Genomic DNA, 144,179 nt, shown 5'->3' on the forward strand with positions numbered 1-144,179 from the left:
ATAAGATTGGACCAGTGCTATCCCGGCTGAACTGTAAAAGTATAAAAGCCTTTCACCACTCAAGGCACGGTATTACAGCTTTGGACTGGTAAAATACCATCCAAGCCATCCTGAAATAAGCAAATGCAATCCCTGACATATGTTTTGATGTCATTACATCTCTTCAGAGGAGTTTGGCTTTGTCCAGACAAAAGGAAGCACCCAGTAAAAGGTAAAACTACAGCCTTTCATGGTTAGAGTGATGCATAAATTATGCAAAAAAAAAGAAGAGAGAACTCTGGGTAGTTCCCAAGTTTAGGTGGAGAGCAGCTCCAGTAAGGAGCACCCTGCAACACCAGTGACACTCTAGGGCCCATATTTCTGAAACATTTGTTCTGCCTTTGCATCACTTTGTCTTACGCAAAAGCGGCGCTAACCCACTGCCACATCTATATTTTGACACTAGAGCTGTATTGCATCAAAATATCTAAGTTAGCACCATCTTTTGGGAGCGCCAAACCACCTTGCGTCGTTTTTCAAAAATGAAATGCAAGGTAGTATTCCCTTCCAAATAATGATGCTAGCCCTCCAGCTCCATATTTACACCCAATGCTAAAACAACGCACAGAAAGGAATCAGTCTAAAAAAAGGATGCAAAGCCCGATTTGCATCACATTGTAACGCCTGATCAGACCAGGTGTTAAAAAGAGGCCCACCCACCGCAACTTAGGAAAAACAGACAGAAGAAGCATTGGCCATACATGGACAACATGGAACTGTTAATACTCCGGCTTGACTCAACCTGCAGATGACAGTGATGACAACACGTCCCTCCAGCACCACCACAGCAACCCAAAACACCACAAAGGCAGTGCAAAAGGCAGGAGAGGACATTTTGACAGCGCACAACCATCCTTTGGCTCAGGGAACAAGATGTCATCAGAACCTACCATCTGAAGTGGGAGTCCATTGTACGCCTGCTGCACCATATAGTGCCAGATATCACTGCATGGGTGGAAACAAATATTTTATCCATGACCAAACTCCTCATGTCCTCCATTTGCTGGAGTGAGGATCATTCCAGACAACAGGCTCACAAGTGGCTGGTATCTCCAGCCATCCTTCTCGGCCTTCCTACCAAAGGTTCTATATACAATCATTCACCTCACACCCCACCATATCTGTTTCCCCAACACCCAGCAACTGCAGCAGGTAAGTTTCTTCTTAATTGCTGGGTTCCCACATGTGCTGGGCGCAATGAACTGCACCCATGTCCAACTTGTGGCACCTGCAGCAATGGAACACCTCTACCCAACCACAAACACACCCATTCCATACGTGTACAGGCCATTGTGGACCACTGTGGGCTCTTCACAAACATCCTAGCCAAATATTCCGGCAGTGTCCATGATGCCTACATATTCTGGCATTCCACCATCAATGAGTGGTTCCAGGATTAGCAATATGACAATGGACTACTTGTAGGTAAGTCACCATACCAACCAGTAGACATACAACACACCAACCTTGTAGGGCAAACAAGACATAAACCACACTAAACACACATGGGCAGGGGAACACAGATGTACAGACAACAGCACATATGCCACATTACACTGCATTCATTGCACATCACACACACATACATCCATATGTACATAATACAGCCACAACCTGACTAGCACACCACGTGAAGGATAGGTGGAACTATGTCCCATTTGAATACAGAAGCTGGGCCCAAACCACTACAAGTGTCCACTGGTTAACAACTAAATACAGATCCCACACACAGTATACCAAACAATAAATAGCTCAGCTATGTGAATGGCATAGGCCATGTCAATGTAAAGAAAGTCACACATAGACACAGCTTCACATTTGTCATGGTGTTCAAGCCCCTGGAGGCACCAATATCAAATGTCACCCAAGTGTTGCCAATACAAACTACATATCACTTACACATACCTGACTTACCTGTAGTGTGCATCTTAGCCTGTCTGCTGCATTGTGCCACACACATAGGAATACAATATCACCAGCCATGAAAGACCATGGGGCAGATAAATGAGAGGTGGTGCAGCACCTAGTCCAGTGCCACTTCACATGGGCCCCTTAGCACCCCCTAACACTACCATGTGTGCACCATATACAAGAACCGACCCAACATGGTACAGATTAGGTGCAATACTGTAAAGATAATGGATGCCATAGCAGGACTCTGTAGGAGTGTTGAGAACATACCTTACCTTTCAAGCACCGTACATAGGGACCCATTTAAAATTATGGTGTGCACCCTTCCAATGCCTGCGTGGTGCATGTGTTGAAAGTGCCTGTGATAAATCATGTTTAGGAACCTTGGAGAATCCATTGCACCTATTTTGCTACTCCCCCAATTGTGTGAATCACACCCTTGTACACATGATTGCTGGCACAGCCATCATCTGCCAGAAAGGGTCAATAATTGTTGCACTGCATGCAGAGTGCCACATGGTAATAAGGAGGCCTGAGTCTGACTTTGTAGGGCTACCATGGTGTCAATACAAATGACACCATTGTGATGCAAGGAGGTGGTAGGTTTCACTAACAGTAGGACACAGCCTCAAATATAGACAACACAAAACATGTTTGGCATGGTTGAACTGTCAGTCTGTATTTATTTGACAATCACTCGGTCCTTGAGCCACAACCCATGATAGTAATGTCCATCAACTCAAACCAATGCAACCATACTACAAAACAGGAACACACACAATACCAGAAGCAAGTCGCAGTCACCACTCCACCTAAAACTAGCATCTGCCATGGAACATACAAAACCACAAACATGCATTACCAACACATGTTGTCTCATTCCTTTGCAGCCAACCAAGGTTATGGCGTTTGGCCATGGGTGATGACTCTTTTTGGCAACTCGACAATGGTGGAAAAGTGTGCATACAATGAAGGGCACATAAGGACACAAAAAGTGGTGGAGAGGACATTTAGGCTCCTGAAGTCAAGGTTCAGGTACCTGGCCCTGACAGGAGGAAGCCTGTTCGTTGCACCACCTCTTGTATGCAAGATGATACTTGTATGTGCTCTCTTGCATAACATGTGTATATGGACCAATGTGCCCTGGGATGAACTGATAGATGTCTCCAATGAGGAGGATGACAATGGTGCAACACAGTTGGAGGGGAAACTACAAAACACTGCTGCTGGAGTTTGGAGGAGCCAACAAATTGTACTGAACTTCCACACCTAGACACTGTTCGTTAGAAATGGGGCCTCTGGTTGAAAGTCAGTTCGCACTCTGTCCAAGCAGGGAACCTCACTCAAGTCAGAGCAATGGAGAAACACACTTAGATAACTCCTGCTTACCCCCTTGGTAGCTTTGCACAAGCAGTCAGGCTTATCTCAAAAGCAATGTGTAAAGTATTTGTACCAACACACACAGTAATGCAGTGAAAACACTACAAAATAGACACCACATCAGTTTAGAAAAATAGGCAATATTTATCTAAACCAAACAAGACCAAAACAACAAAAATCCAACATACACAATTCAAGATAATAATTTCTAAAAGAATAAGAGTATTACTCCATAGAAAACAATGGAAATGTTGGTTTTAAACAAAGTACATGGTTTGCGTAAAAAATAAAGCTGCACGGGCGAGCGTGCATCAGAAAAGTCAGTGATGTGTCGATTCCTTACTCGCAATTCAGGCCGTGCGTCATTTCTTCTCTGGTCGGGTAGGCGAAGCGTCGATTTTCAGACGGGCCACGCCAATTCACATTGTCTTTGACGCCCAGGGATAATGCGTGAGAAATCTGGTCACAAGGTGTTAGAAAACCTCACTGCACGGGCTCTGCGTCAATATCAGCAGCAGCAAGTGGGTGTTGCGTCATTTCTCCAGCTACGATGCATCGATTTTAGCCATGAAGCAAGTAGCAGCATTGCAGATAGTGCGTCAAAAATTCGGTCTGCGTTCTGTGTGTAGGTTTCAGCTCTTGTTCTGCCAACTTCACCTTTCGAGGGCCCAGGGACTGGATAGGGCATCACTTGGCAGGGCTCAGGCCTCAGCATAGAGTCCAGGTACTGGTAGAGAGAAGTCTTTGATGGCCCTGAGACTTCAAAACAGGAGGCAAACTCAGTTCAAGCCCTTGGAGATTCTTCTTCAAGCAGGAATGCACAACAAAGTTCAGTCTTTGTCCCTTTTCACAGGCACAAGCAGCAACTGCAGGATAGCTAAACAAAGCACAGTCACAGGCAAGGGCAGCACTTCTCCTCTGCTCTTCAGCTCTTCTCCTTGGCAGAGGTTCTTCCTGGTTCCAGAAGTGATCTTGAAGAAATCTAAAGCCTGGGGTTTCGAGTCTACTACTTATACCCCTTTCGAAGTGGGCAAACATCAAAGGAAAGTCCCTGTTGTTCACAAGATCCTGCCTTGCCCAGGCCAGGCCCCAGACACACATCAGGGGGTTGGACACTGCATTGTGTGAGGGAAGGCACAGCCCATTCAGATGTAGGTGACCACACCTCCTTCCACTCTAGCTCAGATGGGCCATCAGGATATGCAGGCTACACCCCAGCTTCCTTTGTGTCACTGTCTAGAGGGGATTCACAAACAGCCCAACTGTCAGTCTGACCCAGACAGAGAATCCAAAAGCAGGCAGAGTCACAGAATGGTTAAATTAAGAAAATGCCTACTTTCTAAAAGTGGCATTTTCAAACTAACAATCTAAAAACCTACGTCTCCAACAGATGTATTTTTGATTTGTGAATTCAGAGATGCTGGTCTCAAAGGGAATCTGCACTTTAAGGATATTTAAAGGCAGCCCCATGTTAACCTCTGAGAGAGATAGGCCTGCCAACGATGAAAACCACATTTGGCAGCATTTCACTGTACCTTTAACATACCCTGCACCCTGCCCATGCGGCTACCTGGGTCTACCTTAGGGGTAACTTACATGTATAAAAAGTGAAGGTTTAGGCCTGGCAAGAGGGTACACTTGCCAAGTTGAATTGGCAGCTTCAAACTGCACAGACATTGCAGTAAATCAAATTTGCCAATCACGGAAAAGCCAATTCCACATACATTTTACGCAAGAGCACTTGCACTTTAGCACTGGTCAGCAGTGGTAAAGTGCTTAGAGTACCAAAAACAGCAAAAACAGAGTCCAGCACACAGTCAAAACATGGGGAGCAGAGGCAAAATTGTACAGGGGAGACCATGTGAAGAATGCCTGGTCTACCACTGTTCAAATAATATCACTTTTTAAATATCACCAATAAATCAACTTGCACAAGAATGACCAGGGTCTACTCATTCTTCACTACATATACCATTGGAATGTTGCTCATACCTCAGAGACCAGGAAAAAAACAAAACAGTTAAAAAGGTGGTTGGAACATAGGTTGTGATGTAAGAGGGTCTAGCGCCTCCGTGCCACACAATGGTGTCACATAACTTACGGTCATGTGGCTCTCAAAGGCCTAGATCCACGCACCACAAAAATACTTGGTGCTAAGTGGGCGTTGTGCAAATTCCTACTCCTTTCTGCACATCATCCACACACCTAGCAAGATGTATGCAAGGGGAAAGTACAGACAGTAGGGCTGTTTACAAATGGTGCATTAGAAAAATAGGAACTGAACTGTGTCACTGCTCAGGCGGATAGCTGCTATGCCAGCCTTGAACACGTGTCAAAAGTGGGGAGACCATTGGTATCACTAGACTTTGATTGACTGTTCAGGGTTGGAACCAAAGTTTGAGCCTAAGCCTACACCATGTATCAATGACGTTAGGTTCTGGCACCACCATTGGGCTCAACCCCGCCACATGGTGTGCTGTACCTCAAATATAGCACACATATGTTGGCTGTGTAGTGCGTTAAGGGTTGCTAGACAAGTGAAGCAGCAATGGGTGCTGATTTATTCTCCATCCATATGGCCAATAGCCAGGATTTAACAATGAAATGGGAGAATGCATCACCAAATAAATGTCTGGGAGGAATGTAGGCAGATTCTGTCCCACTCCCTATGTACATTCCAACACACTTGTCATAAAAATCTGTGGTCATGACACATGCCTGCAGCTAATGCGGATATACATGTGAAGACTGATGTATGGGTGTATGGCCTATGTGGGAAAGGGTTTGTAATTTCCTACAATGGTTGACTTGTGTCAGTAAGGTTACTAGTATATTCTGTATGACACCATCACACAACATATATAAAAACACATCTTTCACTGACACTCAAATGCCTGACCAAGGAGAAGTTACCAACAGTGAAACAATTCCCTAAAATGTCTAGGTCTCCAACATGCCACTCAGGTGTGGGATGTGCAAGTATGTCTAGCAATGTCCAAACAAGTCACAGACCCATCGTAATATGTATGGCTGAAGAAGGAGACACATATGTTGCATGTGGCAAATGAATAATACAGCGCTGAGATGAGTTAACACACTTCAACAAGATACACTCATGGTAACAGTGACATAGGTTGTGGAATTAAGAATTTAGTGCATACCCATGTACACCAAAGGAGAGAATCTCACAGATACTTGGAGATAAAACATGTGGAGGTCACTTGGAGATTACATAAGTGCTCTGCCAGGTATACTGTCATGTGTGTGTGGAAGTCACGTAATCTCGCAAAGGCAGGAAATGGGAGGGAAACTATCATGTAGCCAGTAGTCTAAGATGTGTAAATCTATAAATTACACAAGTCACACATTGCATCCTGTCCATGTATGACTGGACAATGTTGCAGTACAAGGCATGTGCGAAGTGTAAGCAGCCTAAAGAATGCTAGCAATGTAGGACCTAATCTATTCTAAACAAGATATGCCATAAATGATGGAGAAGGTACGCTCATAGACCAATAATGACTGTGCAACACAACAATGTCACCATGTGATCACCCATCACATGTTTAGAGAGGATGCCAAGGTCGGTTCATAACCCACTCATGTTTGCTACAACAACAACCATGTAGTTGCCCATCGTATACTATTCTGACAGAAGGCAGTGACAGATGACATCATCTGCCTCCTGGGTTGTACAAAAAGTACAAGTAACACTAGAAATCCAGGCCCTAACCAAGCTGCAAATACAAATTACTAAGAATGTACTTCCATGTCTGTCAGACCATGCCAAATGATGAGACATGTCCTACACATACAAGTAGACAGTCCTCTGTATATGATAGGGCAAGTCTGACATCAAATAGCCCAAAGGAAAATGAAAATACCAGGCCATTTGATCACAAATATGCAGGTGTCAGTCTGCAGGGCACTGCACATTGCTCTGCTGAAGAGCTATTATGAGGAGGCTAGATCTCAACCCAAAACCCCCAACACCCCAATGCTGAGGCTACATCGACTTTTGACACAGTCAGGGGCCTGTTGCATGTGCACAGTGGACTGAGCAGAGTTGAGCACCATAAACCTGCACCAAAACATGCAACCATGGGTCTGTGTGGGTAGAAAATGTCACACAGTACTAATGATCACTAGGCTGCCATCATTGCCGGACTGCAACACTGCTACACAGTTGTATGTCATTGTATGTGATAGTCATAACAAACATGTTGCGGTCGATTGTAAGTATCTAATTTGTGGCAAGCACACATATGTCTGATATCTCTGCATACATGTACCACCTAAATGGCACAGGCCGGGTATTGTGTGTTGGAGTCTACACAAAAGTCCACTAATGAAAATGCATTTGTATCACATGATCCTTGACAGACTTAAATGACCATCAGATGTGTTCCAACATACAGAAACATAGGTGGAACAGATATGACTATTTAGCAAAGTCCAACATGTGTCTATGCAGGAAGATAGATAAGTGAGGTTTCATATCCCATGACCACACCTCTGTTGTAACTTTTACACATATGACACTACACATCTTTCCATACACATGACACATACTAGCCTTCATTGACACATGTGAATACACCATCTCCTGAATCATGTATGCATGGGGAACTATATGTCATACATGTAGCACAGCATCATGAAGCCTGAACCTAACAACACACCTCAGTGTGGACACACATGTACTCACATTGCCAGGTGTAATGTGAATGTATGATTTGTATGATTTGTCATGGGTATCACATGCATTACCATGCATTACCATGTTTTGGACGTAGCCGTAGCCCATCATATCTACTGTGTTGTTGGTAAATGTACTTTGGAAATCAGACATTACTATGTGGTAGTCCCACATATATGTGTAGGATCGCATATGTACACTCCTAGTACACATGTGGTAACATGTATGTGTACAAAGTCTAGCAACACATGCACATATTCACATATGCAAACGGTATCAGTCAACGCATGCATCACACACAGACATACAAACATAATGGTAACACATATCACTGTTACTGCTAAGATAAAATGAACATGCACACACAGGTAGTGATACCATACTTAGTACATACGTGCATAGCCCCTGTGACATGGTCTGTGAATCTGAGCATTTCCAACAAAATCCATGCATTCCCATTATGCATCAAAAATTTTGACCCAAACGGCAATAATCCATACTCCGGTATGCCAAAAATATGATGCCTGGCCCATTCACGTAAATCGCAAGTCCTCAGGCCTTGTCACGTTTCATGGTAAGGAATACTATGCATGACCGTCATGCATCAATTTTTTTGATGCACATGCCAATACTTCTTACTTTGCTAAGCAAAAAAATTACACCTTGCCCCGAGCATCAATTGCAAGTCTTGAGGCCTTGCCAGGCTCAATTTGGAAAAAATCAATGCATGACTGTCATGCGTTAAAAAAAAAAGAAAAATGACACATATATGAAAACGGGATGCTGAGGCCCAGGAAGTGATGAAACAGAACTTCCTGGCTGCATACATGGTACAGTGCATTCATCTTCACTTTTACATCACAGTCCTTTTGTCTGTGACTGTGTGAGGGTGTGTGGAGCTGGTGCTGGTGAAGGATTGGTGTTGTTGGAGAGTTTTGTGCTGTGTCCTGTTGCTGTTGAGTGGTTTTTGTCTTTTTCCTCAGTCTTTTGTAGTATTCTTGCCCTGTATTTGTCATTGTATTGTGGGGTATGTGTCTAAGGGTAGCATAGTTTTTTGGGGTATTTGGGGTTAGGTGGGGTAGTTAATTAAGTTTATTTTTTTCGCCTCTTACATATGCAGTTTGCTTATAATGCATAATACCTTGGAAAGGGAGGGCAACCAAGATGGTAGCAGATGAACTGGAAGGGTTCATTTGACTGGTGCAGCATTATCTTCTGATGATGCTTGTTTTGGGTGGCCATGTAACACAGGGCTATCCCACAGAGGCACGAAAGCTGCGGTGGAGCAAGGTGCTCCACCAACTACACAGAATATTTGGAGTAGTGCGCACCAACTATCAATTGAAACACCGTTCGGCTGAAATCAAGCACAGGAGCAAGATCTACCGGATCACCTGGGAAATCAGATTGGTGGACCAGTTGGTAAATACCCCATTTGCATTGAAACATACTTATTTGCATGTGCATGACAGGTGGACTTAAGGTTGAGTACAGCGTGTTTTGTCAAGGGTTAGGACAGGTTGTTGTTGGTCAGATCTAAGAGCTCCTAACGCAACCTTAGCACTGCCATTGTGAAATTCATAAATTACACTAAGGCAGGGCTGAAGTGTAATTTTCCCCATGTCATATTAACAAAGTGGTGTTATGCATTCATAGTGCCACGTTGTTAAGCCTTGCACAACATGATGGCTGTAAGGGGAGCAAAAGAAATGGGGCAGGGAATAATTTTATATATCCTAGAACGATTTTTTCCGCACTTTGAACGCCTGCTCAGAGCAGGCGTTAAAAAGGGGGCAAACTTTTATGTATGATGGGCCCCTATGTACTCTGCAGAAGTAGTGCACATTTTTTTGGTGCAACTCCTGCTAAGTACATCATTTGCATCTATATCAAATGACGCGATTGTCCCCTACCCTGCGGCATGGTGCGCCGTATATTTCATATGGCTCATACATGGTGGTGAAAAATGGGGGGGCTAAGGGGAGCAAGGACAGTTGCGAGGCTCTAGGTGCAGCACCAATTTACTTAAATCTGCCCCTTTGTGCCTTTGGCCAGTCTGGGCACTGGGCCCAGACTACTTGAACATTCCTCTTTGTGTACATTGTGTATCACATACACCCCATAATGTTTCTACTATTTGACACACATGTGCTGAATTTGTACCACAAGCCTGCCCCATTTTACAAACAGCATAGGGCAGGCCTGCATATGTGGCAGCACAAACACATTACTCAGAAGCCTGCACAAATGCAGGCATACTTGGACCATAGTGCAGGTGTGCCTGTCAAGGGTATATATGCACAGGTTGGTATCCCTTCCTGGACATAAATGATCTACTGTGGTGGCAATGGCTGCTCACAAAGTATTGGCAAGACATCTATAATGATATTCAGTTAATATGCAGGAAGGGACAACTATGTGAACATAAGGAAACTGCCATAGCATTTTAGCTCTAGTGTGTGTGCCTTGAAAAGGCACAGTCGTGCAAGGAGCCTTATTGTGCTGGCCAACATTAAGTTGAGTACACAATGAGAATACAACTCTGCTCCAGATGGTTGTGGGACATGTCTACAGAATGTAGCAAACTAGATGCATGCAGAATTACCAACATAGTCTACCAAAAATGATATTTGTGAGTGATCTTGGTCATATCAAGTGTGCATAGAATGTAAATGCTGAGTGTGTACCTAGTACTTAGGAGATGCCTGACATACATGTGCTCATGTTGTTCAATAAATACGAATACTGTGGCTGCACCCAGTGCAGTGCCAATCTTATTGTGCCCGTTAGGGCACCCATACAGCCACCATGTGTGTGATGCATTACCCAATGTGCATAACATAGTACAGGGTAGAGGGAAATAGGTACCAAATCTGTAGACAGATTAGATCTACTGTTCATGCTCGGCCAAACTATATGGGCATTAAGCCTGAACTGTACATGTGAGCCCATTGTGAGCAATGGTGTGCCCCCTTGTAATGCGTGCTCTGAGCAGGTGTTAACCCAAGGACACATAAATGAAGCTTTGTTAAACCTTAGAATTGCCAGTAGGATGTTTCCTGTCCCCCTATCAGATGACACCCACCTTGCATCCATGATGCCTGGCGAAGGCTTGATGTAGCACCAGGGGTATCAAAGTGGTGGATTGCATATATTGCGCCACGTATTGACAATGGCACAGGGATTCTGGACTTGTAAGGCCACTTGATCCTCACTAGTATGATGACACAAATGTTGAGCAAGGACGCAGTAGTCCACTTACTTCCGGGACCTGATGGACAACAATGGATAGCCGTTATCCAGTGACATGTATATGATACTGTAGATGGCTGGTAGGAAGTTAGTATAGATGTGGAGTTTGTCAGTGTTGTGGTATGTGTGGTGGACAGCATGTGTCATCTGAGGATGCTGTGTACATTGCATGTCTGTTCTACAGCCACCCAATGATATATTTCATGCCATGTTCTCCTCATGTTTCAGCTGCTAATATGACCCAGCTGAGAAACATGCTTTTGAGAAGAGGGCTGCCTGGTACAGGCACATAACAGCGGTACAGGCCCGGTACCAAAGGATAGAGAAGAAATATAGGAAGGAGAAATCCTCAGGAGCCTGGTGTGCATTTTCTAATGGGGGGCCTCTGCTTCAGCCCACAACTGTGCAGGTCACATCAGGGAAGAAATCTGTGGCCAGGGGGGCCTCTGCTGGTCCTACCCCTCCACAACTACTGCACCAATCCACAGCCATTGCAACACAAAAGGATAATGAAACTTTTCAAACACTCACCCCCAGTCACAGATCTGGGTTGAATCCATCGTTCCATGAAGGGTGATACCCTGAAACCGGTCCCAGGATGCTTGTTTCTGGTCCAGGGAGTACCTGGCCTGGCAGTTCGGGCTGGACTGTTCCCATGGGGAACAGGGTCAAGACTGATTTACATATGGCTGGGTGTGAGCTGGAATGACATGGCAAGCAACAAAACTGATGGATTAAATCCAGATCTGTGACTGGGGGTGAATGTTTGTTCTGCATTCCGTCCATCTTCTGTTGTTTTAAAAATCCACAGCCAGAAACCCCAACTGCCACCTGCTCCAACCACAACCACAACCTCAACCTTCGAGGCCGACATAAGATGGGATATGGCAGCCTTGATGACAAGATTGTATAAGTTAGAAAGAGACAATGTCAGGAAATACAAATTACTAAAGTACTGTAAGAAGAAACTGAAGATGCTGTAAACTATTTGTGCCACAGCCTCCCAGTTCCTTCCCTCTCCCATTTTAATCAATCAATCAATCATGGATTTGTAAAGTGCAGCTAATTACCCACAGGGTCTCAAAGCACAGAATGTAGACATGCTGCTCAGTTGAAGAGCCAGGACTTGAGATCCTTCCTGAACTGCTTCAGTGATGCGGTCTGCCTCAGCTTGAGGGGAAGTGTGTTCCATGTCCTGGCTGTTAAGAAGGAGAAGGATCTTCCTCTTTTCCTGTACTTTTCCTGATCTTGGGGATAGTGGCAATGGTGAGCTGGGAGGAACTGAGACATTTGTTGGGAACGTAGAAGGTAAGAAGGTGATTGAGGTATGCAGTCCTATGTTGTGCAATGCCTTGAAGGTGTGGATCAGGAGTTTGAATGTGATGCGCTTGTTGACTGGGAGCCAGTGTAGGTGTCTGTGGTGGGAGGAGATTTGGCTGTGTCAGGGTATCTCCAGGATGAGTCTGGCTGATGCAATCTGGCCTCTTTGTAGTCTTGATTGAAGTTTCTTGGTAATGCCAGCATAGAGTGCATTGCCGTAGTCCAGTTTGCTGGTGATGAATGCGTGGGTGACTGTCTTCCCCGAGTTGTGGGGGAAGTTACTAATGTTAACTTGTTTTGTGGGTTTCAGGTGCGGAGTGTTGGGTTACTAAAATAGTGTGGTTTAGGTGTAGGTTAGTGTAAGTTTAGCTGGTGGTGGTTTTTAGTGCATTTTATATTTTGGAGTGGGTTATGTTGGGGTTTCTATGTTAATAAAAACAAATAAATAAAACATGTAAAAGAAATTACAAAAATATATATATTTGGTTTGTTTAGGAAATAAGTTAAGTTAGTACATGTGTAGCCTTAGTTTATGTTGTCCTACTCATTTCTTGTCTCTTAGAGGTGGTGGGGGGACAATGTTTAGAGTGAGCATTACATGTGTAAGAAAAGTTTAGAACAGGATAGATAGGTGTAGTTAAGATGAGTTAGATTAGGTTAGTTTTGTGTAGGGTACTATATAGGTTAGGTTTTGTTATGATGTTATTAATATGTTTTAATAAATCCTGTTAGTATTAGACAATTATATCTCCATGTTGATTGAGTGTCTGGGTATTCTCATGTGTGCACTGGCCAAGTAGGAGGAATAGCTTAGGGTATGCTTTCTGTCTTTATTTCCAAGGATGGCCATGTGCATCCCCTATGACCAAAAAGCTGTCAGATTGGCTGTTAAATGACATCAGCTACTCAAAACGTTTTCACCCACAGTTTCAGTCATTCACATTATATGTATGTATGTAGACGGAATCTTGGACAGGTAAGTAAGGAACTTCAACTGTCATTGCTGGGGTCTTGCAGAATTATTGGTGAAAAGTGTGGCATATATGACATCAGCCTTTTCAGGGTCTGTATCCTGCCACACTGACAGCTGCCCATCACTGATGAAATTTGCCTCTTCTAAACCACACATATTAGTTGTACTGGCACTCTCATCTGGGTAAATTACCATACCTGTGGTTCTGACCAACACATGCCATATGTCAACTTCCATAGATGTCTGTTCATTACATGTATTTAAGGCTATGTAAGTTCGTTGTAGCCCACAGCACCATCATTCACCTTTTTCATGTTAGGATCCTGGTGTGTGGTTTTGTGTCTGACAGTAATGCACACATGTCATAAGGTTCTGTTCTCATTAGCATAGCTTTGGACAGTGCATACATTTAGCTGAGTTGATGGATCACAATAAACGTTGAAATGTTACATGTGAACAAGGTGATTTATTTACAGGTGCGAGTGTATTTTTTCTAATGCAACTCAATGTCCAGTTCACAGACCCCATGAGAGATCCCAAGCCATTTGTTGTACAATCAGAGTCCAGGGGTGGGGGACATGTCATGAGACTAGTGGGGTCATTACAACATTGGCAGTAAATGCTGCTTACCGCCGGGCAGAAGACGCCAACACACCGCCGCGGAAATCCGCCACAGCTATTATGACCCACAGCTCGGAATCCGCAAAAATTCAGACACCCACACAAGTCCGCCAAAGGTCAGTGATAAACTGGCGAAAACAAAACCTCCACCGTCACGCCAACAGAAATACGCCCACACTATCACGACCCACGAATCCACGCAGCGGTCTTTCAACTGCGGTATTCCATTGCCGGTACACACCACCGCACTCAAATTACACACACATGTACAAAACACTACCACATTGGACAATTCAAAATACACACACCTGATACACATACACACACACCCAACACAATATAAAACACACACCCACATCATCCACAAACCCCTAGTTCCAAAGATTCAGAAAGATGGCCAGAGAGAGACACCACAATCTACAACACTAGCATCCACAGGCATACAACACCATCACCCACATAACTTCCATGCACCGCACACTACACACCATTAAATATCATCACACTTATCACCCCACACATCACCTACACCACCCCATGGCACGGCAAAGACACCCCAGGTTTTTGGAGGAGGAGCTCAGGGTCATGGTGGAGGAAATCATCTGGGTAGAGCCATAGCTATTTGGATCACAGGTGAAGCACACCTCAATTGCAAGGAAGATAGAGCTTTGGCGACGAATAGTGGACGGGGTCAACGCAGTGGGACAGCACCCAAGAAATCGGGAGGACATCAGGAAGAGATGGAACAACCTACGGGGGAAGATGCGTTCCGTGGTCTCAAGACACCACCTGGCGGTTCAGCGGACTGGAGGCAGACCCCACCTCCTCCCCCAGAACTAACAACATGGGAGGAGCAGGTCTTGGCGATTCTGCATCCTAAGGGCCTCGCAGGAGTAGGTGGAGGAATGGACTCTGGTAAGTCAAACCTTAACTATTACATCCCCCACCCTACCTGCATGCCAGCACATACCCCCACCCTCACCCCCATCCCTATCACTCTAGCCCCTCACAAATGTCCCAACATCACAAACCACACATCCTAACACCAAGCCCTGCATGCAACAACAAAGCATGGACACCCATCACTAAAGCATGCCGACTGCACATACCCATACACCCCCCTAAACCAACATCACACAAGGTCCCACACAGGAATGCAAGCACTGGGTTACACGGTCACCCACCCATTGCACACCATGCCACACACAGATGTAATAACCATCCGTTTATACCCCTGCAGGACCCCTACCCAACGTCACCGGACAGGAGGGTCCACACATGTCCACACCACCAACAGAAGAGGCCCACAATGATGACAGCACCTCTGTCCAACTGGATCTAGATGACCAGCCTGGCCCATCGGGGACCTCAGGACGGTCGGTTCACCACACCCTGTCACAGGCCACCACAGAGCTTCCCCCCTCTGGAAACACCAGCACAGCACCCACCCAGCGGGCCCATACCTCTGTCTCCAGGACACGTCAATCAGCTGTATGTCCACCACTACAGGGAACCCAGGCTAACTCACCACCCCAACAACAACAGGGACCTGGGGGCAGTGGCAGTGGGCACACGGTCCAGGGGACGGAGGCCCAGGAACACACAGGAACTGGGAGGGCTACTGTGTGACACGGGGCGGAAAGGCCCAGGGAACCCACTCTCCACGAGGCCCTCTCCTCCATCATGGGAGCCTACCACCACTCCCAGGAGACGATGGCAACGGTACTGGCCAAGTTTCAGGAGACCCAAAGCCTGCAGGAGGAACAGTATTTGGGCTTCAGGGAGGAACTCAGAACCATCAATTCCACCCTGGGCACAATCGTAGTGGTGCTGAAGGAAGTACTCAACACCAGGAGGGACACTGTGGCACAACAAGGGGCCCCTGACACTAGCATGGATGATGAACTGCCCACCACCTCCGCCGGCGTTAGTGGACAGGAGGCACCGCCACAGGACCACCACACCAGCACCCCACCCCATGCAGAGGGAGAACCACCTCGCAAATGGTCCCTGAGATCCAGGACAAAGACAGATGCCAAGACCTCCGCCAAGAAATGAGACCACCCTGAATGTCATCCTTCTGTCACACTTTGTCACCGTGTCCATCCTTAAACTGCCCCAGCTCCACTTCCTATGCCCATATGGGCAATGCACCTGTGAGACTAATAGACTGGACTCTGCCATGGACATTCCTCCGCCATCACCCCTCACCATTTTACAACCCCCACCAATATTGAGCATTTAAATAAACACCCTTAAAGCACAAAACAATCTGGAGTCTGTCTGTGATTTTGGAATACTGTATTAGCAATAACTGTGCCAAAAAGCGTTTTCATTGGTAATGTCAACATACCTATGTCACACAGCTCTAGTCCATGAGGAATCAAAGCAGATGTCACACAGTGGGACCCACATCTGTGAAATCGTAAGGTAAAGTGACAACTCAGTGAACATACACTGGGTGAAAACGACAAACAGTAGAGAGGCAGTAGTGTTTAAGTACATGTAGTAGACAGGTCTGTATTCTTACCTGTGTGCCACTGGAAATATTGCTGGATCACTGAGTCTCTGTTGTCCATGTCTTCTTCTTCTGCTTCCTCGTCTTCACTGTCCACAGGCTCCACAGCTGCCACAACACCGCCATCTGGACCATCCTCCTGCAGAAAAGGCACCTGTCGTCGCAAAGCCACGTTGTGAAGCATACAGCAGGCCATGATGATCTGGCACACCTTCTTTGGTGAGTAGAATAGGGATCCACCTGTCATATGGAGGCACCTGAACCGGGCCTTCAGGAGGCCGAAGGTCCGCTCGATCATCCTCCTAGTTCGCCCATGGGCCTCATTGTAGAGTTCCTCTGCCCTTGTCCTGGGATTCCTCACTGGGGTCAGTAGCCATGACAGGTTGGGGTAACCAGAGTCACCTGCAAATGGCGAGGGACAACTGTTAGACACACACTAACCTGTAGTGATATCCCCAGACCAAGACAACCATTCCCACTGACTTGCTTCCAGGTGCTCACCTAATAGCCACACACGGTGCCTCTGGAGTTGACTCATCACAAAAGGGATGCTGCTATTCCTCAGGATGTAGGCGTAATACACTGAGCCAGGGAACATGGCATTCACATGGGAAATGTACTGGTCTGCCAAACATACCATCTGTACATTCATCAAAGGATAACTCTTCCGGTTTCTGTACACCTGTTCACTCCTGTGGGGGGGGATCAAAGCCACATGTGTCCCATCAATGGCACCTATGATGTTGGGGATATGTCCTAGGGCCTAGAAATCACCTTTCACTGTAGGACAATCCTCCACCTGAGGGAAAACGATGTAGCTCCGCATGTGTTTCATCAGGGCAGACAACACTCTGGACAACACATTGGAAAACATAGGCTGGGACATTCCTGATGCTATGGCCACTGTTGTTTGAAATGACCCACTTGCAAGGAAATGGAGCACTGACAGCACCTGCACTTGAGGGGGGATTCCTGTGGGATGGTGGATAGCTGACATCAGGTCTGGCTCCAACGGGGTACACAGTTCCTGGATTGTGGCACGGTCAAGCCTGTATGTGATTATCACATGTATTTCCTCCATTGTCGACAGGTCCACCAATGGTCGGTACACCGGAGGATGCCGCCATCTCCTCACATGTCCCAGCGGACAGTACCTATGAAGGACAACAGCGAGCACAGAGTCAAACAACTCAGAGGTACGTACCCACAGCATACACAGAACACCATTCCTAATCTAAAAAGTGGCCTGTATGTGTGTTGAGTCCAGACCTAGGTATGTGTGACGCAGTTAAAAATTAAACCATGTGGGCCCCTGAAATGGCGACTGCCTGACCTCTAATGTGGGACAATAGGATGTGAGGTAACTGCGCTGGCGCTGTACACCGTCGCGGTAGGCGGTCGAAGACCGCGGTGCAATGCTGCATTGGTTAACATTGGACCCTATGGGTCACAGGAGCCAATGACGATGTAGGCCGGCGGTGACGGTACGCACCGCCGCGGACGTGACAGCCATTTTCTATCTGTTCAATCACCCGATACCTGATCTTCAACAGGAGAGGACCTACACTGCAAGTGCTGCTGTGACCTTGGTCAGGAAGAGACAATGGCTCGAGTGTCTGGGGAAAGGGCCCCTGCCTTCACATTGGAGGAGTTGGAGAAACTCGTGGACAGGGTCCTCCCCCAGTACACGCTACTCTATGGTCCTCCAGACAAACAGGTAAGTACACTGGGAGCATGCTGTATGGGCTATGCCTGTGTGGAGAGGGGCAGATGTAAGAAGGAAGGGGGGAGAGTGCGGCGTGCATGAAAAAACAGTGAGTGCATGTGCCACATGGCAAGGGTAGGGATGGGGGCCAATCACTTTGACGGTGCAGTTGGTAATAACTTTCTCTTCCCCCTGTACAACTCATGTAGGTCAGCACCCACCAGAAAAAACATATTTGACGTGCCATCGCCAAGGACGTCCAGACCCTGTGGGTCTACCACAGACGGAGCACCCACTGCGGGAAAAGATGGGAGGACATTCGCCGCTGGAGCAAGAAAATGGCGGAGGCTCAGCTGGGGATGGCCTCCAAACGTGGGAGGGGTGCCCGTCGCACCATGACCCCCCTGATGTTCAGGATCCTGTCGGTGGCGTACCCGGAGTTGGATGGGCGCTTGAGGGCATCACAGCAGCCACAAGGGGGTGAGTACACTCTCATTCTGCTGATGTTGCGCGCACTGGAGGTGTCTGGGTGGGGGAGGTGGGCTGTGGGTTTCCCTAGGCCAGGGCGAGTTCCATAGGCAATGTCCCTCCGTAAGGCAGGCCATGTGGCACCCCACTGCACCTCTGTAGAGTGCCAACTACACCTCGTCATGCCCCTGTGTCATCCATGTGTGCAGATGTATTCCATACCCTAGTAGGCCATTTCCCAGGAATTGAACAGTGGAGCCCAAGAGCACAGTGTAGTGCAGGGGGCTTCTGTGTCTGTCGTTTCCGCCAACGGTAGAGGTAATGCATGCACTCAAGATGTCTTTCTTCTGTCGTCCCCCCCTTTTTGTGGTCTCCCTGTTCTTGTGTGCATTAGCATCATCAGGCGGAGGAGCAGTGGCACCGGAGCACGAGGGAGCTGCATCCCACATGGCCTTGGAGGGCCACACAACGGAATCGGACTTCACCAGTGGGACGGAGGGCGAGGGGAGCTCCACAGTAGGGACAGGAGCTGAGACCAGCGGCACGGACTCGTCCTCTGATGGGAACTCCCTTGTGGTGGCGGCAACATCTGTGCCCCCCCATCTACAGGTACAGCCGCCACCCCCCCTTCCAGCACCGCCCTCCCAGCAGCCTCTCAGCCTTCGCACCGTGCCCGCTCACCCGGAAGGGTGGGCATCTCCTTCGCCTCAGGCACCTCAGGCCCTGCCCCAGTCACCCCTGCTGCCCTCAGTGAGGAGGCCATTGACCTCCTCAGGTACCTCACTGTTGGGCAGTCTACCATTTTGAATGCCATCCAAGGTGTGGAAAGGCAGTCGCAACAAACCAATGCATTCCCTGAGGGCATTCATTCTGGTCAGGCGGCCCTTCAGCAAGCTTTTCAGACTCTGGCCTCAGCACTGATGGCAGCCCTTGTCCCTGTGTCTAACCTCCCCCCTCCAACTTCCTCCACCCAGACCCAATCCCCTGTACCTCAGCCTATCCCAAGCACACCTACAGACCTGCATGCACACACGTCAACACACAAGGGAAGCTCTGGCAAACATAAGCACCACACATCCCACAGGCACTCACGCAAGCATCACACACATGCAGACACACCAACATCCACTGCCTCCACTGTGTCCCCCTCCTCCTCGTCTCCCTCCTCCCTCCCTGTCTCGTCTACACTCACACCTGCATGCACTACCTCTACAGCCACTACTGCCATCACCAGCACACCCACCACCACACTCCGCTCATGTGCAGTCACCACCCCTCTACCATTCACACGTCCCCTGTGTCCTCTCCCAGTGTGTCTGTGCCGCCACCTCCCAAGATACACAAACGCAGGCACACACCCACCCAACAGCCATCCACCTCACGACAGCCTCCAGCGCATGCACCTTCACCCAAAGTCAGCAAACGAACACCTCCTACTACCACAACCTCTTCATCCACTCCCAAACCCCCTCCAGCTACCCGTCCCAGTGTGTCAAGAAAACTTTTCCTGTCCAACCTTGACCTCTTTCCCACACCTCCCCCACCCCGTCCATCTCATAGGTCCCGAACTAGCAGCTCAGCCACGGCATCTCTGGGACCAGTGGTGCCTGTAGTCACCGGAATCTGGAGTGCACCGGCCACCAGGGCAGCCAGTGTGGCACGGAGCCACAGCACAGACAGTCCCCCACCTGTGAAGCATCAGAGGTTGGCCAGTGCCCGGCGGGAGAGGGGGAAGACTCCAGCCACCAAAGCCGCTCCCAGAGGTACAGGTGTGAATGTGGAGTCAGCTGCGACACCTTCCAAGGTGGGGAAGGGGCACAAGAAAGTCATCAAGTCTGGGAGGAGCAGCACGGCAGAGAAGACCGCCATCATCCCAGTTGCCCAGGAGGCCACCGCAAGCACCAGCCCAGCTGCCCAGGAGGCCACTGCCGGCACCAGCCCAGCTGCCCAGGAGGCCACCGCCAGCACAAGCCCAGCTGCCCAGGAGGCCACCGCCGGCACAAGCCCAGCTGCCCTGGAGGCCACCGCCAGCACAAGCCCAGCTGCCCAGGAGGCCACCCCCGGTACCAGCCCAGCTGCCCAGGAGGCCACCGCCAGCACAAGCCCAGCTGCCCAGGAGGCCACCGCCGGCACAAGCCCTGCTGGGCCATGAAGGACCGCCAGCAGAATCCCTGCTGGGCCATGAAGAACCGCCAGCAAAAGCGCCGCTAGGCCATGAAGGACCGCCAGCAAAAGCCCCGCTGGGCCATGAAGGACCGCCAGCAGAAGCCCCGCTGGGCCATGAAGGACCGCCAGCAGAAGCCCCGCTGGGCCATGAAGGACCGCCAGCAGAAGCCCCACTGGGCCATGAAGGACCGCCAGCACAAGCCCCGCCGGGCCATGAAGGACCGCCAGCAGCTGAGTCACTGCAATGGAAACCGCCGCTCCAAGCACCGCTGAACAGGGCACCACCGTCTCAAGCACCGCTGAACAGGGCACCGCCGTCTCAAGCACCGCTGGATAGGGCACCGCCGTCTCAAGCACCGCTGAACAGGGCACTGCCGCCTCAAGAACCGCTGAACAGGGCAACGCCGTCTCATGCACCGCTGAACAGGGCACCGCCGTCTCAAGCACAGCTGAACAGGGCACCGCGCCTCAAGAACCGCTGAACAGGGCACCGCCGCCTTAAGAAGCGCTGAACAGAGCACCGCCGTCTCATGCACCACTGAACAGGGCACCGCCGTCTCAAGCACCGCTGAACAGGGCACCGCCGCCTCTAGCACCGCTGAACAGGGCACCGTCGTCTCAAGCACCACTGCACAGGGCACCGCCGCCTCAAGAACCGCTGAACAGGGCACCGCCGTCTCATGCACTGCTAAACAGGGCACCACCGTCTCAAGCACCGCTGAACAGGGCACCTCCACCTCTAGAACCGCTGAACAGGGCACCGCCGCCTCAGGCACCGCTGGCCCATGAGCGCCAAGGGTACTGACGCTACTGAGTCCGTAACGGGCAGAATGAAGCACTCTGGGCACCATGCCCCCTCCAGAACCAGTGGAGAAATCCATCCACTACCTCTGTCTTTAGCAGGATGAAGCACTCTGGGCACCATGCCCCCTCCAAAACCAGTGGAGATTGACATCCACTACCTCAGTCCTTGGCAGGATGAAGCACTCTGGGAACAAAGCCCCCTCCAGAACCAGTGGAGAGATCCATCCACTACCACTGTGGTTTTGCACTCCCCAGGATGGAACAGTGGGCAACCCACCCACTGTATAGACTTGAGAGACTGTGGCTTTGCACTCCCCAGGATGGAACAGTGGGCAACTCACCCACTGTATAGACTTGAGAGACTGTGGCTTTGCACTCCCCACGATGGAACAGTGGGCAACCCACCCATTGTATAGACTTGAGAGACTGTGGCTTTGCACTCCCCAGGATTGAACAGTGGGCATGTGGCCCCCTCGTGGATTTGTGTACTCAACCGGCTGAGGTGCCCCCCCTTTCCCTCCCACTGAGGTGCCTGTTTTGTTGCTCTCTGAAGCCCCTGCAGTGTTCTCTCCTTCATGGTCAGGGATGTTGTGTGGGCCTCGCCCATACCGTGTGGGCCCAGTGTTCCACGGACTTAATTGGAGCACTACCTGGACTACTATGCTTGGTATATATTTTGTACATGGTGTATATATATATATTTTTGCCTACTTGATTTTAATATATTACAATGGTTCCACTCATTTTCTGTTGTCTTTGCATTCTTCCGGGAGGGTTGGGGGGGGGTAACTTTGATGTATCAAGATGCATTAGTGTGTGTGTTGTCGTGGGTGAGGGTGGGGGTGGGGGTGTTGCGTGTGTGTGTCCCTGTTTTTTCCCTCCCCTGTGTCGTAGGTGCAGTACTCACCGTGGTCTTTGCCGCCGGAGTTTGTGCTCCTGGTAGAGGAGCAGGAAGACTATTGCAGGGAGAATTTGGCGTTCCGGGTCCATGGTGTCCTCGTTCCTCGTGGGGTGTGTAGAGGTGAGCGTTTTCCCTTCGAAGTCCTGTTTCCGCCGTGATTTTATCTGCGGTGAATCCGCCCCGGAAAAGGTGGCGGATTGGTGGGTTGTGATAGTGTGGGCGGTACATTGTCTCCCGCCTGTCTGTTGGCGGTGACAGCCAAGCTGTTTGTCTATACCGCTGTGGCGGTCGGAGTGTTAAAGTGGCTGTCTTTGTTGGCGGTTTCCGCCACGGTCGTAATTGCTAAATTTTTACCGCCAGCCTGTTGGCGGTCTTACCGCCGCTTTAACACCGTCCGCCAGGGTTGTAATGACCACCTGGGTTCGGAGAACTGTAAATTCATAAGAAGGTGTCCAAATTGCCAATAGGTATGATTTGAGACAATGACAGTATATAGCAGACAAGTCAACAGTGGTTGAGTGAAGAGGGCACATTGCCAGCTGTCACAAAACTGGCATGATATTAAGCACATAACTAAGGAGATACTGTCCAAGAGACACACACTGGTGCTACAGGGCGGTTTTCCTTCTGAATGTTGTTCCTTTGACATCTTCATCCTCTGATGTGTGTGGTGCCTCTTGTGCCATGGGTGGTGCTGTTTTTGAAGTGGCCACACACACATCAGGGGATAGAGATGTGGAGTCAAAGGTCTTGGCAGCTCCCATTTGTTGGAAAACATAAGGCATCACTGCAGCAAGGAGGAACTGCTGATTTCTCATTACTGCAGCAACAACACAATGGTAGGCAGCCATGTCTTCCCTGAGGGAGGCCACTCCCCACTGTATGGACTCCAGTGTATTCTGTATTGCCCCCAACCTATTGTCTATCATGCTACTACAACTTTGGGAGGGCAATTGTTGAAGCCTCTGCCTCATGACAACAGCTATGTTGGCCAGGGATTACTGGAGTCCACGTAGAGGGGAGTGGGTACCTCTGATGGCAGCTGAGTTGTCCTCATTTGGACTGAGGCTCCTCTGCACTTACTCTGCCTGTCATGGTCTCCATCCCCACCCCCACCTGCTTGGCCAGCTCCCGCTAGGCTCCTACCACTGTCATCTGAAAGGTGATGTCTGGGTCCTTGGAGGCCAGGGCTGTGTCATGACTGGCTGGTACTGTGTGTCGGTAGCTGGGTGGTTCATGTGGAGACCCCGCAACCCTGTGTGTCCTCCCTGTGACTTGAGGTGGTGTCTGAAGGGAATCTAGGACATCTTGGAGGGTCTCTTCATTAATAGTTGGCAGCAGGTCATCCATGGCATCTGTAAAATCCAGGACAGACAGGTCAGCAGGAAGTAAGGCATCATCCTCTGCAATGAGATAGTGATATGTCAGTCTTTGACTGTGGTGGCTGTTAACATGACTCATCATTTCCTTGCTTCTGGAGGCTCAGTTACATGTTACAGTATCCAGGTTGTAGTTGTAAATTCTGTGTAGCATTGTGCATCGCACATGGGGCAACCTTACAAGGTATTTTGTGCGTTGATCCCACACCATCAACTTCTTTGCAGGCTCCTTGCCCCTCCCACTGACACCATGGTGGCATGTAATTTTCCTTTCTATTCACCATGGTGGACATTCTCTCAGTAGTGTAATGTGCACAGTCACCCTTTTGGTGCTACAATGCATTGGCATCATGAATGATGGCCCTAGTGCAGCAAAGCACAGGTAGGTCCATTGCTTACAATGCTTGTGTTACATTCTCATCTGCCTCTAGCAGGCCCCACACATGTGCTATTTGGAAAGGACAGCCCATCCATTAGGAATTGTTTGCCCCATTAGTTTGTGCCTCCCTACATTGGGACATTTCCTTGCATACAGCATATCTGCCACATGCATATGTTGGGCTAAGAATGTAGAATGTGGATCAATGCATTCAGTTTGAGACTTTGTTGATGTGGCACAAGGGGAATGTGCAGCTTCGATCAACATGGGCAATGTTTTGTATGATGGTACAGTTGCATTACAGGCTAGTGACATTGTGCCGGCAGTGCAACTTTGATACCACTAGTGCCAGTTCTTACGCATTTTGAATGTCCCATTAAGCAGTACACCAACCATTCACACAACACATGCACCCTTGTTACATGATGCGATTGCAGCTACTTGAATAGCTGTACAAATGATGGTCAGAGACATGCCCTATGTGTTGTGTGAGTTCATTTCTGTGCCCATTCCCAAATGGCTCATGGAGCTGTGTGGAGTTGTTGTTGGTCTACCCTGTGCGGTGTGTTCCACAGGTTGCACACTTAGGGCCTAATTTTTTCTCAAGTGACACAGCTCAGTGCAGCAGCAATATATGTTGCACCGAGCTGCACCAGTTTCCAAACGCAGGGATATGCCATGTTTCCTGGAATACGCCACACCTCTGTGATTCCCTCTGTGCCTTCGCAGATTTGTTCTCTCTGCACCAACGCAGACATTGTTTCACCATGATGAAGTGGTGCCTGCATTGACGGGATAGATTGTTTGTATACAGGGAGGTGTCCATTCGTGTACATGGACAAGCAAATATGGTAAGGCGGAATTAAGGGCAATGGCACAAGAAGGAAGGAAAACATTTTGCCTTATTGCGCCATCCTGACACCACCACTGGGATGGTATTGACTTCAGCCCCAGTCTCTGATGAACATGTTGTGTTGGATCTGGGAAAATGACAATATGCAATGGGTGTTGTTGTGACACAACCACAGCCACACTAATTGCATGTCCCTTCCAGGCAATGTGCTGCATATTTACATGGTAGTGTAAAGCGCTAGAAAGTGGCTTATGTCCACATTGTGTATATGTCGGAGTGTATTGCACAACCAGAGCGTCACTACAAGTGTGGCTTGGGTGGCAAAGGGTCATTTTGATTCAGGGCCTATGTGTCCCGATGCAACACTTTAGCATGCATTGAGTGCGTCCTATGTGCCTCCCCCTTCTGCCATTTGTGAGATTCCAGATAGTCCCCCCTTCAACTTACCCTGCATTTGTGGTACTTCTTGGCAGTCTGCGCTGTCCTGTCCTGTGATCCCAGTGACCAGCTCCTCCGGTATGACCGCTGTGACCATCTCCTCCCTCTCATCCAGGTCCTCCTGTGGTGCGGGACTTCCACCTCCAGTCTGCAGTGGTGTCTTTCGGTTCCTGGCCAGTTTTTCCTTAGTTATGCACTTGCAATCATGCCTGCGCTTCTTTCAATCGGTGACAGCCCTCCTTTACCTCTGCCACGCTGTTCACTTTGTCTACAATTGCCTGCCATATGGCCTGTCTCCTACCTATTGGCAATTTAGAGGTGATGAAGAGCTGGTGTTGGTGCTCCGTCACCTCTCTGACCAAAATGTCATGCTCCTCCTCAATAAAGCAACACTTCTGCTTTCTCTTCTCCTTCTACTGGGACTTTGCTGTACCTCCCTGGCTGGTAGTTGTCTGATTGGGATCTCCCTGTGGTCTCTCCTGGTCTGCTTTCTCCATCTTGTCTTTCCAAATGTTTTGTCCTTGCTCACACGTTTCTTTTACACTAGTGCGGTTAAATATGTCGCTAACCTATTTTGTGTAAAAAAATGTGCCTCAAAATGGTCTAGCTCCTCTTTTGCAGCATCAGTGGCATTTTTTCTAATGGCATGTCAAAATGGTTAGCATCATTTTTTTGGTGCTAACTATTCCTTAGTGCTATTGTGCACCATTTTTTAAATATGGCGCACTGATGGCGCTAGGAAATGACTTTAGCTCGTATCAAAATGTTTGATGCACAAGTGCACTAGCACAGTTGTCCATCATTTTTCATAAATCTGGGCCTAGATTTGCTCACCTCAAATGCCTGTTCAGAGATATTTAGCTATGTTGGCTTGGATGGTAGTCCAAAGCTGTAATACTGTGCATGGAGTATTGAAAGGCTTTTGTCATTTTACAGCTCAGCAAGGATAGCACTGGGCCAATCTTTTGTTTAAAGATTTTGCTGCACAAATGGTAAAAGACGTTGCCACTTTCTAGCTAGCGTGCATGGCACTGTGCCAATTCTATGTTTTAAAATGTTGCTAGAAAAAACAGACATTTGAGGTGAGAAAACCTAGAGTGTGCTGGTGTTGCAGGGTGCGTCTTAATGGAGCTGCTCTCCGCCTACACTTGGGAACTATAAATATTCACAGGAAAAACCAAGTTGAGAGGGATGTTATAGTTAGGACATAGAATTTTAAAAAATTTAGAAATTCATTAAAAAAAACTAAGATTACAGGGAGATTATAGCTCACATTTCACACATACAAAACCATAGAAATTGATATAGGTACATGGGCTAACTATGACTTGCGTCCCTGTAATGCATTGCATATGACCTATTACATCACTCATGACTTCATCATGGATAGCATCACTGATGACATCTCAAATGGCATCACTGTTGACATCACTGATGACATCATCCAGTGAGTGTAAGTGGTTGTATGGATGTGTGAGTGTGTCTATAGGTGAATGAGTGGTTGAGTCATCGCTATATGGGAGGATGAGTGGATGTGCAAGTAGCTGTATGGGTGAGCAAGTGCCTGTGTGAGTGGCTGCATTACTTGAGTCAGTAGGTGTGTGTGTAGCTGTACAGGTGACTAAGAGGTTGTGTTAGTGCTTGTATAGGCTAGTGACTAGGTGTGTTAGTGACTGTATGGGTGAGTGACTGTGTGTATGAGTGGCCGTCTGCATAAGTGAGTGACTGTAACTGTCACTTTAAGGGAGAGTGAGCGGATATGTGAGTATCTCTTTTGGTGAGTGAATGGGTGTGTGATTGGCTGCATGGGTGAGTGGGTGTGTGAGTGTCTATATAGGTGAGTGAGTGGGTGTGTCAGTGGTTGTATGGGTGAGTGAATGGTTGTATAAGTGACTATGAGTGAATGGCTGCATCAGTGACTGCATCAGTGACTGCGTGGCTGGGTGTGTGGTTGTGTGAGTCATGTGTGTATGGGAGTGGGTGTGTGAGTGGCTGTGTGGGTCTGTTAGTGGATATGTGAGTGGTTGCATGAGTGTTTGAGTTGGTGTGTGAGTGGTTGTATGGGTCTGTGAGTGGGTGTGTGTTTAGTTGTATGAGTGTGTGAATAGTTGAGTTAGTACTGTATGGGTGAGTGAGTGGGTCTGTGTCAGTAGTTTTACAGGTCTGTGAATTAATATTTGAGTGGCTGGTTGTGTATGGACCTTCAAGAGTTTGTATGGGGGTATGAGTGGGTGTGTGAGTGGTTCTCTGTTTGATGTAATCAGTGATGTCATCAGTGACGTAATTTGAGAAAGCATCAGTGATGTCAATTACCATGTCATGAATGATGTAATATGTGAGGTCACATGCAGTGCATTATGGGGGCGCAAGTTATAATTAGCGCTGGTAGAAATAACTGCTGAATTTCTATGGGTTTGTAAGTGTAAAATGTAAGCCTAACTATGTTTTTTTATACTATTTCCTAACTAACGTCCCTTTAACCTTTGGGTTTTTCAGTGAATTTCTATGTTTTTTTTTTTTTAACATAAAGTAATTTTCATTACCATATGTTAATCCTACCACCACCGAACACAGCCTGCTGTTAGGAAATCGAATTTAAAAAAACATGATAATTCACTTAAAAAAACAAAGGTTGCAGGGACGTTATAGTTAGGCTCATATTTAAACGTACAAAACCATAGAACTTCACTTGTTATTGTTAGAGTGATCTAAAGTAAGGATAACTCATGCCCTAAGGTAACTATAACTTGTGACCTTACTATGCACTGCTAATTACCCCACAAATTACGGTACTCATGAGATATTTCATAACATCACTGATAATATCAATATAATATTTGCAGTAAAATGTTTGGCAAAATAACCGTGCATGGGGGGGTTGTGAGTTGTAGTTACCTTAGGGCATGAGTTATCTTTACGATAACTAAAACTATAACAGGTGCATTTCTGTGATTTTCTTTATTTAAAATGTGAGCCTGGCTATAACATTGCAGTAACCTTTAGTTTTTAAAGTGAATATGTATATATGTATATATGTATGTATAGGCAGTGAAGTGAAGTTACTCTGGTGCATTGGTATTTTACGTAAAATAAAGAGAGCCAAACTGCACTATACTGTTAAAAATATCGTGCAGTTCTGATTTCTCTGGCACTCTAGTGTTGCATGGGTGCCTGCGCTGTGGCCAGGATACCTTTTGTACAGGAAGGATTCCCTTCCAAAAAGATTTTAATCCATAATCAACTTCCAAACATACCTATCCAAACCACAGCAGATACTCTAATCCTTTACCTTGCTTAACATGGATTAAACAAACTTTAATGATTCATAAACAGTGCACCATATAATTTTCAACATACAGAAAAAAAGATTATGCTATTTAAATTTTTTGGACCCACACATGCACACCCAGAATCTCTGTGCTGACCATGACTTTAGTGTTATCCATAATGTCTTCAGTGATGTCATCATTTATGTCATTTAACATGTCATCAATGATGTAATCTGTCTGGTGATAAGCAGTGTATGACAAGGGCCTGCTATAGTTTGCTCGTTGAACAATAACTGGTGAATCTCATTTTTTTTGGTTTTACACTGCAGTTTTTATCCTATTCCACCTCCAAAATATACCATCACTTTATGCAGTTACAAATTCATAGTAATAAGTAGTACACCAAAGTAAGCTGCAGCGAATTAGCAGATCAAGATGTGGCTTGCCTTCAGAGTTTAGGATTGGCAACATAATTGTAAATATGTTGTTATACACAATCCACTTTCTGACCCGTTCCTACTCATAGAAAGGCTGGAGTAACTCCTGTTTTAGGAGAGGGAAACAAACAGTCCATAGATTCAGTGCTTTTTCTTGGTTTTAAAACATTGATGTTTATCTTATTTCAACATCTAAATATAACCTTTTGTTTCTTAATTTAAGAATCAAAAGTTTTTTTAATGTGCACTAAGATTTTATTAGCGTACCTAACTATAACATCATATTAACCTTTGTTTTATTTAGTGAATTTCTATTTTTTTGTCATAAAGTAAGATCTTATTAGATTGTATGACCATTCCTAACTGCAATGTCACTTTAGACTTGTTTGTTTCAGTGGGTTTCTTTTTTTCTATTATATTCAACCAATTCCTCCGCTGTTGTCTGCAGTGGTGTGGTTGGCTGCTATGCCTGGCACCCGGTATACTTTCAAAGTAAAGTCCTAACTTATTGCTAAATTTGTTGCAATTTCATTCACCCAATTCTTTCTTTGTCAGAGAGCAAACTTTTTATAGCAATAAATATGTGAAATCAAAGTTTTGAAACGTCCTATTTCGGCCCCTGCTTGACTGGTTGGGAAAAAGCTTTCCATGAAAGATGAGCAACTTGCCCTGCTTGAGCCCTGCTGGCATTTGCTGGAGTGAGTCCTTGATCCCCCAGAGGTGCCTCTTGGGACCCTTGGCTGGCATCAGAGTGCACTGCTTTACAAGAAAGGTAGAGAAAGACAGAAGTTCTGGACTCTTCATGCCGGACTTTGAGAAGGTAATTTTTTAAGTGGGACTAATCTGGTCTCTGTATCTGGTTTACCCTCCATTGTGGTCAGCCTGAACTTCTGACTTTGCCCCTGGTCTAGCACAACCAGATGACAGTAAATGGTGCTTTGTGCTTTTCGGTGCTGTACCTACATAAAACTTAAAAATTGCATTTCTCTATTTCTACAGATTGTATTTCTGTCATTTTCATCTTATTGTATTTATTAATATCATCTCATTTTCTCTGAATTGGTTTTGAGACTCTTCTTGTGTTATCCTTTCACTTTTTTCTGTTTGTGTGCTGCATAAATACCTTACATCTAAATTAAGCCAGGATACTTTTGTCCCAAACTATTAGGAGAATTAAGCCTGGGTCAACTTAGTGACTTTTGTGATTGACTCTGGCATGGACTGTGATGTTGCCTGAGTCGGCTTTCACCCTCCTCAACCAATAGCCCAATTCCATATAATTCTGAGATCCAGTACATGTGTTTGTGCAGTGCCTCTTTTTGTGTAACACTAAAAACTCATGTAAATAATTTGGTACCAGAATCAATCCTTTTTAAACTTTTTGTTTTCCCTTTTTTGCTTTTTCCAACTTCACTTTTATTACGCCTGGGTTTGGCACCCGTGACTCTGTCTGAAACAACAGAGTTTAAACTCAAAAACCTGTAAAATTACGCTGTGGCAGTGCTCAAGGGATTCTGCAGCGCAAAGGGGTTTCCAACTTGGAGCTCCATAAGGCCGATGTGAGCTGGAAGTTTTGAGTAACCTGAGTCTCTGGCTGTGCTGTACAAGGCTTGTTTTCACACCCATGGGAGACATGAATTAATTCTGTTTAATGATCCAATGCTTCATTGTGAAATACAGGTTTTTGTAACCCTGCAGAACCCTACCCAGTACACATTTGAAGTGGTGTCAATGATTTTAGGTTACTAAGGGCCTCATTTACTAGGCTTTAGCGGAACACTGCACCATCACTTTTTTTGATGCTCTGGTGGCTCAGTGTGCCTGCCCAGATTTACAAGGCCAGGCACTGCCACCTTGCGTGGCTTTCCATGGCCTTGTAAATATGGACTTCTTTCACACATAACACTTTGTTAAAGCGGCGGTCCATGTTTGTTGCTTAGGGTGCACCCACAAAACACCCATGAAACCCGAAGGAATCTGATGCATTCCCAGATTAACACGTTTCAGTATGCATTATATTCCTAAAACACCTCATGGGTGGCTTAAGAATTATGTGAATGGGTGAAATAGCTTTATTTCTCCCCATTTTTCTCTCTTTCTATGTGCTGCATTTTGCAGCACACATTGAAAGAGGAAAACAGCTCTTGTGATTTTTTTGTGCAGGAAGGTGTCCCTTCCTGCACAAAAACAATCATCCACGCAACACAGGCATCCTTGCACAAAGGTGCAAGGGTGTCTAAATTTGTGCTGGCATGAATTTGTACACCACCATAGGGGGAGGGGACGGAAATGCACTGTATCTTGTAGATACAGCTTATTTTTCCCCTTTCCCGGTGGTGCAGGGCGGTGCAGCAAGGTACTTGCTGCGTCTCCCTGCACCACGGGTCTCGTAAATGAGGCCCTAACTGTCAAAAAACAAGGATCCAGTTACACTGTGGTAATTAGAAATAAACATGTTTCATTCTCTTGCATGCCACACACACAAACTGAGCTCAGAAAAACACACTTTAACAAAAAATCATGTTTTACTCAACGGGTGCACCCTGTTGCTCATCACTTCTGAAATAACCACACACAATATGTTTAAACAGCACAAATGCATGTTGTGAATAAAGACAATAAAAATGAATATTTGTACCATGGTTAAAATGTCATCTGAAACATAACACCATAAAACCTATTTCTAAACGCTATGCTAGGAGAGAATGGAGTAAGATAGCTTGCATCTTGATGTCCCTAGGGGAAGTAGCCCACAGGATATCTGTTTATAACTAAACACTGTAATTTTTTGTTTTCGGGGACACTGTGACCCATATTTATACTTTATTAGCGCCGCATTTGTGTCATTTTTTGATGCAAAAGTGGCGTAAACGTACAAAATACAATTGTAGTTTGTAAGTTTGCGCCGCTTTTGCGTCAAAAAGCAGCGCAAATGCAGTGCTAAAAAAAGTATAAATATGGGCCTGTGTTCTTTGTGAAAGGCAAACACACATCACCATCAGCTCCAATCGTTCTCAAGATCAGTATAAGCATTCAGTAGAAAGTGAAATTTAGGTGCATCTTTTCTGGCAGTAGCTTGCTTGTGATAATCTGTGGTGAAAGACCTCTCCTGACATGTGGTCAAGTGGCAGTTCTTTTATAGTATATGTTATCTAAGATGGAATTCCCAACATCATTGTAAGAATGTTTGATGTAACCAATAAGGATTAAGAATCCAGTCTAAGATGCATTCTTTTAAATATATAAGGTAAAAATGCAACAATTCAGACAACACCATTTTGGTTATTGTTCTTATTTTGACCTTGCGATTGAGATAACACAGTACTTGCTCCAGACTGATGTCACATCAGGTGTCTTGTTGATGTGTATATCTAAATGACTTGACTCTTTTACATGTTCTTGAAAGGATAAGTACAGATGACATCCGTGTCAGAGGAAGATATGTTGATGATTCTGCAAAAACACAGAAAATTAAGCCATGGCCTACCTAAAATGGAGTTGTGCCTTATGTCTTTATGTAATCATTGACCTATACATCAGAACTGTGATGTCATATGGTAGGAGATATATATAAAGATTTGTCTAATTTATACCGAAATCCATGCTTTCAAAACATTGAAATACATACAATTCTATGTTCAAACTAATATCACGTGTGTTATATACATATAAATTAGAAAATAGTTATACATGAATATACCTTCTTAAAAGCATGAGTACATAAATTACCAAGAATAAATGAAATGATCTTGTGAATGAATTTGTTCCTTTGAGCCTTGCATGTTTCAAGTAATAAACCATTAAATATTAGGACATAAAAAACAATTTAAAAAAGACATTATGATAAAAACAATGAAGCTAGCTAAGAAGGATGCATTATGGTGATTAAACCTGGAGAGCCACGATAATGAATATGGCAATTAAAAAATGCAGCCTTTAAAGAGCAGAAAGCAAAAAACAAAAACAGAATTTTGAAAAATCTTCAGTTTCACAACACAGTCTCTCTAGTAGTTCAGAATCCTGTGGTTGAATCATGAGTTGTTTTTCAGTCCTCATCCAGGGACATGTAGATGTTATCAGGTTTACATGCAGCATATGTGTGGTCAATGCAAAAATCCAGTTAGACATGCTTGTTGTCATTATCTCACATATTAGATGGAACAGCAATCTGTTGGAATTCTAAAGCACTCAGCACTAGTGACAGTACTGCATTTGGAGACTCGAACATTAAAAGTGAGAGAAGCATGTCATCAAGCAACTCATCAGAGTATCACTGGAGTGGTTGATCCATCATAATTTGCATTTTGTAAGAGGGACAAATGCTTTGAACATGGGCCTCACATGTGTACCGTCTATTTTGTGAAAGGTTAGCCTCTAACTCTCACTAAGGCCCATATTTATACTTTTTGAACCGAAACTGCGCAAACGCAGTTTTGCTTCAAAAAGTAAAAAATATAGTGCCAGCTTGCGTCATTCCAGAGGGCCATCCAGGCACCAAATTTTTGGAATCCTTCAAGAAGGCTCAAAGGGTGGACTAGCATCTGGGAAAATGACATTAGCTGAGTGGGGGTGGCGGTATGGGGGAAGGGGGTTTTGCACCAAAAAATTACGTTAGGCTGGTTAGAGGCAAAACAATGCCTTTAACCAGCCTAGCATCATTTCCTGACTAAAAACCATCCATACCACATGACTCTTGCCATCTCAGGGCCCCCAATGGAACTTTACTTTTTTTTTTTAAATACTTCCCTCTACTTACCTTAGTTACCTGGGGTGGGGTCCCCCCATTCTCTGGTGTCCCTCTAGTGTGGGTGTTCCTGGGGCTTGGGTGGGAACCTGGGGGCTCTTTCAATGGTGTTTGACCATGGAAATGGGTCCACGGGTCACATGATGCCTGGTCTGACCCAGGCGTTTAATGATGGCGCTAAGCAGGCTTAGTGCCATTATTTATGCCTGCCTCCCTCGTGCACCTGTTTGCACAGGAGGATAAATAAGGCACTAGGGGCGTTGAGTCATTTTTTAACTCCAATATTTAGATGTTAGACGGGTCTAATGTCGAAATATAAATATGGAGTTAAGTTTGGGCTGAATTAGCGTAAAAAAATGATGCTAATTCAGCACAAAGAATGTATAAATATGCCCCTAAATCTGGGAATGGATGGATATGCTAGGATATTGTGCTAGGGTTTCTCTCATCTTTGTTCAGATGCATAAGTGTCCTCCACGTTATAGATTTCCTTGTCAGATTAGGCAAAAGATGACAATACTACAACTGAATAGCAGTAAATTGGCCAGGTAATAGATGGATGGTTACTAATTGAAAATGTTGCTTTTTCAACTTGTTCAATACTCAGCAAAGTATATGTGGATTATTTTTCGTCGTTGTTTTCTGTAGGTGCAATTACAATGTTCAAAAATTGCTGCTTTGTTTTGAAGTTACCAGGGCACAAAACCTGATCTGAGTGTTTGTATTGCCCAATTAAGTTGTATGCTAACTCATAACTGAGCCTTGGCATGTTGTAACCGACCTAAGTCTCTTTTAAGGAGGTCTAAGGCTAAGTACTGGATGTGATGTAATCTGTACACTCTCTTAGTGAGTATGGACATGCCATTGTCAATAACTTTAAATATTGTTTTCAGGGTCCCTTGATCTACTTTCCTAATTCTGGCCCTCATTACAACTTTGGCGGTAAATCCCGCTTACCGACGTGCAGAAGACCGCCAACACACCGCTGCGGCGGTGGAATTCCGCTACAGCTATTACGACCCGCAGGCCAGAATCCGCCAAAATCCAGACACCCACACAAGTCCGCCACACCAAACGTCAGTGATAAACTGGCGATAACAAAACCGACACCGTCACACCAACAGGAATACGCCCACACTGTCACGACCCACGAATCCACACGGAGGTCTTTCAACCGCGGTATTCCATTGGCGGTACACACTGCCGTGCTCAAAATACACACACATATACAAAACACAACCACATTGGACAATTTGAAATACACAAACCTGATACACATACACACACCACTCCTACACTCAATACAATATAAAACACACACCCACATCACCCACAAACCCCTACGACAAAAATTGAGAAAGAAGCACAGAGAGAGACACCACCATCAACAATACTAGCATCCACAGGCACACAGCACCATCACTCAAACAATATCTACGCACCTCAGACAACATACACAAACACATCCCCTCACACATCACAACACACACCACCCCACACATCACCCACACCACACCATGGCACCGCAAAGACACCACCAGTTTCTCTGAGGAGGAGCTCAGGGTCATGGTGGAGGAAATTGTCCGGGTAGAGCCACAGCTATTCGGATCACAGGTGCAGCACACTTCCATAGCTAGGAAGATGGAGCTATGGTGCAGAATCGTAGACAGGGTCAATGCAGTGGGACAGCATCCAAGAATACGGGATGACATCAGGAAGAGGTGGAATGACCTACGGGGGAAGGTGCGTTCCGTGGTCTCAAGACACCAGATTGCAGTTCAGAGGACTGGCAGTGATGACAGCAGCTCTGTCCAACTGGATCAAGATGACCAGCCCGGCCCCTCTGGGACCTTGGGACAGTCAGTTCCCCTCACACAGGCACATGCCACCATAGAGCCGCCCCCCTCAGGAAACACCAGCACAGCACCCACCCAGCGGGCCCATCCCTCTGTCCCCAGGACACGTAAAGCAGCAGTGTGTCCACCACTACAGGGAACCCAGGCAAACCCACCAACACAAGAAAATCAGGGACCTGGGGGCAGTGGGCACACGGTTCAGGGGATAGAGGAACAGGAAAACAGGGGAACTGGGAGGACTGCTGTGCGACAGGGGGAGGACAGGCCCAGGGAACCCACTCTCCACGAGGCCCTCTCAAACATCATGGGAGCGTATCATCATTCCCAGGAGACGATGGCAACGGTACTGGCCAAGTTTCAGGAGACCCAGCGGCTGCAGGAGGAACAGTATCTGGGGATCAGGGAGGAACTTAAGTCCATCAACACCACCCTGGTCACCAATGTTTGGGTGCTGAAGGACCTTGTGAACACCAGGAGGGACACTGTGGCACAACAAGGGGCCCCTGACACTAGCCTGGATGATGAACAGCCCACCACCTCCGCCGGTGCTAGTTGACAGGAGGCACCGGCACAGGACCACGACACCAGATCCCCACCCCCTGCAGATGGAGAACGACCCCGGAAAGCAGGCTTAGTGCCATTATTTATGCCTGCCTCCCTCGTGCACCTGTTTGCACAGGAGGATAAATAAGGCACTAGGGGCGTTGAGTCATTTTTTAACTCCAATATTTAGATGTTAGACGGGTCTAATGTCGAAATATAAATATGGAGTTAAGTTTGGGCTGAATTAGCGTAAAAAAATGATGCTAATTCAGCACAAAGAATGTATAAATATGCCCCTAAATCTGGGAATGGATGGATATGCTAGGATATTGTGCTAGGGTTTCTCTCATCTTTGTTCAGATGCATAAGTGTCCTCCACGTTATAGATTTCCTTGTCAGATTAGGCAAAAGATGACAATACTACAACTGAATAGCAGTAAATTGGCCAGGTAATAGATGGATGGTTACTAATTGAAAATGTTGCTTTTTCAACTTGTTCAATACTCAGCAAAGTATATGTGGATTATTTTTCGTCGTTGTTTTCTGTAGGTGCAATTACAATGTTCAAAAATTGCTGCTTTGTTTTGAAGTTACCAGGGCACAAAACCTGATCTGAGTGTTTGTATTGCCCAATTAAGTTGTATGCTAACTCATAACTGAGCCTTGGCATGTTGTAACCGACCTAAGTCTCTTTTAAGGAGGTCTAAGGCTAAGTACTGGATGTGATGTAATCTGTACACTCTCTTAGTGAGTATGGACATGCCATTGTCAATAACTTTAAATATTGTTTTCAGGGTCCCTTGATCTACTTTCCTAATTCTGGCCCTCATTACAACTTTGGCGGTAAATCCCGCTTACCGACGTGCAGAAGACCGCCAACACACCGCTGCGGCGGTGGAATTCCGCTACAGCTATTACGACCCGCAGGCCAGAATCCGCCAAAATCCAGACACCCACACAAGTCCGCCACACCAAACGTCAGTGATAAACTGGCGATAACAAAACCGACACCGTCACACCAACAGGAATACGCCCACACTGTCACGACCCACGAATCCACACGGAGGTCTTTCAACCGCGGTATTCCATTGGCGGTACACACTGCCGTGCTCAAAATACACACACATATACAAAACACAACCACATTGGACAATTTGAAATACACAAACCTGATACACATACACACACCACTCCTACACTCAATACAATATAAAACACACACCCACATCACCCACAAACCCCTACGACAAAAATTGAGAAAGAAGCACAGAGAGAGACACCACCATCAACAATACTAGCATCCACAGGCACACAGCACCATCACTCAAACAATATCTACGCACCTCAGACAACATACACAAACACATCCCCTCACACATCACAACACACACCACCCCACACATCACCCACACCACACCATGGCACCGCAAAGACACCACCAGTTTCTCTGAGGAGGAGCTCAGGGTCATGGTGGAGGAAATTGTCCGGGTAGAGCCACAGCTATTCGGATCACAGGTGCAGCACACTTCCATAGCTAGGAAGATGGAGCTATGGTGCAGAATCGTAGACAGGGTCAATGCAGTGGGACAGCATCCAAGAATACGGGATGACATCAGGAAGAGGTGGAATGACCTACGGGGGAAGGTGCGTTCCGTGGTCTCAAGACACCAGATTGCAGTTCAGAGGACTGGCAGTGATGACAGCAGCTCTGTCCAACTGGATCAAGATGACCAGCCCGGCCCCTCTGGGACCTTGGGACAGTCAGTTCCCCTCACACAGGCACATGCCACCATAGAGCCGCCCCCCTCAGGAAACACCAGCACAGCACCCACCCAGCGGGCCCATCCCTCTGTCCCCAGGACACGTAAAGCAGCAGTGTGTCCACCACTACAGGGAACCCAGGCAAACCCACCAACACAAGAAAATCAGGGACCTGGGGGCAGTGGGCACACGGTTCAGGGGATAGAGGAACAGGAAAACAGGGGAACTGGGAGGACTGCTGTGCGACAGGGGGAGGACAGGCCCAGGGAACCCACTCTCCACGAGGCCCTCTCAAACATCATGGGAGCGTATCATCATTCCCAGGAGACGATGGCAACGGTACTGGCCAAGTTTCAGGAGACCCAGCGGCTGCAGGAGGAACAGTATCTGGGGATCAGGGAGGAACTTAAGTCCATCAACACCACCCTGGTCACCAATGTTTGGGTGCTGAAGGACCTTGTGAACACCAGGAGGGACACTGTGGCACAACAAGGGGCCCCTGACACTAGCCTGGATGATGAACAGCCCACCACCTCCGCCGGTGCTAGTTGACAGGAGGCACCGGCACAGGACCACGACACCAGATCCCCACCCCCTGCAGATGGAGAACGACCCCGGAAACGGTCCCTGAGATCCAGAACAAAGACAGAGAACAATGCCAGGACCCCGCCAGGAAATGAGACCACACTGAATGTCATCCTTCTGTCCCACTTTGTCACCCTGTTCATCCATCAACTGCCCTAGCTCCACTTCCTATGACCCTTTGGACAATGCACCTGTGAAACAAATAGACTGGACTCTGCCATGGACAATCCTCCACCATCACCCCTGCCCATTTTACTACCTCCTCCTCTAATTTGCACTGAAATAAACACCCTTGAATCACAAACCAATCTGGAGTCAGTCTGTGCTTTCACAAATGGGTATTTGCAATAACTAAGGAAAATAGCAATGTCGATTGCATTGTCAACATACATATGTCAGACAGCTCTAGTCCATGAGGTAATATAGCAGAGGTCACACAGTGGGACCCACATCTGTGAAATGGAAAGGCAAAGTGACAAGTCAAAGTCTGTACACTGGGTGAATGTGACAGACATAGGATAGGTCTAACAATTGTATGAGATGTGTGAGCCAGTGACATCTTCTTACCTGTGTCTCACTGGAAGTATTGCTGGATAACGTTGTTTCTGTTGTCAATATCCTCTTCTTCTGCCTCCTCTTCTTAACTGTCCACAGGCTCCACAGCTGCCACAAGACCTCCTTCTGGACCATCCTCCTGCAGAAAAGGCACCTGTCGTCGCAAGGCCAAGTTGTGCAGCATACAGCAGGCCACAATGATCTGGCACACCTTCTTTGGTGAGTAGTAGAGAGAACCACCTGTCGTATGGAGGCACCGGAACCTGGCCTTCAGGAAGACGAAGGTCCTTTCAATCACTCTCCTAGTTCGCCCATGTGCCTCATTGTAGAGTTACTCTGCCCTTGTCCTGGGATTTCTCACTGGGGTCAGTAGCCATGACAGGTTGGGGTACCTAGACTCACCTGCAAATGTCGAGGGACAACTGTTAGACACACACTAACCCTTAGGGACGACCCCAGACACAGACAACTATTCACACGGTATAGGGTCCTTGTCCTTGTTCTCACCTATTAGCCACACACGGTGCCTCTGGAGTTGCCCCATCACATAAGGGATGCTGCTATTCCTAAAAATGTAGGCGTCATGCACTGAGCCTGGAAACTTGGCATTCAAATGGGAGATGTACTGGTCGGCCAAACACACCATCTGCACATTCATTGAATGGTAGCTCTTCCGGTTTCTGTACACCTGTTCACTCCTGAGGGGGTACAAAGGCCACATGTGTCCCATCAATGGCACCTATGATGTTGGGGATATGTCCCAAGGCATAGAAGTCACCTTTCACTGTGGGCAAATCCTCCACCTGAGGGAACACGATGTAGCTGCGCATGTGTTTCAGCAGGGCAGACAACACTCTGGACAACACGTTAGAGAACATAGGCTGGGACATCCCTGATGCTATGGCCACTGTAGTTTGAAAAGACCCACTTGCCAGGAAATAGAGTACTGACAGGACCTGCACTAGAGGGGGGATTCCTGTGGGATGGCGGATAGCTGACATCAGGTCTGGCTCCAACTGGGCACACAGTTCATGGATTGTTGCATGATGAAGTCTGTAGGTGACTATTACGTGTCTCTCTTCCATTGTCGACAGGTCGACCAGCAGTCTGTACACCGGAGGATGCCACCATCTCCTCACCTGCCCCAGCGGACGTGCCCTATGGACGAGAACAGCGAGCAGAGAGCCAACACTGATGTATTAAAAAAATGATTATTGCACACATTTGTCAATCAGCAATGTGCCTGTCACTGTGTGTATGCAAGACCTAGATAGGTGTGACACATTTAAAATTAATGCCATGTGGCGCCCTGAAATGGTAGCTGCCTGACCTGTAAGGTGGGACAAGGGGATATGAGGTAACTGCGCTGGCGTTGTACACCGTTGCGGTAGGCGTTCGAAGACTGCGGCGCAATTCTGCATTGGTTAACATTGTACCCTATTGGTCCCAGGAGCCAATGACGATGTACGCCGGCGGTGACGGTACGCACCGCCGCGGACGTGACTGCCATTTTCTGTCTGTTCACTCACTTGATACCTGACTTTCGACAGGAGAGGACCTACACTGCAAGTGCTGCTGTGACCTCAGTCTGGAAGCAACAATGGCTCATGTGTCTGGGGAAAGGGCCCCTGCCTTCACTTCGGAGGAGTTGGAGAAGTTAGTGGATGGGGTCCTCCCCCAGTACACGCTATTCTACGGTCCTCCAGACAAACAGGTGAGCATGCTGTATGGGCAATGGCTGTTTGGAGTTGTGTGGATGAAAGATACGGGGAGGACTGAGGCCTGCATGAGCGGACAGTGAGTGTATGTGCGTCAGGGCAAGGGTGGGAACGTGGGTCAATGACTGTGACGGTCGGGAGGGTTAAAGAATTTCCTTTTCCCCTGTACTATTCCTCTAGGTCAGCGCCCACCAGAAGAAGGATATTTGCCGTGCCATCGCCAAGGACGTCCAGACCCTGGGGGTCCACCACAGACGGAGCTCCCACTGCCGTAAAAGATGGGAGGACATTTGCCGCTGGAGCAAGAAGACGGCGGAGGCCCAGCTGGGGATAGCCTCCCAACGTGGGAGGGGTACCCATCTGACCATGACCCCCCTGATGTTCCGGATCCTGGCAGTGGCCTATCTGGAGTTAGATGGGAGCTTGAGGGCATCACAGCAGCCACAAGGGGGTGAGTACAGTCACATCCATCTGACTCTGCGTGCATTACGAGGTGTCTGGGTGGGGGAGGTGGGCTGTGGGTTCCCCTAGGCCAGGGCGAGTTTTGTAGGCAAGGTTCTCTTCATGAGGCAATCTATGTGGCACTCCAACCCTACCAGTGGTAAGAGCCAACTACACCTAGTCAGGCTCCTGTGACTTCCAAATGTACAGCAATCAGGCATAGGCCTTGTACCCCATGTCCCTGTGATTAATTAGGGAACTCTAAGTGCATGACGTAGTGCAGAGGGCTGCTGTGTCTGTATTGTCCACCAACTGTAGTGGTATTGCATGCACTGAACATGACTTTCTTCTGTCTTGCCCCCCCTTTTTGTGGTCTCCCTGTTCTTGTGTGCATTAGCATCATCAGGCGGAGGAGCAGTGGCACCGGAGCAGGAGGGAGCTGCATCCCACATGGCCCTGGAGGGCAAGACAACGGAGTCTGAAGCCACCAGTGGGACGGAGGGCGAGGGGAGCTCCACGGTGGGGACAGGAGGTGACATCAGCGACAGCGACTCTTCCTCTGATGTGAGCTCCCTTGCGGTGGTGGGCCCCTCTGTGCCCCCCGCATCAACAGGTACAGCCGCCACCCCCCTACCAGCACCGCCCTACCAGCAGCCCCTCAGCCTGTGTCCGTGGCCGCTCACCCAGGAGGGTGGGCATCTCCTTCGCCCCAGTCAGCTCAGGCCCTGCCCCAGTCAGCCCTGCTGCCCTCAGTATGGAGGCTATTGACCTCCTGAGATCCCTCACTGTTGGGCAGTCTACCATTCTGAATGCCATCTAGGGTGCAGAGAGGCAGTTGCAACAAACAAATGCATACCTGGAGGGCATTCATTCTGGCCAGTCAGCCCAACAGCGAGCATTTCAGGCTCTGGCCTCAGCACTGATGACAGCCATTGTCCCTTGTCCAGCCTCCCCCCTTCAAGTTCCTCCACCCAGACCCAATCCCCTGTACCTCAGCCTATCCCAAGCAGACCATCAGACCAGCATGCACACACCTCAACCCACAAGGGTGGCTCTAGCAAACATATGCACCACACATCCCACAGACACTCACACAAGCATCATACCCATGCACACATACCAACATCCACTGCCTCCACTGTGTCCCCCTCATCCACGTCTCTCTCCTCCCTCCCTGTCTTGACTCTACTCACACCTGCATGAACTACATCTTCAGCCACTACCTCCATCACCAGCACGCCCATCACCACACACCGCTCACGTGCACTCACCACCCCCACTACCATTCACACATCCCCTGTGTCCTCTACCCGTGTGTCTGTGAGCCCTCCACCAAACTAGACAAACGCAGCCACACACCCACCCAACAGCCATCCACCTCACAACAGCCTCCAGCCCAGGCACCTTCACCCAAAGTCAGCAAACGTACACCTCCTACAACCACTACCTCTTCCTCCACTCCCAAATCCCCTCATCTACCCCTCCCAGTGTGTCTAAAAAGCTTTTCCTGTCTAATATTGACCTATTCCCTACACCTCCCCCCCACCGTCCGGGCCCTATGGCCCGCCTTTCCAGGTCCCAACCCAGCACCTCAGCCATCACATCACCGGGGACAGTGGTGCCAGCAACTGCGGGCTTTTGGAGTGCGCCAAGCAACAGGTCTGCCAGTGTTCCACGGAGCGAGGGCAAGGACATTCCGCCACCTCTAAAAGTAAAAAAGTTGCCCGCATCCCAGAGGGAGAAGGCAAAAACAACTGCCACCAAGGGCTCAGGCAAAACAAAAGTGGATAGTGGCAAGACAGCTGCGCCACCATCCAAGGTGGGGAAGGGCCAGCAAATCAAGGGCAGGTCCACGTCGATGCCAACCTGCACGGCGGACAAGACCGCCACGTGCAACGCCACCTGCACCGCCACCAGCACGGCAGTCACTGAGCCCACCACCAGCACCACAATCACTGACCCCGCCACCAGCACCACAGTCACTGAGCCTGCCGCCAGCACTGCCTCCTCAAAGACCGCCACCAGCACCGCCGCCACAAAGACCGCCACCAGCACCGCTGCCACAAAGACCGCCACCAGCACCACCACCATGGAGCCCATCTCCAGCACCAATGCCACAGAGCCCGCCGCCAGCACTGATGCCACATAGCCCGCCGCGAGCACCGATGCCACAGAGCCCGCCGCCAGCACCGATGCCACAGAGCCCGCCACCAGCACTGATGCCACAGAGCCCACCGCCAGCACCGATGCCACAGAGCCCACCGCCAGCACCGATGCCACAGAGCCCGCCGCCAGCACCGTGGCCACAGAGTCCGCTGCAAGCACCGATGCCACTGACACTGCCTCCAGCACCGCCAGCGGCCCCGCAACATCCTGAGCCAGTGGCACCACCGCAGACATGGCTGCCATCCCAGTGGTCAATCGTACGAGGCTGGTGGTCAGTTCCAGGAGCCTGGGCAGCTTGCATGTTGCACCACCGTCAGTGGAGTATGACATCCACTACCTCAGTCCTTGGCAGAATGAAGCACTCTGGGCACAAAGCCCCCTCCAGAACCAGTGAAGAAAGGCATCCACTACCTCAGTCCTTGGCAGGATGGAGCACTATGGGCACAAAGCCCCCTCCAGAACCAGTGGAGAAAGGCATACACTACCTCAGTCCTTGACTGGATGAAGCACTCTGGGCACAAAGCCGCCTCCAGAACCAGTGGAGAAAGGCATCCACTACCTGAGTCCTTGGCAGGATGAAGCACTCTGGACAAAAAGCCCCCTCCGGAACCAGTGGAGAAAGGCATCCACTACCTCTGTCCTTGGCAGGATGAAGCACTCTGGGCACAAAGCCCCCTCCAGAACCAGTGGAGAAAGGCATCCACTACCTCTGTCCTTGGCAGGATGAAGCACTCTGGGCACAAAGCCCCCTCCAGAACCAATGGAGACTGTTATCTACTTGAGAGACTGTGGCTTTGCACTCCCCAGGATAGAGCAGTGGGCAACCCACCCACTTGAGAGACTTGAGAGACTGTGGCTTTGCACTCCCCAGGATACAGCAGTGGGCATGGGGCCCCCTCACGGAGCTGGCGTCGTGCACTCATCCGGCTGAGGTGCCCCCCTCCCCTTTCCCCTCAGGTGCCTGTTTCATTTTGATCTGATGCCCCTGCAGTGTTCTCTCTGTTTGGAGTCTGGTATCGAGTGTGGGCCTCGCCCATGCATTTTGGGCCCAGTGGTCCACGGACTATGAATGGTGCACTATCCGGACTTGTGTAGTTGGTGTACATAATTGTTTATACTGTATTTCAAGTTTTGACTAATGGATTTAATTTATTACAATCGTTCAACTAATTTCCTTTTTTCCTTGCATTCTTGAAGGGGGGTGGGGGGTGTAAATGTAATGTTGCAGCATGTATTTGTGTGTATGGTGTTGTGGGTGAGGGTGGGGGTGGGGGTGTTGCGTGTTGCGTGTGTGTGTCAGTCTCTTTTCCCTCCCCCTCCCCTGTGCAGTACTCACTGTTGTCGTCGCCGCCGTCTTCCGTGCTCCTGGTAGAGGAGCAGGAATACCATCGCAGGGAGTATTTGGAGGTCTGGCTCCATGGCGTCCTGGTTCCTCATGGAATATGTAGAGGTGAGTGTTTTCCCTTCCAAGTCCTGTTTCCGCCATGTTTTTGTTCGCTTTGGTTCCGCCCCGGAAAAGGTGGCGGATTGGCCTCTCATAACAGTGTGGGCGGTACATTGTCTTCCGCCTGTCTGTTGGCGGTGACCGCCGCAGTGTTTGTTTCTACCGCTGTGGCAGTCGGAGTGTTAAAATGGCTGTCTATGTTGGCGGTTTCCGCCATGGTCGTGATTCCATTTTTTTTTTACTGCCGGCCTGTTGACGGTCTTACCGCCGCTTTAACACCGACTGCCAGGGTTGTAATGAGGGCCTCTGTCTGCAGCTTCGTTTTCGAGTATTTGGTCCATTCATTAGAAATGGTATACATTTCTGTCACAATAAATCATTGAATTCTAGTGAGATTTGGTCCCAGGATGGATGTCCTTGATTGAGGATAAGTGTTCTTTCACAGCCCGAAGACTAGATTATGCTAACCAGTGTTGGCACAGTTTGCCCACACTGTATGTGTACTGTAGTTTGGATCAGGTTAATTAGCTTTAGGACCAGGGGTATAGCAAAGAAAACCACACATACACGAATTGGAATTATAAGGCCATAAGGCTAAACTTTCATGAGGGAACTGAGTGGAATTATAAGGTCCATTCTAGACCATTTCATTTACATTGGAGTCATAACTATTTATTTGTGATTGCCAATTATTATGAAGCAGAGTTAAATTAGCTTTTGGTACGGAAGGTTTTTTAAAGTCTTTCATCATAGAGCCATCATGGATTCTTCTGAATTTTTTGTGGAATTTGTCAAAAATAGAAAGATGTGACCTGCTGTCATTCTGGAAGTAAGGACATTTCTTCAAGAAATTTGGGTGACTATTAGGAGTTGGAGCTTCACAATTCTCCCATTGTTTGTAGTTGTATATTTCCTTAGGGCAGCTAGTTCTATGCATGTAATAGAGTGCATGGTGATGACAACAATACTTTTTTGTAACTGACAAAGTTCAAAAAAGGATCTTCATTGTACAAAGTTGCATATACCTGTAAATCAGATATCATTTGTTTCAGTCATCTGGAATAGAACAAGAATATTTACATCATTCATTGAAACTTTAAAAACATAAGGTCACTGCAAAGACTCTGCAGGTCAAATTATCTGATAAGGAACTTTTTCCCATCTGCGCCCTCAGTCTGGAAGTGATGATGGCTCATGTGTCTGGGGAAAGGGCCCCTGTCTTCACTTCAGAGGAGTTGGAGAAGTTATGCTGTGATTTTTACAATGTAGAGATTTCTTCAAGCTCTGTGGGTTGACAGGTGCAATTGAAGTTCATTAACCACAGGTTGTGCAAATTGATCTTTCTGGGACGTAATGTACATTTAGAAGCAGAAGAACAGTGATTATTATTGCTAACCGTATGATGAGTAAAACACACCTGGGGTTGTCCAGACATAGAACCAAGGTGGAATGTAGTAAGTATCTGTCACAAAACCAATGATAAGCAAGGAGCAGTTTTTGGCACAGAATGACTTTGGAGCATGATGAAAAGACCTCTGTGCAAAGTTTAGAGTCATTCTCATAAATATTTGTTTCTTGAAAAGGCATATTTTCGATTGATGTAGACTCAGGTGGCAGTTCATGATAAATCATAGAACTGCATGAAACATTGGCAAACTGTAGTAATGGTAGCATCAGATTTGTTGGTAAAGTTCACTGCTCTGTGTAGCACTGGAAAAAGTGTGTGTGCTTAAATATCCCGACTGGGAACTCAAGCTAATGATGTTACTCTTCTTAATTAGGAGAATTTAATTCAAAGAAGGGAGAGGCTTGATTATTTTACTCTGAATCCTCCTTGGTGTCTGCAGTTGTCTGCTGTAGAGAATCTGCCACATAGTGCTTTTTCATGTGGTTGATTAATACCTCTCTGTTTTTCCTCAAACCAGACAAAGGAGGAAGAATGACAGTTCTTTTGCCTTTTACCGGAGGTGATGTAACAGGCAATCTGTAAGGTGATTCAAAACCTTACTTGTCGTGGATTCTTTCACAAAGTACATTTTTCTAGGTCAAACCTTTCTTTATCCACCACTTTCCCAAGAATATCTGGGTCAGGCACGTACAAAGGAAGTCCAAAGAGAACCCCATATGGAGTTCACCCAGTTACTTGTCAAGGCAAGTTATTTAATGACACTGACCTACCGTTGTAGGTACAGACTACTATTGTCCAACCTAGGCCAGACATCGGAACAGCAGTCATTGCATGTTTTTTCAATGTGGCTGCTGTCAAATGTCAACCAGACACACATATTTCTATCCAATATTTTGCCCAAGAAGCTATGCATACATTTTACCCGCACATTCATATATTAGTGCATTGCGTGTAGTTGTTTGGAGCTCCTGAGTGTGTTCCTATTTGATTTCTAACTGTTGTGGCCTAGTCATTCTTTGTGGTTGAGTAGATGAGCCATATGAAGGTTAAAAAAGTACTCTAAGACAAATCTGTGTTCAGGAGATTTATTTAAAACATTTGTGTTCAGTGATGATTAAAGTACAGTCTCTAAGTGAAGAAGTTGTGCACAAAATAGTCCCTTAAGCATGCTCCATCAGCAGAGTTGTGTTCCTCCCATCCTCCTGTTGTGCTTCATTGTCCTTATCCTCCTCCCTGGGGTCCTTGACCTGTTCCTCCCAGGGAACATTGGTGCAAAAAACAGATGTTGTACTAAATTGCACAGACTGGGATCATTTTGCATACAAGGGGTGGTGCAAATAATTGTCTTCCTCCAGATACATCTAGGCACCTAAACCTGGATTTCAGGATGCCAAATGTCCTCTCCACCACATTTCTGATCCTTTTGTGTGTCATTGTAAATCTTCTTGGCATCTGTGTGTGGGTTTCCATATGGGGACATGACCCATAGCTGGATGCCATAACCTTGATCCGTTGCAATAGAACGTGAGAAACAGTGTCAGACTTGCATTTGTGTTTCTTTCTAACTTGCCTGGCACAGTATTTGTCATTGGAGTGGAGATTCTGACTAGCATCTGGCATTGTGTGGGTTCCTGTTTGCATCCTTTTTTATTTTGTATTGTGTTGGTGCACTTTCCAGTCAATGGTTGAGCCTCAGGGCATGGTGATTATAGGATTATCTGGCATGACAGTTCACCCATGCAGGATATGTGTGATGTTGCAAATCATTGTACATTTGTCCTGTAACTCTTGACCTGCAAAAGAGCTGAGTTGTATGTTTACCCATTTTGTGTGGAGTGTGCCATGAGACAGGTTTTGTGCCCTGTGTGTTGCATGTGTACCCCCCACCCCAGGACATGGTACATCTCCCTTGCACACAGAGCTGTTATTGATATTTCCTGGGTAGAATGCATGTGTGTTTGCAGAGATCATGCAAAGTGTGACATTGTAGCTTGAGATGTATTGCTATGTATGTGAATAGTTTATAAACACTTGTGGCTCAGGGCTGGGCAAGAGGTATTTTTCTGCAAAGCCCTGCATCACCGGTAAAGGCCAGCAATGTGCCATATCTCCTAGATATGGTGCATTTTTTACCTCTACCAGTGTGCTGGTAGTAGTTCAGCTACCAATCTCCAAAGTAGGCACTCTTGTAGCATGGTAGTAAGATGGCAGCTTTGTGGGTTTGATTGCTTCTGTGCAGTAAGATGTCCCTTCCTGCACATGATCAATCACATGATCAATCAATGATGACAAATTATGTTTCTATGTGTGCTGCACTATGCACCACACATGTGAGAAGTATACACAAGGAGAGTATCAGGTATTTGTCTTCATAGGACAATGGTGATGCCACCCCTGGGTGGTATCACTTGATGGTGCTGCCTTAGGTTTCCAGATCGTCATAAATGTGGAGCAGCGCCAATATGCAAGTTATTTGACAGTGGCATGCTCACTGTAAAGCCCATTGATGACCACTTCCACCCTGGGATGTGTATGCAGGCGCCATATTTTCAAGGCATCATTAACACACATGTAGTGGCTTGACACCAACTTCTACATGTGGAGACGGCATTGCTCCACCAGATCATCATTAAAAGTGACAGTCCAATGATGCAAGGGGCTTGTACATGTGGCCATATGTGAGGGTGATGTGCATTGGATGTGTGGTGTGATGCATGTTGCATATGTGTTGCTAAGCAGTCATCTATGCTTCTCTATTCATGTGTATGGAATGTGGTGTGTATTGTTTGTCCCGCATGTTTAGTATGTTCTATGTGTTATGTAGTGTGTGCTTTCTTATCTATGAGTAGGCCATTGTCATTTTGTCTGTACTGGAAGCCTTGGTTTAATATTGAGTGCCGAAAGATGTGGGCATCATGCCCGCTGTCCGGATATTTAGCGAGGATGTTGTTGAATATCCCACAATGGTCCACAATGGCCTGCATGTTGATGGAGTGTGTGTGTTTCCTGTTCCTGAAAAGGTGTTCCCTTGCAGCAGGAGGGACAAGTTGGGCATGTGTGCAGTGCATTGCACCCAGCACATGTTGGAACTCAGCGATCTGGTAGAATCCTTGTTGTGTCTCCTGCTGCAGTTGTTGGGTGTTAGGGAACAGAATGTGGTGGGAGTGAAATGGATGATGGCGTCCAGTACCACAGGGAGGAAGGCAGAAAAGGATGGTTGTTAGATACCGCCAAGCCGTGCTGCAGTGGTGTGAAATGAGCCAGAGGCCAGTATGTGGAGCACAGCCAGGAGCTTGGTCATGGGTGGTATGGTTGTTTGACTCTCAATGCTTGTGTGATGTTGGCAGCAATGTGATGGAGCATGCCTACGACTGACTGCCGCTTCAGACAGTAGTGTCTGATGACCTCCTGTTCTCTAAGGCAAAGGATGGATGTCCGTTGGTGAAATATTCTCTCTGTCCTTCTGTGTTGCCTTTGTGGCTGCTGTTGGGTGGTGCTGTGGTGGTGCTGGTGGCACTTGGTGGCATTGCTGTCATTGGCTCTGTGTGCCAAGCTGTAGCAGTAACAGGTCCATGTTGTCCTGTTCTTTGCCAGAGTTTCTTCTGTGACTTTTCCTCATATAATTATTGCTGTGTGTCATTTTAATGCCTGGTCTGATTTGATTATGGGGTAGGCACCATCTTGAATAGTATTGCTTGCAGTGAGCCTGAGGTTTGCTTCCAATTGAATTTATGTTTTGGTGAGAAATATGTATGATAAGTTTTGTATCTTGAAAGACTAGTGTTAAATCCTTGCATGTAAGTGTTTTTTTTGGATTCCATTTAGAATTTTATTGGCAAACTGTGTGTTTCGGGCATCAATATCTCTAAAAATGATTGCATCCAAATTACAATTTGAGTTTTTTGGTACATCTTTCAAATTTGAATTACACCGTTTCAGCAGGCTCTGTTTTAAATAATATTGGGTTTCTCAGCAGAACAAATTAGAGGGCGGTGTAGTATGTATTCCATTAGACGTGTACTACTTTTAAGTGACTCAGGTTAACTATTGTTAATATATATTTTATATTCCCATTACAACAATGTATTGACTCATGCAGGTATCAATCCTAGTGCACTAGTGATCAATCATATCCTTTGCAAAAAAAGATAAAATGTTGTTATGGTGCAGAGCTTCATTATATGAACACCTTCTGCAGCGACTTTATGTCCTAAGAACTAGTCATTACAAAATAATACTCAACGGTCAATCTGTTTCCTGTAAATGAGAAATGAAAAGCAAAAGGTCAGGCTTTCACATATCGAAGACAGATTTGGCATGGTCTTTGGAGTTTCTGGAGCGGTGGAATAAATCTATAAAGGACACTTTTTAATGAGCGGCTATTACGCTGTCAGATATTTAAGAACTTTTCAATTTACAGAAACTGATAGTGTGTCCTGAAAGGCTATGCGTTGCTCCATGACTAGAGTATTTGGGATTTTATGTTGTCGAACAAAAAGAAAATGGTGGAAAGCTAATGTTTCCACCATTTATCATTTTTGTTGTAAAACACAAAGGAATCCTATGCTTTTTAGAATAAGATAAAGTTCACCAGTTCATCAGTTCACTTATCGTCGAGTGACACATCACTCGTTGTTCCCTAGCCATGATAAACAGTATATTTATAAGAAAATGACAACTCTATTAGAGCCCACTTTGATCAGTAGTATCACAACCCAGAAAAGGGATTTTGAGATTACCATTGTGATTTATATTTTTGGGAACAACTCCCTCTCATTGTGCTCCTGCACATGCGATGCAAAGTGGCTCACACAGACACTGCAATAAAAGCTCAAGAGCAAAACCTGTTTAAAGTCCAATTCCCTTTCAAGTTATGCAAAGGGGTATGTCTGGGATGACAGCACAAACCCATAGGATTTGACAGAAAGACAGATCTTCTAATGAAGCATGATCTTGTATTGTGTCAAATCACAATGCCAAGGAAAAGCAGGCGCAGACATGCAAGTGCATGAAGAGATGGCATTCCATTACACTAATATTTCAGGGTCTAGGCTGCCTGACCTTCTCATAATTAGCTCAGCACCAAATTATTTCCTGGCCTAGCCTTTGATGGCAAGAGATGACAATGATTTTCGTGCTCCTAATTCACTGAGACGATGGATGTCTCTCCTCGAATGCGTGTGTATTGTTGCTGAGGTGCAGGAGCTACCTGACCACCCGAAAATTGGCACAACACCCGTGCGCTCTTCTCTTGTCTTGTCCCATGACTCACCAATGAAAGATGTGAATGACTAAAGGGTCACTCGCTCACTGAAAAGATTGATTCTCCCATGAAAATCAACTTATCTATTATGCATCGGGTTGTCCAGGCTGGGGTCTGTACTTTCTGTGGTAGCCATCTTTGAAAGAGGTTGTAAACATGCTGCAGTGGAGTGCCAGTCCCAGTGCAAGATCACTGATTGTTTTTCATTTAATCTCAAAATGTAAAGATGCTGCTGGGGAAGGCAAAGTGGTGCGCCACATTTGGATGAGTGCATCTCTGCTCAGTCCGAATGTTTTCTGCTATGCAGTTTCCCGTCTTAATGCCCCTATTACATTTATGTATGGATTTGAAATTAACGTTCTTTTTAATTTACCCGTTGGCCAGTACCCTGTGGGAACAGGGGACGAGTGCTTTGGATTAGGAATATTTAAAGTTTTGTATCAGGGGCCTATAATACTGTGACAATATACTTGTCAGCTGTGATTAACACAAGTCTGCATGAAAAACCAATATCCTAGAAAAACCACATTGCGAAGTATTGACCCACACAAGTCGAAAGCAAAATCAAAGCAACAACCATTGCTTGCGAAGGCAGTGCTTGGGAAAAAATGTATAGCACCCACTTTTGCTACATCCAGCAACATGTCTTATAGCATGCTCTTCCCTGCTAGATCTCAGATCAACTATTGATCAGATGCTGTACAGTATATCGAAAAAGGCAGCAGAGGTAAAATACATCTCCGTTTTTCTGTTCTAGACTAGATGCCAATGATAGCCAGCGTGAGGCAGTAAAGGATCAGCGGAACCATAATAACTTACCTGACTAGCTGTAGAAAGTTTGGAACTTAGCCAAGAAAATAAGTGACTTGGAAAGCAGAAGTACAATTATTGGTTCGCAGGAATGCAAGAACACAAAAGAATGATATGACATTCTTCCCCTCTTCCTCCTATTAGAAATGGGGTCTGTAGTTGGCAGTCGGTTTACACCCTGTCCAAGTAGGGATCCTCACTGTAGTCAGGTTAAGGGAGATACCCAGCTCAGACTACCCCTGCTCACCCACTTGGTAGCTTGGCACGAGCAGTCAGGCTTATTCCAGAAGCAATGTGTAAAGCATTTGCACATAACACACAGTAATACAGTGAAAACACTGCAAAAAGACACCACACCAGTTGTAGAAAAATGCATCAGTGTAAAACAAAACCAAAATGAGACAAATCCAACCTACAGTGATAAAAATATTAATTTTGCCAGAATTAATGTAAAAATACAGTTCATTGAAGTTGACAGCTCTGTCTGGGGCTATCACAGCATCACGAACAACAAATCTAACAGTTCATGCTGACTGCGGGGTCACTGACCTTGTACGGTGTTAGTACCTTGGAAATGAGAATTGGAGGGCGCTGTCGCTGGAATCAGCAGGAGTCAGCAGGCATCGGTTCTGGTGATCGGTGCAGGGATCGTCAGGCCATTGAAGTCACACACGTTGCAGATCAAACTCCGGGCTGATGACGAAGTCAGGAGCGCTGGTGATGATTGTGTCAGGGCTGAAGGGCGAAGGAGGGCGAGGCGATGTGTGGTGCCCACAGGTCACGGTGCAGGCAGAGGCTTGGTGATAGCATCCTGTGGCATCGGTGAGACCAGGACTGTGGTGTGAAGTGAGGTAGAGCGGGGTGACATGTGGTGTCTCCAGGTCACAGTGCAGGCAGTGGCGTCATTGTTGCTGAAGTGCTGTTGTCGGTAGGCCCAAGGTGGCAGTACGGCACAGGACTGGCTCCGTGCGGCACCCATGGAGCGCGGTGCAGACAGGGGCTTCTGTTGAAGATGCTGGAGTCATTGGCGCTGACTTTGGTGGGCCGAGGCTGTGGTGTGGGACAAGATGGTGCTTCATGTACCTCAAGAGTGGTGTCCTCCGGCCACGGTGCATGCAGCAGCGTCAGTGTTGAGCAGCATCATCAGGGATACCAAAGCTGCGGTATGAGATAGGTGATGTGGAGTGTGGGCCAACAGGTCATAGTGCAAGCAGTGGGTCGGTGATGTTGTCAGGTGGCAGCAGCAGTGAGACCAGGATTGAGGTGCTAAGCGTAGCACGGCTATGTGCGTCGACGTCAGGTTACGATGCAGGCAGCAGCATTGATGACGGTTTCATGGTGGTTTTTCTTCTGTTGCAGTAAAAAATGCACAGTTCCCAATGCTGTAGGCAGATGAATCTAAAGTCTTTGATGTATACTTCAAGGCCTTAGAGAAAGTTCACAAGCAGGATACACAGCAAAGTCCAGTCTTTGTCCTCTTTGAGGCAGAAGCCGCAACTGCAGGTCAACCCAGCAAAGCACACACACCAAACGGGCAGTACTCCTCCTCCAGCTCTTCAGCTCTTCTCCTTGGCAGAGGTTCCTCTTGATCCAGAAGCTTTTTAAAAGTCTGGGGTTTTGGGTCCACTACTTAAACTCATTTCTGCACTAGAAGTAGGCAAACTTCAAAGGAAAGTCTCTGTTGTTCACAAGATCCTGCGTTGCCCAGGCCTCGCCTTAGACACACTCCAGGGGGCGAAGACTACATTGTGTGAGGAAAGGCACAGCCCTTTCATGTACAGGTGTCAGCTCCTCCCTCCCTACTCTAGCCCAGGAAGACTCATCAGGATATGCAGGACACACCTCAGCTCCCTTTGTGTCACTGTCTAGGAGGGAATTGATAAACAGCCCAACTGCCAGTCTGACCCAGACGTGTATTTTGCAGGCTGGCATAGGCAAAGAATGGTTTAAACACACAATCTAAAAACCAACTCCACAAAAAAATTTATTTTAAAATTGTAAGTTCAGAGACCCTAAACTTCCAATCTCTATCTGCTCCCAATGGGAAACTGCACTTAAAAGTTATTTAAAGGCAGTCCCCATGTTGACCTATGGGAGAGATAAGCCTTGTAATAGTGAACATTGAATTTGACAGTACTTCACTATGAGGACATGTAAAACACCAGTACATGTTCTACCTCCTAAATACACTGCACCCTGCCCATAGGGCTACCTAGGGCCTACTTTAGGGGTGACTAACATGTAGTAAAAGGGAAGGTTTGGGCCTGGCAAGTGGGTACACTTGGTAGGTCAAAATGGCAGTGAAAGATTGCACACACAGACACTGCAGTGGCAGGTCTAAGACATGTTTACAGGGCTGCTCATGTGGGTGGCACAATCAGTGTTGCAGACCCATTAGTGGCATTTGATTTACAGGCCCTGGGCACACATGGTGCACTATACCAGGGACATATTAGTAAATCAAATATACCAATTACGGTTAAACCAATCACCAATACAATTTAGACAGAGAGCATATGCACTTTAGCACTGGTTAGCAGTGTGAAGGTGCCCAGAGTCCTAAAGCCAGCAATAACAGCTCAGGAAAAATGGGAGGAAGGAGGCAAAAAGTTTAGGGATGACCCTGCAAAAAGAGCAAGATCTAACACTCACAATATAGCGGGCACATTAGGACACAGAATGGTGAGCTCCATTGACAGTGCCCCAAGTACTTTCATGTAACCATGATAACTCTACAAGCCCACATTGGAGGGTGCACAGGTGACTGTGGAAACTTGCAATCAAAGAAATCAACTAGTCTTGAAGTCTGTCTGTCTTTGATTATCAGGGTTGTCAGATTAACCGGAACATGTGTTAATGTCAGACATAGCGGGCCAAATATCTAGGTTTGTCAGGGAAATAGAGAGTTTCTGAAATACAAGGCAAAGCCTGCCCTAGTAAATGGAGCATAGGGACTTCATTGATGTAGTCAACATGCACAGGATTCTTAGCACTGGGTTAGTGCTCAGGATGGGCAAACATTAAGAAGCAGGGTGCAGGAATCCTATTTTGGTTCTCCATTTAGTTATGCTTTGCCATGTCATTGTCTGACCCTAAAATATATTATATCTTTGCCACGGTGCATGCATGGGATAGGAAATACGTGGGTGGTATGGTTTAAGAAGGAACATGGACTTGTCCATCTCTAGACTGCTGATGGAATTCGGTAGATCAGAGCTAGTAATTAGTGAAGACTGGGACATGCCATTGAACCTTTGCTCGATAGGCCAGAGAAGGCACATTTTCATGAAGCTGAGACAGAGACTTCCTGGGGAACATTATGTTAAACTATAATATGTTAGATGTGTAGAGAATGTTACAACACCGATGTCAAGTGCAGGTTTCCTGAGACATTCTACTAGATGCTTTTCAGTTCAAAGATAAGGCCTGTAGCCACATACTCCCACCTTAGAGTCCTGAATGGTATGTGGATGAAGAGTACAACTGGTGGCAGACTGAAGAACACTGCTGTTAGATGATACCAGCAATACAAGAGGAGCAGCTAGAATGATTGCAGCAGAAGCAAGAAGAAAAGTGTTCTCAAACTAGCAACTGTCACGGTTTCGGGCGGGTCTGATCAGGACTCTGGTTGGGACACCCCTTGAGGTCACCGAATATCCTAAAGAGGTAGTGTACTGGGGCAGAAGAGCAGCTAAAGGCATACAAGGAAAGGACAGCTATGGACAGACACAGGAAACAGGAAAGTAAAAGCAGAGCAACCCTTGTGTGAACAAATAGGAAACGGATTACTAGTGGACAAACACGCTGGGGTTGTACACAGAGTAAGGCGCAGAACCTCCCACAGTGACAGGGAATCTCAATGCCTCTGTGCAGTTTGCTCTTACAGATAGCCACCCTGCCAGCCCCATAGAAAGGTGTCAAAGCCCAGCTCACCTGAGTTCTTGTTCAGTTCTGATGGAGGTTGAAGACAATCCGACCCCACCCTGAAACTGCTTGTTCCAGCACACTAGTTTTTAAAACAGTGCACTAAGAACAGAAGCTCAAGGGAAGGGGGGAAGTGGATAAAATAAAAAAAAGAGAGACAACACCGTTCTTTCGTTTCCACTGTTGAAGTGCTGCACAAATCTGCGGCCCTTTCTGACTTCTGTAGAAACTGGTGCCTAATGAAACATAAACAAAGAACAGATAAGTGCAACCTATTCCTAAATGGGTTCCTGACTATCCCTTTATTTATTAGAAATTCTCTTCTAAAAGTACCTCTTGGATCCTGGTCTCTAGTTTCCAGGTTTGGAATGTGTTACTGCTCTGGGATGTGTTTTCTATTACTGTAAAACTTTTTTCCCATATTTCCAGAATCTTTTATAAAACAAATACTGTACTTTTACATCAAAATACAGCATGTAATTTGTGCAAGTCCTTGATTTACTGTTTGCCTTGCTGTTAATGGTTTCCACTGTTCGATTCTTAAAAGTTCCATGAGAAAAAACAATGTTTGCTTCACAAAGTTCTGCAAAATATTCTTGTAACAAAGAGTTTGAATCACAATGTTCGTGGAAGGTATTTCGTTTCAAATTGTCTATACACGAATCCAGAAATTGTTGTCAAAGTTCTTTCAGGTAATAAAAGGTTTTGCACTTACTTGTTGCTGGCAAGAGATACTGATCAGTCTAACCTTGTCTTCTTTCTCTTTTGCAGGTTACTCATAGGAGAGAGGCTGAAGCAAGGAGGAACCGGAAACCGGAAGAAGGAAGAGCCAGAAGCTGCGCCCATTGAAGTCAATGAAAGTCTGTAAAGAGCAGGAGTGCCAGCGCCGAGGGATCTGTTCTCAGGTAAGCGGGAGGTAGACGAGCACAAGCACTGGGTGAGGCTCGGGGGATGCCTTTTATAGACAGGGCTGGGTGTGGTTTGAAGGGCTGGGTGTGGTCCTCACATGCTGCACATGTTCTTGGAAGGTGTGCAGAGCTGGGTGTGGTTTGAAGAGCTGGGTGTGGTCCTCACATGCTGCACATGTTCTTGAAAGGTGTGCAGAGTTTCAGTTATTATGCAAATGAGTTGGATTAACACATGGCCTAGGGAGGAGTGTTTTAAAGAAGCCTTGGTAAAAGCAAGGCCCAATGTGTAAACAAAACAGCACATTAACCCCTTCGCTGCCAGGCCTTTTCCCCCTCCTGTGCCGAGCCTTTTTTTGGCTATTTGGAGCAGTTCGCGCTTAGGCCCTCATAACTTTTTGTTCACGTAAGCTACCCACGCCAAATTTGCGTCCTTTTTTTCCAACATCCTAGGGATTCTAGAGGTACCCAGACTTTGTGGGTTCCCCAGAAGGAGGCCAAGAAATTAGCCAAAAAACAGTGAAAATTTCGTTTTTTTTAAAAAAATTGGAAAAATGGGCTGCAGAAGAAGGCTTGTGTTTTTTTCCCTGAAAAGAGCATCAACAAAGGGTTTGCAGTGATAAAATCACCAGCTTCCCAGCTTTCAGGAACAGGCAGACTTGAATCAGAAAACCCAATTTTTCAACACAATTTTGGCATTTTACTGGGACATACCCCATTTTTACGATTTTTTATGCTTTCAGCCTCCTTCCAGTCAGTGACAGAAATGGGCATGAAACCAATGCTGGATCCAAGAAACCGCAACATTTCTGAAAAGTAGACAAAATTCTGAATTCAGCAAGGGGTAATTTGTGTAGATCCTACACGGGTTTCCTACAGAAAATAACAACTGAAAAAGAAAAATATTGAAATTGAGGTGAAAAAAACATCAATTTTTCTCTAAGTTTTACTCTGTAATTTTTTCCTGCAATGTCAGATTTTCGAAAGCAATATACCGTTACGTCTGCTGGACTCTTCTGGTTGCGGGGATATATAGGGCTTGTAGGTTCATCAAGAACTCTAGGTACCCAGAGCCAATAAATGACCTGCACCCTGCAGTGGGTTTGCATTCTATGCCGGGTATACAGCAATTCATTTGCTGAAATATAAAGAGTAAAAAATAGCTATCAAGAAAACCTTTGTATTTCCAAAATGGGCACAAGATAAGGTGTTGAGAAGCAGTGGTTATTTGCACATCTCTGAATTCCAGGGTGCCCATACTAGCATGTGAATTACAGGGCATTTCTCAAATAGATGTCTTTTTTACACACTGTCTTACATTTGGAAGGGAAAAATGTAGAGAAAGACAAGGGGCAATAACACTTGTTTTGCTATTCTATGTTCCCCCAAGTCTCCCGATAAAAATGATACCTCACTTGTGTGGGTAGGCCTAGCGCCCGCGACAGGATACGCCCCAAAACACAACGTGGACACATCGCAGAAAACAGACCTGTTTTTAGCAAAGTGCCTACCTGTAGATTTTGGCCTGTAGCTCAGCCGCCACCTAGGGAAACCTACCAAACCTGTGCATTTCTGAAAACTAGAGACCTAGGGGAATCCAAGATGGGGTGACTTGTGTGGCTGGGACCAGGTTCTGTTACCCAGAATCCTTTGCAAACCTCAAAATTTGGCTAAAAAAACACATGTTCCTCACATTTCTGTGGCAGAAAGTTCTGGAATCTGAGAGGAGCCACACATTTCCTTCCACCCAGCGTTCCCCCACGTCTCCCGATAAAAATGATACCTCACTTGTGTGGGTAGGCCTAGCGCCCGCGACAGGAAACGCCCCAAAGCGCAACGTGGACACATCACAGAAAACAGACCTGTTTTTTGCAAAGTGCCTACCTGTAGATTTTGGCCTGTAGCTCAGCCGCCACCTAGGGAAACCTACCAAACCTGTGCATTTCTGAAAACTAGAGACCTAGGGGAATCCAAGATGGGGTGACTTGTGTGGCTGGGACCAAGTTCTGTTACCCAGAATCCTTTGCAAACCTCAAAATGTGGCTAAAAAAACACATGTTCCTCACATTTCTGTGGCAGAAAGTTCTGGAATCTGAGAGGAGCCACAAATTTCCTTCCACCCAGCGTTCCCCCACGTCTCCCGATAAAAATGATACCTCACTTGTGTGGGTAGGCCTAGCGCCCACGACAGAAAACGCCCCAAAGCGCAACGTGGACACAACCAAATTTTTGAAGGAAAACAGAGGTGTTTTTTGCAAAGTGCCTACCTGTAGATTTTGGCCTGTAGCTCAGCCGCCACCTAGGGAAACCTACTAAACCTGTGCATTTCTGAAAACTAGAGACTTGGGGGAATCCAAGATGGGGTGACTTGTGTGTCTGGGACCAGGTTCTGTTACCCAGAATCCTTTGCAAACCTCAAAATGTGGCTAAAAAAACACATGTTCCTCACATTTCTGTGGCAGAAAGTTCTGGAATCTGAGAGGAGCCACAAATTTCCTTCCACCCAGCGTTCCCCCACATCTCCCGATAAAAATGATACCTCACTTGTGTGGGTAGGCCTAGCGCCCGCGACAGGAAACGCCCCAAAGCGCAACGTGGACACATCACAGAAAACAGACCTGTTTTTAGCAAAGTGCCTACCTGTGGATTTTGGCCTGTAGCTCAGCCGCCACCTAGGGAAACCTACTAAACCTGTGCATTTCTGAAAACTAGAGACCTAGGGGAATCCAAGATGGGGTGACTTGTGTGGCTGGGACCAGGTTCTGTTACCCAGAATCCTTTGCAAACCTCAACATTTGGCTAAAAAAACACATGTTCCTCACATTTCTGTGGCAGAAAGTTCTGGAATCTGAGAGGAGCCACAAATTTCCTTCCACCCAGCGTTCCCCCACGTCTCCCGATAAAAATGATACCTCACTTGTGTGGGTAGGCCTAGCGCCCACGACAGGAAACGCCCCAAAGCGCAACGTGGACACAACCAAATTTTTGAAGGAAAACAGAGGTGCTTTTTGCAAAGTGCCTACCTGTAGATTTTGGCCTGTAGCTCAGCCGCCACCTAGGGAAACCTACTAAACCTGTGCATTTCTGAAAACTAGAGACCTAGGGGAATCCAAGATGGGGTGACTTGTGTGGCTGGGACCAGGTTCTGTTACCCAGAATCCTTTGCAAACCTCAAAATGTGGCTAAAAAAACACATGTTCCTCACATTTCTGTGGCAGAAAGTTCTGGAATCTGAGAGGAGCCACAAATTTCCTTCCACCCAGCATTCCCCCACGTCTCCCGATAAAAATAATACCTCACTTGTGTGGGTAGGCCTAGCGCCCGCATCAGGAAACGCCCCAAAGCGCAACGTGGACACATCACAGAAAACAGACCTGTTTTTAGCAAAGGGCCTACCTGTGGATTTTGGCCTGTAGCTCAGCCGCCACCTAGGGAAACCTACCAAACCTGTGCATTTCTGAAAACTAGAGACCTAGGGGAATCCAAGATGGGGTGACTTGTGTGGCTGGGACCAGGTTCTGTTACCCAGAATCCTTTGCAAACCTCAAAATTTGGCTAAAAAAACACATGTTCCTCACAAATCTGTGGCAGAAAGTTCTGGAATCTGAGAGGAGCCACAAATTTCCTTCCACCCAGCGTTCCCCCACGTCTCCCGATAAAAATGATACCTCACTTGTGTGGGTAGGCCTAGCGCCCACGACAGGAAACGCCCCAAAGCGCAACGTGGACACAACCAAATTTTTGAAGGAAAACAGAGGTGTTTTTTGCAAAGTGCCTACCTGTAGATTTTGGCCTGTAGCTCAGCCGCCACGTAGGGAAACCTACCAAACCTGTGCATTTCTGAATACTAGAGACCTAGGGGAATCCAAGATGGGGTGACTTGTGTGGCTCGGACCAGGTTCTGTTAACCAGAATCCTTTGCAAACCTCAAAATGTGGCTAAAAAAAACACATGTTCCTCACATTTCTGTGGCAGAAAGTTCTACAATCTGAGAGGAGCCACAAATTTCCTTCCACCCAGCGTTCCCCCATGTCTCCCGATACAAATGATACCTCACTTGTGTGGGTAGGCATAGCGCCCGCGACAGGAAACGCCCCAAAGCGCAACGTGGACACATCACAGAAAACAGACCTGTTTTTAGCAAAGTGCCTACCTGTGGATTTTGGCCTGTAGCTCAGCCGCCACCTAGGGAAACCTACCAAACCTGTGCATTTCTGAAAACTAGAGACCTAGGGGAATCCAAGATGGGGTGACTTGTGTGGCCGGGACCAGGTTCTGTTACCCAGAATCCTTTGCAAACCTCAAAATTTGGCTAAAAAAACACATGTTCCTCACATTTCTGTGGCAGAAAGTTCTGGAATCTGAGAGGAGCCACAAATTTCCTTCCACCCAGCGTTCCCCCACGTCTCCCGATAAAAATGATACCTCACTTGTGTGGGTAGGCCTAGCGCCCATGACAGGAAACGCCCCAAAGCGCAACGTGGACACAACCAAATTTTTGAAGGAAAACAGAGGTGTTTTTTGCAAAGTGCCTACCTGTAGATTTTGGCCTGTAGCTCAGCCGCCACCTAGGGAAACCTACCAAACCTGTGCATTTCTGAAAACTAGAGACCTAGGGGAATCCAAGATGGGGTGACTTGTGTGGCTCGGACCAGGTTCTGTTACCCAGAATCCTTTGCAAACCTCAAAATTTGGCTAAAAAAAACACATGTTCCTCACATTTCTGTGGCAGAAAGTTCTACAATCTGAGAGGAGCCACAAATTTCCTTCCACCCAGCGTTCCCCCATGTCTCCCGATAAAAATGATACCTCACTTGTGTGGGTAGGCCTAGCGCCCGCGACAGGAAACGCCCCAAAGCGCAACGTGGACACATCACAGAAAATAGACCTGTTTTTAGCAAAGTGCCTACCTGTAGATTTTGGCCTCTAGCTCAGCCGCCACCTAGGGAAACCTACCAAACCTGTGCATTTCTGAAAACTAGAGACCTAGGGGAATCCAAGATGGGGTGATTTGTGTGGCTCGGACCAGGTTCTGTTACCCAGAATCCTTTGCAAACCTCAAAATTTGGCTAAAAAAACACATGTTCCTCACATTTCTGTGGCAGAAAGTTCTGGAATCTGAGAGGAGCCACAAATTTCCTTCCACCCAGCGTTCCCCCACGTCTCCCGATAAAAATGATACCTCACTTGTGTGGGTAGGCCTAGCGCTCGCGACAGGAAATGGCCCAAAACACAACGTGGACACATCACATTTTTTCATAGAAAACAGTGCCTACGTGTGGATTTTGGCCTCTAGCTCAGCCGGCACCTGGGGAAACCTAGCAAACCAGCGCATTTTTGAAAACTAGAGACCTAGGGGAATCTAAGATGGGGTGATTTGCGGGGCTCTGACCAGGTTCTGTTACCCAGAATCCTTTGCAAACATCAAAATCTGGCCAAAAAACACTTTTTCCTCTCATTTCGGTGACAGTAAGTTCTGGAATCTGAGAGGAGCCACAAATTTCCTTCCACCCAGCGTTCCTCCAAGTCTCTCCATAAAAATGGTACCTCACTTGTGTGGGTAGGCCTAGCGCCCACGAAAGGAAATGGCCCAAAACACAACGTGGACACAACATATTTTTTCACAGAAAACAGAGGTGTTTTTTGCAAAGTGCCTACATGTGGATTTTGGCCTCTAGCTCAGCCGGCCCCAGGGGGGGGGGGAAATGCCCTAAAATAAATTTGACCCACCACCCCCCCAAACCCCCCCTGCCCAGGTGCGACCCTTGCCTACGGGGTCGCTACCCCTGCGTGACATTGGCGCCAAAAAACAAATTCCCGGTGCCTAGTGGTTTCTGCCCCCTTGGGGGCAGATTGACCTAAAATCGACCAATCTGCCCCCAAACGGGGCAGAAATGCTCTAAATACAGTTTGCCCCCCAGGGAAGCGACCCTTGTCTGATGGGTCGCTCCCCATCTCTAAGAAAACAAACAAACAAAAAACAAAAAAAACAAAAAAACATTTGCCCTTGCGCCTAGAGGTTTCTGCCCCCCTGGGGGCAGATCGGCCTAGTAATAAATTTGCCCCCCCAAACCCCCCCCACCCCCCACCTCGGAGCGACCCTTGCCTACTGGGTCGCTCCCCCTGCGTGACATTGGCGCCAAAAAACGAATCCCCGGTGCCTAGTGGTTGCAGATTGACCTAAAATCGACCAATCTGCCCCCAAGGGGGTCAGAAATGGTCTAAACACAATTTGCCCCCCAGGGGAGCGACCCTTGACTGATGGGTCGCTCCCCATCTCTAAAAAAAACCAACCAAACAAAAAAAAAACACACAAAAAAATTTGCTCTGGCAACAAGAGGTTTCTGCCCCCTCTGGGGGCAGATCGGCCTAATAATAGGCCGATCTGCCCCCAGGGGGGGCAGAAATGGCCTAAAATAAATTTGCCCCCTGAACCCCCACCCCCACCCCCCGGAGCGACCATTGCCTACGGGGTCGCTCCCCCTGCGTGACATTGGCGCCAAAAAACAAATCCCGGTGCCTAGTGGTTTCTGCCCCCTTGGGGCAGATTGACCTAAAATCGACCAATCTGCCCCCAAGGGGGGCAGAAATGGTCTAAACACAGTTAGCCCCCCAGGGGAGCGACCCTTGTCTGATGGGTCGCTCCCCATCTCTAAAAAAACAAGAAAACATAACAAAAAAAAAAAAAAAAAAAAGATCCCTGGTGCCTAGAGGTTTCTGCCCCCCCTGGGGGCAGATCGGCCTAATAATAGGCCGATCTGTCCCCAGGGGGGGCAAAAAGGCCTTCCCAAAAAAATGCCCCCCCTGGGAGCGACCCTTGCCAAAGGGGTCGCTCCCGTTGCGTGAAATTCGCGCGCGAAAACAAACTCCCTGGTGTCTAATGGTTTCTGCCCCCCTTGGGGGCAGATTGGCCTCATCAAAATAGGCCAATCTGCCCCCAAGGGGGGCAGAAATGGCCTAAATATAATTTGCCCCCTAGGGGAGTGACCCTTGCCTAAGGGGTCGCTCCCCACCTAAAAAAAAAAGAAAACATAACAAAAAGAAAAAAAAAAAAAAAAGATCCCTGTTGCCTAGAGGTTTCTGCCCCCCCTGGGGGCAGATCGGCCTAATAATAGGCCGATCTGTCCCCAGGGGGGGCAGAAAAGGCCTTCCCAAAAAAATGCCCCCCCTGGGAGCGACCCTTGCCAAAGGGGTCGCTCCTGTTGCGTGAAATTCGCGCGCGAAAACAAACTCCCTGGTGTCTAATGGTTTCTGCCCCCCTTGGGGGCAGATTGGCCTCATCAAAATAGGCCAATCTGCCCCCAAGGGGGGCAGAAATGGCCTAAATATATATTGCCCCGTATGGGAGCGACCCTTGCCTAAGGGATCGCTCCCCACCTAAAAAAAAAAGAAATCATCACAAAAAAAAAAAAAAAAAAAAAAAAAAAAGGTCCCTGGTGCCTAGAGGTTTCTGCCCACCCCCAGGGGCAGATCGGCCTAATAATAGGCCAATCTGCCCCCAGGGGGGGGCAGAAAAGGCCTTCCTAAAAAAATGCCCCCACGGGAGCGACCCTTGCCCAAGGGGTCGCTCCCTTTTGCCAATTTCACTGGAAAAAAAAAAATCCCTGGTGTCTAGTGGGGTTTCAAAAGCCGGATTGCAAGCAATCCGGCTTTTGAAACCTGTGAGAGACTTCAAAGGGAAGGAAATACATTTCCTTCCCTTTGAAGCCTCTTGGGGCCTCCCCCATGGGATTGAAAAAGAAATGCTAAAGCATTTCTTTTTCAATCGCGCTGGAAGCTCTGCTTCCAGCGCGATGGGGGAGACCCTGTGACTAATTAGCGCGCGCTCGCGCGCTGACGTCACAGGGGGGGTTGGGGGGGTCGGGGGTGGCAGGGGAAGGGCTTCCCCTTCCATCCCTGACTTGGGGGGGGGGTGGGGGGGAACCCCACAGAGGGAGCGAGAGCGCTCCCTCTGGGCTCTGTGCACAGGACGTAATGGTTACGTCCTGGGCACAGCAGCACTGTGCCTCAGGACGTAACCATTACGTCCTGGGCACAGAAGGGGTTAAACAACATACACAGAAGCCTAGGGGGGGGGGGGAGGTGAGATAACAAGAAAGGCTTTCAATAGTAAGTTTAAAAGGGAGCTATTACAGAACCCACTAGTGCAGTGAGAGGGGACATGCTCTTTGCTGTGTACAAACCCTAACAGTTGCCCCCCTCAAAGGTCCTCCTACAGGACGGGGTTTTCCTGGATTTTTTAAATAAAACCGTCTAATCAGCTGTGGGGCATGTACATATGATGCTGGTTCCCATGAATTCTCAGATTCATCATATCCTTTCCATTCTACTAAATAAAACAGACGTCCACTAATTCTTTTTGAGTCTTTTATGCTTTTCACTTCATATTCCAGATTTCCCTTAATTGGTATGGGTGGAGGTGGTGGTTCAGGTCGGGTTTTTGAGTTGTACGGCTTAAGCAAGGACACATGGAATGTAGTATGTACTGGATATTCTTTTGGTAAATCTAATTTTACTGTTACCGGGTTTACTATGGCAGTTATACTAAAGGGTCCAATGAAACGTGGTTGCAGCTTTCAGGATCCTTCTATGTTTAGGTTCTTTGTGGAGAGCCATACCTTGTCACCAATTTTATACATTGGGGCCTCAGACCTGTGTTTGTCTGCTTGTCTTTTCATGCTTTCCTTGTACTTTAATAAATGTTTCCTGGCTTTGTCTTGTATGTCACCTAACCTCGTTAGTCTATCCGTTACTGTAGGCAACAGGGAATCTTCTAACAAAATGGGTATAGCTCTTGGATGATACCCCTACAAGAAATAGAATGGTGAGCAAAGTAGAGCTGAATGCTCAGTATTATTATAAACAAACTCTGCTACAGGGAGAGCTTCCAACCATTCACTAGAATAATCAGCCAATAAACAACGTAGCGTTTGAAATAAGGTTTGGTTCAGTTGTTCAGTCTGTCCATCTGTCTCTGGGTGGAAAGCAGTGGATAAGGCCACATCTATTTTCAGTTTTTCACATAATTTTTTCCAAAATCTGGAGTTGAACTGGCTCCCTCGGTCTGAAACCACTTTGCTTGGCAAACCATGTAAACGCACAATTTCCCTTATAGAAATATCGGCAAATTCTGCCACCGTGGGTAATTTCCGTAATGGTACAAAATGTGCCATTTTAGATAAAAAATCCACTATAACCAACACTGTTGTGAAGGATTTTACAGGTGGTAAACCTACAATAAAGTCTACGCTCACAGTGTGCCAAGGTTGTTTGGGTGTTGGCATTGGTATTAACAAGCCGTCAGGAGCCTTATGAGAAGATTTATGTCTTGCACAAATTGGACAGGTAGTGACAAATTGCTTAATGTCCTTTCTTATAGTGTCCCACCAAAAGTGTTTTTGCACATTTTCCAGGGTTTTTACCCAACCAGGATGACCTGCCAAGGGTGAGGCGTGATGCCAAATTATCACCTGTGTTTGTAATTCAGAGGTGGGCACTAACAGCATGTTGTCGTGATACAATAAACCTCGTTGTATTGTGTTATGGGAATCCTTTAACCAATCCTGAGGTGCTATTTGCATGTGTGCATTATATAGATCTGTGATGAAATCCTTCTGTTGTACTGGTGCCAACAATTTTTGGGGAGGAATAATGGGTTCTCCTATTTTATCTTGTTTCATGTCTGAGGTATGTCCGTATCTAGATAACACATCAGATTGAATTTGTTGTGCACCTGGTCTATAGGTTATAACAAAGTCAAATGTGCTAAAAAAATTTAACCAGCGCATCTGACGTGGTGTTAGTGCTTTAAGTGATCCAAAAAACTGTAGGTTCTTATGGTCAGAAAAGATTGTAACTGGGTACTTGACTCCCATTAAATGGTGCCTCCATTCTGAAAAGGCTACTTTGATAGCTAGTAGTTCCCTTTCAGCCACAGTGTAATTTTGTTCAGCTGGCAATAACTTTTTGGAATAGAAGGCTATAGGATGTAACTGGCCATCTACTGCATCTCGTTGAGAGAGAACTCCTCCTAAAGCTACTTGTGAAGCATCCGCTTCAACAAAAAAGGGCAAGTCAGGATCAGGATGTTTCAGAATTGGGGCTGAAGTGAACTTTTGTTTTAGGAGTTGAAAGGCGTGTGCCGCCTCATCAGTCCAAAGAAATCGTTGCCCTTTTCGCAACAAGGTAGTTATTGGGGCCGCAATGTCTGCAAAATGTGCAATAAACCTCCTATAAAAATTGGCGAAACCCAGAAATTTCTGAATATCTTTTACAGAGGATGGTTCTGGCCAATCAGCAATAGCACTGATTTTCTTTACATCCATAGTTATTCCTTGAGGTGACAGGCAGTATCCTAAAAAGTCCACCTTGTTGACATTAAAAGTACACTTTTCTAACTTAGCAAAAAGATGATTTTCTTTTAACTTTGATAATACTGCACGAACATGTTGGGTATGTTCTTCTGAGTTCTTAGAGTAAATGAGGATGTCGTCTATGTATACTATGACACAAACGTCCAGGAATTCGTGTAGGACCTCATTTATAAAGAACTGAAAGGCCGCAGGGGCATTACATAACCCAAAGGGCATTACTGTGTACTCAAATAAACCAAACTTTGTCTTGAAAGCTGTCTTCCACTCATCCCCCTCTTTTACTCGGACCAGGTGGTAAGCTCCCCGTAGATCTAGTTTAGTGTATACAGTAGAATGTCTTAATTGATCCAACAACACAGGTATTAGAGGAAGAGGATATTTATTCTTTATTGTAGCCTTATTTAGTCCTCTATAATCGATACACGCGCGCAGGGATTTATCCGGCTTCGGGATAAAAAAGAGTGGAGATGACACCGGAGATGTGGAATGACGGATGAACCCAGACTGTAGTAGGTCATCTAGGTAGGTTCTTAAGTATTTGGTTTCTTCGTCAGTCAAAGCATATACTCTGTTATTAGATAAAGGGGCCCCTGGGATAAGATCTATACGGCAGTCATAAGACCGATGTGGGGGCAGCACACTAGCCTTTACTGGATCAAAGACGTCTTTAAAGTCAGAATATTCAGGAGGGAGACTTGGTTCATCTTGTGTAACACTAGCACAGTGTAATACTGTGCTCTGTTCTGTACCTGCTTCTTGATAGCAATTGGTTCTACAGAAAGAGGAATCCAAAGTAACAGTTCTATTCACCCAATCAATTTTTGGGTTATGAGTTGTTAACCAGGGTACCCCGAGAATCAAACCAAAATTAGGAGTATCTATCAGATCAAAGCTAATCACCTCTGTGTGCCCGTTCTGACGGACCATAACAAGTGGACTTGTTTGTTTTGTGATTAATCCAGAGGTCAATTCTGACCCATCCACTGCACATACTGCTTCTGGACAAGGCTTTAGGCACATAGGAAGTCCTAAGATTTCAGCTAACTTATTATCCACAAAATTTCCTGTCGCGCCTGAGCCCAGTAGGACAGGGAGAGAATGCCTCACTTGGGTAGTAACAATTAAAACGACCTGAATTATGAAATGTCTAGGTATGTGTGGTACCCTGAAGGCTGCAGCATTAGAGGTTTGATTAAGATGTTTTCTCGAACAAGTAACCTCTCCCCTTGTCGAGCTTAATTGTTTCCCGATTCAGTTGAGGAGGTGGAGGAAACAGCACCCTTTCGTGGAGTTTTAGGCTTTACTGGACATTCTCTGGCAAAGTGACCTGCCCTGCCACAATATAAACATAATTGAAATTTTCTCCTTCTTTCTTTTTCCTCTGATGTGAGTGGACCTCTGAATGTCCCTATTTGCATAGGCTCTGGTTCAGGGAGTTTATTATCTGTGTCTTTCTTCTCGTGTCTAATAAAAGTTAACCGTGATTCCAGTTTGTATTTATCTCCCTTTCTTTCTCCTAGTCTATGTTCTAATTTCACAACTAAATCTACAAAGTCTGAATAGTCTTTTGGCAAATCAACGATATGAGCCAGCGCGTCTTTTAACTCGTCTCTCAAACCTTTATAAAAAAGGGAGACACGCTTTTCTTCTGGCCACTGTGTCTCGGTGAGTAAACGATTAAAACTAGTGAGATAGGTCAATAAATCCTTGTTACCTTGTTTAAGATTTAAAAGCTCATTATCACTTGCCTGCATGAAAGTGTGTTTTGCAAAAAGGCTGGTCATGGTACGTTTAAATTGATTCCAATTATGGAGGATGGGATCATCTCTATCCACGAAAGGAATTGACCAATTGGCTGCTGTGCCACCCAAATAAGACAAGATGAATGCCACTTTCGTATCATCAGTAGGGAACTGTTGTGGCTTACAAATGAAGTGTAATTGACATTGATTGATAAAAACATGGAATTTGTTACTATCTCCATGAAAATGTTCAGGTGCTGCTAAGGGCACAACATTAGGAACATTAACAGTAACCTCAACTGGGGAAGGCAAAGTTGTATGTTTTGATGGCGCCCCTGTCTCTGAGGAGGTTTTAAACAAAGGCGTAGAAGCTGTGTTCCACTGAGATCCCCTAAATTAATAACTGCTTAAATCCTGTTTTAAAGAGGTATTCTCCATCTTTAATCTCTCTATTTCCTCTTGCATATGTTGCAAGATGCCAGACACTGATTCATTATGAGCCAAGTCCTCATTTAGGGCCTGCGCCATATCCGTGACGACAATGCCCTCTATTTCTTCCCCGGTATTCATCGTCCACCAGAACTGAAGTTTTTTAAAGGCTTGTGCTTCTGTCAAAGCCCAGCTCACCTGAGTTCTTGTTCAGTTCTGATGGAGGTTGAAGACAATCCGACCCCACCCTGAAACTGCTTGTTCCAGCACACTAGTTTTTAAAACAGTGCACTAAGAACAGAAGCTCAAGCGAAGTGGATAAAATAAAAAAAAGAGAGACAACACCGTTCTTGCGTTTCCACTGTTGAAGTGCTGCACAAATCTGCGGCCCTTTCTGACTTCTGTAGAAACTGCTGCCTAATGAAACATAAACAAAGAACAGATAAGTGCAACCTATTCCTAAATGGGTTCCTGACTATCCCTTTATTTATTAGAAATTCTCTTCTAAAAGTACCTCTTGGATCCTGGTCCCTAGTTTCCAGGTTTGGAATGTGTTACTGCTCTGGGATATGTTTTCTATTACTGTAAAACTTTTTTCCCATATTTCCAGAATCTTTTATAAAACAAATACTGTACTTTTACATCAAAACACAGCATGTAATTTGTGCAAGTCCTTGATTTACTGTTTGCCTTGCTGTTAATGGTTTCCACTGTTCGATTCTTAAAAGTTCCATGAGAAAAAACAATGTTTGCTTCACAAAGTTCTGCAAAATATTCTTGTAACAAAGAGTTTGAATCACAATGTTCGTGGAAGGTATTTCGTTTCAAATTGTCTATACACAAATCCAGAAATTGTTGTCAAAGTTCTTTCAGGTAATAAAAGGTTTTGCACTTACTTGTTGCTGGCAAGAGATACTGATCAGTCTAACCTTGTCTTCTTTCTCTTTTGCAGGTTACTCATAGGAGAGAGGCTGAAGCAAGGAGGAACCGGAAACCGGAAGAAGGAAGAGCCAGAAGCTGCGCCCATTGAAGTCAATGAAAGTCTGTAAAGAGCAGGAGTGCCAGCGCCGAGGGATCTGTTCTCAGGTAAGTGGGAGGTAGACGAGCACAAGCACTGGGTGAGGCTCGGGGGATGCCTTTTATAGACAGGGCTGGGTGTGGTTTGAAGGGCTGGGTGTGGTCCTCACATGCTGCACATGTTCTTGGAAGGTGTGCAGAGCTGGGTGTGGTTTGAAGAGCTGGGTGTGGTCCTCACATGCTGCACATGTTCTTGAAAGGTGTGCAGAGTTTCAGTTATTATGCAAATGAGTTGGATTAACACATGGCCTAGGGTGGAGTGTTTTAAAGAAGCCTTGGTAAAAGCAAGGCCCAATGTGTAAACAAAACAGCACATTAAACAACATACACAGAAGCCTGGGGGGGGGGGGAAGGTGAGATAACAAGAAAGGCTTTCAATAGTAAGTTTAAAAGGGAGCTATTACAGAACCCACTAGTGCAGTGAGAGGGGACATGCTCTTTGCTGTGTACAAACCCTAACAAAAGGAGGCAGCAGAAGTGATTCTGGCTCTGGACCCTAGAGCGCAAACAAGGATAGTACTAACATACACAGGACACGGTCTTGTGGGTCCAGCTGGAAACACAGTGGCAATTCCTGAGAAAACAGCAATAGCACACTGTCACTGTTAGGCACGAAAGAGAACATATAACACTAGACAAGGATGGGGGCTGGAATTGCCTCCTGGAAACCAGGAGCCAACCCCAGTACAAAGGAGGACACTTATACACTGGTGAAGACTGATAGAACACTTACCAGACACAAAGAACCAAGAAGAAACAGAAACAGAAGGGAACAAACAAAGAGGCAGAGGCATGAACTGGGAACAGGCTCAGGCTGAAGTAAAGGCAGGGCTAGGACTTGAAAACAGGGTGCAAACTTCTGGCTGGAACAAACAGAGATAGAACTGGGAAACTGAGAGCAGGCTCTGGCTGGAACAGGCAAGGACAGGACTGGAATGCAGGGAGTAGGAATGAGTAGTAAACAGGACTGGGAAACAGAGAGCAGGTTCAGGCTGAAACAAGGCAGGAGCAGGGCAGAGAAACAGGGAGCAGGCTCTGGAAGAAACAAACAGGTACAAGGCTAAGAAGTAGGGAGCATACTCTGGCTGGAACAATCAGGAACAGGGCAGAGAAACAGGAAACAGGATCAAGCTGGAACAGCACAGGAACAAAACTGGAGCACCATCCGACAAGGGATCTGTAACACAAAGGAATCGAACTCCAATGCATGACGGGGATCTTGAGGAAATGGCTGCTTATAAGCAGTTCCAAGCTGGGCTGCACAGGAGAGGTCTCAGGTGTGTGTAGTTTCAGACACTCGCAAGTCCTGGAGCAGAGGATCCGGTGAAAAGGAGCAACTGGACTTCTCCCATAGAAAACAATGCGAAACAGAATCCGGGCTTTCCTGACTACCAGGCTGCGCATTATGGGATTTGCAGTCCCAGGAAGCAACTATAGTACTACACAAGTGTACCAAGGAGAAAAGAGAAACAAACAGGAGTCAGCAAGGGACTCTAGATAAGTGTTTAGGGTGATTCCCAGGCTTCCGACAGTCCCCTTACAGTGCCCCCTGGAAATGGGACGAGAGAGTCGTAACAGCAACTTGTCAAGAGCAAAGTTACAATGCTCCATGACACTTGATCCATTCTTTTTTACACTCTCAGACATAATTTAGCTAGAAAATGTAACTGTAAAATTATAGGAATGCTGAAATTGGCCCTCTCTGCAGGGTTACTCAAACACTATTTGCCTTAACCCCTCCTGTTTTGCTGAACTTATTTTTGTTGGCTTTAAACCTCTGTGCACTTCATGACTGATAACCAGTGTTAAAGTGTTTCTGTTCTTGCTCTAAATGGTGGTACAATTGGCAAATACCTGATTGGTACATTTAATTATCTTGAGAGTCAATGGTACATGATACTGCATATACTCAGTGCCTATACATTAAATGCTACTAGTGGGCTTGCAGCACTCATTGTGCCACCCACTAAAGTAGCCCTTTCAAAATATGCTGCAGGACTGCCACTGCAGCTTGTGGAACATCTTCAAACTGCCATTTCAACATAGCAACATAAATATTTTGCCAGCTAAACCTTTGTTTTTCATACTTATGAATGACCCATTAAGGCTGATCAAGCAAAATATATTTAAATTAGGAAATATAAACTTAAGCTTAGAAGTCCTAGTAGTAAAAAACTCCTAACGTTGTTTTTCACTGTTGTAAGGCCTATCTCTCTCACTTACTAACACTGGGTTAGCTTATTATATTGAATAAATGAAAACTTTGGATTGCGAGAGGATACAGTTATTCTGTCGGATTTTAAGTCACAATTTGTGTATGGCATCCAGGCAGTAACACTAAGGGGGCTTAGGTGTGGAGAGAATGGGCCTTCCTGGCAGGATGACTGAGAGGAGCTGAACCCAGCCCCACTTACACTTTGCCTCCTGCACAATCAAAGGACACCTGGCATGACCTGCATTTTGCCACCCCAGACAACTTGAAGCCTGCACAGGGGAAGAACGTTCTAGAACCAGATGTGGGGACTGGCACTAAAGATAAATATTGGACCTCCACAGCACTCTTCAGAAAACATCTAGACCTGTGGACATTACAGAAAAAGGAGTGCCTTGCTGCTCAGGACCGCCTTGCTGTCTTAGATGGAAAACTGGAACTGCTTAACTTCACCCCTGGCTTACCTGTACAACTCCAAGGGTCAGTTGGTTGACCTCCTGTGTAAGCTATAGGGACTCAACAAGTTCCAGAGGTCTGTCTGTAACTGCAAAGATGACCTTCTGCACTGCACCTGCCTGAATCTGCATGTGGACCCACCTGACCCCCGCTAGCCTCTGCTGGAGTGAGTTTTTGATCTCCAAGGGGTGTTCCACATGTCATGCACCCTAGGCTATCACCAGCTACAGCATCAACTGTCTATGATGATCATCTTCCTCTTTGCGCTACACTGATGAACGTCCTCTGCAAACAGAACAGAAGGTTACTTTTTTAGCAGGACTAACCTGGACTAACCTGGTCCCTGTATCTCACCCACACTTCATCATGGTTGATCTGAACTTGTTACTTTCCCTCAGTCTAGTATGTCCTGATGACTGTAAGTTGCACCTTGTGCTTTTAGGTTCTATGTTCACTAAATATTTTAAAAATGCCTATCTCTGGTTCCACTGATTGGATTTCTGTTGTTCTGGCATCATTATATCTATTAAAACTCTATTTTTCTAAATTGGTTTACAAATTTTAATTTATTTTGTTTTCACTGTATTACTGTTTGTGTGCTGATTAAATACTTTTCACCCCTCTCAACAAAAATAACCCAATTTCTTGAAAGGCAGTATTTAAGATTGGGAAAAATGTAAATTATATCAGTGTAATTTCTACAATTTCACAATACGCTTGTTAAACAAAATTCACAAAATGATGCCAATGTGCAAGTTTGCATAATTATGTGCCTTTGATGGTAACAAATTACAGCGAACGTGCAATACCCTATACACATTTACTACAAATTGGCAGACATAGCGGAACGGAAGCAGCTGCTGCTCCCAGTGCATTTATTTAAATGCATCCTTGCACTAAAAATTGAACAAGGATGCATTTTAAGCTAAAATATAGTACACAATGACTGACTTGCTTTTCAAATTTTTAACAGTAAATATGTGTAGTTCTGCAAAGTTATGTGAAAGAACTTTACACAAATGTCTTGCCATAATGTACTTGGAAGGCGACAGTGGAAACTGAGATTAAAGTTAGTGAAGTTCTCAATGAAAATCTGTCCTGGAATATAACTAAAGTACCAAAAAAGTATTTGGATTTTCAACTGAGTCTGAATTAAGCAAAAATGGGTTGGCTAGTAAATACTGAGAAAACATATGCTTGAACCTGACTCAGCACTACACATGGGAAATTGTACAGTAAAGGAGCAATGCCTCTGAAATAAGGAAAAAGAAAGACAGAGACTGCAGAAACACTCAGGACTATTAGATCAACGACCTCACTGCTTGGTACTTTGCACAAACATTATCACAGACTTTAGGGGACGTAATGATGACATAATTTAACTTCTTCACTTATACCCTGGAGGTATTACAAGCAGGGAGAAAAAGCTCCTAGACAACATCTACAGCTTAAATCATCAACCTCCAGAACATCAATACAGAGAACTCTTTACACACCAGATTGAGATAATTAATGCATGTTGTTACTACTCTATATGAGTCCAGTCTTTATCAACTCACTAGTCTTCAAGTGACCCTTTTGGCTAACATGAACTTGTGAAATGATCAGATGGTCGCAGGGATAAATTGGAAAGGGAAATTATGGAGGGAGATTTAAAAAAAACATCAAAGATATGGAGTCGGGTACAGTGCTGGGAATTCTATAAAATCAACATATCTAAGATGGTGATACTACTTTGTTAAAAGTTTGGGCTGTAAGATCTCCTGGAGTACTACACCTAGAACCTTACACAGACTGCTCCAGACTAAGGGGCAATTTTAAGAGCCCCTTGCGTCATTCTAGTGGCACAATAGCATAACTTCTTCATGCCAATGTGGCGGTAGAAGGACAAAAATGCAGATCGATATTTACAAAGTGGCACACTGCATGCATTGCGCCACTTTGTAACCCTTTGCGCTACATTTTGCATGCTCCAGGCTTAATATATGCACAGGGGTCGTTCCCCTGTTTGGGGGGGCTGGAAAATCACAGAAGGAAATCTAACAGATTTCCTTGCATTATTTTTTGCAGCACTTTAAATGCCTGCTCAGAGTAGGTGTTAAAAGGGTGCATGCCATTGATTACAATGGGCCCCTATGTACTCTGCAGGAGTAGCACCAAAATGTCAGCGCTACTCCTTCCAGAGTACATCAATAGCGTAAAAAAACTGACGCTATTGCCCCCTACCCTGCACCATGGTGCTCCGTATTTTAAATATGGCGCACACATGGTGGTGGTAGGGTGGCGCTAAAGGGCACAAGAGAAGTGGAGCTGCACTGTGTGAATGCCACTTTTTTAAATATGCCCCTAAGTTTGTTATCCCTTACTATATGAGATGCCATCTAAATTAAGGGTGGTACACCTCAATGACCTGTGAAGTGGTGTCTACATGGCTCTGGCAACATCAAGCTTCAATGGGGTAACCCTGTATTCCTCGGACCCTAGGTATCATTTAGTGTATAGAAAACATTGGTTCTGTTGGAACAAACAACACTGAATATACAGTTGATTAGTAACTATATCAATAAGGCATCAATCTCTTTAGAAAGAAAATGACTTGGAAAAATATGCAAAAACAATAATTGAAAGAACAACACCACACATGGGTATATCTACAATTTGTTTGTTATATTCAAAGTGATTTTTGATTGTAATAATTCACACACTTTATCTTTACTGAAAGGGATTGCTTCATATGTTCAAAGTGAAATATGCTTGTGCAATCCATTAAGTGAGAGAAATGTCACTAAGTATACAAAAAATACACTTCACAAGGTGTATGCAACAGAGCATCAACACCACTGTTGTTGGCCTGTCTAGAATAATCTGTTTTTTGAGTCTCGTGACAGAGAAGGCAGAAGTTAATCTCCTTGTAGCTTCCAGGACTGTTTTTTTACAGGTAAATTAGCTCCATCGTCTATGTTTCGAACCTCTAAAATCGTGTTTATTATGAAACATCAGTGTGGGTCTTTTTTAAGGGTTAGTTTTAAGCAACCTTTGTGTTCAAAATATCAACTCATATGTATAAATAAATGTATTGTGAATAAAAATAGCTATCAAGGCATGACTCACTTGGAGCCGTGTGTTGCTTGGAAAAACATATTTATCAGCTCAAATGGGACCTCTTATAAATTGTCTAGAGAGAACTTCATTCAAATAACATGAGTCCTTTGTGAGAATGCTCATTTTGGGGAGAGATTCCTCTATGCATGGTGACTTCTAGAAATAGCAAAAAATACATTGACAGGTTATGTAATCCAGCAGCAGGTTACTCACTATTAATTAGTCTCATTTACGCCCAGATTTACGGAAAAGTGGCACATCAGTTCTGATGCACCACTTTTTCAGCAGCCCCCTACTGGCACCTAACGACACCATGGTTGAGCTGCATTTCACATACGGTGCACCATAGTGGCAATTAAGAGAATAGTGTGTAGCTAGTGTAGCAAAGTGCAAGGAGGACCATTGATTACAAAGGGTGCATCATGTTAACACCTGCCCTTAAGAAAGCATTCAAAATTACACCAAAAATGGTGCAGTGAAATCTTGCAGATTTCACTGCACCACTTTTGCGGGCCTCTAAATGCCGGAACGCCCCCCCTTGCATTCATTATGCCTGATGCAGGTATAATGTGTCGCAAGGTGTCGCAAAGTGGCACAATGCAAGCATTGAGCCACTTTGTCAATATGGTGTGGGGAAATGCCTCCTTGAGCATATTAGCATAAAAAAATACATTAATGTGGCACAAGGAGGTGCTAGGCCTTCTTAAATCTGGCCCTTAGTTTGTAGGATCACTCACTTATGGAGCAGTGTCTGGTCAAAATGATCCAATGTCTTCTTTTATCTATCTAGAGTTAGGAGGAAGGAGAAATACTTTAAGTCTAAGGAAACCTAAAAATGACCTTTCTAATGGCTCAACTTCCTCACCTCTGTATGTCCGAGCAGCTACGGTTTACCGGCAACTCGCTATGTGCTTGGCATCAAAGCTATGCTAGAATAAGAAGATGCACGCTTGAGTGATGCAGCATATTCAGCCTTCCAAGATGGCTGACATCAGGAGTTCTATGCCTAGCGCTCCACATATTGTGTGATTGAACAAAAAATCTTGACAGAGATACTATGTAACGAGGCTGTACACTCCTCACTCATGTTATTTATATGGGCTCAAAGTGTCAAAATAGGCTCACTCTGCAGACACCTCAAAATATAGAATATACACAAAGTTGTGAAAGCCAGCATTCCTACATTACAAACTTTGAGCACAGAACCAACTTTTGTTACAACTTTTTAACATTTAAGCATAAGAAAAACTCATGGCATAGTTCGTACGGAAAAGTCATATTGTCACGGCGGACTCATTGCTGGAGCCTGGAGTCCGCTGAACGAGTGGCGAGGTTCTTGTTCTTGTAGGTTCTGCCTTGGCCCAGATAGGGGCCACTCTTTCAGGTAGCCACAGTGCTGCAGGCGATGGGAATGCCAAGGGCAGTCCGTGTCCTTCAGAAGGAGTGCCAGAGGGAAAAAAACCCAAAAATGGGAAAAAAACCTCCAAAAGGAATATCCTGGAATAAGAGCAAAAGGATCAATACGTTTAGAACACAAGACCAAAAAGGAACAGGAAAACACTGGAACAAAAAGCGGAACCAGTATCTGATGCAAGGGAGAATGAGCAAAGACATCATCCAACAGGAAGTGTTGCAGCACAAGAAGGAAAAGAATCACAGCCCTTAAATAAATACCCATAGAACTGGAAACGACCGGCAGGAAGTAAAAGGACACCATATTGGATAGGGAACAATACATAGAAGGCAATGGACAAGGCACCATAGTGAGTAGGGAACCAAGGCATGCTGGGAAGAGAGGCACGCCGCGCCAGAAAAGAAAGGAGGCTCCATGCCCAATTTGGGGCCTCGAGTAATGCAGAAGAGGCTGGGGGCGCGGCGCGTCCCAGCGCTGCGTGCCGCGGCCGAGCGGAGTGTTCGGCTTGTGCCGTGCGCCACAGCGCGACAGTAGGTCCACCCGGAGCCCCAGGTTTGTGTGGAAACAAGCAGAAAAATTGACGAATTAGAAGAGGGGCGTGAACAGAAGAAGCATCTTCCCAAGAGCATTCGCTAAGAGGGTAACCCTTCCAATGAATCAGATACTGAAGACGGTTTCGAAAGACATGAAAGTCACAAATTTCCTGTACCTCATATTCTGGTTCATCTTCCACCAACAAGGGAGGAGGACAAGGCAGCTGCCGGGAGAAAGGATCAGGCGTATAGGGTTTCAACTGAGAAACATGAAAGACCGGATGGATCTTCCAGGTACAAAGTAAGTGGAGATGGACAGTGACAGGATTAATTAACTGAAGAATACTAAAGGACCGTAGTAACGAGGTGTAAACTTATTCTGAGAGAGCCTCAAGGGCAGAAATTACGAAGAAAGCCAGACTTTATCCTGGATGTGATACACTGGAGTCTCATTGCGTTTCTTATCTGCCACTCTTTTCATGTGTCTTTTTGTGTCCAACAGATTAGATCGAATCAGTCTATAGATCTTCTGAAGTCATTTGGAAAATGAGGTGACAGCAGGAAGAGAAGAGGTAGACATAGGAGTAGTAGGAAAAGAGGTAGGATGATAGCCGTAGGAACAGAAAAAGGGGGTGACCTTGGAGGCACTATGGACAGTGTTGTTGTAAGAAAATTCTGCGATAGGAAGGTAAGTGTTTGAGTTACTCTGAGTAGAATTACAGAAGCAACAAAGGTACTGCTCTAGTCCTTGGTTGAGACGTTCAGTCTGCCCATTGGTTTGGGGATGGAATCCATATGACAATGCTACATTGATGTTCAAGGTTCTATAGAAATGTTTCCAAAACCGAGAGATGTATTGAGGTCCCCTGTCTGACACAATGCTGTGTGGGAATCCATGGAGACGAAAAATATGGTGGATGAATATCTGACTTAGTTCTTATGAGGTAGGTAATTTCTTCAGGGCAGTGAAGTGAGCCATCTTTGTAACCATGATAACCCGATTTTCAGCTGATGGAGGTAGTGAACACATAAAATCAGTCGAAATTGTGAGCCAGGGAGCTGGTGGAACAGGTAACGGTTGCAGTAATCCTGCTGGCCTGGTACGGGGTATCTTTTCTTGGGCACATATGGGACAGGCCTGCACATAACTTTCGACATCCGGTTTCAAAGTAGGCCACCAAAAGGATCGCAAGAGTAATTCCTGCCTGGCCTTGATACCTCTATGACCAGCAATCGGAGAATCATGGCACATCTGCAGCACCCTTTCTTGCACTCTTTTTGTGGGGAGGAACAAAAGGTCCCTATAATAATAATATCCCTTCTGTTTGTGTATCTGGGGGTATAAGTCCTCAAGTTCTTGTTCAGAAAAGTTTGCATATTCCAGCTGTACCTCATCCAGGAATGATTGAGCTACAACAATGATCTTACTAGGCTTGAGTAGATACTGTGATGAGGTAGGAGTACAATCAGGATAACGGTGAGACAGGACATCGGCCAGAATATTTTGGGATCCGGGAATGTAGGTGACATAGAAGTTGTACTGACTAAAGAAAAAGGCCCAACCAGCCTGACGACTGTTCTGGCATTGAAAATTACGTAAACATTGCAGATTCCGATGGTCCGTTCTCACTTCAAAAGGTTTTTTGGAACCCATAAGGAATTGTCTCCACTCTTGGCAGGCAGTTTTAAGGGCTAATAATTCCCTTTCCAGTAATTAATAATGTTGTTCAGACACAGAGAGTACACGGGACGGATAAAAAACTGGATGTTCGAAACCATTGTCATCTTGTTGTTGGAGTATTACTGATCCGATGGCTCTTTCGGATGCGTCAGTAACAACAACAAATTGTTTGTTGGTGTCTGGATGTCTCAGCATCAGTGCCTGAGTGAAGGCCTTTTTTAGACTTTGAAAAGCTGCTTCAGCCGCTTTTGTCCAGACAAATCCATTTAGTAGATTCTCCTTTTTTAGTGTTTGAGTAATTTGACTGGTCTGTCCTGCAAAGTCCAAGATAAATTGACGATAGAAGTTGGCCAGTCCTAGAAAACATTGGGTTTCCTTGATAGATGAAGGGGAAGGCCAGTCTAGGATGACTTATACCTTTCCCGGATCCATTGATATTCCAGTGGGACTGATGTGCTAGACCAGATATTTGACTTCGGTTTTATCAAACTCACATTTCTCTGGCTTACAGTAAAGTTGATGTTGCCTGAGTCTTTGTAGAACTTGTTTAACGTGTGTAGAATGAAGTTTATGATGTCTAGAATATATAGGGATATCGTCTAAGTATATCACAACTGTCTGGTTCAACAAATCAGAGAACACAGAGTCCATAAATCTTTGGGATATTGAGGGGGCATTAGTTAGGCCAAAAGACATGACCCTGTATTCATAATGACCAAATGGGGTCAAAAAGCAGTCTTCCACTCGTCTCCTTTCTTGATGCGCAAAAGGTGGTAGGCTCCACGAAGATCTAATTTGGTAAACCGTTGTGCCCCTCTGACCGCTTCCAGAATATCTTTGATAAGAGGTAAAGGATAACAATGCTTCATAGTGATCTTATTTAGACCACAAAAGTCCAAACAGGGACGAAGATCTTTAGTTTTCTTGGGAACAAAAAAAAAGGAACCCCCGCCGGAGATCAAGATGGTACAATAAGACCGCTGTGAAGATTTACTTGGAGGTAATCTTTGAGAACTTCCCTTTCAGGTTCAGTGACAGAATACATTCTCCCAAAGGGAACGATCGTCCCACGTTCCAGGGGAATTGCACAATCATAATCTCGATGTTGGGGCAAAACAGGCATGGATGGTTTTTGGAATACATCTTGAAAGTCCAAATAGTGGTCGGGAACCCCTTGGACTGTATTTATGGAACAACCTGTAGTAGGTTCAGAGAGTATTATTTTCTTGGCTGACCAGTAAGTGTTTGAGGCATAACAATGTTCGTGACAAAACTGAGAGGACAAAGAAATAGTCCTGGTTTCCCAATTTACATAAGGATTATGTCTTATAAACCAAGGAATCCCTATAATTATAGAATGATTGGGAGAAGATATTAAGTCAAAGGAGACGTATTCTTGGTGGATCCCAAATTGTTGACTTAGAAACAGGGTAGTAGTATCAACTGGACCAGAAGAGATTAAGGACCCATCTACAGTGTGTACCCGTTCCGGAATATCCTTAGGTTGTGTTGGTATTCGTTGTGTTGTGGCCCAGGACATTTCCATATAAATGCCACTAGCTCCACAATCCAGTAAGGCCATTGTCCTTTCCTCACGACCATCAGGTAACTGCAGGGTCACAGGTAACATGAACAAATTGGTGGCATTGTCCTTGAAAGAACTGATGGAAGGTATTGCAGATGATCCCGTCCCCTCCCTTCTTACAGGGGATGGGAAGTAGCATTTCCTGATGGCTTTAGAGGATGAACAGGGCATGTACGGATCATATGACCAGCAGCTCCACAATACAGGCACAATCCTTTTTTCCGTCTTTCTTCACATTCACTGAATGAAAGTGGGCCACAAGTAGTATCCATCTGCATAGGTTCACCTTCAGTTTCTCTTAAGGGAGGGCGAGGTTCCTCCGGACGGTGCACAAAGACACATGAGGTGCTTGACTGGGAAGGTCCTCTATTTCTTATTTTTCCAAACGTCGTTCTTGGAGACGATATTCGATGGAAAGAGCTAAATCCATCAGACCGCGAAGATCTTCTACTCGGGTAGAGTGCACTAATTCGTCTTTGATCTCCTCTCTTAGCCCTCTACGAAAAAGAGTAACCAGAGTACGCTCCACCCATGTTGTTTCGGCAGCCAGTTGTCAAAAGCGTGTTATGTATTGGAGGACATCTTGAGAGCCTTGTTGGATGTCACAGAGTGCTTCTTCAGCAGAAACCTCTAATCCTGGATGGCCAAACATTTGTTTGAAATGATTCACAAAGGCTGGATAGTCAGACAACACCGGGTCATTGAAGGCTACAATCGGAGTCGCCCAGGCCAAGGCAGGACCGGATAGGGCACTGATGAGATATCCCACCTTTGTCTTGTGAGAAAATTGTGTGGGTCTGAAGGCAAAGTACACAGTCAACGCATCCAAAAACTCTCACAGCTTAGTTGGTTCACCAGAAAACCGAGGAGTTGAGGTGGAAACGGTATGAACATCTGTACTGCGGAAGGCCAAAGCTTGTCGTAAGGCAACATTCTTGTTTTGTAATTTTTGCAGTTGCTGGGCCTGTTGCTGAATGGTTGCCAGAAGGGACTGGTCAGGGTCTGCAGCCGCTGCTACTGTATCATCTATTCTGCTAGACGAAGTCAGGTTTATTTGGCGCTGCAATCTGTCATGACTTACTCGTTGCTTGAGCCTGGAGTCCGCTGAACGAGTGACGAGGTTCTTGTTCTTGTAGGTTCTGCCTTGGCCAGATAGGGGTGACTCTTTCTGGTAGCCACGGTGCTGCAGGCGATGGGAACGCCAAGGGCACTTCGTGTACTTCAGAAGGAGTGCCAGAGGGAAAAAAAAACAAAAAAGGGGAAAAAACCTCCAAAAGGAATATCCTGGAATAAAAGCAAAAGGATCAATACTTGTAGAACACAAGACCGAAAATGAACAGGAAAACACTGGAACAAAAAGCAGAACCAATATCTGATGCAAGGGAGAAGGAGCGAAGACACCATCCAACAGGAAGTGTTGCAGCGCAAGAAGGAAAAGAATCACAGCCCTTAAATACCCATAGAACAGGAAACGACTGGCAGGAAGTAAAAGGACACCATATTGGATAGGGAACAATACATAGAAGGCAATGGACAAGGCACCATAGTGAGTAGGGAACCAAGGCATGCTGGGAAAAGAGGGGAAGGATGGGAAAGAGGGAAAACATAAAAGGGGAGAAAAAACGAGGGCGACAGCAAGAGAAGGACACAATAGGAGGTAAGTGGGGGAAATGCCATCTTTTAATGGAGGCATGCCATGCCAGAAAAGAAACGAGGCCCCATGCCCAATTTGGGGGCTCGAGTAATGCAGGAGAGGCTGGGGTCAGGGCACAGCCGAGCACTGCATGCTGCAGCCTGAGCCGAGTGTTCGGCTCGTGCCGTGCGCCGCAGCATGACACATATGGGTAAAAAGTGTCAAAAGCGGGCTGACAAGCTTTGGAAAAATACATTATGCACCACGTTGTGTGTTGATGGATCTTGGCAGTCCTACATTACAAACCTTTAGCACAGAAACAGTTTTTCATACCACTTCCCAACATTAGGCCTAAGAAAAACTTGTGACAAAGTTTTTACACAGCTGTTTATGCCCAAAAAGTCATTTGGTGATGGATGTTGGTATTCTTTCATTACAAACTTGTAGCACAGAAACAAACTTAGGGACAACGGTTTTAATGATTTAGCACAAGAAAACCTTATGGCTTTGTTAGTACACATGTAGCTCAATCTAAATGTATGTCTGTACCAAACCATTAGCCCAAAATATTATACAGTTTAGTAAGATATCTTTTAAGAGGAGTTTCCCTTTGGGCGCAAAGGGAAATGTGGAGTTTGGGGTCTCTAAACTTACAATGTAAATAAACATATTTTGGTAAAGTTGTTTTTTAGATTGTCAATTTTAAAATGCCTCTTTTAGAAAGTGGTATTTTCTTGGTTAACCTTTCTGTGCCTCTGCCTGCCTGCTTCTGTATTCCACATCTGGGTCAGACTGACAGTTGGGCAGTTGTGAATTCCCTCTAGACAATGACACAAAGGGAGCTGGGGTTTAGCCTGCATATCCTTTTGAGTCTCCTAGGCTAAAGTGGGGAGGGAGGAGCAGACACGTACACCTGAAAGAACTCTACATGTCCTCACACAATGCAGTCTCCAAACCCCTGGTGTATGTCTGGGGCTAGGCAAGGCAGGATCTTGTGTAAAACAGAGACTTTCCTTTAAAGTCAGAAAGGAGTATAAGTAGTGGACCTAGACCCCCATATTTTTAGATTACTTCTGGACTCAAGAGGAACCTCTGCCAACTGGAAAAGCTGAAGAGCTGAAGGAGGAATACTGCCCTTTGCCTGTGAATGTGCTTTGCTGGGTTGGCCTGCAGTCACTGCTTCTGCCCGAAAGAGGAAAAAGACTGGTCTTTGTGGTATATTCCTACTTGTGAAGTATCTCTAAGGGCTTGGGCTGCGCTTGCCTCCTATTTTGAAGTCTCAGGGACATTAAAGACTTCCTCTGCCAGCACTTAGACTCTCTGCTGAGACTCCTACCCTGCCAAGTGGTGCCCACTCCAGTCTCTGGGTCCTTGAAAGGAAAAGCTGGTGGAACCAGGACCAAAATCCAAGCATAGGAGCCATGGCGGGGAAAAATGTGAAGCACCATCTGCAACAGAGCTGTAAAATGACTCACCACCTGCATCGGGGCTGAGAAATCGATGTACCACCTGCATCGCGCAGGAAAATCAAAACAACACCTGCATCTCAGCTGGAGTAATGACTCAACGCCTGCTTGGGGCTGCTGAAATCGACGTAACCCACACACAGCACGGTTTTTCCTCAATGTGCATCATTGCTTGGAGTCAAAATCAACGTGATCCTGCCCGGATCCGAGGTGCAACACATTGCTCTCTTGCAGGAGAGAAAAACGACACATCGTCTGCCTGACCAGAGAAGAAACGATGCCCAGTCTCACTTGTGAGTAAGGAATCAACGTATTGCTGACTTTTCAGACACACACTCACCCATGCAGCTTTATTTTTGACGCAAACAAGGTCCTTTGTGTAACATCAACTTATCCATTGTTTTCTGTGGAGTGGGACTCTTTTTAACTTAAAAATTCATAACTTCACTTTTGTATGTTGGATTTTTGTCGTTTTGGTCTTGTTTGATTTAGATAAATATTTGCTATTTTTCTAAACTTGTGTTGTGTCCAATTTGTAGCTGTATAAATGTGTGTTTTGGTACAAATACTTTAGACATTGCCTTTGAGATAAGCCTGACTGCTTGTGCCAAGCTACCAAGGGGGTGAGGAAGGGTTATCTGAGGAGTTGAACTCCCTTACCCTGACTAGAGTGAGGATTTCTGCTTGGACAGAGTGCAAACTGACTGCCAACCAGAGACCTAATTTCTTACAATTTGTATACTCTATTAAGTGTTAATAGGACTTTTGATTATGCCTGGCATATCACCAGTCATTCAATCATTGCTGAGTAAGGCTACATGTTTAACAATCTCTTTAAATGTATTTACACCAAGATTAACTGTTTTTCAGTAGGTATATCTATTTGCACTCTCTCATTTTTAATATATTGGTGAGATCCCCACCTCTGGGATTGACTTTTACTTTCTCTTCCACTGCCCATCTGAGACTGTCTGCAGAGTGACCTGCTGAGGAGAAATGTTCTACTAGCAGGACCCCTTGTACCGTGCATCTTGTTCAACTACAGTGTTGTAGAATTCTTGCCAAGTGGGGAATGGAACACTAAGGCCCTGATTTGGGAAAAGTGGCGCTGCATCCAGTGCAACACCACTTTTCTTTTGTCCCTTAGTGCCCCCCTAATGCCATCATGTGTGCACCATATCTAAGATACGGCGCACCATGGCTGTACTTACGGGAACTAGCGCCAAAAGTTTTGACGCTAGTTCGGAGCTTTGCAGGATTAGCATCTGAAATGTTGATGCTAATCCTGCAAAGCCCATTGAGCCCCATTTCAAGATATTTTGATAGTGACTAATGCCAGACACAAAGAATTTCTGGCTTAGAGACCATAGGTGAGGCTTGAACATACATTATGGAATTCTTCATCTATGCCTATGCAAAATATCACATAAGGGCACCAATAAATCTTTTAATGATACCATAAAGCTAAAAGGTTTCTTTCAAAATATTGCTGCACAGGCACGGAAGCACTTTAACATAACTACTTCACCTACAAACCCACAGCTATGTTACATGATTTAATTAAATCCAAAACTGAACTTGCAACTATTGAAGCATGTAATATCCTGCTCACAATTAAATCCAAATTTCACGAGGGTCAAAATAAAGCTCATAACATGCTTACCATGTATTTAAAGATCAAAGTTCAACAAAAAGTAATTGGTTCAATTCTGGATAAATCCTTTAATGTTGTGACAGTTTCTAATACTGCTAGCTCTAATTCTTTTCAGTCCTTCTGCAAAGCTTTATATACCTAAGATGCATGCCCCTGTTACCTTAACTTTCAGAATTTTTTGATGGCATTCCTACATTCCTATCTGCCCCCCTCTTCCATAAATTGGTAGAGTTGGAGTATGACATTAATATTCTGGAAATACTCACTACCATTAACTCATTGAAGCAAATGAAAGTTGCTATTCCGGATGACTTCTCAATTGTGCCTATTTCTTTCTTCTCCTTATTTTGGCACCCAAACTATCAGAACTTTCCATTTTTATATTGCAAATGCCAAAGCCAGGGGCTCCTTTTTACATTCACAGCTAAATCTCATCCCAAACAAGATACAAATCTAACATTTTGTAAACAATTAGAGGCCTCTTTCACTTATTAATTATGACTGAAGGATTTTGCCAACATTTTAGATCCCTGTTTTAGTCTCTTTCTTAGTAAAACTTGATCAATCTGGTTTTAATAAGGGCTGGGTGGCTACTGATAAGACACAAACGTTCTCTTATGTCATCATTCAAGCAAATATGGTGACATTCCTATTATCTACATTATTATTAGATGCTGAAAAGGCTTTTTATCATATAAATTGGCAATATGTACCTAAAACTCTTCATTTGTTTAGTTTTGGCCCTAAATGTATTTCTTCTATATTCAAACCATGCGACTGTATTTGTAAATGGGTGTTTCTCCCTTTACTGTCCTCTACAGTGATGTAACAGACAAGGCTGTCTTTTATGTCCTTTACTATTTGCTTTCTGCTTGGAAGACTTTTTAGAAAAACATTCCAGCATATTAGGTTTCAAATGTGTGCATATGTTGATTATCTTTTGATATCCATGACCAACCCCCTTACCTCACTGGACCGCTTTCTACAGGAAATGCCCTTGCATTCTAAATTCTTGGGATATAAAAGTAATTTCACTAAAACTGAGATTTTATATTTGAATTCCTCATGCTTTCAGCACATTTGTACTGACTCTTATTTTGCATGGCAACCCTAAAAAATAAAATATATTAGTCTCTGGTTTTCTCCCTCTATTGAATAAATGATAACATTGATAATGTTAAAGTCTAAGATGCAAACCTTCATTTTTCTCTGGCCTCCTTTGTATTTATCCTGGCGGGTTAGATTGGATACCATTAAAATTATCATTGTATCACATATCTTGTATACTGTCTCAGAGTTACTTTTCAAAATTCCTAATTCCAATTTTATTCACCTTGATTCCTTTTGTCAAAAATGTTTGGAATAATAAATGTCTATGTATTGCTCTTTCTAAGCATAAATGACTGAAAGTTGAAGGTGGTGTTAAATTCATTGATTTTGTGCCATACCACTCTTCCTTTGTAATTAGGCCACTTTATGCATTGTTACATGATTTTCAGAATGACCCTACACCCACATGGATTCCTCTTGAATGATTTTTACTCCATGATTTCTCTTTTAAAACAATTGATAGATACCAATATAATGACACATGCTAATCTTGTTCCTTCCAGGACTCACCGGGTAAATGCAGTGAGAGAGAAGAGGGTACAGAACAATGAAATGAGTATATGAAACAGAGCAAAGATCCATAACACTGATCTGAAGCTTCCATAAAGAGAAACTACCACAATAGGAAGCACAATTGAAAAAGAAAAGTGGCAGCAATTTCAGCTAAAAATGCCACACATAATGAATACTTTGCTGAAGAACAGGAAGTGGGCAGCAAAGGTCACAATGGTTCTCCTGAATCTTCAAGAGCTTCTGAATTTGACGGTAACTCGCAACTCTGTAGAAGTTGAGACCGTGGACAGGCGCATCTCCCCCCGGACATGGTTTACAAAGTAAAAATTCAAATAGAGAGAGACATAGAGTGCACAATTAAAGTAATATTTTGGGAAAGATTAAAATTGTGTTAGGACATTCCCTTGGTAGAAAAAGATTGTCTACTTTGTCATTTTGCATTTTTCTCTGTCCTTGTTCCTGAAAAGGTTTTCTTTTGGCATTGGCACAAGCCCCAGTGCATTATTGCAATCATGTAGGATGGGATTAAGATTCCCCTATAATATGATGCCAATCAGATCTACACCACAACTTCAAACACAATACCCCATTAAACATGAGGCTAAAGCACCAGTGAGAGAAATCCCAACTTGAGTACCAGGGTATAGTGGAACCCTGTATTTCACTCTATTCACCTTAGCTAAGCCAGACGATTCATATGGAATAGTCTTAGCCTACAGACATTTAACCAGTCACACACACATATTTGCTATACAAAATGCACACAAAACTGCACTTATTGACAATATAGTGTGTAAAAAATGCAAAACAACCTTGAATATTTCCAACATTTGTTGTGCCAAAAATCCAGCACCTGAAAGTAGGGATCTAAGAGTCTTTAGCATGCTCAAATCTCAAAGAAATTTTAGCTGACTCCCATAAGGGTAGAACAGTCCTGGCCTGTCCTCAGCACGTGTAATGGCTATACTACACGGTAATAACCCTGAGCCATTGTCCTATGTAGATTATACCTAACAGATGGTCAAACACCTAAGACGGGTGGACCCCATTGTTGTGGGATTTGCAGCTCCGGCCACCAGCACACCATCTTGTGACACACATCTCCGCCCTGAGTGGTTCTCCTGCGGTGTGGGAGCCCCTATTGTAGTCCTGCATAGGCCTCCTTGTGCACCTCCTTTGTCCCCTTGCTGTGGGACTCTGGTGTGTGCTGCCTGGTCTTCTGTGGGCTCTCTGAGTTGCTGAGAGCCCCCTCTGACTTCCCCTCCTGGGTAGAGTCGACCTGGTCCTTCCTGGTCCCGGGCAGCACATTATCCGCTAACCGGAAGCTATGCATGTGCCAAGGCTTGTTGGTGGACTCCAGTGATGCAAACCAGACATCAATCTTCCATCCGGCGTGGGACATCATCTGCACCAACCAGGAACCCAAATCTGTCTTCTTGGGTGCAGTACTGACTGTTCTTGTTCACCGCTGGTTCTTCTTTTGCACCTTCATCCGGGTTAGCAGAGGCTCCTGTTCTCCCTGGACTCTTCTGTGCTTCTTGGACTTGGTCCCCTTCTTCCAAAGGTCTTCAGGTCCAGGAATCCACTGTTGGTGTCTTACAGTCTCTTCTGGTTCTTGCATATTCTTCTTTCTTATGTTTTTGTGTGCTGAGAAAGTTACTGTGTTTTACTCCTGCTTTCATGGGCTCTGTGGTGGGTTCTAGTACTTACCTTTGGTGTTTTCTATTACTCTCAGTGCCCCTCTACACATTACACTTGCCTAGATGGTAGTATAAATACGGGCCTGAGCATTTTCTTTCATGTGTGTACTGTGTGACTACAGTGGTATTGCAAGAGCTTTGCATGTCTCCTAGATACGCCTTGGCTGCTCAGCTACAGCTACCTCTAGAGAGCCTGGCTTCTAGACACTGCCTACATTTCACTAATAAGGGATAACTGGACTTTGTATAAGGTGTTTGAGTAAGATAGCTCAGAATTTTGGACATCTCATGTCATAGATACAGTGACAGGAACTAATGAAAGTTCATTTTGCCCCATCCCCAGACTCAGGGAAGTTTCATCACTGTTGCTTATAATTTGTACAGGTATATCCTGATTCGCAGTGATAGGGGTTCAGGAACTGTCTAGGAGTCCTAGTGGTCTACTATGCAGGACTGACCACATGGTGTAACTTGACATTGCCAATTAAAACAAAGCATTTTTCTCTGGAATCAGGCAGTGGTGGTAAGATAACCGTTCTGGTACCGTCTATTTCCAGGACAATAACTGGTGCTCGATAGTAAGGGCCAAATTCTTTTTTTACAGCAATCTTTTCTCACACTAGATCCACCACTTTTGGAATCCAGCCAGTCCATATTGTTGCTGAATCCCTCATTCCCATGATAGCAGCACATGCAGATGAGTGTACCTGTTGTAATTCTTGCAAGACAGTGACACGTTCTTTTTTGTCAAAAGGTGTGTCTGCCGCCGCCGTGCCAGAGCCATGAAAATCCGGGACACATAGGATTGCCGAGCAGAACCTCATATGGGGTACGCCCTCCAAAAGACCTTCTGGGCATACCAGTGGTTATCGGGATGGTATGGAGATAAGAAAGGAGTTGCCATGGTGTCACTGAATGCCCTTGATGCAAAGACAGGGCCCTGGTTCAAATGGAATGTTGCAACTGCATATTACCCTATAAAGACTTGCAAATGTTTAGGAACAGTTAGAGCATCAGCTGATCCTTGTGGACACACCCATAGAAATCTGGAGCAAGAATCAACTGCAACTAAGATGTATTTTGTGCACAATCAGGTATTAAGGAACCACAATGATCTAGATACACACATTTCAGTGGTTTGTTTGAAATTAGGAGGGGTGTCTGCGGTGGGTGCTTGACAGTTGACTCTTTTATTTGTTAACAGATGTCACAACAAAGGGTATACTGTTTGATCTGTTTGTATAGACCTGGCCACCAATCATGTTTTTGCAATAAGAAAGGAGTAGCTGCATGAGCAGAAACAACCGACTCATGCACTACTTTTATAAGATCTGACATTTGCTCTTGACTGGCAATCATATGATTACCCACACCTGGTATGGTTGTGAATATAAAATTTTGGGCGATTAGATGGTAGGAATAGTTGGTGGGATACCCCTTTTTGCCGGGGTTCACCATCAGCCGAAGCTCAGTGGCCAATGATTCATCATCCTGCCTTGTACAAGAGCAAGTTATCGCAGCAACAGATGTCACACCTACTGTTGACTTGGCCACTTCATCAGCCAAAGAGTTTTCTATAATGTGTACTCCTGCACATTGATGGCCCAGAGCATGCATTTTATATGTGTTTGGTAGCATTTCCTTCAGGCCTGCTACTTTCCCCCACAGAAATCTGTGTTTGATGGTTTCCCTTTTGAAACTCTGAACCCATTTTGGCACCAGTAATGCAGATATTCATTGAGGCCGGGATGCAATAGTATGAATCACACACAATCAGTGTTAAAAGTTCAGGATCCCTATGTTTCAGTGCCAATACTAGAGCTTTAAACTCTGCCAACTGAGCAGTGCAGTTCTCTTTTGAGGGTGGAAATTATCATCCCTCATGAAACCACTCACAGCTGTGAAAGCAGCGGAGTATTGTTGTTTAGTACCTTCTGCTGGGTGCACTCAACCATCAGTGTAGATGATCATTTGGTACTGAGCAAGAGGCCAAATGTTTTTGTGTATTGAATATTCAAGTTCATATTAAATGAATTCTTTTGTCTGTGGTTTTGGATCAAAAACAAAATCAACATTAGTGTCAGACCATGAATTGGCCCATTGATACCAAAGTGAATGTAATGCTTTTGCTTTTGGCACACTGCCTTTTGTAACAGCCTCTAACTCTGGCAATGTGGGTCACAACAATAATGTATTTCCATTGGGCCAGAGGTCTCTCTTTTATGACAGCCATCTGAACAGCACTGCTATTAGAAAGGTGTCACCTTCATTGATTGTTACATAGGTGAATTTGATGATGCCAGCAATTACTCTGATAGCCAAGTTTGTTTTGTTATCACATGTATGCAAGAGTTTCACTTCAAGCATGTCTTGCAGCAATGCTCTAAGAATGCATGTGTTCAACTGCCCAGTATTTACCTGAAAAGTATGGATGTATCAAATCAGAAAGTGATTTAGGCCCATATTTATACTTTTTGATGCAAAACTGCGCCAACGCAGTTTTGCGTCAAAAAAATTAGCGCCGGCTAACGCCATTCTGAAGCGCCATGCGGGCACCGTATTTATTCAATGACGTTAGCCGGCGTTAGCCGCCGGCGCTGTCTGGTGTGCGTTAAAAAAAACGACATACACCAGGCAGCGCCGGCGTAGGGGGAAAATGGCGTATGGGCGTCCACAAATGGTGCAAGTCAGGCTGACGCAAAAAAATCGCCACAACCCGATTTGCGCCATTTTTTTCCGACGCCCATCCCCCATTGAAATGACTCCTGTCTTAGCAAAGACAGGAGTCATGCACCCTTGCCCAATGGCCATGCCCAGGGGACTTCTGTCCCCTGGGCATGGTCATTGGGCATAGTGGCATGTAGGGGGCCACAAATCAGGCCCCCCTATGCCACAAAAAATTATAAAAAAAAATACTTACCTGGACTTACCTTAATGTCCCTGGGGTGGGACCCTCCATCCTTGGGTGTCCTCCTGGGGTGGGCAAGGGTGGCAGGGGGTGTCCCTGGGGGTAGGGGAGGGCACCTCTGGGCTCATTCTGAGCCCACAGGTCCCTTAACGCCTGCCCTGACCCAGGCACTAAAATCCGGCGCAAATGCGGGTTTTTTAGACCCGCCCACTCCCGGGCGTAATTTTTGCCCGGGAGTATAAATACGACGCATATGCATCGCAGTCATTTTTTAAGACGGGAACGCCTACCTTGCATATCATTAACGCAAGGAAGGTGTTCAGGCAAAAAAATTACGCTAACTCCATGAACTTTGGCGCTAGACGCGTCTAACGCCAAAGTATAAATATGGAGTTAGTTTTGCGTCGAATTTGCGTCGAAAAAAACGACGCAAATTCGGCGCAAACGGAGTGTAAATATGCCCCTCAATGTGTTGTGTATAATCTGGAATTAATGTTCTGCCAAAATAAAAAAATCCCAGCAATGATTGCAAGTTTTTGATAGTGTTTGGTGGTTGTAACTGTACGCACTTTTCTAGAAAGTGGGGTGCTAAGCTCTTTCTTTCATCTGATAACTCATATCCTAGAAACAGGACACTGAGAGAAGCAAGTTTTTGTTTTCTTTAAATTAAATTTGTAACTAATTCGGCTACAAATTTGTGGAAGGATGCCAACAAGCCTTGGAAACTGCAAAACATGTGGTGCATGGGTGTACTGTCTTGCGTAGGGAGGCAAGGTCTTACCTTCACCAAAGTTGGACAATAGGACATCAGGACCGTCGGGACTACTTCAGTACACCACCCATGATACAGGATCTACCCAGCGTGTCAGGAGAGGGGATCCACGTAGCTGGTCATCAATGCAGTAGGTGCCTGCTGAAGCAGGGGAGTGATTCCTTCACCCCAAGGAAGATTCCTTCACTCTTCTGGTGCAGGCTGTCCTCTGAGGATGCATGACTGGGAAACAGTTACAGTTGCTTTCAGGAGCTGAAGATACAATGTTGCAGAAGTCGTCTTTGCTTCGTTGTTGCAGTTTGTAGAGTTCCTGGAGGATCCAGATGCAGTTTCTTTGGTGAGAAGGTGAAGTAAAAGCTACAGAGGTTTCCTGCTGGAGTCTTGCAATATGAATCTGAAGAACCACCCAAAAGAGAGACCCTAAACAGCCCAGAAAAGGGGATTGGTCCCCTAAACAGTCAAGCACCTATCAGGGGAGGGCTCTGACGTCACCTGCTGGCCCTGGCCACTGAAATGCTCCCAGAGTACTCTGCCAACTTTGAATCAAAGATGAAAAACCCAGGGACCCTCTGGAGGAGCTCTGAGCCCCACCCTTTGGGTGGTGATAAACAGGGGAGTGGTCACTCCCCTTTCCTTTGTCCATTTGTGCACCAGAGCAGGGACTGGGGACCCTGAACCAGTGTAGACTGGATTATGCAAGGAGGACACCAAATGTGCCCTTCAAAGCATTTCCAGTGGCTTGGGGAGGCTACCCCTCCTAAGCCTGTAACACCTATTTTCAAAGGAAGAATGTTAGAAATGGGGTCTTTTGTTGGCAGCCAGGTTACCCCCTGTTCACACACGAACCCTAACTCTAGTCAGGGTAAAGGAAAACCACCCTTAGCTAACCCCAGCTCACCCCCTTGGCAGCTTGGCATGAGCAGACAGGCTTAACTTCAGAGTGCTAGGTGTAAATAATTTGTACCAACACACACAGTAACTTAATGAAAACACTAAAAAATGACACAACAGAGGTTTATAAAAAATAGAAAATATTTATCTAAACAAAACAAGACTAAAATGAAAAAAATCTAACATACATAAGTCAAGTTATTAATTAAAAAGCAGAAAGAGTATTAAATCCTTTGGTAACCAGATAAAACACTGTTAGCATTGAAAAGTACCTGGGTGCGTCGATTTTTCACCCGCAAGTGAGCTCGTTCATCATTTCTTCTTCTCCGGTCGGATCGGCTTGTGGTGTTTTTCCTCCCTGCAGGGGAGCAATGCGTCGACCCTGGCAGCACCCAGGTCTGGGCAGTCGTTGCGTCGTTTTTCCACGCTCAGCAAGGTTTGCATCAAAAATCCTGCAGCACGAAGATAGCAAACCGCGTTGAGTGGGTTGCGACGAGACCAGCCTCCGTCAGCGATGTGGCATGTTGTTTCTCCAGCTGCGTGCGCTGATCTCCCAGCTGTGTTGCAAGCTCTGCATCGATTTCAGCTGTGGAGCCGGCGGCTCATTGTTTCTTCAGCCGCTCTCAGAGGTTGCGTCGGAAATTTCCCTGCGCAGCGGTCTGTGCGTGGATTTTCAGGCTTGGTCTGCCAGCTTCACCTGTCAAGGCCCCAGGAACTGGAAAGGGCACCACTTGGCAGGGCAGGAGTCTCAGCAGAGAGTCCAGGTGCTGGCAGGGGAAGTCTTTGATGGCCCTGAGACTTCAACAACATGAGGCAAGCTAAGGACAAGCCCTTGGAGATTTCTTCACAAGCAGGAATGCACAACAAAGTCAGGCAGAATCGGCAACTGCAGGATAGCTCCACAAAGCACAGTCACAGGCATGGTAGCTCTTCTTCCTCAGCTCTTCAGCTCTTCTCCAGGCAGAGGTTCCTCTTGGTTTCCAGAACTGATCTAAAGTCTGTGGTTTTGGGTGCCCTTCTTATACTCATTTTGGCCTTTGAAATAGGCTTACTTCAAAGAAAAGTCTCTCATTTGTAAAATCCTGCCTTGCCCAGGCCAGGCCCCAGACACACACCAGGGGGTTGGAGACTGCATTGTGTGAGGACAGACACAGCCCTTTTAGGAGTGAGTGACCACTCCTTCTCTTCCTCCTACACATATGGCCCATCAGGATATGCAGGGTACACCCCAGCTCCCTTTGTTTCACTGTCTGGAGAGAGGAGCAAACAGCCCAACTGTCAAACTGACCCAGAGAGAGAATCCACAAACAAGTCACAGAATAGTTTAATCAAGAAAATGCTCACTTTCTAAAAGTGCCACTTTCAAACATGCAATTAGTATACTAAATATCTGAATAAAAGTATGGAGCTTTTTTTAGATTCTAGTTTAAAATATATATATATATGTATATATATATATATAATAATAAGCCCACGCATAGCTTTTTTAAATTATTATACGCAACGTAGAATGTAAAATTGATATTTTGAACTGTATAGTTCCGCTTTTCGTTTTAAACAGAATGATGAGATGCATTGATGTATTGATTTTTATTAATTACGTATCTAGAATAAACTTGAACTTGAACAAACACGCAATCTCAAAATCATTCATGTGCAATTTGAGATTGGGGTTGCTACAAGAGGCTTGCTATGAACCCTTTGTGGATCAAGGGCCAGATGTAGCAAACCATTTGCGAGTCGCAAACGGCAAAAATCACAGTTTGCGAGTCGCAAACGGCGGAAATCGCCATTTGCGAGTCGCAAACGTGTGTTAGCTATGCAGAAATGCATTTTGCGAGTCGGAACCAACTCGCAAAATGCATTTCCGACTCGCAAATAGGAAGGGGTGTTCCCTTCCTATTTGCGACTCGCAGTGGTATGCAATTCAATTTGCGACCGCGTACGCGGTCGCAAATGGAGTCGCAGTTACCATCCACTTGAAGTGGATGGTAACCCACTCGCAAACTGGAAGGGGTCTCCATGGGACCCCTTCCCCTTTGTGAGTGGACCCAAATATATTTTTTCAGAGCAGGCAGTGGTCCAAGGGACCACTACCTGCCCTGAAAAAATACAGAAACTAAAGGTTTCGTTTTTTTTTCTAAGTGCAGCTCGTTTTCCTTTAAGGAAAACGGGCTACACTTGGAAAAAAAAACTGCTTTATTTAAAAGCAGTCACGGACATGGAGGTCTGCTGTTCCCAGCAGGCCTCCATCCCCGTGAGTGCCCATAGTCGCTATGGGGGTGCAAATTGCGACCCACCTCATTAATATTAATGAGGTGGGTCTTTGCGACCCCATAGCGACTCGCAGAAGGTGTCTGAGACACCTTTCTGCATTAGGTTTTGCGACTCGGAAATTGCGAGTCGCTCGGAGTCGCAATTTCCGAGTCGCAAAACCTATTGTTCCTACATCTGGCCCCAAGTGTATCTTGGTGCTACAACACCTGCCACTGCCCAGGATGATACCACCTCGACCGGAGCCATGACTGAGGCAACAGAACACTATTGCTCATTCACATTTCTTATCAATGACTTGGCTACTTTAACACCAACCGAAGTGGGGTCTTTCCTGGAATCCATAGCAATTGATGACACTGGCATTTTTTTCACGTTAACTCATGTCAATTGCTCTTAATTTTCATTGAAGTTTTTGTGAAATTTTAAATTGACCATTTTTAATTTTGATCACCTTTGGACAGCCCTGCTTGTCATCATGGGCTTTGCCTTGCTTTTAGTGTCATGTAGGAATAGTGATTTAACTCTTAGGTTTTAGTATAAGACCTCTACACCTTTGCACAGACAATGGGGAGAATGTTTTGGGGTTATTTTAGCATTTATACAGGCATGTCATTTTAGCTCTAGGTCTGCGGCCAGTGCCCTTTTACCTAGTTGCATTTCATGTTATTCCGTTTATTATTCTTACACAGCTATATTTTATTGGAGATGTTTTATAATTGTAATCAGTTGCCCTTTCACACATAATTAGTTATTAATTTCTTTGCACAATATTTTCTTCCTGTGCTTAACCTAAGGCTGCACATGATAGATTACTGGGAATTACCGGTACAAAGTGCACAATGTCTACCCTACACTGGCAAAATAGGTGTTTTCCCGTCTGGGCAGTTTATGGAACATCAGATGTTTTATTATTAAACACCACACTGCCCCGCTATCTTAGAGGGGACATTCCAGCCAGCTTGCCATCTCATGCTGCACATTGTCGTCATAGTTTCTGTTGAAACTCTACTCCTTCTCTTCATATATGTGGGTGGACTCCCAGCAGACCAACAGACCTCTTCTTTACCTATAGTACAGGTATGGGGATTGGGTGCCCTTCCTGGGACTAGATGGGCAGGCTGGGGCTAATATTGCTATTGCTCCCTGTTGGAAAATGGGTTATTGGTAAGGGCAGGTAGGTACCTACACCTAGCAACAAGCCACTAACCTCCACTTAGGTCCAGTTAGGTCTCAGTAAATTAACCCCAGCTCAACCCTTGGTAGCTTGGCAACGATCGTCAAGGTTTACCTTAGGAGACAGTGTGTAAAGCATTCAAATATCACAAAACAGTAATTAAATAAAACACAGGAAACAGTTTAAAAATCCAAAACCAATTTATAAAAATAGCGATGGAGCCCTGCTCGGCTACAGGTCGTGGGAGGCCTCGGTTAAAAGTTTACCTTCACACTTAGGGGGTCATTCTGACCTTGGCGGACGGCGGAGGCCGTCCGCCAAGGTACCGCCGTCAGAACACCGCACCGCGGTCGAAAGACCGCGGCGGTGATTCTGACATTTTCCCTGGGCTGGCGGCCGGCCGCCAAAAGACCGCCCGCCAGCCCAGGGCAAATCAACCTTCCCACTAGGATGCCGTCTCAGAATTGAGCCGGCGGAGTGGGAAGGTGCGACGGGTGCAGTTGCACCCGTCGCGTATTTCAGTGTCTGCTGGGCAGACACTGAAATACTTTTTGGGGCCCTCTTATGGGGCATTGGCATGGGCACGGCAGGGGCCCCCAGGGGCCCCGCGGCACCCCCTACCGCCATCCTGTTCATGGCGGGAGAGCCGCCATGAACAGGATGGCGGTAGGGGGTGTCAGAATCCCCATGGCGGCGGAGCGTGCTCCGCCGCCATGGAGGATTGAGACGGGCAGCGGAAAGTCGGCGGTACACCGCCGACTTTCCGTTTCTGGCCGCGGCTGAACCGCCGCGGTCAGAATGCCCAGCGGTGCACCGCCAGCCTATTGGCGGTGCTACCGCCGACCTCCGCCATGGCGGTAATTACCGCCATGGTCAGAATGACCCCCTTAGTCTTTATTTTGAAGATTTTCTTCAGTGGGACGAACCTGCCAATCCTATCCGACCTCCTGGAGCCCTTCTCCGGATACGCGATGCTGGAATCCTCAGTGGAGATTTTTACCTTCGGACTTAGTCGTTTTTTCGAGGTGAAAATCCTTCGACCGGGGTAAACCTGGATCTTGATCCGAAGTCCATGGAGCCCTTCTCGGATACGATGGCTGGGAGGTCCCGGTCAACTTTTTACCTTCGGACTTAGTCTCTTTTTCTGAGATTTTTCTTTACCGGGACGAACCAGCAAATCAGGCAGGGTCGCGGTTGAGGCAAGCCGGCTAGAGTTGCCGCGGCGGGTCGGTCCCTCTATGGAGCTTTTTTTTAAAAATTCTCCAAACTTCTCCAAACTTCTAGGGCTTCACCCAGATGTCCTTTTAAGGTTCTTTTGGGGTCCACAGCTCAACCCAAGGGCCCAGAAGTTCTGAGATGGTCCTTGGGGGGTGCGGACTACAACTCCCAGAATGCACCTGGCGCAAACTCCTTTTTGGCCACTGGGCAGTGGTCAGCTGGTCGCTTTCTTCAGGAGTTGGTGCAGGGGACTCTGGTTAGCAATTTTTCACCTGTAGCAAACAGGGAGTCCCTCCTTGAACCAGTTGAAGCCAGGCAAAGTCCTTCTTGTGGTGAAGCCCAAGTGTGCAGCTGGTGCAGTCCTTCTGAGTGCAGGTTCCAGGTGCAGGCCAGGGGTCCAGCAGGGCAGTCCTTCTTCTCCTTTAGTTCTTCCTTGTTGGAATCTGATGGGGATCTGAGGTGTGGGTGCAGGTCTGCCAGTTTTATCCTTGCTCCTGGGTGAAAAGCAAGGGGGTCCTGGTTCTCCAATCAGGGGCAGGGTCATTCCCCCTGCGATGACCACGTCTTGGGAAGTGTGGCAAAAATCCATCCCAGAGGGCAACATTCTCTAAAAATCCAACATGGCTGAATCTGATTTTTGGAGGTTACATCTGGCTGAGCCCACCCACTGGTGTGGCTAAAAATCATAAACACACCCCTCTCCTGCCCTCTCCTAATCTAATCAAGGGGGCACCTAGTTGTCTGGGGTTGCAGGATGTGGGGGTGTTGCTGGTTGCTCCAAATGTCCTTCTCTGCCTTTGAAGACCAGTTTGGCAGCCCTCCCCCTTCCTGCCTCACCATCTGCTGAGGGGAGATTCTCTCCCACAGGCACATTCCTTTGTGTGAAGCCAGGCCACTTCACACCTCATCAAGGCAGCTTGGCTAAGCTGCTACAGGCTGGCCAATCAGAGCACAGCAGCAAAAACAATGCAGGGCTGAAATTGGCAACTTTTTAGGTAAAATCTAAAACTCTTTACCTGAACAAGTTATATTAAATCCAACAACTGGAAGTTGTGGGATTTATTACAACAATTAATTTGATACCAAATTCTTGGTATGCATCATTTAAGGAGACTTTAAAATTTAAAACAAAGTCTCCTCATTCTAGCCTATGAAGGCCATTTACTACAATGAGGGAAAAACAAATTTGGCTGTTTTTACCTCACCAGGGCTTATAAAACTATTTTTATAAAGTCCCTGCTTATAGTTACATGGCACCCAGCCCTAGGGGCACATAGGGCACCACCTTAGGGGTGACTTATATGTAAAAATAAGGTAGTTTAAGACTTTGGAACTACTTTTAATTCCAAAGTCGAATTTGCATATAACTTTAATTTAAAAGCAGCCAGCAAGGCAGGCCTGCCTTTAAAATGACACTGGGCACCTCAGCAGTGCACCTATGGGTGCACTACCTATGCTGTGGTCCCTAAACCTACATGCCCTACCATATACTAGGGACTTATAGGTAGGTTAACTTAGCCAATTATAATTAGCTTAATTTGCATATTGATTTTACACAGAGCACAGGCCCTGGGACTGGTTAGCAGTACTCAGGGCACCATCAGTGTCAGGAAAACAGCAGCAAAAAGTGGAAAATGGGGGCAAAAAGTTAGGGGGCCTCTGCAAATAGGCCCTGTTTTCTCACACTCCCATGCAAAATCTTAGTAGTGCAGGTAGGATTTTTAGAATCATTATTGTGACAGTATAGTATGTCTTTTTCTGTGTTTCACTTTCCTGGTCACCGCTCTAATGCTAATGAGTTTAATTGCCTTAATAATCACAATTCATGCCTTTCTACATACATTGCATATGTAAATGTATTGAACCAAAGCCTGCTTCTGTTTGTCTTTGCTTGTATGAGAAGTATATAACTGAGAGAATGGGGTGTGATCTGTTCTACCACAACCTCCCTGTGGAGACTTAGAGTGTAATGTTTTGGTGGGGTGCTGCTAGCTAGCCAAAATGATTAGGTTGATAGCTGTCACAGAATGTGGGATCAGACTCAGTCCCCCAAACTCGGTGGTGCTGCCACTCAAATCCAGCAATCTTGTTGGTACAATGAGAGTTCTACCACAATAGTAGTGGAGGAGGAAAAGAGTTGCTTATGCAGCAGACCCCAAAGGTGTCATGGTTTAGCATCTGTGGGAGGATACTTGAAGCCAGAGCAATAGGTAACAAGTAGCCTGCAAGAACCAAAAGTGGCAGCCTGATTAGTACTGTTCCCAGTGGGAGTGCACTAATCTCAGAACTATGCCAGCAATATAGTGAAAGTGGCACTGCTGATTTCACAGGGGACTTGAGGAGAGGTCTTCTCCCAAGAAGGAATCAGGCCATTCACCAAAGGAATAAAAAGGAGAATTGTGTAATGGATGACACAGATAGTGTCTTGGGAACACTAGGCAGAAATGCTAGGGCCCAAACACACTACAAACAGAATGGTGTCTCCAAAGTGAAAAAAGGCCAATCTGTCAGAGAGCTCCTTTTGAAGCCAAGTCAATGAAACCTGAAACCCCAGCACTAAACCAAAGAAGTGGACCAACTATCCCTTTCACTTATTTTCCCAGGAGACATGGAACCTGAAAATATAATAACTAAAGAATTCTAGGAGGGCCTTCAAGGGCTTCAGAACAACTTCTCCCTGAGAGAATGTTTGAAGCTGGTAAGACAAGGCATTAGGAAAGGCATAGGAAAGATTGGGAACCAAGTGTCCTCCCATGAAGAATCGGCAAATAACCAATTAAGAAGAAATAGAATCTCTGAAACAATAACTCCCAACATAGTGACAGAAAAATGTCAGTATGCTGCAACACACAGAAGGCTTCAAGATTTTTTTGGGAGGAACATTGTTAGGATTATCACTTTGAGATGATGGCAAAAGCATTGATGATATGTATGTCAGATGGTTAGAACCTTTCGCCAACTGGACGATGCAGAATCTATTTTGCTTGAGAGGTCACACAGAACAGTGATGCACAGCAACAGGCCACCTGACATATTTTGACTAAAATGTATCATTTTAAAGAAAAGGAAAGTGTCATGGTGGCAGCCACAAGGTCCAAAAACTTCACTTTTAAGGATAAATAGATCTTGATGTTACAATACCCCGCCTACAGAAGAAGTAAGCTTTCAATGTATTAACAGACTCCATACAAAAGGCATAGAATACAGAATGGACCACATTCCTGCCTCATCCTTCAGTGGCAGTGTTAAACATTCCAGAACAGATTTTCTGCCCAGGTTTTCCTGAACACCGTTCATCCTGTCAATAGAATCCTGCCCCACACCTGAAATTATGTAATGCAGTCCGCAGCTCACATGAGAGATAGGAATGTTCCAATGGGCCCTGGGAGAGAACACCTGTCAGCCTGATGGTGTTGAAATGTAATGCAAGGAGGTGCAATCAATTAACATTAGCAGGTGAAGACAATAGGTCATGTCAGTTGAAACTAATAAACAGAAGTTGGAGGAATCAATTAACATAAGCATGTGGAGTCAATTGATCATGGCAGTTAGAGCCAATAAACAGAAGCACATGCAATCAATTAGCACTAACAAGAAGAGTCAATAGGTCATGGCAGTTGGAATCAATAAACAGGAAACACATGTCTACTCCTTACAAGTGTGCAAACCGAAAAACAGTTTGAACAAAATTATGAGAATGGTTTAATGGTCTGAAAAGTGGCCTGCCATGGAGTTAAGTTTAATGGCACCATCGGGCTTGAGGGGTGTTTATCCTGGTGTCACAGGACTCCATGAAGTACCACAAGGGGAAATATAACATGAGCCCTATGTGGTAGACAACTGCACAGTGGGTACAAGAGTAGGTCATGACAATGACCACCCAATCAAATATCACAACCATAGCCTACAAACACCACCACTACTCCTCTGCCCTCCTCAGCAACCTCAACAATGCTCCTCAACGCTGGCAAACATGCTGCTGGCACACATCCCCCAGCACCACAATAGGACTTTTCTCCTGCATCTACTGCAATTTCACCTGCAAAATCTCAGGCACCAACTACTTTAAAACAACTGGTGCATACCACTACCACCCCACATCAACTTTCACTCATGTTTCTCAACATCCAATCCCTTGGAAAACACTCCACAGAATTCTGGGACCTCCTCAAAAGCAACACACCCAACCTTCTCTTCTTGACAGAAACATGTCTTAAACCAGCCTCCAACGCAGACACTGCTGCCGCCATCCCATCTGCCTACAAAATCATATACCAGTATTAAAGCCACAAACCGGGTGGAGGGCTTGCAAACATATACAAAAACACAATTAACTACACCACTTCCACAGACCTTGACACCATCATCATGGAACACCTCCACTTTAAAATAAGAATGGACTACACTGCCACCTCTAAACAAATCCTGCCTACCATTCCCTGGGCCCCTTTGAGGAATTCTGCAACCCCTTTCCAGACTTGATCAGCCAACTACATCCTCCTCGGGGACCACATTTTCAAATGGAAGACATCACAAACCGTACTCCATAGCCCTCCTCAAGAGCCTCAGCAAACTCAGACTCACTCATCTCATCCAAGGATCAATCCAAACAGCAGGCCATAGCCTCAACCCTATTTTTTCCTCCAACAACAGGATCAATACCACCCACATGACCTCGCATACATTTCAAGGTACCCGCCCCACAAGCGACCCCACCAGAAAAACCCAAAGCACCATCAAGTCACAGGCTCAAAATACCTGAATAAAATTGGCCCAGGGCTCTAAAAGAACACCCACCCAACCACATCAGGAACTTTGATGTTGACACCAACCTTTTCAATAAATGTCTCACCGACCACACCGCTACCTCCAGAAACAAGACCTACAAAAACAACAAATGACCCAGCTGGTAAACGAACACCAAACAACTTGAGAGAAAATGGAGACTTGACAAACACACCACCACAAGATCCACATAAAAAGCCACCCTCAACCTCTACCACCAACAAATATGAGATGCAAAGAAAAGGCCCCAACTCTCAGACTCCAGCCAATGCCAACAATGCCCAAGAACTCTTCACCATCATGAAGGAGTTCTCCAACCCTGCAGCTGCCAACAACAGCATCATCCTATCCCAAGCACTCTTCAACAACCTCTAAAAATTAGAATAGAAGATTGCCAAGATCTATAACATATTCGACCCACAGCATACCGATCACCGAGCAGGGTACCTCCTTCACTGCCAAATAGCAGCCAAGCAAATGGAATTCCCTTTCAAATGAAGACCCACAGCCATGATGAATACGATCCACCCAGGATCCCATTCAGACCCATGCCCCCCACTCCATATACAACCTTAAAATAACCATCATCTCCCCCAGGCTCACCGCTATCATCAACCTCCATAACCACCATCACCTTCGTGACGTGCTGAAAAAATTTGAAATCAACAACCTATTGAAGAAACCAACAGCAGATCCCAACACCCTCAGTAGTCAAAGACCTATCTTGCTCCTGCCTTTTCCAGCTATTGTCATGGAGAAAGCCATCAATACCCAAATCATAGACCACCTAGAACTCCATCAACTACTAGGCAGCTCTCAGTCTAGGTTTTACGCCAACCACAGCACCGAAGCAGCCCTCACTGTGGCCACTGATGATATCAGAATAATCCTTGAGTGATGAGAAACAGCTGCACTCATCATCCTTGACCTCGCCTCGGTTTTTGATGCAGCCTCCCACAACTCACTCATCAGAAAGCTTCAGCACTTGCACTGGCAGTCAAGTGGATAGCCTCCTTTCTAATGGACAGAACCCAATTAGATAGAGTTCCTCCTACACCTGATAACACAAGAAACTCACTGAAGAGTCCCTTAAGGATCGTCGTCAGCCCAACACTCTTCAACATCTACACGACACCCATTGCAGACATCGTCAGAACAATGACATTAATATAGCACCCTTGTGACGACGACATGTAGCACAGCCTCTCCCTTACCAACTCAACCATCACCACCAAAGCAAACATCGTGAATTGCATGTGCAGCATCCCTGCTTGGATGCAACACAACTACCTACGGCTCAAAACAGACAAAACTGAAGTCCTTGTCTTTGGCAGAAAACACCCCCCCTGGAATGGAATTTCTCTTGGTGGCCTTCAAAACTTGCCCCCCCCACCAACCCCTGCGGACCATGGCAAGAACCTCATGATCATCCTGTACGCCAAAAACTCCCTAAACGACAGATCAATGCCATCATCTCATTGTGCTTCCACATCCTGCAAATGCTAAGCAAGATTTTCAAGTGTTTTCCAGTTAACATCACACAAAAAGTCACCCAAGCTCTAATCAAAAGTAGCCTTGACTACGGAAGCACACTCTTCTTCGGAATCCCTGCCAATGTTCTACTGTGACCACAGAAAATGCTGCTGCCAAACTCATCCTGAACATCCCACAAAATAACCACTCTACAGACCTCAACAATCTCAACTGGCTCCCAGACCAGAAAATATATAATTTCATACTACTCACTCACACTTACAAAGTTGTCCACAGCACCTGTCCAGCATACCTCAAACATTGCCTCAAAGTATACCAACCCACCAGGCACCTTCAATCTGTATCCCAGGGAAGACCTCCCTCACATTAAGAAGACAGGATACAGAGGGCACTCCTTCTCACACTTTCGCAGCCAAGACCTTGAATGACCTCCCGCAACACCTCATAACCTCCATCATGGACTTCCAAAGTAACCTAAAGACATGGCTCTTCCAGAAGAAACAGGCATGATCTCATCTTCCCCATCTCAGGCCTGCCCTAATCAGTGCTTGGATACCCTCATTGATGCACTCTTCAAATCCATGTAACATAACATCCTTGTCAGAAACTAAGAGCGCCTCCACTTGGGTAATTACAAACCCTCTGGAGTGACACAACACCATCCCCCTGCTCTAGATAAGGCAAAATACAAATTGAAAACCAAGGAAGAAGGCACAATTATTTTCCTGCTAATTCTGGCAAAAACAGAAGAGTTAGTAGCATGTCTGTGAGACAATATCACTGAGAATAATAAGGAAGTATAGGTGGCCCAGCACACTCTGGATACATTGATTAAATCAATCAAAGCGATTGAGGTACCAGTCCTGATGAGTTCAGTACGATCTACTACAGAACTCCCTATCTAGGCTGATGGGCACCTGCACAAAGCTGTCTCACAGTGTGCCCTTGATTGTTGCAATCACCACAAAGGGAGAGACCAGTACATTGATTCTATTAAAGTTGGGAATTAATCTTGTACACTATTGAGCCAATTCACAACGGACTTCCACACTTGTGGTCGAGGCACCTCAGTCGTGGCGGGGAGCTTGGACTTGTAATGGGGGGCCCGCATTTGCGGCATGGACCCCAGTCCTGTGGTGGGACCTCCACTGTGGGTAACTGCAATATGGATGTGCTGCCACAAGTTTGGGAACCCTGCCACCACTGGGGGGCCTCCGCCACGAATGCGGAGGTCTTTGTGAATCGGGCCATGTGGGCCATATCATCCCATATTAATCTACAACATCAGTTTTAAAATGTTAGCCTCACAATTAAACAAACTGATTACTCTTGTAATACAGACAGACCTAGCTGGTTTTTGGAGATGACACTAAAAAGTGATGCACCTGATAGATATAGCTGACAAACGAAACAGGTGGTCAACAAAGACCACTGACACATCCTGGTATTAGCACTCTATGCAAGAGTCATGAGCCTGTCCTTCCTAAAGTCTCCCTGGCCAGCTACATGTCCCCCATAATGAGGTGGCAGTAAATAGCAGGGACATTAGGAATCTCAAGATAGAGCAGGGGACCACACTGGCATATATCCCTCCCAGTGTTCACTCTGTATTTAGAACCTCTAATATTCATGATATTGGAGAACACTTATATCACAGGTGTGACATTGGGTGCTGACAAATTTAGGCTTACAGTTTTTAATGTCAGTATCTGTTATCTGTATTTTGGAACCACTGATCTTTTTGCTGCTGCCATAACTGGCAATATTGGGCTTCAAATAGAGCAGGAAAAATGGCTAAACTAATTTGGATGAACTAGATTTCCCATCACATCCAGTGTTTAAGCAATGCATGGCAACCATCCATTCCATTCCACTGACATGTTTGTGGCCACCTTCTGTCAAGAGTTGGCCAGAGGACAACTAGGGAAAGGTGTTAGAGGTTCCCAACATTCCACTTTATTACCAGAAATCTCATCTGCAATTTCTTCTAAAATGGTCTAAAGCCAAGATTGTAAAATAATGGTACTTCATTTATCATAGACTGGTGAGAAGTGCCTTTTGGATGGTGCCTTTGCTTGAATCGAAGGACAGGTCACCAATCACCTGGAATACACTCCAATTGTAGGAGTAAACTTTATTCTAACACAACTTACCAAGCTTCTACTCTCTATGCATTTTGATCTTGGAACACTTCAGTTTGCAGTTCAGGAATGGATGAGAAGGCTTCCATGACTGGCAGACTGCTATACATTTTCAAGAGCGGTCAATAAAATCTTTTAAGCAGGTCAAGAGGGATTTCATTTTTTGGCATGACCAAGCATCTAACGATATAGATTGCATCTCTTTGCAGCATCCAGGGCCAAAGACTTGTCCTGGCAAATATGGTTTTTAAAAGGTCCAACCTGTGTGCTTCGAAACAATAGACTGTACCCAGTGAGGCACACTTGTGATTGGACGTCCTAAGCTATAGATTCTGGTGGATTTGAATTTTGGCCTTGGCACAGTCGCAAAGAAGATGGTGACTGTATGCTGTCTGGAGGAGAATGGAGTAGGAACTGAGAGACGTCCGAATGCCCATGAAAAGCTGAGTATACAGACGGATTGCAGCTGGAGATTAGAGCTGTTATCTGAAAGACAGTGCAGGTGTTGCTACATAATGGGGCCGCCCCCTTGAGATCTGAAGAAACCATGCTGTGATGGGGTATGTGAGTGTCAGGTTTACCTCCCAAGCACCATGCAGAGTGATGGTGCACCAGTGTCTTGCTCAAGATTGGTCGCTGCTGACTCTGTACACCAAACGCATGCAGGTGCAAATGCATTGATCACTCCCGACAACTTATTCAGCATGCTGCCTTTCCAGCAACAGTGAGCAAGAGCTGCACCAAAGGATTGGAACTGGAGTTCCAGAGACTGAGTCGTACTCTTGAGGTCCTTAAGGCTGATCAGGGCCTCAGGTTCATTTAACAGGGCATAAGGAAGTAGTTAGGGATTGTGAACACGTGGATAGATTACTGTGACAGATGATCTGTGCACAAAAGGCACAATATTTAGTGGAGATGGAAACCCCTATTAAAAAATACCAAGAATATCCTTCACAATGAAGGAATGAGCAAGCTACCCAATCAGGAATCTCCCATCTTGCTAGGCTGTGGCTGTTGGGGTAGGCATATCATTGGACCACTGAGAGACTGTTTATTTTTATGGCACACCTATTTGTGGATGGCTTCACACCCCTAAATCAGGATGGAGTAGGTCTGATAAGGAATACTCTCATGAAGATCCGCAACAAGGGTGACTACTATAGGGGATGCATGGGAAGCACATATTACATGGATCGCCTTATTGCTTATACTGGAATTAGTCAGCTGCTGGTTGATTTGTGTTCACAGTTGTAAGAAAATGTCACCTCCAGCTGGTGTGGCACAGGCACACAATAAAAGACAGACTGGTTTCCGCTGAGGGGGCACTACTGTGTGGGTGATGTTAAAGTAAAGACTTCACATCTGTGTGTTGATAAGAACTCTGACATGGCCTTCTTGACCCCAACTGATGGATGTCCCCATCCTTCAAATCTTTGGAGGCAAAACTGGAAGAACACTCAACCAAGTTCAATGAAATCCTGCAAGGCATCCTAGATGCAAAAGGCACCATGGAAGCAAAAATAGACACAGTTGCCTTAGACAGTAATCTCCTTAGAGAAGACCACAAAAACCCTAAAGGAAGGATGCTGACCAACATGATTTTCTAAGTGGATGAAATGCCTGCCAGTCACAATACTTCACTAAATGGTTAAGGAACAATGCTGAGAAATTGTTAAATTACAAACAGGCACTGAAAATGCAGAAAGCAGATCACACTCAAACAATACACATGGTGTGCCTACCTGAAGGGACAAGGAGAATTGTTGATTTTTAATGTGTATAGTGACCAACAAACAGGACAGGGGCATTGCCATCATCTTCAAGGAAACCATTTGATGTATTGCTACCAACACTGACCCAACATCTCTCATGGAACACCTTAACTTCCAGCTACAGACCAAAGCCAAGACCACGATAAGAGACACCCTTAAATATAGACCCTTGGGTCCCCAACTGGCTTTCTGCGACACCATCTCCAACCTCATCGCTCCCCTAGCCATCAGCTCCCAACACTACATCCTTCTTGGCTACCTCAATTTCAACATCGACCATCCTAACGATGCCAAGTCCACCTCTCTCCTGGAAAACCTGAACAACATCAGCCTCACTCAACTAGTCCCCAAACCAACGCACAAGGTCAAACACACTCAACTCAATTTTCACCTCCAGCAAACAAATCTAATTCAGCCACATCACAGTACTGTATTAGACCGACCACATATTTGTTCACTTTACCATCTCTGACGCTCAGCACACCACCCCCAAGCACTATAGCTCCCTCCCAACTGCAGCTGCAACAAGGTAACAGAGACACAATCGACCCAGGCCCTCTGTGCCACCGAACTCAGAGCTTCATCAGAACTCAACCAGGCCAACTTCTCTGCATGGATCACCAAGTGCGGCAACAAGGTCACTACTATGAAACCGACAAAAACCAACAAAGCCTCAAAACAAGCTTGTGCACTCCAGAGCTCAGAATCATCAAACTCAGCTGTTACCGACTCAAAAAACAATAGTGCACCACTAAGAACCCCTCTGACAGAATCGCATACAAAGCAGCCCTCAGCAACTACCACTGGCGCATCAAGGAAGCCAAGAGAACAACCTTTACAGCCCACATTGACACAACAGCCAACCACATGAGAGAACTCTTCAAAATAGTAAAGGATTTCTTCAACCTAGCAGCCACAGAGGACACCAGCCATACCTCTAAGAACTCTGTGACACCATCTCAGACTTATTCCACAACAAGATTGCCAACATTTACAACAACTTCATCCCCTAAGCTACAACTCTCAACCTTGCCAACCAGCTCACACAAGCCGAATGATAAGTACTTGGTCCCTGATCACCTCTCAGACTAGCACAGCCATCATGTCATCCATTTGCTCGTGCACCCACTGACTATTAAACCTTCACCAGCTATTAAACCTCAGAACTGACCCTACCAGCACGGAACTCAGCAGCATCATAAACACCTCCATTACCACAATAGCCTTCACGGACAGCTGGAAAAACGCAAATGTCTGACCCCTCCTAAAGAAACACTCAGACAACCCCAGAGAACTCAAATATTATCAACCAATTTTACTGCTCATCTACCTGGTCACAGTACTCAGAAAGGCCATCCACAAATGGCTTACTGAATATCTGGAACACAATCACCTGCTTGAGGCCTCCCAATTAGGATTCCATGCCAACCACAGCACTGAAACCACCCTAATTGCTGCCACAGATGACATCAGAACCCTTCTTGACCACAGGGAGACAGTGGTCAAGATCCTGCTAAACCATTCTGCTGCTTTGGATACCATTTCCCACGACACTCTCATCAACAGACTCTACAACATAGACTTTCTGCAAAACGTCAACAAGTGGATCGCCTCCTTCCTCACAGGATGCACACATAGCATCCGGTTGCCTCCCTTCACTTCCGAACCCAAGGACATCTTATGCGGCATACCTCAAGGATCATCTCTCAGCCCCACCTTGTTCAACATGTACATGACCCCCCTTTCAGACATCGTCAGATCCCATGGCCTCAACATAATTTGTTACGCAGACGACACTCAACTCATCCTCTTGCTCACTGAAGTCCCCTCAACCACCAGAATCAGCTTCTGCAATGACATGATCAATGGACCCAACTGGATAAGAGACAACTGCATTGAACTCAACTATGACAAGACAGAATATCTGATCTTTGGAAAGAACACTTCTTTATGGGACCACAGCTGGTGGTCAGCAGAACTTAGACAAACACCCACACCTACAGGCCATGCAGGCACCGTAGGCATCAACCTCAACAATGAACTGACCATGAAAGAACAAATCACCGCAGTTACCTCCTCCTGCTTCCATACTCTGCACAATCAACAGAATTTTCAGACGGATCCCAGTTAACACCAAAGATGATCGCTCAGGCCCTTGTCACCAGCTGTCTCAACTACGGCAGCACTCCCTACACTAGCATCTCCACCCAGCTCCTCAAAAGACTCCAGACTATCCATAATGCTGCAGCCAGACCTTCTGAAACAGACCCACATCATCCCCACCATAGAAGCCTCCAGATGGCAGTTCAAGATCTACCCGTAGGTCACCTGCGCTCCCCCTAACTAGCCTGTGCACTCCCACCCACATCCATCACAGCTGCAGTGGGGTTGCTCCTTCTCCTACATTGCCAACAAGTCCTAGAACAAACTACCCCTCCATCTTTGTACAGCGCCCTCCCTGACAGATTTCAGGAAGAATCTCAAGACCTGGCTTTTTGACAGATGCGTTGCACCCACAGTACCCTAAGGGGTGACAGTGCTGTGCTATACAAATACTAATTGATTGATCAATTGATTGATGGCCAGCCATATAGCATCTATTGGTAGAAAGAGATCACATGGTTCCACACAGAGCACCACTGCCGGGGGCTCCTCTTTGGGCTATGGAGGCCTTATTTTCTAGTTATTAAGATGGGGACCAGATCCTGCAGTTTGCCCGGAAATGCAGACCCTGCAAAACAGAAGGAATAGAAATGCACATTGGCTTGATACCACAGCAGAGATCCAGAGGCAAAGGTGTCCATTTCTCTCAATTAAATGTAAATTAAGTCAACTAGAACCCACCTATGTACTACGATTTCTAGCACAACTGTTTGTGGAACACAATAATAAAGCACATTTATTTGCCATGCCAGAGAAAGTCTGATACAGACTACAGACCCTCTCAGTGTGTACAGGACTATATCAATGGTCGGCAAGACAGCTAGGTGAAGAAGTAGGTGTCCAGGTGGATGACACACTCAACTCCATTTTCACCTCCAGCGAACGGCTAATAAATGTTCTCCAGTACTTGAACAACTCGCTCAAATCAGATGCCTTTAGGGTCAGTTGGGCACTGACACCTCAGTACCTGCTAGGGAGGAAGATGATTAAACAGAACAGGAAGATACAGATCCAGGAGGGGGCCCAAAGTTTACCTGAAGATGATATCCTTTAACTGTGTAATCCTGTTATGTTCCGATTTTCTGTCTCTTCCTCCGCTGTATTTGTTTTTTCACATATTGTATTGGAGGTGGGTCATGAGGGCATTTGAACACACTTTACGGCTGATAAAGTATTAAGAACCCCCATTGCCTTCACTGGGCATTGGACTGCCCAATATTGGATCTGAGGCACACACCCTCAAAGGCGATAGACAACATAGACCTGATACGGTAGTCATGCATAAGCTTTCGTGATTGTAATAACTTTGGTGAGGGGCGATGGGTGCTTCTGCACCAGCTTTTCTTACCACAACTCTTTAGCACTGTATGCCTGTATATTACAGATGCCAAACATACATTTTCTTGTTTATATTTTGTTATTGGGTGGCCAGGTCAGTTGTAAACTTATGGCCGGATGGGGGGGAGTTAAACCTCACCCATAGATGTTACTGTGTTGAATACTAGTCATGTAAACACGTAATATGAATCAGTGCGAATGATCACTCTAAGGGCTGGCAGTCACGCTCACTGAAAGGACAGTGCATGTTGGGAATGGCGAGGAGCCCTGGTGCCACAAGTGTGTGCAAGCCCTCTCTGATACAATGGCTCAATATCAGTTTCAATGCATTACATGGAATGTTATAGGGATGGGAATCATATCTGTCCTTTTCTGAAGAGACACAGGCCCTCATTATGACATTGGCGGTAAATTCTGAATACCGCTGTGGTGACTGCCGCCAGCATACCGCCACGGAGGCAAACATCCCTCTGCCAGATTATGACTCATACACACAAAACTGACAGAAACCAGCCACAACCACAAATCCACCACACCTACTGAACGTGCTAAACTGTCGGAACTACCACCCATAACATTACGCCACAAATCACCACAGCGGACCGTGAATGGTGGTAAACCATTGGCGGTGCACACCACTGCGTGGAAATCACCACCCAAAAACAAAACAGGACAACATTGGCCAGAACAAAATAACCCACACCTGACACAAATACATACCCCCACACACCCACCAAAAGCACTTTAAAACACACCCCCAACATCACCCACAAACCTTTGCAAACATGAGAAGGCCCTACACCTTGCCACTCCAATCCCTCGGAGAACTACACACACATACCACAACTACCCATTCATCTGTCATGCACCACACACCCCACCACATCACACATCATTCTCTACACAACACACACAATGCCTATGTCCCCACAAAGGCAACCCAGTTTCAGGTCATGGTCGAGGAAATAGTCAGGGTAGAGCCACAGCTGTTTGGAGCACAGGTACAGCAGATCTCTATTGCCAGGATGATGGAGCTATGGAGGAGAATCATAGACAGGGTGAACGCTGTGGGACAATATCCATGCACAATGGACGACATTCAGAAGAGGAGGAACGACCTACAGGGGAAGGTGCGTTCCATTGCAGCAAGGCACCAGCTCACCATCAGGAGAACTGGCAGTGGACCTCCACCTCCTCCCCCACAGCTAGCAGCATGGGAGGAACAAGTCTTGGCAATACTGCATCCTGAGGGACACACTAGAGTAGCCGGAGGACTGAGCACTGGTGAGTCACCATTTACAACCTATCACCCCCCATACCTGCCTGCCATCTCACCCCCCTCACCCTGACTCCCTTCACCCCACTCCATCTCACACAATGCACCACCCCAATTACCACACCTAAATGGCCACCCCGGCATGCCATATCCACTGCAAGCACATCCCTTCCAGCTCTGCATTCACACCCACCACGAATGCATGCACAGCATGTAGAACTACCAATCCCACAATCCATCACCACACACTACCAAAGGTGGGAGGACAACACCATCATCATTGGGAAAGCTAGGAATGAGGAATATGTCATAGACAAGTAACACATTACTTACATCCCCACAGGTTCCCCCGCCAATGTCAGCGATGAGGAGTTGCCAGAGCTACCCAGTTCCCCTATCAGAAGATGCCCTAAGTGATGGCAGCAACTCTGGATGTCCCGAGCTGGATGAATTCCCTGGCCCATCTCAGGGACAACTGGTCAGTCGGCTACCCCATCCCACAGCCAGTCCACTACAGCCTCCCCTCAGAATCTAACACCACAGCAGCCAGCCAACACTCCCAGACCTCTGTCCCCAGGATCCCCTCTGTCAATCAGTAGTGTGCCCACCTGTACAGGGATCTGAGTTGACACCACACAGGCAAGACAATGAGGGTTCTGGTGTCAGTGGGAGTGGGCACACCATTCAGGGGACACAGGCACAGGGGGCCAGGGACACTCAGAGGACAGCTGTACGCCAGGGGGAGGACAGACACAGGGAACCGACTGCCCAGGAGGCACTCACAAATGTCCTGGGAACATAGCAACAAACCCAGTACAAAATGGGTCAAGTGCTCAACATCATGCAGGAGAACCAGCAGCTGCAGGGAGAACACCACCAGGAGGTCATGCAAGAATTGCAGGCCTTGAATACCACCATGGCCTCCATTGCAGGGGTGCTGGGTGACATGGCTAACATCATGCAGGAATAAACACAACACCAGCAGGACCCTACCACTAGCCAGTGTACTCACCAGCCCTCCACATCTGCTGCAGCTAGCAGACAGGAGGCCCTGCCACAGGCCACCAGTACCCCTCCCCCTGCAGAATGTAAACCACCCTGCAAATGTTCCCTGCGACCTAGACAGACACCATAGACAGTTGCAAGACCGAGACCACTGCCAGGAAATGAGCCCCTCAAGAATGTCCCCCTTGTGTTCCACAGGGTCACTATATCTACTTTGAACTGCCATTGCTCCTCTTCCTATGGCCAGTTGGACACTGGGCCTGTGGTAAAAACAGACTAGCCCACTACACTGGACTATTCCCAACCATCACCCCACCATATTGCACTTTCCATTGTATACCTAATTTATAAATAAACACCCTTGAACACAACTTGAGTAATTGTGCTTTATCGGAAGGAAATGTACAATGAATTGAACTGTAGTGTACTGCATGATCCTGTGCAATTGTGCTGTAATATTTTCATCCATCCTAAATATGTGTCTCAGCAGTCTGTACACATCAGAGCAATACACTGTTGTAACCACTCCAACATCTGCAAAAAGGGAAGGCATAGGTGACAATCAGTCGGATGCAAAGGTAGTGACTGGCATTATACTACAGCCAAATAGCACAACACTTAAATGTAGAAATGTATAGTTCAACAATCTTATCTGAGTGGCAATACTGGTATATGGAATGTATCCTTTTGTCCACATCCTCCTCCTCTTCCCCCTCCTCCCTGTCCTCAGTGTTCACAGCTGCCACAGGTACATTTTCATCCCCTTCCGCCTGCAGATAGGGCACATGGCATCTGAGGGCCAAATTGTGCAGCACGCAGCACATAACAACAACCTTGTAGACCTTCTCATGGGAGTAACATAGGGATCCATCTGTCAGATGAAGGCACCTGAACCTGGCCTTCAGGAGAACGAAGGTCCGTTCAACAATCCTTCTGATACCCCCATGAGCATCATTGTACCTATTCTCAGCCCCTGTTCTCGGATTCCTAACAGGGGTCAAGAGCCATGACAGGTTTGGGTAGCTGGAGTCACCTGGAAGAAATGAGGGAAACACATTAGCCTTGCACAGTGGCATGGGTTATGACTTCTGTAGACATACACTGATATACGTTGAGTGGGGACTCTGGCTCACCTATAAGCCACACTCTGTGCCTCTGTAGTCATGCCATCAGCTGTGAAATGCTGCTGTTCCTCAGGACAAAGGCATCATGCACAGACCCAGGATACTTGGCAGTGATGTGAGAGATGTTCTGTTCTGCAAGGCACACAATATGGACATTGAGTGGGAGGAAACCCTTCCTATTCCTGTACACCTGTTCATTGACCCCGGAGGGGGTACTAAGGCAGCATGGGTGTCATCAGTGGCCCCAGTCACATTTGGTATGTGTCCCATTGCTCAGAATCCTGCCTTCACTGTGGGCAAATCATCAACCTAGGGGAATGCGATGTAGCTACACATGTGTTTGAGCAAGGGAGCCGAAACCCTTGCAATCACAATCAAGAACATTGGCTGTGACATTCCTGCAACCAAACCCATTGTCACCTGGAAAGAGCAGGTTGCCAGGAAATGGAGGACTGATAGTACCTGCACAAGAGGGGGTATAACTGTGGTGCAACGGATGGCAGGTAGCAGATCAGGCTCCAATTGTGCACACAGGTCTTTGATTGTGGCCCTGTCCAGACGATAGGTGAGCATGATGTGCCGGTCCTCCAGTATAGCCAAGTCCACAAGGGGTCTGTTCACAGGTGCTTGCCTCCTCCTCCTATTCCTCCACAGTGGTTGGTACCTAAGTGAAGCAAGGGTAAGAAGGGAGTGACAACAGGACTTATAGACACACTACATCAGAGCACACAGAGCATGTATGTATGTTGGACACTAGTATTGTCTAGGTGTGTACAGTTGTCGTAGTTTGGACTCTTGCTCTGGGCAGGACTGCTGGTTAAAGGTTGACAGTACTTTTGCTTGTAGGCGACTATGCCTTTCCTACAACAAGTCGCAACTGTTGTACCAACCTTACCGGCTCACTAGCAGCACCTCACCAGAAACACAATAGTAAAAGGTGATTTGTGGCAGCCTTGTGATAAGTTGCAATGATTAGGATAATGAATAATGCAAGAAACAGAATTGTGAAGACGAGAGTCATTATTACAAAGACCCCCACCATCTTGCAATGCATAAGCAAGACATACGAGATGTAATATGCCCTAATACCCTAATGTGAGAGGCCTAACCTCCTACCTAAAGAATGCCATGTCAATGAGAGGAGCCCCCAACCCTCATTACCTTGGAATGAGGTCTCTATCTCAGACTCCGCAGGGACACGAAGACTGGGTCAGCGGCAAGACGCAAAAGCATCGTTATCAGCGATGGTGGCGATGCCCTCTGGTTGGAATCCCTCAGATTATCTGTCTAAAGTGCGATGTATTTATACAGATCTACAAGGACCCCTGAAGTAGGTGTGTTCCCAAACAATAGATAACAGACATGGTTGAGACGGCAATTAATATAAACAATCCCTCGAAAATATAGAGAGGGAAAATCCCTAAGTGTGAACACCTGTTTGTTTGTCTTTGTTGCTTGATCTTGACGCCTTAGCGTGGTGACACTGATAATGTAACTCATAACAAGTGGCCTAACTATAAACAAGACAGCCATCTTAGAAGAAATAAATAATTAAATGTGCTAAGACAGAGCAAGCTGAGTAGGTTAAAAGTCACTAGGTGACGGGGACACGAGTCTGCAAGCCAAAGGCTAAGCTAACTCCTGTTATCCCATTAAAAATTAAGTAGGATTCACTACACAGTTGACACCAATGACGCACTTTTAAATCAATATGTACTAGCAGTAGGAAATTGGAACCACCTGTCCTGTATGCAGGAACAGGTGGAAGTGACCTCACTCCGCCAGCATTATGCGTCATGGCAGTAGGCGCTCTGCACCACAGTGCTATTCCTCTTTGGCTAACATGGGGCTCTATGGAGTACAGGAACCAATGATGATCAACGCCGGCACCAATTTCTTCCTACTACTTCACTTGATTCCTGACTTTCCACTGGACTACATCGCCACTGCATGTGCTGCTGTGACCTGTGTCTGGTACCTGTCATGGCCCGTGCTACAGGGGAAAGGGCCCCAGCCTTCATATCGGAGTAGTTGGAGAGCCTCGTAGTTAGGGTACTACCACCTTATGGGCAAATGTATGAGCCTACAGACCAACAAGTGAGTAGATCATGTGCACGTTGCATATGACATGGCTGCATGGAGATGTACGTGTGTGCTGGCAGAGTGTCATTTGGGGGAGTATGGCTGCAGGCAATGTGAATGAAGGTACAGGTCATGTGTGTGCCTGATGTGTGGCAAATGCTGTATGTAGGCCATATGTGTCACAGGCTGGATTGTATGGTTCATGGTGTCCCTCTGTCTGTGTTTCCTCTGCAGGTCACTGGACATCAGAAGAAGGGGTTGTGGTGTGCCATCGCCAAGGATGTGCTGACCCTGGGGGCCCATAGCAGGCAGAACACCCACTGCAGGAAACAGTGGGAGGACCTGAGACACTGGGCCCGGATGACCGCTGAGGCCCAGCCAGGGATGGCCTCCCAATGAGGGAGGGATGCCCGTAGGAGCCTGACCCCCTAATGGCCTGCATACTGGCAGTGGCCTACCCAGAGCTGGATGGGCACATGAGGGCAACAGAGCAGTGTATGTGACATACATCATTTGTTGACTGGCATATGATTTGGGTGCAGGGTTCTAGTCAGTGGATGCCCCAATATGGCAGTTTAAACATTGCTGTGTGGTATGCTTCTTTTTAATTGCTAGATAGCTGGCTTTCCATGGCAGACAGGGCTTAGTTGGTCCCAGTAGGTGTACAGATGGCAGTCTTTGGCTCCTGCATGCTGTACCTAACCAATGGTATGCCAGGGTGGTCCATACTGCCTATTCTTAGTCCTAGTCAGTGCTAGTTATGTGTATGCCATCTGTGCTGTTGGTGCTGTGAATGACCCTGCACTCGCTTTCTTTCTCCCCACACCCTCCCCCTCTCTCCTTTTGTCATCCTGTCCATGTGTGCATTAGCATCATCTGGCAAAGTAGCAGGAGCACCGGCGAGTGAGGGAGCTGCAGCCGATGGGACCCAGGAGGCAGAATCCCCTGTCTACGAGGGAACCAGGGGGAGAGCAAGGGGAGCACCATGGGAGGGACAGGAACTGATATAACTGACTCAGATGTCTCATCCGATGGGAGCTCCCTGGTGGTGGTGGACCCCTCTGGGACTAGCCCAGCTACTTCATCTTCTGCCACCTTCCGTACCAGCACCACCCTCCCAGTAGACCCCCACCCAGTTGCCTGTGACTGCTCACCCAGGAGGGTGGGCATCTCCTTCGCCCCAGGCAACTCAGGCCCTGCCCCAATCAGCCCTGCTGCGCTTAGTGAGGAGGCTATTGACCTCCTGAGATCCATCTCTGTAGGGCAGTCAACCATAGTGAATGCCATCCAGGGGCTGGCATCCCAGGGCATTCACAGTGGCTTGGCTACCCTACAAAGATCATTTCAGGCTCTGGCCTCCTCTCTGACAGCAGCCAGTGTACCTGTTTCTTCTGTCCCCCCTCCAACTACCTCTTCCCAGTCTCTTCTACCTCTTCTAGTGCAGAGTTTCATTCCCAGGAAGTGTCTGAGTTAGTAGGGTCAGAGGCCCTGCTTAAATACACAAATGTGCCTTTGAAGTGAGGGGGACTTCAAAGAGTGGCTTAGAAGTGCACAAGGTCCCCTTTCTGTTTTATTCTGTCTGCCAGGGTCCCAGTAGGGTGTTTAGCAGTCCATTGTGTGAGGGCAGGCCACTGTCGTTTGAAATGTAAGTGTCAGGCCGTCCACCCTACCAGACCAGAGAGACCCATTCAGTATGCAGATGTGTGCAGGTGTGACTGAGCATCCTGTGTTGGGGTTGTCTGAGTGAAACACACAAGGGAGCTGTCAAGTAAGCCAGCCAGACATGGATTGTAAGCCATAGAAGGATTTAAGTTCAGAGAAATGCCCACTTTCTAAAAGTGGAATTTCAAAAATAGTAATAATAAATCCAACTTCACCAGTCAGCAGGACTTTGTATTACCTTTCTGGCCATACCAAATATGACCTTGTTACTCCTTTCAGATCAGAATCTACCACTCAAACAGTATATGAGGGTATCCCTGATGTTAGCCTATGAAAGTAGCAGGGCTCACAGCAGTGGAAAACAAATTGAGGAGTTTTATACTACCAGGACGTATAAACTACACTGGTACATGTCCTGCTTTTTGTCTACACAGCACCCTGCCCTATGGGTTACCAAGGGCCTACCTTAGGGGTGACATATGTAGAAAAAGGGATGTTTTAGGCTTGACAAGTACCTTTAACTGCCAAGTCAAATTGGCAGTGAAACTGCACACACAGGCCTTGCAATGGCAGGCCCACTAGTAGCATTTGATCTACAGTCCCTGGGCACATGTAGTGCACTTTACTAGGGACTTATAAGTAAATTAAATATGCCAATTGTGTATGATCCAAGGTCAACACGTGTTAAGGGAGAGAGCATATGCACTTTAGCACAGCTTAGCCAGAAAAAACAGTGTTAAAAAGTAGAGGGAGGCAGGCACCCTAAGGCTGTCAGGTCTAACAGGCATATAATGGGCATGCCCACACAGTGAAGCACAGATAGTCTCCCAATACCACAGCTATGTTTGAGAACAAATTGCAATAAAGGTACTGTATCTAACAAAACACTTTAAAATCTTGCCTTTATCCTTGTGCTGTACTGGCTGCCTAGACCCAGGGCAGGAACACTTGCACCTTGGGGCAAGACTGCAACTAATACAAGCAGCAAAGTATGTGAGCATGAAGGTGCATCTTACTGCTAACCAATATATGCTGTAAGCCATAGTGCTTCATCTATGTGTGCTGCTGTACAGGGAACACAAAGAAAAATTAGGTAACATGGAGATGTTACAAGAATGTCGGCCCTGGGAAGATACTACTTACTGACGCATTTGAGGGTTTGCCTGGTGTCATCTGTTTGTAAATGCATATATTACCATCTGATGTGAATGGCTACCCACATGCAAAGGACAAGGAACCTCTCTCCAGTGAAGAGTAAGACAATGCAGTGAATTTCAATATATTGTGCACTCATGATTGATGACACTTCCCTTGGCTACTCAAGCTGTTCAAAACAACAGGCAAACACTGTCAGGAATAAGACCATGCGCGGTCCAGGTCCAACCCAAAACTCTGCTGCGCGGCTCTGCGGCGCTTTCTGCGCACCACTTGTCATCCCCTCTTGCTCCAACAGTGGCCATCAGCGTCGTCTGCCCTGTGGCAAAACTCATAGAGCTGCAGGTTCAGGACATTGGTGGACAAGATGCACTTATCAGTGCTATTCCATGAAGGGACTACAATTCCCATGTTTTTAGAGGCAACAGCCATCTTGGGGTGTAGCAGACCTAAAAAACCCAGCCACACCCAAGCACGTTGCTCACTATTTTGAAGACTTCGATGCAGTCAGACCTCGTGGGGGTTCCTCTGAAGAAGAGCAGAGTCCATGCATGGCAGAGTGGCATTGATCAAAGTATCCTTGTTTCCATGGTGAATTCAAAAATGAGTAGGTCGTATTCGTAGCGGTAAGGCCTTGATGACTTCAATTTTGGAGGAAGTCATTACTTCCAGAAGTAAAGTGCCTCTTAGCACAACGAGCAAAGCGTTTTCAGTTTCCAGGTTACAGCGGCCTAGGCGCGATGATCAAAAGCGTTTCAGTCCATAGATGTAAAGCGCTCTAGGCCCGGCAATTCAAGCGATTCAGTCCACAGGTGTAAAGCGCTCTTGGCACGACAATTCAAGCGCTTCAGTCCACAGGTGTAAAGCGCTCTTGGCACGACAATTCAGGCGCTTTAGTCCACAGATGCAAAACGCTCTTGGCACGGCAATTCAGGCTCTTCAGTCCACAGGTGTAAAGCGCTCTTGGCACGGCAATTCAAATGCTTCAGTTCACAGATGAAAAGCGCTTTTGGCACGGCAATTCAGGTGCTTCAGTCCACAGATGAAAAGCGCTCTTGGCACGGCAATGAAATCGCTTCAGTTCACAGATGAAAAACGCTCTTGGCACGGCAATCAAAGCGCTTCAATCCACAGGAGTAAAAGGCTCTTGGTACAACCATCAAAGTGATTCAAGCCACATGAGTAAAGCGCCCCCTTAGCATAACAAGTGCAGACAAGAGAAGTAAAAGCGCTTTCTGGTGTTATAAGTAAAGCGCTTCAAATTCAATGAGTAAAAACTTTTGGGCCTTTATAATTGTGAATATGAAAGTATTTCTGGAGATAAGCAAATCATAGTTTTCATTGGAAAGCATAATATGTGAAAAGCATATTAAATTCTTTGAGATTTGCTAGGTCATGATCAAAGGTTTATGTTATGAATGCATAGATGTTAGAGGATTGATATTCTGAGTATGATCATAGTCCAAAGCCCTTGCCATCTCTTGGTTCTGAGGTCGTAGTTTATTCTAGGTCCATGATGATCATAGTCTAAAGCTCTTGCCATCTCTTGGTTCTGAGGTCGTAGTTTATTCTTGTTCCATGATTCAAAGAAGGGGCTTTGCCCTCAGTTCAAAAGGGGTCTCCATCAGATATCGGAGACGCATTTGAGTCAAGAGTCTATTGATGAGTTATATTTCTATGAATGAGTAAATGCATATTTGTTCTAACCTTTTCATTTCAGATCTCTCTCCCTGCTGTTCCCTACCCTAATTCCCTTCCCCCGACTGGCTTCATCATAACTCAATAATAGCTTTCTGAGTTGGTGACGCCGGAAGGTGGGCCTTTTGTTCAGCAATGTGCAGATCCTGAGGAAAGGACACTGTGACAAACACATTTGCAAAATACCTTTATTATGATGCATAGTTTATGTGCCACACATACTGTTTCAAACATTTAGGCTGTCATTATAACATTGGTGGTCTTCCATGAAGGCCAAAGCAACGGGTACCGGAAGACCGCCAGTGCTGGCAGTCTTCTGCCCACTATATCACGGTTACTGCTGGATTTCCGCCACACTTTGGGTGGAAATCTGGGCGGAGACGCTTGCGCAGTTCCACAACCAGCTCTTGCCCGCCAGAAGGACACCGATGTATTTTGTGCAATAATATAGCGTGGCTGTGTCCTGAGGACAGGGTGCTGATGGCAGTGGAAGCACCCCTTCCCATTCCCTGCCCAATGACTTCCTCCCTGGACCATGTAAGTTGATCGTCCGACAGGAGAGGGGGGGTGGGAGGGTCCAGGGTGTTGTGTATGCGTGTGTGAGTATGTGTTGTCTGCATGTGTGCATGAATGAGTGGATGCATTTCTGAATGTAGAAGTGAGTGCCTGTATGCATGTAAGTGTGTATGCAAATATGAGTGTTGTGGTAAATGCATGCTTTTCTGCATGTGAGTGTGCGTGTTTGGATGGGTGTGTGTAGGCCTGTTTGGATGGGTGTGTTTATGCATGTTTGGATGGGTGTGAGTATGCATGGTTGAATGGAGGTATGAGTGCTGAGGTGAATGCAAGTAAGGATTTGTGTCAGTGAATGCGTGTATGTAAGTGTAGGTGATTGAGTGTATGCGGGGTACATGTGGGTGTGTGTGGATGTGCATGTATGTGGAGAGGGGGATGCTATGTCTGGAGGGGGCGTTGTGTCTGGCGGGGTAATGGGTGCTGTGTCTGGAGGGGAGCTGTGTCTGGAAGGGGCTGGAGGGTGTTGGGATTGCTGGGGGGGAGCCGTCTGCCGGTGACAGGGAAGAAATTCCCTGTTACCAGTATCCTTTCCACCAGGGTTTTTGTGGTGGTGCTACTGCCGTGGAAACCCTGGTGGAAAGGCAGCTCCTGATACCGCTGGTGGTCTTCTGTGGACCGCCAGGTCGAAGATACTCATCTCCTGCCCGGCAGCTCCAACTGCCCTGGCGGAATGAGTGGAGATGTGGCGGTTTGGCAGAGGCCAACCCATCACACTCATAATGTGGCAGTCTTCACCACCAACCTGTTGGCATAATGCCCCCCATACCTTTGACTGCAGATGTGTCGGTACCACCACATTATATAGTGAAAGTTGCCTAGTTTAGCATGCAAATAAATGGTTGTTGACAATCACTTGTGTCATATTGGTCTTACACCATAATTATGAGTGTGTGCTTCATCCATAACCCATCTAGGGTAGGAATCCTGACAAATGGACTAAATGTAGATATTATGCATAATAGGGAATATAATAGCGTTGCACATAGGTACAAATACGCTATAAATTTGACATAATTCTGCCTACACTGCAGCTACCTACGTTCACCTAAGCATACCACAAACCTCAAAAGGATGAAAAAACTTGTAAATGTCTCCGTACATTAGAATAATGACTTTATTAAAATATTTTGTCACTCAATTTGTCACCACTAAGAATAAAATCTCACACTCTGGCACACTATGACCGAGGAAAAGTCACACATCAGAAAATATTAAACCTGTTTGGTAAGAAAAGAGGAGCAAGGAAAGTGAGTACAAAATGTTGACGCTAATCCTGCAAAGTACATTGAGGCCCATTATAAATAATGGAGTGCCTCCTTTTAACACCTACTCTGTGTAGGAGTTAAAAATGCTGCAAAAAATTTTGCAAAGTAATTTTTTACATTTCTTCGCACCATTTTGTCGCCCCTCTGATGAGGGAACGCCCCCCCCTTGCGTACAATATTCTCGGCGCAGGCATAATGTGGTGTGAGGGGTTACAAAGTGGTGCAATGCATGCATTGCACCACATTGTAAATATGGTGCAGTGAGTTTTGAAGCCTAACTCCACATTAGTGTCAAAAAATGATGGTAATGTGGTGCTAGAGTTTTTAAATGTGGGCCATAGTCCATTATCTGACAAGGATGGTGGCAGCTGGGGGTAAGGTGAGCCAGGGCTATCTTGCAAAGGAGAAAAAGGATTGCTAAGAGCATGTGCCCTGACACCATCAGCAGACTTTCAAGATATTTCAGACCACCTTACAGATGTAACACAGTTGGGCTGATGCCATTGCAGAGAAGGCCAGTGTCATTGACCTCCTTCGACTCAAACTTGGTGGACTTGTAGGTATGTATATATGATGTACCTTTGTCAGTAATGCCAAACATAAACATGGACTGTACATCATTTGTGTATTTTTCCATATTGCAATGTGCAAGATGTATATCAGGATACATTTATATAGAGAGATGATGTAAAGTTAGGGAACTTTGTGTGCCTCAGAGTGCCTACGTTAATCAAACATAAAGCAAGCACAAGGTCAATTGCTCAATTTCCTTACCCTGCAACAAGGGGCTATTCAATGGTTTGCGGGTTGTACTTATAACTGAAAAAATATCATGATGTGTGAGCACTTCCTTAGGTAACATACATAAATGTGCAGGGAAGCTTACAAATTCCCAGAACACCCACTGCTGAAGGCTAAGCTGGAGATCTATTTTCCCAAAACATTTTTGTGTAATCCTCAATGTGTGCTGCATTGTGCTGCACATGAATATAGATTGCTACACCTTATGAATAGCTTTCACATAAAAAAACAACATTATACATGCAAGACATCTAGCCTTACACAAGGTTGAAAGGTACACGTAATACTCATCAGCACTCATGCCAGTAAAACCTTATATGGCTTTTATGATGTTGCTTATGGAGTATGCTTGTCCTTTTCCATAATAACAAAACTTAGTTGATCCTAGGGTCAATTATATCACTTGTGTAATGGTGCACTGGAGTCTGACTTGATGCTGTCCAGCATTACTGAATACATCACATCCTTGAGGCACGCTTCAATCATGTCATGATGGGTACTTCTGAACTTTAGCATCCAGCCAGCTCAGGCCTGCAAGCATACTAGCTGTGTGCAGTGATCTGGTCATAGTGACACATGTTCATTTGAGCTATTGTGTAAATCTGAAATACTGGGATAGCATAGTTTGCAACCTAAAAATATAAACATATGTGAACGCAATTTTTACAATGCAATATCCACATTCATTTCTCCTAGGTGGACATCTACCATTACAAAGGGAGAGGTGGACTTCCTCCAGGACTCCAGTGCTACCAGTAGGTGTTATTAGTACCTGAAGCTAACATTTTGATGTCTGTGTGTGATCTATATAAAACGTTACATTGTGATGTGTGGTGGGAGGAAGCCTTCAGCTATCACTAATTAGCTGTCAGTGTGTGAATCTGAACAGAACCTACCCACAGATTATTTAGGAATGATCAAGGAATAAAGGACCAGATGTATCAAAGACCCGTTTTGCATTTCTTAAATAGAGAATTTTAAGAAATCGCTATTTGAGAAATGCAAAATGGGATGTATGAAATTTATGATTTGGTAATAGCGATTTCTTAACATTTGCAAATGCTATTTGTTAGAAATGGGGTTTTTGGTTGGCAGTCAGGTTGCCCTCTGTCCAAGCAAGAACCCTCACTCTAGTCAGGGTAAGTCACACACAATCCAAAATCAGCCTGTGCTCACCCTCCGGTAGCTTGGCACGAGCAGTCAGGCTTAACTTAGAAGGCAATGTGTAAAGCATTTGTGCAATAAATCATACAACACCATAGCATAACACCACAAAAATACACCACACAGTGTTTAGAAAAATATATAATATTTATCTGGGTATCTTCAGGTCAAAACGATCAAAGTTGCAATACGAATTTGTAAAGATATCACTGAAAAGTGATATAAAGTGTCTTAAGTCTTTAGAAAGTAAACAGAGTCTCTTTCAAACACAAAGTACCTGGTTTCTGGTGGAAAATCTCCTCAGAGGGCCACAGGAGAAGAGGTACGTGGAAAACTGGTGTGTGCGTCGATTTCTCCTCAGCACACACGGACTTGCGTCGTTATTTTCCATGCGGGGAGTCGTGCGTTGTTTTCCGGCGTGCGGACAGTCTCTTACTGTGGTTTGCGGGGAGTACCAGATGTCCCGGGTCTGTGCGTGGATTTTCCTGCTTGTTTTCCGGCTGCGCGTCTTTCTGCGGGGCTGCGCGTCGAAGTTTCGATCTCACGGCAGGCGTCGCGTCGATTTCTCCTGCGGAGTCGAGCGGCGTTGTCCTTGCGAGGCCGTGCGTCAAAGTTTTGATCTCACGGCAGGCGTCGCGTCGATTTCTCCTGGGAAGTCGGGCGGCGTTGTCCTTGCGAGGCCGTGCGTCAAAGTTTCGATCTCACGGCAGGCGTCGCGTCGATTTCTCCTGGGAAGTCGGGCGGCGTTGTCTTTGCGAGGCCGTGCGTCAAAGTTTCGGTCGTCCCGAAGGCGTCGCGTCGATCAGCGGCGGGGTGCGGCATTTTTCTTGCCGCGGAACAACCTGTGCGTCGAAAAGTTCGGCGCACGGAGCGTCCAAGAGAAAGAGAGAAGTCTTTTTGGTCCTGAGACTTCAGGGAACAGGAGGCAAGCTCTATCCAAGCCCTTGGAGAGCACTTTTACAGCCAGACAAGAGTTCAGCAAGGCAGCAGGCCAACAGCAAGGCAGCAGTCCTTTGTAGAAAAGCAGACAGGTGAGTCCTTTGAGCAGCCAGGCAGTTCAGCAAGGCAGCAGGCCAACAGCAAGGCAGCAGTCCTTTGTAGAAAAGCAGACAGGTGAGTCCTTTGAGCAGCCAGGCAGTTCTTCTTGGCAGGATGTAGTTTCTGGTTCAGGTTTCTTCTCCAGAAAGTGTCTGATGAGGTAGGGCAGAGGCCCTGTTTTATACTAAGCTGTGCCTTTGAAGTGGGGGTGACTTCAAAGAGAGTCTAAGAAATGCACCAAGCCCCCTTTCAGTTCAATCCTGTCTGCCAGAGTCCCAGTAGGGGGTGTGGCAGTCCTTTGTGTGAGGGCAGGCCCTCCACCCTCCCAGCCCAGGAAGACCCATTCAAAATGCAGATGTATGCAAGTGAGGCTGAGTACCCTGTGTTTGGGGTGTGTCTGAGTGAATGCACAAGGAGCTGTCAACTAAACCTAGCCAGACGTGGATTGAAGGGCACAACAAGATTTTAGTGCAAAGAAATGCTCACTTTCTAAAAGGGGCATTTCTAGAATAGTAATATTAAATCCGACTTCACCAGTCAGCAGGACTTTATATTACCATTTTGGCCATACCAAATATGACCTTCCTGCTCCTTTCAGATCAGCAGCTGCCACTTCAACAGTGTATGAGGGCAGCCCCAATGTTAGCCTATGAAGGGAGCAGGCCTCACAGTAGTGTAAAAACGAATTTAGGAGTTTTACACTACCAGGACATATAACTACACAGGTACATGTCCTGCCTTTTACCTACACAGCACCCTGCTCTAGGGGTTACCTAGGGCACACATTAGGGATGACTTATATGTAGAAAAAGGAGAGTTCTAGGCTTGGCAAGTACTTGTAAATGCCAAGTCGAAGTGGCAGTGAAACTGCACACACAGGCCTTGCAATGGCAGGCCTGAGCCAGGGTTAAGGGGCTACTGAGGTGGGTGGCACAACCAGTGCTGCAGGCCCACTAGTAGCATTTAATCTACCTGCCCTAGGCACATGTAGTGCACTCTATCAGGGACTTACAAGTAAATTAAATAGTCAATCATGGATAAACCAATCAGTAGTACAATTTACACAGAGAGCATATGCACTTTAGCACTGGTTAGCAGTGGTAAAGTGCCCAGAGGTCAAAAGCCAACAACAACAGGTCAGAAAAAATAGGAGGAAGGAGGCAAAAAGTTTGGGGATGTCCCTGTCAAAAAGCCAGGTCCAACACTATTACTGAACCGCAAATAAAGAATGAGACTCCATTCATCCCTATGGGCCGGTAGGTCCGAATGGTTCTGCATTTCCAAATTTGCGAATTCCAGTTAGGAATTCGCAAATTAGGTAATGCAAACCCCAGGGTGCTGGGGTCTAAGGCCCCCTCTGATGCACCTCAAAAAAATATTTGTGGACATGTGATACACAAGCATGCCCTAGGGGCATGTGCGCTCTGTGCATTTATAATGCACAGAATATAGACATCTTTACATCTACAGTCATGTCATGTTGCTTTGGGCACATTGACCATCATCTGGCAAAGACTGCACTGCATATGTTCCAAACAAGCACATTATCTCGTACAACAAATCAAACAAACCAAAAAAACATGGATTCAGCTTAGGTTGCAGCACATAGGAGCAGGGTTTTGTTGTTTATATCCAAAATTGTGCATGAGGCAGGTGCAGATAATGTGCAATATTCATACACAGGCTCTGTTACCAAGCATGGATTGGATAGGAATCAGAATCACACACTGCATGATTATGCAGCATATTTTCCATCAGCATGCAGCATAATGGGTTCAGAAATGCTGCATAAGTTTGCGCTCCTCAGATAAGACATTTCAGTTTGACTGACCATAAGGGTAGGCAAACATACCTGCTTTGTTACACCTAATATGTTTGTAGAAAATTAAACCTCTCCCTCTAGCAATATGACAGAAATCAAACAGTTTTCTCATTATTCTAGGACGTATAGGGGCATGTCTATACTCTTATTGCATTGGATTTGCGTAATTTGTTTTACATAAATCCAGTACAAACTAAACTCTATATTGATATTTTGAGGCTGGACCCGTCTTGCGTCAAAATATTGGAGTTAACGCCATTTTTTCACTGTGAAAACCTACCATACGTCAATGAGATGCAAGTTAGGCATTCATGGGCAAAAAATGACTCTAAAGCCCCAGCGCCTTATTTATTCCCCCATTAAAAAATCAGGCAGTGGGAGGAGGAGGGCCTTCAATAATGGCACTAAGCTTGCTTAGCGCCATTATTTAACGTCTGGGTCAGGGCATGCATTAGGGGACCTGTGGGCTCATTTCCATCATCAGACACCATGGAAGCAGCTCACAGGTGCCCTTCCCTGCCCGCAGGGACACCCCCATCCACCCTTACCCACACCTGGAGGACACCTAAGTATGGGGGTCCCATCCAAGGAAAGAACGGATACGTTTTTTTTTTAAAGTGCCATGGGGGGAGGGGCTAACTTGAGCCCCCCCCTACATGGTACTGTGCCCAATGACCATGCCCAGGGGACACATGTCCATGGGGGTTGTGCGTCAAAAAATGACGCTAGTCAGGTTAGAGTCATTTTTCTGACTCTAACCTGACTAGTGCCATTCTTCGACGCACAACCTCCTGTTTCCCCTATGCCTCCCCCACCCAGTTAGCATAATTTATTTTGACGCTAACTGGGCCTTACCGCCAGTTAGCATATTTCCTTAAATATGACACCCGGCTGGCATCCAGGAATGACGGTAGGCGGCGGTAAACTTTTTGACGCAAACCTGCGCTAACGCAGGTTTGCGTCAAAAAGTTTAAAACAGGGCCATAGATCTTTGATGTCTTAGTCCACCACAAGATATGTCTGTTGCAATCCACCCTCAGAGGGTCCATGCTTCATATCTATTAATGTTTTTGTTCAGATTATTAGTCCAACAAGCATACACACACTACTGAGAGGCTAAATAGAATTTATAATGTATGCATCTGAATGTAACCTTGGGATAATGTGTGCACATAAGTATGAGTCACCATCTTTTTCCCACAAGTGTGAAGAAAAATATAAATGTTAGATTTCTGTACAATTGACTGAGGGTAAATATTAGTATTGTTCCCCAGTCATTATCTGCAGGAGATACATGACAACCCCTATCCATTTATTGACTATCTGACACAGAATAATTTAAAAGAGCAATGTGTGCAGCTTTGTGCTACTTCGGATAGGGTATGCAATGTAGAGCCACACTGCCTGAACTGTATCACGGTATCCACTTACACTTATGTTGATAAACAATGATCAGCATATTTGCATGATGCAAATCAATTTCCCTAATTAGAAAAAACAGGACCATGTGTCCAATTCTGAATATGGAGATGATCATGAGTGTGACTTGTTGTCCTGTTTGATATGGTACTTATCTCATTATGACAACTCTTACATTTTGTGCACCTTCACAGTTGCACCTGACTTGGTTTTCCTGGCTCAAGTAGGGGTTGTGTACATAGTGACATTATATTTTCCATATATCCATCTCCATTGCTGGTCTGGTCAAGCACATATTATTGTGCTACAATGTCAGCCTGTTTCTTACACACATTATGTATATGTACTGCATGTGCTAAATATTTTTTCCATTATCACCCTAGACAGCTGCAGAGTCAAAGGGGCATATTTAGGAAAAGTGGTGCAGCACACAATGCTGCGCCTCAGCGCCCCCCAACACCACCATGTTTGGGCTGTATTTATTTGATATACAGCGCACCATGGTGGTAGTTAGGGGACTAGCTTCAGAATTTTTGAAGCTAGTATGGTGCTTTGCAGGATTAAACAAAGAAATGCTGGTGCTAATCCTGCAAAGCACCCAGAGACCCATTGTAACCAATGGAAGCCTCAATTTAACGCCTGCTCTAAGTAGGAGGTAAAAGTGACAAAAAGTGGTCAAAGAAATCCCTTAGATTTACTTGCGTCATTCCCCCCCAATGGGGGATTGTCCCCTTTTGCATATATGATGCCTGGCGCAGGCATAAAGTAGTGCAAAGGGTTAAAAAGTGGTGTAATGCATGCATTGTGTCACTTTGTAAATATGGCATGGTGTTTTTGGCCTTCTTATGCCACATTAGCATCAAAAATGACTCTAATGTGGTGTTAGAATGGAGCCAGGGGCTCTTAAATATGTCCCAAAGACTTTTGAAATGTGCCATGACAGTTGCAAGCGCATAAAAACATCTCAAAGCCCTACCGCAAGATGAATAAGCTGTATAAGTGTGCCAAGGCAGTAGGGTCCTGGAATGCCCCTCGACCCACAACACCTTCAGAGGCAACACTTCCACAAACCTGAAAACTGCAGAACCAATCCAGCCACAGGGACCCCAAACCCTGACACCACCGGCAACCCCTGAAGCCAAACAGTCAGGTACCACATAGACCAGGAGGCCCAGAAGAAGACTGGATTCGATCTTCAAGTGCACCATAATGCAGGAACTGAGGAACATAAATGAAAAACTGGATGCCATTAGGAGTGAGCTGGCCAGCTTACGGCAAAGAACGGACAACATGGAGGAGGCCATGGTTCTGGTCATCCAACTCCTATAAATGTTTTATGGACAATGTTTTCTGGTTCAATGTTAGATTATTTTTTTTAAGAGGTAGAGAAATAGTTTGTGAAAAGGACAGGTTTAGATTGGTTAGGGGTTAATGTTTGGGCTTGTTAAACAAAATCTTAAAAATCTAAAAAAATATCCATTTGTTTAGGTCTACATGAGTAGTTAGTTTATGTATGGGTTTAGGTGATGTATGTATTGTGTCACTCTATGTGTATTAAGGGGGGGGGTGAGGGTGAATGTTTAACAGGTTATTTCTCTTAAGTATTTAGGAACCCATAGGATAAGTTAGCTTAGTGTAAGGTCATGTTAAGGCTAGTTAGTTTAGGGTAGGTAGATGTGGGTAGTTTAGGATAAGTTTAGATAGTAAAAAGTAGTGTTTAGGTTAGGTAGTGTAGATTAAGTAGTTGTAGTTTGCTTAAATATATATTTTATTAAAGCTTTTTATATTTTCACAAAACTGTAATTATTGCAACATTGTGAGTTTCTAACATTGTGTTCAGTGCAATGTGTAGCTATTGTCCTGAAGTGTTTAATGGTGTATTTTATTTTGTGAGAGGCCTATGGTCAACCGTTAACGTATTTCACATATGAGTCACTCTTAAGGACATTCTTAATGCATTGCAAGTGGTTGTCTTAATGTAATCTGACACACAGCCCAGCACAGATACTCATTCACTGTAGCATTGTGTATGAAAGAGATACACCATGTATAATTTGGATGATTTAGTGACACATTACAGAATTCGGGCTGTGCTGGGATACACACTGATGCCTGCAACTAATGCACACACTTTTGCACCATTCTGCACATAGGTACTTGTTGATAGCTGATTACAAATCATCAATGTGACCTGCCACTTCCTCTTAGCCTAGGGAGGTGCTGCTTTGTTCCTCGGTCTATGATCCGGCTCTAAATCAGTAATATGTGTGTATAGTTTCAATTGATGTCATGTGGTTACACTCCCATTCAATACATGTCAGACCTCTCAGGGCAGAGCAACACATTGATCCTGTATATTCCAGTGGAACTTTCAACACCATTTCCTTTTTGTAAATGGACCTCTAATAATATAAAGTTGTATTTCATGCATACTGACCTTCAAGGTGTTGGACTGACCTTGAACATCCTTGTGCTGCATAGGTATGATGCTAATTCAGAAGGGCTCTGATCATGAGTACCTGCATATTATCAGTGGAATCATATTTTAAGATCTTTAGGGTCTCTTCAGTGTAAGCAATGAGGCTATCATAATGTTTGTTTACACTATAATGTTCACTGAGCTAGAAATAAGTGGATGATTGAAACAGACTCATTGGCTCACATGCCTCACAGGCCCCATTTTGAGCAGTTAAGCATGTGTGTGTTTAGTAAGGCCTTTTGAACGTGTGCCAGTCCAGTCACTGACATTCAGTTGGTAGACAAGACATTCCACATACTTCTATGGCAGTGGATGCACATGATGTTTGGGAATATACAACAATAGCAGGTGATAGTGACTGTAGTTTAATCTCCTTGAGATGCTTGAAGGGTGGTTCTGTATGTACAAATAAACTATGGTATAAGTAGCCTTTTCTAGGACAGACATCCAACACTCAGGTTTACAGGAGTGAACTTATTTACATAGGTGGGCTGGCCATTCAAAGTATTTTCACTCTGTTTGGGGCAACAACACAAAAATGAATAGTCAGCAAAGGAAGTCCAGAAGAGTCCATTTGGGAGACATGTCGTGCAACGTGTAGAGGTGTTGAGAATTTCAGTGAGGAGATACAAATTGACATTAGGGAAGGTAGGCCACTTTAGAAGTCCACAGGTGGATAAGAAAAATAGCTGCTTTAACAAAAAAGTAACTGTTCAGGGTAACAAAAGAAGTAGCATGATGATATACACAGGACGGTGTATATCAGGAAACTGTCCAGAGGGGAACAGGCAAATGTAAACTGGCAGTTTTTCAAAGGAAGTGGTTATTGTCAAGGGCAGGTTGGTGTCTACACTTAACAATATGCCACAATGCCCTGGTAGGCCCAGTCAAGGTCTCAATAAATTAATCAGTGCTCAACCCTTGGCTTGGCCTGCTAGCATTTAGGCTTAAGTTAGGAAACAGGTGTGTAAAGCATTTAATATTTACAAAACAGTAAATAAGTAAAACACCACACACAATAAAAATCCAACTCAAATTTATTAAAATAAGAAATATTTTTTATCTTTAAAATGACCCTAAGTGACAAAAATCCATTGTAGCGAGCCAGAGATATGCATTTTTAAAGGTTAAAAGTAAGACAAGTGCTTAGACTTAGAGTCCAGGCCACCCATAATGTAAAACTGTTATACTTACTTTCAGAAGTGTTTCCTGATTCAGAAAAGTGGTCCACAGCACCAGTCCAGGGTTTAGAAGCTCTGGTTTGCCTCTTGGGCGCTTGGACTACAACTCTGCACCCGTTCAGGTTATAGAGCTTTTTATAACAGTTGCTCAAAACTTCTCCAAACTTATGGATCTTCTTCCAGGGGTCGTTTTTGGGTCTTTGTATTTTCCACAAGCTTGATCCAAAGTTCCAGAAGCTCTGGCTTTCGCGTTGGGAGTTGGGACTACAATTCCCAGAATGCACCTGGTCAGAAGCCTCAAATGACCACTGGATACTGATAAGCTGGGCTCCTCATGCAGGTCTTAAGAAAGGGACTCTGGTCAGCTCCTTTGTACCTGTTACTTACAGGAGACCACTCGTGGAGTTGCAGAAGCAAAGCAAAGTCCTTTTCTTGGTGAATCCAAAAGTGTGCAGCTTGTGCAGTCCTTGTGAGTGCAGTTCTTCAGGTGCTGGCCAGGGGGTCCAACAGGGCAGTCCTTCTTCTCCAGTATCTTCTTCCCGCGGGGATCTGAATTGTGGGGCAGCTCTGCCATATTTATCCTTGCTCCTGGGGATGGGAAACAGGGGCGAGAATCCTCTGGGATGACCACTTCCTGTGAAGTGTAGCAAAAATCAATCCTAGAAAGCAAAATTCTTTAAAAATACAACATGAAGGAAATCCCTCCTTGAAGGTTATATCCGGCTGAGCCCACCCACTGGTGTGGTCAGGCTTCCCTAACATACCTCCTCCAGCCCCTCACCTAGTCGAATTAGTGGGGAGTCTATCTAGATGGGGAAGAAGGAAATGGGGGCGGTCCAGTTTCTGTCCCAGGTGGCTTTCCCTCCATTGAAAACCAGCTTGGCCACTCTCCCTCATCCAGATCTGCCATCTGCTGCAGCAGTTTACCGGCCACAGGATACTTCCTTTATCTCAGTCCAGGCCACTTCACACTCATGAAGGTAGCCTGGCTCAGACTGCCAGAAGCAGTCCAATCTGGTAAGGACACCACAGAGCTGAATTTGGTAACTTTCAGAAAGAGTTCTAAAGCTCTCTTTCTGGGTTAATTATTTTAAATTCAATATTGCCAAGTTGCTGGATTTATTATAACATTTAGGGGGTCATTCTGACCCTGGCGGTCATGGACCGCCAGAGCCAATGATCGCGGAAGCACCGCCAACAGGCTGGCGGTGCTTCTGGGGCCATTCTGACCGCGGCGGTACAGCCGCGGTCAGAAAAGGGAAACCGGCGGTTTCCCGCCGGTTTCCCGCCGGTTTCCCGCGGCCCCAGGGAATCCTCCACGGCGGCGCTGCAAGCAGCGTCGCCATGGGGATTCCGACCCCCTTCCCGCCATCCTGTTTCTGGCGGTTTTCACTGCCAGAAACAGGATGGCGGGAACGGGTGTCGTGGGGCCCCTGGGGGCCCCTGCAGTGCCCATGCCACTGGCATGGGCACTGCAGGGGCACCCTAACAGGGCCCCATTGAGATTTTCAGTGTCTGCTTGGCAGACACTGAAAATCGCGACGGGTGCAACTGCACCCATCGCACACCAGCAACTCCGCCGGCTCCATTCGGAGCCGGCATCCTCGTTGCTGGGGCTTTCCCGCTGGGCGGGCGGGCGGCCTTTTGCCGGTCGCCCGCCAGCCCAGCGGGAAAGTCAGAATGACCGCCGCGGTCTTTTGACCGCAGTACGGTCTTCTGGCGGTTCCCGCCAGGCGGGCGGCTTCCGCCGCCCGCGGGGGTCAGAATGACCCCCTTAATTTGGTACCAAACGTGCTATGTATCGGTAATCTCTATTGAAAATAAGACTTTATTATTTTAAAATAAAGGCGGTCATTTTGAACGTGGTGGTAATGACAGTACTGCCGGCAGTGGCGGTAACTACCACCAACAGACCGGCCATGCAACAGCCAAATAATGAATCATAGGAGAAACAGCCAGAGGCCCATCCACCCACCGCCATCTTGGAAGTACCGCTGACGATGGCAGAGCGGAAGGGCCCAACCCGACCAGCATATTATGAACTCCACACCACCATCAGTTCCTGGCGGAAACAACTCTTATGACAGGGAAATACTCACCGGAGGCCCACAGAACACGCCAACGCAGATATGGAGTGAGAGTTGAAATAATGTCGGTGCTTCTCCTTGTCATATTCCTTCAGGACTGTGACTGCCGACAAAGATGGTGATGGTAAGTCCCCCAGCGTCGCATACAAGGGAGGAAAGGGCACAGTTACACATAAGGAATGACTGTAGGCTCTGCCACCACCAGGGGGCTGCCATCGGAGGAGGTGTCTGAGTCACTACCTCAAGTGGTAGTTGCCTCCCCTGTGGTACTCCCCTGTGGTACTCCCCTCGCTCTCCAACCCTCTCGTCCCCTTGGCGTTGATGGTCTCTGCCGCCTGGGAACCATGGGCTGCAGCATCCCCACTCGCCGGTGCCTCAGCTCCCTTCCCAGATGATGTTAAAGCACACAAGAACATAAGAGCACGGGGGGGACAAAACAAGAAAGGAATAGGTCAAATCCAGATCAAAAATACCTGGTGGCACACATAAACCCCCACCCATCTAATTTACTAACCACTAGCAGACAGAATTATTCACCTGAATGTACTCCTGACTGCTAGGCAACATCCCACAATATACTACATGATCATCCTGGCCCTCTACTACATAACACTTTGCAATGGGACACAATGAGAGCCCTTGGCAAGACCACAAATCTGCCAATCAATGAGGCCACATCTGACCCAATAGCCCAAACAGGGGACCCCTCACAGGCCTACATTCCCAGCCCAGACAGATTCTACTATCCCACGGACGTAGAGTGGGGCAGGACTGCAGGGACACACCTCTCTATGGACCGGCCACTACACTGCATGCACCCCATTGCACCTAACTATACTCAGCCTAGTAGCATCACAATATTGTAGGTACTCACCCCCTTGTGGCTGCTGTGCTGGCTTCAAGCGCCCATCCAAAATGGGATAGGCCACTGCCAGTATTCGGTCATTAGGGGGGGTCAGGGTCAGGGTCCGACGGGCACCTCTCCCTCGTTGGGAGGCTGTCCCCAGCTGGGCCTCTTCGGTCTTCTAGGCCCAGCGCTGCAGGTCCTCCCACCGCATCCTGCAGTGGGTGCTCCACCAGTTGTAGACCCCCGGGGGCACTTCCTTGGCAATGGCTTGCCACATTCCTTTCTTCTGATGGGCGCTGCCCTGCATGGGACACACAGAGTAAAGAAACAGGCGTCAGTATGGGTGCTCCATACACAAATGCCATGCCAGTTCGACCTCACATGGCGCATGGAGACATACATATTGACAATAGCCAATGTGACAACTGCCAGACACATCACGGGTAAGCATCCATACAGCCACCAACAATGCCTACAGGCATCCACCACATTCACACACATTCAAGGAGGACTAATAGCAACTTATCTGAGCCTACATGGGGTAAGACCCCAACCACCAGATTCTCAAGTTCCTCCACGGTGAAGGCCGGGGCCCGTTCCCCTGTAAGACCTGCCATTACTAGGCCCAGAGTCAGGACACAGCAGCTCACGCAGTGGAGTTCCGTTCCTCTCGAGGTGTAGGAGTCAAGTGGCAAGGGCATGACAAAATGGCAGTATTTACCAAGATGGTGTTCACTGTCACCTCCAGCGGTGATCGTGATTGGCCCTGCTTCCCCATAGACGCCAATGCTATCCAATGAAGAGGTGCACAGCTGTGAACTCGGCCTACAACCATGATGACTAATGTCAGTGGAATGTGGTCACCTCCTACACTACACTACCTTTAGGGCAGAGGGCTGCCATTTTGCATATACCACATCTTCATAGTCTGTCCGAGGTCCTAATCCATGGCTCCATTCCCTATACCCTTCGTTGAGTAATGGTATGATGAGTGATCCTCCTCATGGAATCATAGTGGGAAGTGTGCCTACACTAATAATGCAATGCAGAATGCACACCACACCAGGCAATACCACATCAACATAGTTTCCTACGTAGATGACACTCAGCTCATCCTCTCCCTCACGTAAGACCCTACAACTGCAAAGAACAACATCCACAACGGACTTCACGCCATCGCCAGCTGGATGGAATCAAGCCACCTCAGGTTAAACATAGACAAGACAGAAATTTTCATCTTTGGATCCGCACCCTCACCCACCACCCACGCACGCAACCTGGGCTTCATCCTGGACTCCACACTCAGCATGACTCAGCAGGTCAATGCCATCTCCTCTTCCTGCTACAACACTCTCCGTATGCCCCTCAAAATCTTCAAATGGATTCCTGTCGAAACCTGGAAAACTGTCACCCTTGCCCTGGTTAGCAGCCGATTGGACTAAGGAAACGCCCTATATGCAGGAATATTAACCAAACTCCTAACAAAACTGCAAAGAATCCAGAACGCATCTGCCCGCCTCATCCTGGACGTCCCACACCGCGGCCACATTTACCCCCACCTCAGAGACCTACACTGGATACCAGTATCAAAGAGGATCACCTTCAAACTCCTCATCCACGCACACAAGGCCCTCCACGACACAGGCCCTGCCTACCTCAATGACAGACTCACCTTCCACACCCCAAGCCACAATCTTCGCTCCGCCAGCCTCGCCCTCGCCTCCGTCCCCCACATCCGCCGCATCACCGCCGGAAGAAGTTCCTTCTCTCATTTAGCCGCCAGGACCTGGAACTCCCTACCGCTCCACCTTCGCCAGACCCAAGACCTCTTGACTTTCAGGAAACACCTCAAGACATGGCTTTATGACCAGTAGCTCCCCCCCTGCGCCTTGAGACCCTAACGGGTGACTAGTGAGCTCTATAAATCCTTGATTGATTGATTGATTGATTACCATGTTCTCTGTGTCCGTGTGAGGGGCAATAGTGTTGCATGTACAAGTTGAATTGTGGAGTATTGTGACTGAAGTGTATGTGGCAAAAAAAATGGTCTCTCTTCCCCCCATAGGTACAGACCTATGTGGTGAGGGAGGGCACTATCTGTTTACATATCCCTGGTTGATCTGGCCGCCATGGAGGAACGTCACATCACCACTAACCGCCTGAATTTTGCCACTATCTTGGAACTCTGTGCACTGTGCTGATGCCAACTAATAGAAATCCCCATGCTATCCCTACAACTGTGCAGGTACTATCTGTGCTACATTTTCTGGCCACAGGCTCATTCCAAGTGACAGTGTGCATGGCAGCCAGTGTATCTCAGCCAATGTTCAGCCACATCTTGCCCACATTTCTGGATTCCTCCGTGAAACACCTGCAGAGTTATGTCCAGTTTCCCCAAAGGGATGATCTCACCTCCATCAAATCTGGATTTTATGCTTTTGAAAATATTCCCCATATGAAAGGTGCCATTGATGGTACCCACATAGCCCTCCTACCCCCAAGAGTAAATTAACAGGTATTCAGAAATCGTAAAAACTTTCACTCCATTAATGTCCAATTGGTGTGTACCACTGATCAGTCCATTACTCATGTCAATGCAAGGTTCCCAGGATCAGTCCATGACTCCTTTGTCCTGAGAAACAGCAGTGTGCCACACATGATGGGACACCTACAGGGGGACTGAGCTTGGCTCATAGGTGAGTGTGTATGACACTGGATCAGTTACATAGCTGACAGGCAGGCTGTATGCAAGTAGATTTTGTGTGTTTCAACCCTCTTTCGCCCACTTTTGCAGGGGATTCTGGCTACCCACACATGCAATGGCTCCTGACACCTGTGAGGAATCCCAGGACAGATGCTGAAATCCATTATAATGAGGCACATGGTCCACTAGGAGGGTTATTGAAAGAACCATAGGAGTCCTTAAGGCAAGGTTTTGTTGCCTTTATCTCTCTGGAGGGTCCCTCTGCTATGTCCCTGACAAGGTGTGTCAGATAGTGGTGGCTTGCTGCACAACTTGGCTCTGAGGAAAGTTATTCCACTACTGGATGAGGTAGATGCTGTCCAACCACCCCTTCCACCTCAGAGGGTGGATGATAGTTATGGGGAAGGGTGAAGACATGAACTCCAGGACCTAGCTAATTTGGCTATACTTCCAGTGACTCTCAGGTAGTCTTCTATGTTAGCAATGAGTTTACAGCATTGTTTAATGGTGACTTATGTGCAAAGCGCTGTGGTGTCCCTTGCCAGTGATGAGTAGACTTCATGTTTGATGAGATGTGTGTTACAGCAATGGAATGTACAGTGTGACATACTTGGAACACTGCAGACTGTTGGACCCCCTCCTGCAATAAAACAGCATTATGATGTAAACTGTCCACTATATTCATATTTGCATTTGTTAGCACATATAAATGAAGGACAGATATTTTGAGTGCACAAGTGTTTTTTTATTTTAAAAAAACACATCGTTGACTGATGGGACAGTGGATGGGAGTGGGCGCATGGTGTACACAATACTCAGGTACATTTCCATAGCTGTTGGTTGCACAGTGGCATAGTCTATGGGGCCATTGGAAGAGGGTGCAATGGCAGTTGCACGTCGACAAGGTAGCTCACAGTCACTTTCTGGCTTGGTCTTGGCTGGTATTTCACAGGGATGTCTTGGTCAAAGGGGAGGTTTGTGAAGGGGAAGCTGGGCTGCAGTGGAAGGGGTGCTGATGTCCTGTGAGTCCTTTGGCAGTGCCACCAGTCCACTAGCAGCTGCTGCTATGGATGGAAGGGCATTGTCTTGGCTAGTGTAAGGGGCCTGCTGGTGGGTGGGGGAATCAGGCTGGCTGTTGTACTTGTCCTGCAGCACCCCTGCAATGGTGGCCATGATAGCATTGAGGTGTTTCCATTGCTCCATTGCCTTGTGATGGTGTGCTACCTGCAGCCTCTGTTTCTCCTCCAGAATGGCCAGGATCTGGGCCATCCTGTATTGGTAATGGTGGTATGCTCCCAGGACCTCAGCAATGGCCTCGTGTGCAGCAGCATCCATCCTTAGCCCACCCCCCTGACCCACTGCTCCCATCCCAATTACCCTAGCCCCCTGTACTTGTGTCCCCTGCACAGGTCTGGTAGTCCCACTTGCACTGGGCCCATCATCATCCTGTCTGGTGGTGGGTGGAGACTCAGGACTCTGTACTTGTGAGGAGACAGTCTGTGGCCTGGAGACAGTGGTGTGGGGGCGTTGGTCCAGAGCTGATGGTGGTGGCTCAGTGGTAAGGGTGTCGGTGGTTTCCTGGGTGGGGCAATGGGGGTGAGTGTCTAGGGATGTGGGATGGGCCAGGGTTCTCCTCTGTGTCCAGACATCCCTCTGCACTCTCCTGAGTGGGGCCTTCATCTTCAGGTGGAGTACTGGCATTCCTTGACATCTCCGTCCGAGTGGCATGGGTGGTCGGGCCTGTGAGTGTGAGAACAGAGATGTGGGTGTCCTGCACTTTCATGTCACTTGCAGCTCTGCTTAAGAGTTATTGGTGGTTCCATTCCCATGTGGTAGCATGCAGGGTCACTTGTTGTTCTTTTGGATGCATTTGGTGAGGGGGGAGTGGTGCATTCTGGCTGTTGTGGTGCTCCTGCCATTTCATGCATGGGTTGTTGACTGTGCACAGGGGACTGGATAGTGGTTTGTGGGCATGCAGGGGACATGGGTAGGTGTGTGTGGGCTAGGTAGGGTATGGGGGCACAGTGAGAGGGATGGTGGGTGGGGGACTTTTAGGGATGGCAGTGGCCTGGTGCTGTGTCCTGTCTTTCTGACGTCGTTGGCCCTGACGGTGAGTGGAGGTTGTACATTTTTGGGCTGACTGTGTTTTTGGCATCATTATTCGGCGGTGTGCAGTCCACTGGTGGTCTTTTGTTCACCGGCAGCACAGCGTTTGGTGGTGATTACCGCCAGATTCGTAATGAGGGCCAAAGTCTCCCAATGTTAGCCTATGAGGTCCATTGACTACAATGGGGAAAAACAAATGTGGCTTTGTTTCCCTCACCAGGGCCTATAAAACATCTTATATAAAGTCCCTGCTTATATTTACACTGCACCCAAACCTGGGAGTACCTACGGCAGACCATAGAGGCTGACATATGGAAATATAAGGTAGTTTGAGACTTTGGAAGTATTTTTAATTCCAAAGTTGAATATGTGGTTATTTTAACTTAAAACTAGCCAGCAAGGCAGGCCTGTGTTTACAATGACACCAGGGACCACAGCAGGGCACCCAGGGGTGCCCTATCTGCCCTGGGGTACGTAAACCTACATGCCCTACCATATACTAGGGACTTATAGGAAAGCTGTAAGAGCCAATTATAATTAGGCCTAATTTGCATCTACCATACTAGGCAGAGAACTAGCCCTGCTAGAATATCCGCTAAATATGGGGGTAAAAAGTGAGAGAGCTTCTGCAATTAGCCCAGTTTTCATTCGTATATAGGAGTCCAACTTGCGCTCCAGAGATGATATCACATTAATGATGGTCCCCAGCGTGGCGGCTACCTCACTGGTGTGAGATGTTTAAGCCTGTTGTTCTTGCCTCTGCCTCATTACACCAGCAATGTCAGCTAGGGACTCACTTGTACTGTGGAGACAAGTGTAGGTGCCTTTAATTGCCTCAAATGCATCCTTAATGGGACTGAGGCACCTACAGGCTCCTCCTAGGGTGCCCACTAGGGTCTCCATCCCCTCCCACACCTCATCATCCATCTGCTGATGGAATACTGCCACCCTCTGCTGGAAGACAACATGGGATCCCTCAGAGTCCACAGCTGAGCTTGGAATGGCAGGTGGGGCATTTTCAGTTTATCTGGGGACCCTGCAACACTGTCATCCCTTGCCAAGTCCAGAGAAAGAGAGTCTATGGAATCCAGGAGTTGCTGGACGGTGTCATCATCCAAGGGGGGCAGGAACTCATCAACAAAAGGTGAGTCATATAGGGCATAAGATGATCTATATCAGATGTTGCAAATAGTATTTTAGATGACAAACAGAATTTATTAACATTCACTTTATGTTACACATACATACTGGAACGTGTCCAAATAGCTATTTCGGTACATTGTTAACAAACTCACTGTGGGACATGGGGGTAATTTGTGTGTCTTTGCACACATTTCAAGGTCATTGCACAACTTGCTGGCCTTTCCTAGCTGAAAGGGTGAGTGCAAGGAATGACACCACTTATCATGTTGCTAGACTTATTTTCATATTATGGCCTTA

The sequence above is a fragment of the Pleurodeles waltl genome, chromosome 3_1 (assembly GCF_031143425.1).
Source record: "Pleurodeles waltl isolate 20211129_DDA chromosome 3_1, aPleWal1.hap1.20221129, whole genome shotgun sequence".
In the NCBI taxonomy this organism is placed as follows: domain Eukaryota; kingdom Metazoa; phylum Chordata; class Amphibia; order Caudata; family Salamandridae; genus Pleurodeles; species Pleurodeles waltl.